Consider the following 134,764-nt stretch of genomic DNA (forward strand, 5'->3'; position numbering starts at 1 on the left):
CACCACAAAACAGAAAAATGGCCATCTGGGAGTTGAACCCACAACCTCCAAACCCAAAGCTATGTCTTTGACCACTGAGCTACCTGCACTCTCAGAGAAGACTGGAGTCTCACACATAGCAGAATTAAAACAGGTTTCAATGTGTCTGAAGACCAATTGAACCTCCACAGTGACCTTTACGACATCTCCAATGACCAAAGGACAGTGGATCAATGTAAGCTCCTCAGTGAGCACTGAAATACCTTCAAGGAACACAAGAACCACCAAAGAACCAGTACAACAATCTGGAAGAAGACCAGAACAGGCTTCAGTTTGTCAACTTTGCTTCAATTCTGGTGATAGACGGCGTCCTAGATGGCCCAATGGTGAAGGTCGTCGGCTGCCAACACAGAGATGCGGGATCAAAACCTGCCTGAGGTATGTCACACAGGAATGTAAGAGATGAATGAATGAATGTGTGGTTTCCACTGTCTGCTTCACGGGGGTCATGCGTTGCGATATCGTGTCGATTTCAACTTGCGCCTCGATTTCAACTTGCGCCTCAATTTCAACTTGCGAATTTCTGAATTTCCATCATCAACCAACAAGAACGGAACACAGAAAGGCTAAGTACATGAGAACCCAGAGGTTAAAGCTAGCTAGCATAGCAAGCTAGCTAGCTTGACTGGGGTATTTAGTTTGGTAAAATAAAACATAAATATACAAAATAATATTGCAGATAACTAAATATAACTATAATTGGCAATGACAGTCCAAATTGATTGACAACTACAACTTAATCATTGGTAGCAAAAGAACTTGGCAACATGGGGATTGAAACCCTATCATCATTATTACCCTATTATTATATTTACATTCCATAAAAGCTTAAATACTGTCTTAAGTGTGAACTGATTAAGGTAGACAGGTCTGAGTGACTTTATGAAACAACTCTGTAGGTCAACAAAACAGAAAGATTGCCATCAGGGAGTTGAACCGCGTCCTCCAAACTATAAAGCTATGTCTTTAACCACGGAGCTACCTGCACTCTCAGAGGAGACAGGAGTCTCACACATAGGAAAATTAAAACAGGTTTCAGCGTGTCTGAAGACCAATTGAACCTCCACAGTGACCTTTACGACATCTTCAATGACCAAAGGACAGTGGATCAATGTAAGCTCCTCAGTGAGCACTGAAATACCTTTTAAGGAACACAAGAACCAGTACAACAATCTGGAAGAAGACCGGAACAGGCTTCAGTTTGTCAACTTTGCTTCAATTCTGGTGATAGACGGTGTCCTAGATGGCCCAATGGTGAAGGTCGTCGGCTGCCAACACAGATGCGGGTTCAAATCCTGCCTGAGGTATGTCACTGGAATGTAAGAGGTAAATGAATGTGTGGTTTCAACTATCTGCTTCACGGGCGTCATGCTTTGCGATATCACGTTGATTTCAACTTGCGTCTCAATTTCAACTTGCACCTCGATTTCAACTTGCGAATTTCTGAATTTCCATCATCAACCAACAAGAACGGAACACAGAAAGGCTAAGTACATGAGAACCCAGAGGTTAAAGCTAACTAGCTAGCTTGACTGGGGTATTTATTTTGGTAAAATAAAACATAAATATACAAAATAATATTGCAGATAACTAAATATTACTGTAATTGGCAATGAGAATTCAAACCGATTGACAATTAGAACTTAATCATTGGTAGCAAAAGAACTTGGCAACATGGGGATTGAAACCCTATCATCATTATTACCCTATTATTATATTTACATTCCATAAAAGCTTAAATACTGTCTTAAATGTGAACTGATTAAGGTAGACAGGTCTGAGTGACTTCATGAAACAACTCTGTAGGTCAACAAAACAGAAAGATTGCCATCAGGGAGTTGAACCGACAACCTCCAAACTATAAAGCTATGTCTTTAACCACGGAGCTACCTGCACTCTCAGAGATGACAGGAGTCTCACACATAGGAAAATTAAAACAGGTTTCAGCGTGTCTGAAGACCAATTGAACCTCCACAGTGACCTTTACGACATCTTCAATGACCAAAGGACAGTGGATCAATGTAAGCTCATCAGTGAGCACTGAAATACCTTTAAGGAACACAAGAACCAGTACAACAATCTGGAAGAAGACCGGAACAGGCTTCAGTTTGTCAACTTTGCTTCAATTCTGGTGATAGACGGCGTCCTAGATGGCCCAATGGTGAAGGTCGTCGGCTGCCAACACAGATGCGGGTTCAAATCCTGCCTGAGGTATGTCACGGGAATGTAAGAGGTAAATGAATGTGTGGTTTCAACTATCTGCTTCACAGGCGTCATGCTTTGCGATATCACGTCGATTTTAACTTGCGTCTCAATTTCAACTTGCGCCTCAATTTCAACTTGCGAATTTCTGAATTTCCATCATCAACCAACAAGAACGAAACACAGAAAGGCTAAGTACATGAGAACCCAGAGGTTAAAGCTAACTAGCTAGCTTGACTGGGGTATTTATTTTGGTAAAATAAAACATAAATATACAAAATAATATTGCAGATAATTAAATATTACTGTAATTGGCAATGAGAATTCAAACCGATTGACAATTAGAACTTAATCATTGGTAGCAAAAGAACTTGGCAACATGGGGATTGAAACCCTATCATCATTATTACCCTATTATTATATTTACATTCCATAAAAGCTTAAATACTGTCTTAAGTGTGAACTGATTAAGGTAGACACGTCTGAGTGACTTTATGAAACAACTCTGCACACCACAAAACAGAAAAATGGCCATCTGGGAGTTGAACCCACAACCTCCAAACCCAAAGCTATGTCTTTGACCACTGAGCTACCTGCACTCTCAGAGAAGACTGGAGTCTCACACATAGCAGAATTAAAACAGGTTTCAATGTGTCTGAAGACCAATTGAACCTCCACAGTGACCTTTACGACATCTCCAATGACCAAAGGACAGTGGATCAATGTAAGCTCCTCAGTGAGCACTGAAATACCTTCAAGGAACACAAGAACCACCAAAGAACCAGTACAACAATCTGGAAGAAGACCAGAACAGGCTTCAGTTTGTCAACTTTGCTTCAATTCTGGTGATAGACGGCGTCCTAGATGGCCCAATGTTGAAGGTCGTCGGCTGCCAACACAGAGATGCCGGATCAAACCCTGCCTGAGGTATGTCACACAGGAATGTAAGAGATGAATGAATGAATGTGTGGTTTCAACTGTCTGCTTCACGGGGGTCATGCGTTGCGATATCGTGTCGATTTCAACTTGCGCCTCGATTTCAACTTGCGCCTCAATTTCAACTTGCGAATTTCTGAATTTCCATCATCAACCAACAAGAACGGAACACAGAAAGGCTAAGTACATGAGAACCCAGAGGTTAAAGCTAGCTAGCATAGCAAGCTAGCTAGCTTGACTGGGGTATTTAGTTTGGTAAAATAAAACATAAATATACAAAATAATATTGCAGATAACTAAATATAACTATAATTGGCAATGACAGTCCAAATTGATTGACAACTACAACTTAATCATTGGTAGCAAAAGAACTTGGCAACATGGGGATTGAAACCCTATCATCATTATTACCCTATTATTATATTTACATTCCATAAAAGCTTAAATACTGTCTTAAGTGTGAACTGATTAAGGTAGACACGTCTGAGTGACTTTATGAAACAACTCTGCACGCCACAAAACAGAAAAATGGCCATCTGGGAGTTGAACCCACAACCTACAAACCCAAAGCTATGTCTTTGACACTGAGCTACCTGCACTCTCAGAGAAGACTGGAGTCTCACACATAGCAGAATTAAAACAGGTTTCAATGTGTCTGAAGACCAATTGAACCTCCACAGTGACCTTTACGACATCTCCAATGACCAAAGGACAGTGGATCAATGTAAGCTCCTCAGTGAGCACTGAAATACCTTCAAGGAACACAAGAACCACCAAAGAACCAGTATAACAATCTGGAAGAAGACCAGAACAGGCTTCAGTTTGTCAACTTTGCTTCAATTCTGGTGATAGACGGCGTCCTAGATGGCCCAATGTTGAAGGTCGTCGGCTGCCAACACAGAGATGCGGGATCAAACCCTGCCTGAGGTATGTCACACAGGAATGTAAGAGATGAATGAATGAATGTGTGGTTTCCACTGTCTGCTTCACGGGGGTCATGCGTTACGATATCGCCTCGATTTCAACTTGCGCCCTAGATTTCAACTTGCGAATTTCTGAATTTCTATCATCAACCATCAAGAACGGAACATAGAATAGGTAAGTACATGAGAACCCAGAGGGTAAAGCTAGCTAGCTAGCTTAGCAAGCTAGCTTGAAGGGTAAAATTATTTTGGTAAAAAAACACACATATAAATATAGAAATAATATTACAGATAACTACCAATTAAGTTTGCTTTCAAACTGAAATGAACGCCGACGTGGGCCGATTCGAGCGACCACACCAAGTAGACTCATGTCATGGACGCCGACTCTCTCAAAGACGCCGATTTTCGGTCCGGTGTGGACTCACCTTTAAGGAACACAAGAACCACCTAAAGCACCGGTACAACAATCTGGTAGAAGACCGGAACAGGCTTCAGTTTGTCAACTTTGATTCAATTCTGGTGTGAGACGCATCCTAGATGGCCCAATGGTGATGTTCGCAGGCTGCCAACAGTTTTCGAACCCTGCCTGAGGTATGTCACACGGGAATGTAAGAGGTAAATGAATGTGTGGTTTCAACTGTCTGCTTCACGAGCGTCATGCGTTGTGATATTGCGTTGATTTCAACTTGCGCTTCGATTTCAACAATTTACCCGTCAAGCTATCTTAGCAAGCTAGCTAGCTTGACGGGTAAATTTCAAATGTGTAATGGGTAAATAAAAATGTCCTACATGGCCCAATGGTGAAGGTTGTCGGCTGCCAAAGCAGAGATGCGGGTCAGAACCCTGCCTGAGGTATGTCACGTGAGAATTTTAAGAGGTGAATGAATGTATGGTTTTAACTGTCTGCTTCATGAACGTCATGCATTGCGATTTTGCGTTGATTTCAACTTGCAAATTTATAAATTTCCATTATCAGCTCACAAATAGGGAACAGAGAATGGGTAAGTACATGAGAACCCAGAAGGTCAAGCTAGCTAGGAAATATTTTTAGTTTAAAAACAATATCTAAAAATGAACAGTGAGCAGGTAAAAAACATACCACGTGCATCGATCTTGACTTACTCCTGAATAAAGTTTTCTTCAAAAAGATTGAACAAAACTCAGTTAATTCTGATTCATTATAATTTTTTCCAATTGTTTTTAATTATAAATGAATCTTCAAAGTTAAAAAGCCCAAATATTTTATTATAATAACGTGCAATCACTTGCTGGTGTAGTAATATGTATAGGAAAACATTCAGTTTTCAGTTTCTGAGCAAATTAATGTATCTTGTCCCAGTTTTTATTATTGTAAAGAATTGTCTGTCGATATAGCCCCCTGCCATCAAAGGTGCTGTTTTTCTATTATGTTTAAATGCCTGAAGAGGGCAGTGTTGCTCCTCTGACCCAGGCAACTTGATGTCGTCACAAAACCCAGGAGGGAGAAACATGATTCACCTGACACTGACAAATGCATCACCACCACCACCATTAAAACGTATATTGAACAAAAGATAAGAAACCAATAAAATGCCATAAAATCTCACTACAAATGCCATTATTTCTTTTAACAATAAACATTTGGTCTCACTTTTCGGACTTTAATCATTTTGAAATACTGCTTCTGAGAATGAAGTTCCCCATCAAATGATTTGTTCTTTGACTCCACCCATTGATATCAGCTTAACCACTGAGGCTGTTTCTACCGCGACAGTTGCTGCGTCTCTGAGAAGTTTTTGGTCTAAACCACCAGCGTCTGATGCTGGGACGGCGACGGTGAGACATCATGGAGGTCACAGCTCTCTGCGCCAGACTGTGTGAGTAAGGTCTCTATCATTGTTTTTATTGATTGAAGATGCTCAGTTTTTACTTTTGACTACCAGATATGAGAGATCAGCTACTGTAGGCACATAGATGTTATACACTCTGTGACGTTGAGCTCTTTTTCCTTCACCCTCCAGTGATCAATGTGCTGTTCCTGCTGTGTGCACCTCATCAGAGAGTAGGTAAGTAGTGGTTTGTTGCAGTGAATAGAAGGAAGTAGGAGAATGTTGTGTTTTTTGGTGTACCAAGCATTTTTGAATAATAGAAACAAAAATGGAGCTCACGTCATTATTGTTTGTTAATAGATTAATTAGCATTCATTTGGTTCCATAACTTTAGAACTATATTCCACAGAACAAAGGGAACACATGTCTTTCTTTGTTTCAGATTCAATGTTTCTTCGTGTTGATGGGAACAGGCTGCAGTTCTTTGAATATGAGCCTCTGGCTTTGCACTGCGAGGGGCTCAAAGAGGAAGAACTCTTGTGTAGAGGCACCAAACGGCCGGTGCCAACAGGTTCTTCTTGCATCATTAACAATACTTTTCCAGAAGACAGTGGCGAGTACTGGTGTGAGACCAGAGGGGGGAAGCAAAGCAGCAGCATCAACATTACCATCACTGGTACGTTTGCATGAAGAAAGCAAGACTTTAACATAAACTCATCGTTGAAGGCCAAACATGTTTTTCAGCTGGCTCGGTGATCCTGGAGAGTCCCGTCCTCCCTGTGGTTGAGGGAGACCCCGTCACTCTGCATTGCAGAAACAAGTCCTCTTCCTCCTCCAGCCTCAGTGTTGATTTCTATAAAGATGGCCGCATCATCAGGACCATATCTCCAGGAGTGATGACCATCCACACTGTTTCTAAGTCTGATGAAGGACTGTACAGTTGTCGAGTCTCTGGTGGTGGAGAATCACCAGTCAGCCGGCTGGATGTCAGAGGTAAAACATAGCAATGTTTCAAAGTTATAGTTAGAATTGTGCCTGAATGTGATATAAATATCTACTGTTGGCTCCTTTTACACTAAAGAGACAAGTCCTGCCTGCTATACTTCCATCCTGTGGATCATTGTCACGGCTTTCTTGATGGTTCTGCTCTTTGCAGTCGGACTACTTCACTTTGGCAAAGGTTGTTGCCGCATAGGTACAGATTCATTTCACTCCTAACTTTGCTGCTAGAAGTGCTCGTATCGGAATCTCTGCATCTTGAGTGCTTTTACTCTGAAAACGTTATTTTGTCAAATATACAAATCTATATCAACTTGGTCGACAAACAGTGTTTGCAAAATATAAATAATATAAAAAAAAGAATGCTTCACTTATAAGAGTGTGGGGCAAAAACCAAGTGTAATCAATGCTTTCAAATCCTGATTGTGCATTGCATAGCAAAATGGTGTTTTATTGAAAAAAAGTGAGTTTTTTGCCGCAACTTTTGGTTACGGTTTTGGACAATAGGGGGAGAGGTGCAGGATGAGGATGTAGAAATAAAGATCTATTGTGCTACAAGTGGTCAAAAACAACAGCTGTCTAACTACTTTTACTCCTAAAGTGGTGTTATTATGATGCCACAATTTTGCTGAGTGAGAAGAGGAATTTTCGGTTTGCTGCAATCTGCAACCTCACTGCGTGATTCGAAAATATTTGCTTCTATAATGGCTATATTGGTGTGTCTGTAATATCTGCTACGTAAATGTATCATTCATCCAGCGTCTGCAGAGGCCGGTGCAGCTGAAGCGGACAATGTGATGCATGCTGTTGAGAGAAAAAAAAGGAAGAAGAAAGGTACATCACCTTACATTGTAATTTATGCAGTGCAGACCACAGCAAGTAATAGCTACGTGGTGTATGTATGTGTTTAAACACATAAGAACTTCAGAATTCATCATAGTTTAGAAATGCACTGCAATGCACATCAATGCTCATAATGGCATAAATATGACTATTTTACGGTGGTCTGGCGTAACCTGAGAATTCACCTGCATATTTAAGTTTATATAATGGGAGAGGATAGAGATTATTGCAAACCCATACAAGCATACAAGCAAGCAAACTTTGTGAGTTTATTGCATTTAGGATATAAACATTGTGGTTTCATCTGCATAATAAGCAATATAAGAAAATCCAACTACTGACAAACATCAAACACAACACACAACAACAAACAATCAAAGAACCACAAAAGCTAAATGAGAACCAGACTAGAGTCCTGGGGTACCTCACAAGACCAAGAAGCACTGGACAAGAGAGGTCCAAAATGTATAAGAATTCCAGAGACTTCAGGAAGTCCCAAATTTCTTTGCAATTTTATCATTTTAAGAATTTTGTTTATGGATGTGTGTAAGGAATGTTTTATTTCATGAGCTTTAGTGGTATTGGTTGGCATATTTACCATTGCTGATTGTTGATGTATTTATCTCTAAACTGACTAACACAGTCTCTTTCTTCCAGATGAGGATGAATCATTTAATTGTGTTTATTACACTTTGGGTCCGAGTGAAGCTCAACACTTGGGTGAGACTCATTTAGATTAAAAAGCCATTTGAATGTTAACTGATCTTTGACAAAAACAAGATCAGACACACCAACAATCTTGTAATAGTTATTCAAATGATTGTTCTCGTAATGTTTGCAACACAATGACATAATTCCATTTTATTTCAAAGCAGAGCCCTCAGCAGGTACCAACCAATGTTTAATGGAGAATGTGATCTATTCAACCGTGAAGGTAATTTTCATACTCTATTCATGTCACGTTGGATGGGTGGCATGGATTGGAAAGATTCCTTTCATTACAATTTGCTTTGATTTTCATTACAAATTTTTCATATCAAAAATGTTTCACATCTATTTGGGTATGAAGTCAATATTTCTAGATGTAACCTAAGTAAAGTCATAACTTTTTAGTTTAAATTGTTAAAATTTGTTTCATTACCTTGTTCAATGAAACCAGTTTTTCATGTAAAAGGACTACTTTATGTTCTAGCCTTATTCGTTTGATAAAAATGTTTTCCATTCCTTATCTTATTTTTGTATGTGTATCGTATGTGTCTCACAGGCTGCTGAGTGACAGCCGACTGCAGGAAGAGCTTTTAAAGGCATGCTGGCAGCTTCACAACGCGTTCCTAAAGTAACACCAGGATTTTGAGTGTGTGTTTACTATATTACCATATTTCTGTACAAAAAGTTATCTCAGTGAGCTGGGCTGAGTTGGCTGTATGTGAAGTGAAACTAATGTGGCAACATCCTGTTTCCATCATCTTGAGTTTTTTGTTGAACTAAAGCATCTGTGTCTATTTTTAAGAGGCGTCAGTTCATTATGGTCTTACGGTTCAACATGAACAAAGTTGCTGCAGCTTTGAAATACACTCTGTGGTCAACAGCTTACTTACTGGCACCAAGTTCATCTGCAGCAGACAGCTGAGTTGTCATTAATGCTGTGTTATGTTTGCAATATTGTGATGAATTGCATGAAAATAAAAAGGTTACTGGTGATAATAACTAACTACTATCAGTTTAAAAAAGGTCATGGTGTACACGTCACTTTGTATTTGTTCTGTGATAAGAAACATTAGTTCGTCAAACCACAGAAACATGTCATCAACCGACCAGCCCAATTTTAATCATTAAAAATATTCACTATTAGATAATTCACAGTGTTTTCCCACTTATGTTTAAAGCATGATTAAGAGGTGATTTATACAATTTCCAGCAAAAAATTACAAACTAATATGATAGAAATGCAAAGTGGGAAAAGATGCTGGTTCTGGATTATCACGAAACACTGCAGATTATGTATATTTGCTTATTGTTCTGTCAACACTGACTTTAGCTTCTGTTAGCAACAGAACAGGTTTTAAAGCTCTGTCCCTAAAGGATCAGTTTATCTAAACGACACATCTGAGATGAACTTATTGATTGATACCTTGCAGTCCGATTCAGCAACGTGGAAATAGTTGTGGTCTGTACTTTGAAGAGACGTTGTAAACCACATGAGCCAAGTTCCACACTGTTGCACCTCCACGTGTGTTGTGGTGTGATGATTTCGATCCAAAAAGTGATCCTTGATTCAAGAAAAAGCTATATTTTCTGATGTATTTTCAAGCATATTTATAATTTCGGAATCTCAGACAATTTTCTTGTAAATGTATGACTTTGTCAGTGATCCCTAATGTGCCATTGTAGAAAACAAAAAAACTCTTATTCTAAAGATTAACCATACATAAAAAAAAACATGGCAGTGAAAGTATGTCTGAAGTGTTGAAGTGAGACACCTTTAACAAATAAATCCAAGATTACACAATGATTGAAAAGTCATGCCATTTCCAGAAGCTGATGAATAAAAAAAAAATCCTTGCACATGTATGTATATAAGAGGCCAACAGCAGATTTTGACATTCAATCTCCTCAAAGGGTAAGAAGCTGTCATTTTATCAGATATTTTATTTCATACATACTCAGACATTGTGTATTTGATCCTCAAATTGCATTAAATATAAAATGTAAAAGTGAATGTCAATGATCAACTGAGATTCAGTGGTGTCACGCGGAAAAAAAGTCAGGACTTTCTCTTCCACTACATCCTGTCACCAAAAAGGAAAGAAACATAATGATTGAGATGCATCTGCGTGAGGCAAAATGGAACACGTGAGTATTTTCAGGAAACAGTATCAATCACAGAACTTCGGACATGAACTCTAATTATTAGAACACTTATTAACTGATTAAAATTGCCAATCTGATCTATTTTGTAGTAAATAGGCTTGAATTAAATATTTACTGAAAATGCGCATTAAGTGATTTATTCCCTGCGACTAAGATCCACTGAAGAAATTAATGTTGGAGTTTCTGTACCAAGGTTTACACTGCACACTTTGAATAATCCTGTTTGTTAAAGGTTGTTTCTTTACTGTTTGACTTGTTCTGAGTCTCTTTTCATGACAGCAACATGTATGTTAATGAAATGCAAACAAGTAGGTAAGTGTCTGACTCTAGAATGCTCTGTCACACTTGGCAACTGTGCTTCTGGGGAAGGAGGAAGTACACCGAACCAAATATCCCAGAAGCAATAAAAATGTTAAATATTTCGCTAAAAGTTCCCCATATGGTTGTGCTTCTCTTTAAAGTGGCCGCCAGTGTGCTGCTGCTGTTCACGCTGTGCCCTGGCCACGCCGCCGCCCTCAGCCTGAAGGAGAACTTGGCCGTTTGTCTGGAGGAGAAAGACTACGGCGAGCTGCTGAACACTGTGAAGACCGGACTTCCAGACCAGAATACGTCCCACCACGTGGTCATCGTGGGTGCCGGCATGGCGGGGCTGACTGCTGCCAAGCTGCTGCAGGATGCCGGACACCAGGTAGCTGCAACGAGCTTATCAGCAGCAAAATTTACAGAAGTATTGATATACAGAGTAGTGGTATCAGCAAAAGCTTTAGTACAAGTGTTAGTGGTAGTAGTAGGAGTAGTCATGAAACATTACATGACTTATGTGCATTTATTTGTTTGTATTTATCTGTAATCTGACAAGGTCACCATGTTAGAGTCCAGTGGCCGTGTTGGGGGACGGGTGGAGACCTACAGGAATGAAAAAGAGGGCTGGTATGCTGACCTGGGAGCCATGAGGATCCCGAGTTCTCACCAGTGAGTTTTTTATTCTTTTGAGTTGAGCGTGCATGAAACCCTTCCCTCTCATAGACTGACATAATTATGTTAAAGGGATTGCCTTGAAGCTAGCACCTTTAAATGGTGTTGATTCACTAGGATGCCCTCCAGACCTGAATACTACCGAAGTATTTAAAAATCCTTTAAGGGAAGATGTAAATGGTAAAACAATCCAAAGACCTTGAAATTAGTTAAGCTATTATAAAGGTCACATAATCAGCAATTTCCTCAAAGTTGTTGATTATCGATACAATAAAACATTCCTGTTTTGTGCCATGAATGATAATAGTCCAGCAGATTTGCTTTGATTAGATACATTTAATTCTTGAGTCCATTGGAGGCTGCACAGTTGCCGCTTGATGGTTGACAGTTGTCTTGATGTTCCCTAAAAGACGTGTCACCATTAAGTTGGTCGCCTTGGCTAACACATAGTAAAGAGACGTTGCAGTAACTGCCACCATCACCACCTCTGTTTACAGCATCGTCCACTGGTTTGCTCAAGAGCTGGGGGTCAAGCTGAATAAATTCATCATGGATGACCCCAACACCTTTTACTTGGTTAATGGGTTGCTGAAGAGGATGTACACGGTGCAAGAATACCCTAACATCCTAGATTACAATGTGCGGAAAAGTGAGAGAGGGAAGTCGGCCAACGAGCTGCTACAACAAGCTTTGCAGAAAGTACGTAAGACGGAGGAAAGGAACGAGGGCTGGAAAATGTGCACAAATTCACATCCTTGGAATGATGTCATGCAGGACAGTAAATATAATTATCCATCGTAGAAGTCCAAGTTTGGTTACACCAGTGAGGTTGAATAGATAAGTGGATGATTCAATTGCATTCAAGTTACATTTTTTTCTTTTTTGTAGGTAAAAGATGAAGTGCAGAAGCATGGCTGCAAGGCTGCGCTGAGAAAATATGACCAATATTCTGTGAAGGTAAAACACGATGTAATGTCAAGAAATATACAATTGAAAAACTGAATTATGTAAACTTACTACAGGCATTTTAATACATTACAAATATACATAGGGTGTGCCATTTCTAGGGATAACCACAATATTGCAGTATCATGCAATGAAGACTTCCAGAAAAAAAAATTGGAATAATAACGCACATTGCGCTTGAGCCCGTTAATATCACTGCGGGTGAAGCTCCTTAGTGACAGCCCTCACCATTTCCAATGTTTCATTCTTTGTGGATGCAGCAATTTGTTTATTTCACAGGAGTATCTGATTGAAGAAGGAGGTCTGAGTCAAGAAGCAGTGAGGATGATTGGAGTCCTGCTTAATGAGCAGAGTCTTATGTACACTGCGCTGACTGAGATGATCTATGACCAGAGTGACATCAATGACAACGTGAAGTAAGGCCCTACATCCCACACTGTCAAGTAGTCGAGATGGGAAACCGTTGTTTGCACAGTAGACTTAAAAAGCGATAAAACCTCTACCCAGGAAAATGTGGTTGGAAATCAAACCAAATGATAAATCTAAGAAACTTCTTTGCAGATGACTCAGTGTTATACATTTTGTATTCAAAATTTTGTTTTCCACTCAATCCATCAACTGTACAATGACTTATAGAAGACACTGGTCAATTTTAATCATTAGAACTAAAAGACTTAGTAATTGACTGGCTTTATATGTAGTGACAAGGTACATTTTGACTTCAACGAACAGCAAAACTCCTCCAGCATGCAATTGTAAATGAGTCTTCCTTAAACTTCATTAACCTTACATCCACTATTATCACCTTAGCTCTGCTTTGGTTTTCACCAAAGCTTCCAGATATGAATCCAGCCTTCATTCTGTTTATTAGCAGCCTCAGACCAAATCACAATAGACAAATGATTGCAGGTTGCTCCCCACATTGCATCATTATCTACTTATTTAAATATGCTAACATGTTGCTAAAGCGCAGGCTATGGACAAGAATGCATTCAATAAGAGTATTTTTATTTTTTGTTTTAAGGTACGTCGAAGTGACCGGTGGGTCAGACTTTCTCCCCAATGCTTTTCTTAGTGTCCTTGATGTCCCTATCCACCTCAACTCCAAGGTCAAACATATCAGTCAGTCAGATAAAGGTGTCATCATATCGTACCAGAAAGACCAACAGTCCTCTTTGACAGACCTTTCTGCTGACGTCGTTCTGGTAACAACCACAGCCAAAGCAGCTCTTTACATGGACTTTGATCCACCTCTCTCCACTGAAAAGATGGATGCACTGAGGTCAGTCCACTATGACAGTTCCACTAAAATCATCCTCACCTTCAGCGAGAAGTTCTGGGAGAAGGACGGCATCCGAGGAGGGAAGAGCATCACTGACGGGCCCTCCCGTTACATCTACTACCCCAGCCACAGCTTTCCAGACAATAAGACCATCGGCGTCCTCCTGGCTTCCTACACCTGGTCCGACGACTCCCTCCTCTTCTTAGGTGCGAGCGACGAAGACCTGAAAGAGATGGCCCTTAGAGATTTGGCAAAGATCCACGGAGATCAAGTGAGGTCTCTTTGCACAGGGGTGTTGGTGAAGAAGTGGAGCATGGATCCTCACAGCTTGGGTGCCTTCGCCCTCTTCACACCATACCAGCATTTAGAGTACGCTAAGGAGCTCTTCAGAAGTGAAGGCAGGGTGAACTTTGCTGGTGAACACACAGCCTTCCCTCACAGTTGGATAGAGACCGCCATGAAATCTGCAATCAGGGCTGCTACCAACATTAACAAAGTGATATTTTAATCTCAAGTATTAATACACACTAGGGTCTGGAGAGTTGAAAGCAACTGAGTATTATGACATTAATAAAATGAATATCAAATGGTGCAATATATCTAGCTAACACTACAGAGATTATTCATTTATATAAACCTGTATATTCATGTTGATTTTTATTCATTTTTACATATACATTTAGGTCATTTAGCTGACGCTTTTGTCCAAATTCATATAGGGGGCATTAGCTCAGGAGGTAGAGTGGGGTTGGCTGGCAACCGCAAGATTGCCGGTTCGATCCCCGGCTCCTCCTAGCTGAGTGCCTGGTGTCCCTGAGCAAGACACCTCACCCTAATTGCTCCTGACGAGCTGGCTGTCGCCCTGCGTGGTTGAATGTCAGTCATTCCTGTAAAGGATAAAAGCGCTATATAAATGAGGACCATTTACCATATATCCCAATAGTGTAGTGTTTGTTCCATTGTCCAAAAGATAAAAGTGCTTCACAACAATTCGTTAATCACAAATAGTCCAATCAATCTTGGCCTTTCAACATGAGGGCAGATTTTAAACAGTAGATGATATTTTGAGTCATTTTGAAATCATGAAATGATGATTTGTTTTCTCTCATAAATTTGTGAAGAAATGTCAATATTCACACCAGCAAAGTGCAAATATACATAAAAGTGCAAATATACATAGATCATTAAGGGAACACAGTTCTGTCTCTTGTTTTCTGTAGCTGCGACTAAAAAAAAAAATAATAATAAAACTACAATTACAACAAATGGCGTTTCACATAATTTCAAATTATGAATGTACCTCCCACATTATAAATGTTTAGCAACACTACAAAAAGTGTCTAAACCCTCAGCTGTAAACTCATCATTTGAACAATAAATCACTCAACTGTTTGCCTTGTTGTCTGCATTTGAGTTCCTCCAACACAACTCGGAAGTGAAGGGCCAGTCAACTTAACTTCGACACTACTTTTAGCTAACTGTTTCACCTGTTTTTCCGTTCCTTTTGGCTAATAATTTAAAATGCCTTTTCTTCTCTAAGTTACTATTAATTGCAAAAATATGTAAGAATTTTTGGACCAATGTCATGAAAGTCGCTTCAGTTGCTGCAATTTATATCCATAAACGGTTTCCTAGAAATGTGTTTCTTTCTTTACTTCGTTGAAGACTGACTTAGTTGAGAATATGACACCCCTGACACTGAAAACATGTGACTGTGGGGAAGACAAGTGGAATCCAAGCCAACCCATGATGTTCCGATTAAAAATAGTTCTTGACCTTTTTTTCATTTTAGTAGCATTTTTCTGAAGGTTCCCATTAGATAAGCAGACTGACCCTTGTTGATCATCTGATTGCACAGAGTTGGCTAAATATGAAACTGAATCCCCGATAAGAAAAAACCCCAGCATGCTTGGAGTCATCCCCTCTGTGGCAAGTCTGGTCAGATGAGGGAAAAATTCCCACTTTGAATATATATATATATATGAGGCTGCGAATTGGATGAGGATGTTGTTTAAGCTCTTCAAAAGGTAGGACTCATTTTATCTCATAGAGCTATTATTATGAATATATCAGTGTTACTAAAGGGTTTCTTAGTTATTGCTTCTTAAATTAGGAGAATTTTAACTTACAAGACATCACATAACAAGACTATAAGAGATACCAGAACCCGAATGGAATGTTGACAGCGACTTCTAATAGAATAGAAAGAAATAAAAGATTGCAGAAAAAATCTGAAGTTGAAATAGTGCAAATTAACAATATTATATATTGGCAAAATATATGAGAAAGATATAAGACAGTGCCAGCAGAGACAAAAGAATACTTAATACTTAATGTAAAATGGAAATATACTGATTATATCTTATAATATTTTAATTATATTTTCATACAAACCATTTGTAGATTAATGGAAAAACTAAAAAAAACATTCAGAAATTGAGGCGACCATACTCATAATACTTCGCCTTTTTGTTGCACTTTATTGTTTTCGCTCATTGAACCGTACCTCTTTGAATAGATGCGTGAGACAAATGCACACAAACTAAATGTAAAACTGTCTGAAAAGCATCTTTTTGTTAGTCAGGGTTGAAACATTTTGTCCCATAGTGTTTCTGTTCCTCGTCCTCATGTCCCCGAAGGCAGAAAGAAGTTTCCAGACTGAGATGGATCCACTTGTGGTGAAGTGGAAATTGTGTGAGTATGTTGCAGCAATTTTGCATTGTTTCTTTATTGAGAGGTTATAAATCTGAAATTCCTTCCTGTCATGTTGCTGTTAAATAGTTCAGGCTGGTATTTAGGTTTTGTTTTCTTTGTAAGTAGAGTAACTTTAAATTATGTCACATACATGTCAGTCGGTTCCTAAATCTGTGCGGTTTTGACTCACTGAGGAAATGAGCGCTGTGCAGCAGTTCTGCTTTCTAGCACAAGGTTTTACTTTCATTGCATGAGGAGACGAGGAGAGGGCAGAATTAACCTCCTAATACAGAGGTCGTCAGTGTTTTTCAGGACCAATTATCTTATAGTGACACAGTGGAGGGACCCCCTATTACACATCGTATAAAGTTGTGTTGCTTATTAAACCGGGCCTATAATCGTGTCGTGAAGCCTATCGTGCCATTTATAACAGTACTTTGTTATGATGTATGTAAACAATGCTAAGATATTAAAATAATAATTGTTTAAAGATTCATATATTTAAAGAACATATTTTAATTCTATATTGGCATTTCTACATCACTCATAACGTTTAACAAACAGGAAAATGTAGATTTTCTTCATTGTAGTTTGTATTCATATTAATGCATGTTTTTAGACATATTTTAATATTTGGAAGAAAAAAGTTTGTGATCAAAACATTTCGGGGACCCCTGCAGTAACTCTGCAGACCCAGGGGTCACAGACCCTTGCACAGAGTTGGCTAAATATGAAACTGAATCCCCGATAAGAAAAAAAACCAGCATGCTTGGAGTCATCCCCTCTGTGGCAAGTCTGGTCAGATGAGGGGAAAATTCCCTGATCTCTGTCCTAACACATCCTGAGCAGAACGTACTTTTGGTTTTAGTTTTGTACACTTGCTGAATTAAACACCCAGAGTTCAAAGAAGGTCCATCATCTTTGAATAAGAGATATGTGGTTTGTTTCCAGTTGCCGCCAGTGTGCTGCTGCTCACACTGTACCACAGCAACACTGCTGCCCTCAGCCTGAAGGAGCACCTGGCCGACTGCCTGAAGGACGATGACTATGCCGAGCTGCTGCACACCGCGAAGACCGGCCTCCCTCTCATGAATACGTCCCGCCACGTGGTCATCGTCGGAGCTGGCGTTGCTGGACTGACGGCCGCCAAGCTGCTGCAGGACGCCGAGCACCAGGTAGCTGCGACCGGACACTGCACTTTAAAGCCACTTCTGTTGTTTTGTTGGCCAGCAGGGGTCAGAAAAACATTGGAAGACGCTGACACCAGCTCATGGACAATGTTATGGCAATGTTACATGGGTCTGAATACACACCAAAATCCATTTTCAGCATTCTTGAGGTGCATGGCTACCATTTCTAAATTAAATCAAATATGCAGGTTTTTTTTTCCATCTTTTTCAGAGAAAACAAATACGCTTTAAATTAAGTGTAGTATATAATAATGTATAATAGTGTAAATGAGCCAATTGAAAAAAGATAGTTTTATTTTCTTAAATGTGGTTGTTTAAGATACGTCTCTACAGTCACTGTTTCACCTACAATAATTACTTTTTTACTTTATCTCAATTTATTTTACTTTATTTTATTTGTGACTCCTGTTTTTTTATTTCTGCTTTTCAAAAGTTGAGTTTGCACTGAGAAGTATTTCATGACTGGTAACGAATGCTTGCATCGCTACCAAGTACATGACAATGAAAATCTTGAATCTTGAATAGATGGAGCAAAGCAATGTATTCAGTTTAAATGTATATTTGGTACATTTGAACCACTTTACAATAACACTAACAAACCAACCAAAAGAGGATGTGGCAGGTTGTCAAATCAGGAATCACACACCCGTGTGGTTTATTTAATCACTTTGACAAGGTCACCATGTTGGAGTCCAGTGGCCGTGTTGGGGGACGGGTGGAGACCTACAGGAATGAAAAAGAGGGCTGGTATGCTGACCTGGGAGCCATGAGGATCCCGAGTTCTCACCGGTGAGTTTTTTATTCTGTTGAGTTGAGCGTGCATGAAACCCTTCCCCCTCACAGACTGACATGATTATGTAAAAGGAATTGCCTTCAAGCTAGCACCTTTAAATGGTGTTGATTCTCTGGGATGCCCTCCAGACCTGAATACTACTTAAGTATTTAAAAATCCTTTAACGGAAGATGTAAATGGAATTTAAAATTAAAACAATTCAAAGACCTGATGATAATAATCCAGCAGATTTGCTTTGATTAGATACATTTAATTCTTGAGTCCAGTGGAGGCTGCACAGTGGGTGCTTGATGGTTGACAGTTGTCTTGATGTTCCCTAAAAGACAATCTAAAAGACGACATAGGAATGTTAGACGTGTCACCATTAAGTTGGTCGCCTTGGCTAACACATAGTAAAGAGTCGTTGCAGTAACTGCCACTATCATCACCTCTGTTTACAGCATCGTCCACTGGTTTGCTCAAGAGCTGGGGGTCAAGCTGAATAAATTCATCATGGATGACCCCAACACCTTTTACTTGGTTAATGGGTTGCTGAAGAGGACGTACACGGTGCAAGAATACCCTAACATCCTAGATTACAACGTGCGGAAAAGTGAGAGAGGGAAGTCGGCCAACGAGCTGCTACAACAAGCTTTGCAGAAAGTACGTAAGACGGAGGAAAGGAACGAGGGCTGGAAAATGTGCACAAATTCACATCCTTGGAATGATGTCATGCAGGACAGTAAATATAATTATCCATCGTAGAAGTCCAAGTTTGGTTACACCAGTGAGGTTGAATAGATAAGTGGATGATTCAATTGCAAAGTTACATTTTTTTCTTTTTTCTTTTTTGTAGGTGAAAGATGAAGTGCAGAAGCATGGCTGCAAGGCTGCGCTGAGAAAATATGACCAATATTCTGTGAAGGTAAAACACGATGTAATGTCAAGAAATATACAATTAAAAAACTGAATTATGTAAACTTACTACAGGCATTTTAATACATTACAAATATACATAGGGTGTGCCATTTCTAGGGATAACCATGATATTGCAATATCATCATTTCCAGAAGAAAAATTGGAATAATAACGCACATTGCGCTTGAGCCCGTTAATATCACTGCGGGTGAAGCTCCTTAGTGACAGCCCTCACTATTTCCAATGTTTCATTCTTTGTGGATGCAGCAATTTGTTTATTTCACAGGAGTATCTGATTGAAGAAGGAGGTCTGAGTCAAGAAGCAGTGAGGATGATTGGAGACCTGCTTAATGAGCAGAGTCTTATGTACACTGCACTGACTGAGATGATCTATGACCAGAGTGACATCAATGACAACGTGAAGTAAGGCCCTACATCCCACACTGTCAAGTAGTCGAGATGGGAAACCGTTGTTTGCACAGTAGACTTAAAAAGCGATAAAACCTCTACCCAGGAAAATGTGGTTGGAAATCAAACCAAATGATAAATCTAAGATACTTCTTTGCAGATGACTCAGTGTTATACATTTTGTATTCAAAATTTTGTTTTCCACTCAATCCATCAACTGTACAATGACTTATAGAAGACACTGGTCAATTTTAATCATTAGAACTAAAAGACTTAGTAATTGACTGGCTTTATATGTAGTGACAAGGTACATTTTGACTTCAACGAACAGCAAAACTCCTCCAACATGCAATTGTAAATGAGTCTTCCTTAAACTTCATTAACCTTACATCCACTATTATCACCTTAGCTCTGCTTTGGTTTTCACCAAAGCTTCCAGATATGAATCCAGCCTTCATTCTGATATTAGCAGCCTCAGACGAAATCACAATAGACACAAATGATTGCAGGTTGCTCCCCACTTTGCATTATTATCTACTTATTTAAATATGCTAACATGTTGCTAAAGCGCAGGCTATGGACAAGAATGCATTCAATAAGAGTATTTTTATTTTTGTTTTAAGGTACGTCGAAGTGACTGGTGGGTCAGACTTTCTCCCCAATGCTTTTCTTAGTGTCCTTGATGTCCCTATCCACCTCAACTCCAAGGTCAAACATATCAGTCAGTCAGATAAAGGTGTCATCATATCGTACCAGAAAGACCAACAGTCCTCTTTGACAGACCTTTCTGCTGACGTCGTTCTGGTAACAACCACAGCCAAAGCAGCTCTTTACATGGACTTTGATCCACCTCTCTCCACTGAAAAGATGGATGCACTGAGGTCAGTCCACTATGACAGTTCCACTAAAATCATCCTCACCTTCAGCGAGAAGTTCTGGGAGAAGGACGGCATCAGAGGAGGGAAGAGCATCACTGACGGGCCCTCCCGTTACATCTACTACCCCAGCCACAGCTTTCCAGACAATAAGACCATCGGCGTCCTCCTGGCTTCCTACACCTGGTCCGACGACTCCCTCCTCTTCTTAGGTGCGAGCGACGAAGACCTGAAAGAGATGGCCCTTAGAGATTTGGCAAAGATCCACGGAGATCAAGTGAGGTCTCTTTGCACAGGGGTGTTGGTGAAGAAGTGGAGCATGGATCCTCACAGCTTGGGTGCCTTCGCCCTCTTCACACCATACCAGCATTTAGAGTACGCTAAGGAGCTCTTCAGAAGTGAAGGCCGGGTGCACTTTGCTGGGGAACACACAGCCTTCCCTCACAGTTGGATAGAGACCGCCATGAAATCTGCAATCAGGGCTGCTACCAACATTAACAAAGAATCAGTTAGAACTCAACATGATGAGCTCTAGTTTGTTACATCTCTGTAGGATGATCAGTGTAATGGCAGTAATGAAATGTTCAGGACTGCAGTTAATCATTTATAATCCTTGATTCCAGGTAAATCAATTATATTCTCATGTTCCAGGTAAATCAATTATATTCTTATATTCCAATAATGCATGCAATCATAGTAATCCTTGTTGTTTAATCAGCTCTCTTATGTACAAGGTGGATTCAAGGTTTTGAGCAGGTGTCCTTCTTTTTCAGATATTAATATACATGGCCTAGAGCGATGATGCAATGCAACTGATATTTCCCATCATTCATCTCATCTGCCCATCAGATGTGACATGATTCAAATGACCTGCAGCAAAGACTGGCTTCTATTCAAATGGCATGCTGTCATGCAAAGTGGAAGCCTCCGCGTGTACAGACAGTAGTTTGATGGAAAAGTTCTGTCAGGTGCTTCAGAATGACCATAAAAAAAATGTTCTCCAAGTGAAGCTATTATTATAATTTCAGTCAGAGTGACCACGGCCAGGTGCGACTTAACCGCGAAATAGACTGCAAGTAAAATATCCTTGTGTGTGCTAGTTAAAGGCTATTTGAAAGCTAATTGAACAACACATTTCGGTTTTCTTTGCATTTTGCAATGCATTTTATTGTGAAAGAACAGGTGAAAAGCCACAGCATTCATGTTACATGCAAGTCACATTAAATGTACATTGTGCAATTTTCTTGTAAACAAACGAAAGATATGTTTATATTCAGGGTGCCTGTCCAAAATTAATGGTGTGTTTAATATAGCCCTTATAAACGTATTAAACATTTCTAAGTGGGTAAAGGAATGAGTAAGGCATGGACACGCATCCTCAGAAAATAAAACCATTGCCGCATAGTGATACTAGCATGGATTTCTAAAGAGAACAGGGTACATTGTTGGAGGTGGGCTCCCGTTCATTCCCAAGGAATTTACTCTGTGGCACATGAAGCAAAAATCGGTCCAGCCCCGTTCTCAGGCTCAGTCACATGAGCCGAGGATGGAAAAATAACTGGAGTAGTGCTTTTTACAACTTCTTGGACAGAATGATTTAAATAAGGCTTATTCAAGAGTTTGTACCTCAAAAGCAAATTTCCGCAGAGTCCAAGATGAATCTTTCCCAATGTAAGTCCAAGTGTAAGTTTTTGGGGGCCGAAAGTTGTAATTCCACAGTTTGACCACAATGTAAAGTGTATATATATGGCAAACTTTATGTGCTTTAAGAAACAACATTTGATTAAGGAGAAAAACTTAGTAGGATGAAAACCCATTTTATTGAAAGACATTGAATCAAAATCAACACGCAACAAAATCAACATGCTTAAGTCAACCTACACACAACAAGATGGGACAAAGTGAGCATCAGTTGGAACCACAACCTGTATATGCAACCAATCTGGTTTTGTATTTGATTTGTAAAACCCCAGAATTATCATTTTAATGCCCTCAAGTGGCATTCATTGTGCGATGTCCATCTGACATTATCTCATAAAATAAAAAATAAAAAAAGCCGGGCCTTGAATTAGACCATGTGGCACACCAAACTTTACTAGAGAGGCCGGATGAATATTTGTTCACAGTTTAACAAAGTCTTTAGTCCATCATTCAGCAGCACCAATGACACCCACCAATTTTTCAAGCATGTTTAAATAATGTTAAAAATTGTTTATCCATGTTTCAATTCTGTTCATATATAAACTTGTGCCTACATTATATGGATTTTGTGCTATAATATATGACTTTTGTTTTATTGTTGTCTGCCTTTGTGATTTATTCACGTTGTCTGTTTCCTTCCTTGAGTCAGTATTTTAAGTTTACGGCATTGTAGTTTCCCTGCCTTGTGTAGAAACAGCAGAGGTAGCACCAGACTGCTGGGCAGATTGAGCATCACTTGAAATATGTTCATGAAACACTGAGCACTTACGTCCACTGCGGCACCCACCAGAATGCAAGCCAGATTCCCTCCAAACCTCAACAGCAGCACTCCCATTATGACTAGGATGACATGGAAAGCCCTCAGCTTTGATTGGTCGACCCGTGCCCCGTGCCCACTTGCCTCTCCTGGACGTGGGCGAATCAGAACACGGAGAACAGAAACGCTGCAGAAAGCCGTGGCAATCAAATAGAACATCATTTGGGAGACGGTCATAAAGAGGTTGAATGCAGTGTTGTATAGTATTATGTTCAGCGCCCCCACCCCGAAAAAGCATTGCAGCCAGACATATATGACGCTGATATTTCTGATGCGGATACCGTACGCCTGTTTCAGCCGTAAGTAGTTAATGGGGTGAACAACAGCCAGGTAGCGCTCCACACAGGTGAGGATGGGGAAGACCATCTGACCATACCAGGGGAAAACCCCAACATGAAACCCCACCCGCGCCATTACAGACAGCTCGGTGTAGGCACCACAAAGGGTGAGAGAAGTCCCCATTATTCCGATCAGCTCCATGAAGGCCATGTTGTATGTGACAAAGTCAGAGAAACTCACGACCGCCGGCGAGGAAACGGAGCCCAGACGTCTCCATTGTTTGAGTCCCAGACAGAGGACTGAGGTGGAGAGAGGGAGGACAAGAAAGATGCCGATGAGGTTGATGATGGTGTACATGAAGATATTCGTGATGGACTCAAGACATACTCCGGGGGTGGAGGAGGAATTGTTGCCTGACATTTCCAAACAGTAGAGGCCTGAAGAGGAGGAGGGAAACATAGATCGAGGGAAGATTAGATTTACAGATTTTAACCAAATGGCTTGAACTAGAAATTAGATTGATGGTTTTCAAAACAGTTAAGAACAGGTACAGATGTGTGCACAAGAAGTTCCTGGAGTCGAATCCAATAAATCTGGGGTCAAACAGATTTGAAGACACATCCCAAAAATGGGTACAAATGCTGCAAGCCATTAAAAGTACAATGTTGTCACACTGCGATCACTGGGCGTGGCCCATGGCGTTTCAATTTTTAACTCTCACTGTGAAACTTAACATCTGAATCCATCAATGTAAACCCAAATAGAATTGATATTTAATAATTCCAGTGGTCGTGACAAACAAGATTTTAGCTCATTACTTGGAATTGGACTATTAAGATATATAATGCCGTGTAAGGTCCTACTGTAATCAGTCGTTCCTTTTTTTTTATTTTTATTTTGTTTACTCATGTCACATAGTTTCAGCTACTGTCATCAGTTTTACAGAAAAAAAATCTCCATCTCACCCAAAGTGTTAGTTCCTGGTCTTCCTTCTCCTGTGACTTCAAAATCATCAACTACTGTGGAGGTTTCCACTCCATATATACATGAAGCATGTGCACGTGTGTGTGGGGGGCAGGACTGTGTGCAGAAAGATTATTCTCGTTTCATCAATACATGTAGTTTTCCATGATACAAACTATAAATTAATACAATAATAATAACTAAATGAATTCCAATTCTTTAAAATAATAATAATCATAGTAAAGTGAAATAAATGTAACAAATTAAAAACAAATCTAATAATTTTAAAATGCACTGGATTATTTTCTAATAAACTGATCAATACTGGTGGCATAATAGCTTTAGCCTTTGTGTCTGTATGATCATTTAAGTGATTAAACATGGCACCACTATTAAACTAAGTTCATCGTGAAGCTTCACCGTGTACACACCGTGTACAAACTGCACTATTTAATTTGAATAAACACCTGTCTTTGATCGCAGGTCATTTGAATCCTGTCAAAGTGATGGACTGAAGCAGCACAGCTACTGGTCAATCAATCTCCGTTCTCCATCTAACTAAAGTTAGATGGTTATCTTACTAAAACCTAAAATTCAATGACTCTCCAGGTGTGCAGAAGGTAGGCACAACCATTTGGGTGTTGAGTATTTGCCTTCTCGAAAAATGTCTATACCTTGTGATGTCCCTGAATTTGTTATGAGAAGTTGCCGTCGTCCTCTACCAGCCACCACACACCTCTGCTACATTTGTTGAGATGATGGCGTCAGGACGCAGTGCCACCTGTTTAATTTTCTATGGAAAATGTTCTTTCATGTCCTGACGTGTGGAAAGACACCTGGCTGCTTTTCAGGACCACAAACTTTAGTTTTGGGTGTGTTCGGCTGCTGATTGAAGGGTGTCCCAGCTCTGCGCATGGCTGATTTTCCCATCGTCCCATTTTGGTCTCCTACTTAAAGGTAATATTTGCGTTCTGTGTCAAAATACCGAATTTTTGCAAGCAGGGAAGGAAGTGACCATATTTGGACTGCGGAGGAGCAACGGGTGGCTCTGACCAACACAAGCGGTAGAGCTTGTGTTGAGCTGCTAACAAAAGTGAGCGACCTGTCAATCACAAGGCCTCAAAACCACTAACATGGCGTGGATACAAAATATCAACAATATTCACAAAACCAAACCACCATAAATGGCTGCCATTAAGGAATCAATGCTTTATTTTAGTGTTGAGTGTGTGTGATTATTAAAGAGAGCGTCCATAACAGTGAACAGACATGGCAGGTATTAAATACAGAGAGAGAGAGAGCAGGCAAGTGACACTGTAAGAAACCAGGACTTCCAAAACACTGCATATGCATTAGAGAAAAAAATTGATGCACAATGTTGTTGATCTCATGGAGCAATCTGTCAATGATACACACCCAAGTCACGTTTTTTTAAATATATTTGTAATAACAAAGCAGTTTTTTGTGATTGACCATCTTTTACTGATGTTTGCAGTACATTTTAAATCAAGATTACTGAGAAGGCAATTCCATTGTATCAACTTTGAAACAACATTCATATATTTATTTATATATTACTGACATTAAGGCTGAATGTCCATCAAACAAGGCCCAGATTACTTTAAGAACCGCACGCTGATTTTGTTTAAACAATCGATGGAGCCAACAAAGTCCATAAGTCTTCTCCCGACTCCCCGTCATGTTGGCAGCCATGAGCTCCTTTTTGGGACTTTGACGACTTTCATTTTAAACCTTCATTTTTTATTCAAACATGCACACTGTTTTTTGTTTTGGCTAGCTGTAAAAGAGGGCATTGTTAGCATTCAGCATTGAAACCAAAGGCTACAAACAGCCAAAACGTGTTGAGTTAACTTATAACTACGGTAGCTGCGAAAATTAAACTCATGGTTTATCAGCTCAGTCATTGTACTTGACTGTATTCTTAGCTAAAGCTAATGTATTAGCTTTGTGCTTAACTTAATTATCCCCCTCCCCCGACAGCATAATGACTTTCATATGACAAAATAAGAGAACAAAACTTGAAACGTAGATTTGTCCACTCAGAGCAGTCAGTATAAAATGTATGAAATACCAACAATCATATTTTGATTCAACATAAAAGACAAAACGTACAAAAATGAAGGAATATAATGGGCACTTAAGAGTTTCAATGCACATGGTGGAACACAATCAAATGGCAGGATATAAAGATTAAAATGATGAAATAGATAAATAAATAGATAAATAAATAAATAGAAGTAATAACTTACATTAAGTTTGCTATTTCATCGATCGGACGGCAATTCCTCTACCACAAGCATCCGTCAGCCAAAGATGTTTTCTAACAATGAAGGTTAAATCTGCGTTAGTGAGTGCTGATGTGAGTAACTTAAATGCTTCTCTTGCCTTTATTTAAATGCTTTGTATTCCTATTGTTACTTTTTTAACATTTCTGTAAATCTTCTTAAGTGTGTGTGTGTGTGTGTGACAACTGGCAGCTTACTGTTGAAATCCATAGTAGTAGGTTTGATGTCAGCAATCACGTAACACAGAGGCATGCTTCTAGAATACGGAGGCGTTTGTTTTATGGGCGATGGCGGAACACGTGGTATTGTACGAGGCCAGCGGCAGCATTTTTTGGAATCCTCGGAGCATTCTAGAATACTCTGCAACATTCTAGAATTCGGGGTCCCCCCGCAGAGACGGCGAGCAGAAACAGGCATTTGTAAAAAAAGAAGAAAAAAAATCCAAACGTGTTACTAATTTGCACATTTTAGATGACATTATTAAAGGTATTCTCACAAATATATAGGATAGATTTATAGACCTTTTTTATCTCCTTGCGACAATCTCTCAGGAAAAAATATATTTGAAACCAAGCATAGATAAGACGATGCTACTGTGTCAGTCAAACAATCGAATCAAAACCATCCGGACAATCAGAGTCAAGCAGACATTTCTCACGTTGGATCTATTGCCTAAGAGGTTTAAAAATACTAGCATATGGCAATAAATTAAATAAACATTCCTTATTCAGACAATGGACAAACAATTGACAACAGGTCTAAAAGTGGTCCATGGCTTGGTCTAATATTTCTTCATTCAACAATATAGTCAATGTTAATTTGGCTGGGTGTGGACGCCCTTTTTAAGTGATACCTTGGTTTTTAAAGCTTTACAGGAAATCTGCAGTAAGTAACAAATTATGTCAAACCAAGACATGGACCTCCTTGAGCCCACTGGCCATTATTTTCTCCTTCCACATATAACAAAAGAAGGCAGAAGATTGGAAAACGAATCCAATCCATTCTCTCCCAGACATCAGCCTTTATTTATACACTCACGCCTTTGATATGTCTCCGATCCCTTTAATCCATCACTCACTCCATCGTGGGTTTAGGATGTGGCGGTTTCCAAATACCTTTATTTGTTATTCCTTCATTTTTAAGGGTCTTTTTTTCCCTATTCATGCCTCCATTTTGCCGTCGATACCAAACTGGGAGAAAGGGGGGCCTCTGGAGTCTGACATCATTAATTAGTCGTTGGATAACTTGTTTTTACTCCAGCCCCTGTTCTGTGACATCTCTCAAATCCTATTAATCCACCGTGATTCCATCCCCCCTCATCTGCCACAATCCTCTTCCTTCTTTAGACTTTAAGGGGCCGTAGTTCGAAGGCCAATCTGTTATCCCACCATTCTCTGCCATCCACGGTTTCATTTTTTTGATGCTTTATCCAAATCATGTCAAGACTAAATCATAGTTTCATTGTGGTCTTATGATGTAATGATGGCTAATCCTTCTTTGCCCCCCCCCCCCCCCCCCCCCCCTCTTTTTTGTCCATCCTTCCTTGCATCATTGCAGGAGTCGAGGTTCATGCAATAATTCTCAGAATTTGTCCTAGAATGTTCTCCAACAACTGCTCCCTCCATCCTTCTTTCCTTCCTTCACTTTAGTGCTCCATCCAAGCCTCCATCATTGCAGGTAGCGGTAGACTTTGAAGCAGTGGTTTCCAGAGTCCGCTACGACCACGTGTCCATCGGAGGTCAGAGCTAGACCTTGGGGTCCGTACAAGGGGTCCGCCGATGTGTTGATGTAGGACAGGAAGGAGCCGCTGCCGTCAAACACCTGGAAGAGAGAACGTTTGATCTGATTGTCGCAAAACTCCCCAAGAAAAGGGTGCTTGTTGTCAACACAGGCAGACGAGTGCTGCACAGTCCCGTACCTGAATTCTGCTGTTGCCCCAGTCAGCTACGATGATGTTTCCGTTGACATCCACAGCTACACCAGTGGGAGCGTTGAACTGGCCGTTTCCCTCACCGTTAGAGCCAAATTTCAACACCAGCTCCCCCTCGGGGGTGAAAACCTGACCGGGACAAAAGAGAAGATTCCATGGTGACAAGTGTCTGCTTAATGCCCTAGATGAAGTGTACTTCAGCAGCCACAGCCAACAGGTAAATGGAACTATGTATTAATGTAATGTTCAGTCAGTTGTTACCTTGACAGAATGGTTATGGAAGTCGGTCACAATGATCTCATTGTTATTATTCACTGCTGCAAAGTGTGGACCTTCAAGACAAAGAAACAACAAAAGCACACTGCGATCAGTGCTTCTGCCGACACTTCAACTGACACTGTAATTTTATATAAGTAATTCGGCACCAACGCACACTTGACCTGCCAACCTGCCGTTTAAATGGCCTCATTTATATAAATGGCCTCAGTTTAAAGCCTTTGCACTTCAAAAAGGTATCTCGGCCACTTCAAGCCACTTGTGTGAGACCATTTCCTTAATTTCAAGACAGTTTGGAACAAAAAACTACCTGCAAATTGTTTGTCACCGTTGCCTCGACTACCGAACTTGGTGATGAGCTTGCCGGTCAGCTGGAAGATGAAGACAGTGCACGCCTTGTTGTCAACCACGATCACATGACCGTTCTGGTCCACGGTCACGCCCTTTGGCCCCATGAGTCTACCAGAGCCAAGCTTTGCCTAATGGAGGCCAAATATGATCGACAAGGAAGAACCATTCAACAAAAACACAAGACAGCAATTTGTTTTTATGCATCAGAAACTACAATGCTTCATCCCTTCACAGATCGAAGCAACAACGATGCACCTACCTTGTACTTGCCCTCGCTGGAGAAGATGCTGACCCACTTGTTGTCATAGTCGGCGATGATGATATCACCACTGGGGTGCACGGCCACGCCAGTGGGACGCTGCAGTTGCCCTGGTGACCGCCCCCGCATGCCAAAACGACTCTTGAATTCGCCCTCGTTGGAGAATATCTGAAGTGGGGGATACACTTGTGACCACCATCGTAGAAATAATGCTGATGTACCCCTTAACCTTAAAAACATGTGTAAACCATCAAACAGTCATTTAAAGCAATGAAGACCAGACAAAACATGCTTCACCTGGACACACTGATTGTTGCTGTCAGCAATCAGTATCCTGCCAGTGGTAGACGCAGCCACTCCTTGAAGGTTGGTGAACTCTCCTTTATTTCTCCCCTTTGTTCCTGTCAAAGAAAATTGATTATGCAGCAGCCAGCAGTGAACCCAAGATGAAAGTCCAAGATTAAAAATGTCCTTTCAGCCTCATGAAATGTTTGTTGTAGCTTTAATAATTGCTTTAGCATCAATGGCTGAAATGTTATGTCCCACCAATCCTGAAGATGAGGTCGTCCTCGATGGGGTTCTGAGTCTTGCGTCGCGGGGTGCCCAGGGCGCTGCTCGCCCTCTTGGAGCCCTTTTTCTTCTGGCCAGGGGACTTCCCTCGTCTCTTTGCCCCCTCAGATGAGCCCGTGGAAGGGGTGGCATAGGCTGCTGAGTTTGTGGCTGTGGTGGTTGAGGGGGACACCTGGAGATGGCAGTACATCTTAATGTGCATGTTAACTTGCAAAAATGTTTCCTAAGCTTGGCATTCCTATGATGCTAACAAGTTAGCAAAAAGTTTGATGATGTACCCAGAGGTGACCCTGCAGACATTTAAACTGAGCAACTCGGTTCATTCACCCTTGTTGTGAAAATGAAGACATAGCTATCACAGCAATGTTACTACTCAAACAAACCCTCCACCCACCTCTACTTCCGCCTCTAAGACCCTGCCGATAGTCAGTTTGAAGGGGCTTCCTTTGATGTGCTGGTCATACAGACGGAGAGCCAATGAAAAGTCGCCCTCCTTTGGCACCGTATACACAAACTCATACGTCCCATTCTTGTGGTCCACTATCTCACCGTCCACTATGCTGCCATCTGGGGTGAAAACCTGAATTGAAAAATGGGTAACAATTTGTTACTTGTGTCCAGATAGTCAACAGATTTACATTTTATTTTGAGTATGGGCGTAAAAAGATTTGCCTCAGCTGAAAGGATTGCGTTGCCGCTCTTGCAGGCTCCCCCTGACTTGTCTCTTGTCACTATAGTAACTGAAGCAGGATGTCCCACAATGCACTGCTCCAGGCCAGCGCCCATGGCTTCGCTCTGGCTTGCTACGGCGCTGCAGGAGAGGAAGACGAGGATGGTCAAGTAGTGTTAAATGCAACAACAAAAAATACTTTTACAGCACGGGTCCTGAATACTTGAATGTCTCACCTGGTCGTGACGATGGTCCCCAGGTTGTGTATGGACTTCCTCAGCCCTTCTGTCTCCATCAGCAGATCCAGCTGGTCGTTCTCCTCCGGCAGACATGGCAGACCAAGGTCGGCCAGCTTCCCCAGCCTCTCCTGCAGCTCCAGCTCCGCTGACAGGCTCGCCACGCACGCCTCCCCAGCCAGAGCCTCCTCCGTCTGGGTGCAGCTGGCCATGATGTCCCCCTCTCCCCGGACGAGGTTGTCCACCTGGGCCTGGAGGACCTGGAGACAGAAGACAGTAATTATGAAGTGAAATTATATGTGACTAAAATCTCTCAAAATGAACAATTACTTGATTAGTTCTCGACTCGGACAACCAACTCTCAAACATGAAAGCGGGTGTTCACCTTCTGTTTTAGTCCGTACGTGACCTCCAGCTCCATCAGCAGAACGCTCTTCCGGACATCCAGCTGCTTGTGCAGATCCTCGAAGCTCGACTGGATGTCCTCTTCGATGGAAGCTCTCTGATTGGTCAGCTGCTGGAGGATCTCCTTCACGAAGGACAGGGAGTCTGAAATCTGAGGGAGTCTGGAGAGACAAATGGGGATTTTCACCACTGTGTCCTTGATGCTCCATGCATCATTCTGCATTTCCCTGCCTGTTCACCAGATGTCAGATTCTCCAGACCATTTTTCTGCATTATGTCTGTTTCTACTTTTGATACTTAGTACTGAATAAGTGTCTTCCTCACAGGAGATATCTGAGTTTAAACAACTCGGGAATAATGGATTTAAATTGAAATGTGTGTATTAATGACACAATATTCAAATGTGTCCTGATTACAAGAACACAGTTGTGCATCAGTGTGTTAACCACATTCAGAGAGAGCTCTACCTGTTCTGGTTGACCCCCAGCTTCTCCTGCAGGCTGCTGCGGTGGTGCTCCAGGGCCTGGCTGAGGGGCACCTTAGGGTGCTCCTTGTGGTCCAGCACACAGTCCTCACACAGCGCACACTCGCAGGCCGAACAGTACAGCTCCGCCACCTGCATGTGACGAGACGAGGAGGATAAAAAGGAGATTTGGTAAAAACACGGTACATGTAGAGATAAATACATTCCTTATCTGTGTGTAGCTAGCTAATATAGTAATACAAGTAATGGATGAAGCAAAGCAAAAATACAGGTCTGGTTTTGTATCGAAGATTATTCTCTATTCTGATGTTGATGTGGAGTTTACGTGACGTCCAACCCAAACGCGACAGGTTCCAGGCAAAGCATCGAGTCTTGGGATGTTTGGTTTGCGTAAGTTTTGACCTTGAGCCAGGTTCAAATTTTGGTTAATTTCAAATGTCTCTGTCCAAAAGAATCTGAATCCTTGCATGTCATTATGTTACAAGAGGTGGGAAGAGTTAGTAAAGGATTAAATAAATCAAAAATATGGCCTAAAGAGGGGTACCAGTCTGGTTCAGTCAAGAGTTCCGGCCTTGGTTTTAGCCCTGTTAGAACCCAAAAGTTATTGACAAACTTCAGTTCATAAAACATAAAATTTTGTGCTTCAAGCAACAGAAGTTAGATTTTATGTGTGTGACAGATGAAACTTGGGGGGGGGGGGGGGGGGGGGTAAAACCAGCGTCCTTACCTTCCCTGCATGTTGCAGGCAGGCATTTTTGCCAGGCGGCGCCTCCAGGACGGTGCACTCCTCACTGCTGGTATCTGGGGAGTGTTGGTGGGCCTCCATCTGCGAGCGGCAGTTTGGTGGGGGTGAACCTCCGAACACACCCCTTGTTCCACGCTGCAGCCAGGGGAAGGCGGGATGTTCGGATACAAGGTTTTCCTCCCGTCTGTAAATTCCTCGTAGCTGCACTTTATTCCATTGTGCATGCGGGAGGACGATGCAATACACTCAGATGAATTGTCATGCCCATGTATCCGCCTTCCTGCGAGTTGTGGTTGAGATGTAGGTCTTGATATTTTCTTGGGGTAATTTTAGTGTACAATCATCTAGTTATGACTCTGCTGCAAAAAGGAATGGCCAAAACGTCGGACATCCTTTATTTGAGCCTAATTGAGTCAATGTTTATTCCATTACGTTCCGGTTGGGTAAGAAAAAATGGGTCCAGACATCCAAAAGTTTCTTGAATACCCAAAAAATAAAATGAGGAAGAATAATGGTGTGACAGCGCCGGTCCAATCCTCTTTAGGTCTCGTCCGGGGGGGGGGGGGGGACCTTGTTGGTTTAATTTACAGAGGGTTCAAAGGAAGGACAGCCTGGAGGGGAAATAGAAGCATGAGGATTAGGTTTAAAAGCAGATGAACATGGATGAACATGTCAGTTTATTAAGTGAGTATGTACGCGGTAGTCAAATCATTTTCAAATGTAGTTTCACGATGAAACAGTATCAGCTCTGACTGCATAGAGGTAGATGGAAAATCCCCTGAAGCTCATAAAACCTTCCCGGTCTGTCTTCACCACTACAGGAATGTAGGTGCCAGGTGGCACATTAGATCACCCCTCATCACCTCCCAGATGGTACGCTCCGTAGTCAGGAACAAGTGCAGCAGGTCCTGGAACAGATTGGTACGATCCAGAGACTGTGCGGCGTGTAAGAGGGAAGTGAATGAAGAAACTAATAAAGAGCTTGAAGGAGGAGCAGCAATGTAGGTCACCAAAATGTCTTCAAAGTGATGGTGAGGGAGACGGGAGTGAGGCTGGGGTTTCCATGGTGACAGACTGCATGGGGAGGGGCAAGGAAGGGATGCACAACGGGGTAAAAGTGCAGCAGTCATTGGCTCTTTTACCCTAAAATCCTAAATATAACAGTACGTATGCTCTGTTCCATTTCGTTGAGACGAAAACAGAAGCAGCCGACCCGATTAATCAAAACTCAGATGTATCACATATAATAATCCATTTATTTATTTTAATTAATACAAATAATTCACAATTAGTGAGGTGAGTGAAAGAAATTACAAAAACTAATTTCATCCTAATCAAAACATTTGAGATTTTTAAAAAAACATACTATAAAAAATATTGACAGGTATATTAAAACATACTTAACATTTTTTTTGGCCAAAATCAAATCTTACATTTGCAAAAAGATAATAATGTGCACTTTTGTAAATAATGTATTTTTTGTCTTAATTTTCTTTCTTTTGTTGGGATTCATACAGTTTACTTAAAGAACAGATTTAAACCAGACATTGTTTAAAAACAAAGAAAGAAAAAAACAAATTTCTGTTACAAACATTTATAGTCACGAACAAAATAATTGGGAAGGTTTTTTTTTTTTTTACTTTGCCAAGAATTATTTCCCATCAAAAGGTTAATAATTTCTCCTCATATTCTGTTATATTTAGGCTTTGATTTTAAAATTGAATTCACTGACGTCTCTGCTTTCCATCTTCTCCATCTCCTTTGTGTTGCTCTGGTTTACTGTTAACTGTCTCCCTGCATTTATTTTCTTTTTTTTACTGCATCCGTGTGTAAAATATGAGCTCAATATTCTCGAGAATAATTCATAAAGGGGAGGGATTATGGAAATGAGTTGCCTGTGATCATGTACATAATCCTGTTTTAACGCCTCCTCCCTGGAATATTCTGTTCAGAATAGTGCTGGGCGGTATGACCAAAAATGTATATCACGGTATTTTTCAAAATGATATCGGTTTCACGGTATTTGACGGTATTTTTTTTTTCAAGCACGACTGGGTGTTAACCTAATTTTCTAATAATTTAGAGAATAATTACTGCAGTAAATTGGCTTGGACTGACATATTTTAATGTCATAAGGAGTGAATATTGTAGAAAAACATTAATGTCCACACTAGCATTAATGATGTGAAGGAATCAGAATGCATGACTGTTGCAGTCAAAATACAGAACCCTTTATTGTTTTGCAACTTGAAAAAACATCTTTTGTAAACCAACTGGCTACACAATGTAAACAATACGTCTCCTGTAACTGCAATATGAAGACTTCTTTATCCACTGGACATCGATTAAGGCAACATCCATAAATAATATTGAAACAAATAAATAGTTCCACAGTTTGCTTTTCTTGTCGTAGGCAGTCCCCCTAGCAAACGCGTCTTTGAGTGACATTTGACTCGTCTCTTCTCCCGCAGTGCGAACAGCGGCTACAACTTTAGCCCGACGGCATTTGCAGAATATTGTTGTTTGTTCGACGTCGATTTTTTAAAGCCGAAGAATTTCCAAACAACAGACACGGCTCCTCTTTTCGGCACAAGTTCTTCTGTTTCATTGCTTGCTCGTTCGGAACTTTCGGCGAAAGTTTCGGCGAAAAAAAGAAATGGATAAACACGGCGAAAGTTTCGGCAAAAAGAAACTTTCGCCGTGTTTATCTATTTTTTCACCGCATCTTACGCTCAACACAGGCTGTGCTCTCGCATGCTGCTTGTTTGGTGCAGCTGCTAAACAGCCCCCTCTCAAACAATGTCCGGCGGCGCGACGTTCCGCCGCTCTGCGTTCCCGACGTTCATACGCTACACACTCACCGGTATTGGGGTATATGAAAAATGCATATCATAAACAAAAAAACCACCGGTATTCGGTATGAACCGGTATACCGCCCAGCACTAGTTCAGAACACAAAATCCTGACGTTAAAGTAGCCACACACACACACACACATCTGATATTTTCTGTTTTTATTCAACGCTTTAGTGCAAATACGTATGATCTGGTCCCCACACTTCCATTCAATGATTCTCTGCAGTGCAATGCTGCAAAGGATTATGGGACAGTGGTGCTGGTGCTGGTGTGTGTGTGTGTGTGTGTGTGTGTGTGTGTGTGTGTGTGTGTGTGTGTGTGTGTGGCAGCATTGTGACCCTGTGGTGGCTGTTTGTAACTGTCACTCACAGAAAGAGGGACAAGTGAGCTCTTTCTTTCTTTGTGTTATTTGGAGTCACTGATTTGTGTGTTCTTCTCCTTTTGAACCACAATTTAGTTTATCTATAAAGTTATTCATAACAAGCAAAACCCTTGGAATAGAAAAGGTTGTCTGGAAGAACCCCCTGCATGGGTCCTAGATGAAACCATTGGAATATAAAAAGGTTCTGGGTAGTTGAATTCAATGCAATACCAAATGGTTCCCAGTCGAACCCCCTTGGGTGGGTTTTTGATGGCACCATTAGAGGGTGTGAACATTCTGGACAGAACGCCCGGAGAGGTTTCATTACATCATAAGGTTCTCTGTAGAACTTATCATAGGGGGTTTTGACTGGAATTTTTCACAGATGGTTCTAGGCATACACCCCTTCATGTTGGGTTTTTAGGTAGACCCTCTGACCCCGGCGGAACCTTTATAAAAGGATGATCCTACGAGGAGAAGCCGAAGAACCCTATATGGTTCTAGTTAGCGCCTTTATTCTAAGAGCTTGGTCAAATATCAACAGTCGGATGCTACTCAATGTCTGCTCAGACATTCATGTTCCCCAGAGGATTCTCAAAGCGTCCCCCTCGTGGAGCCATTAACGGAGTCACACCCTCACATGCATCATATCTCGCCTCCGCTGCCAACACAAATGTGTTCAAAAACAAACGTTTAAAAATGCTTTTAACGTTGAATGTGGAGACAGACCGGTTTCTTGTGAGTCTGTCTAGTGTTTGACACACACGCACACACACACACACACACAAACACACACACACAAACACACACACAGGTAATCTGATCTCTTTCTCTTCATCTTCCCATGGGAAAGTTCATGGTCACACTCCTCTCTCTCCTCTGCTTGTTCAGGGCAAATGTGTTGCCGTCCTCGTCCAATTAAAAACAAGAGTTTACTGCACTCACACACACACACACTCTTTGCATTCTTTTTGTGTTAATTTCATGTGTCTCTCTGTGGTCATTTTGCATTGTTTTAGATCTCAGGTGGTTAGACTCTTCGTAGTCCTTTTGGGTCTCTTTGTAGTCCTTTTGCATCTCTACGTAGTCCTTTTGGGTCTCTTCGTAGTCCTTTAGCATCTCTTCGTAGTCCTTTTAGGTCTCTTCGTAGTCCTTTTGGGTCTCTTCGTAGTCCTTTAGCATCTCTTCGTAGTCCTTTTAGGTCTCTTCGTAGTCCTTTTGGGTCTCTTCGTAGTCCTTTAGCATCTCTTCGTAGTCCTTTTGGGTCTCTTTGTAGTCCTTTCGCATCTCTACGTAGTCCTTTTGGGTCTCTTTGTAGTCCTTTTGCATCTCTTCGTAGTCCTTTTGCGTCTCTTTGTAGTCCTTTTGCATCACTTCGTAGTCCTTTTGGGTCTCTTTGTAGTCCTTTCGCATCTCTACGTAGTCCTTTTGGGTCTCTTTGTAGTCCTTTCGCATCTCTACGTAGTCCTTTTGGGTCTCTTTGTAGTCCTTTTGCATCTCTTCGTAGTCCTTTTGGGTCTCTTTGTAGTCCTTTTGCATCACTTCGTAGTCCTTTTGGGTCTCTTTGTAGTCCTTTTGCATCTCTTCGTAGTCCTTTTGCATCTCTTCGTAGTCCTTTTGGGTCTCTTCGTAGTCCTTTTGGGTCTCTTCGTAGTCCTTTAGCATCTCTTCGTAGTCCTTTTGGGTCTCTTCTTAGTCCTTTAGCATCTCTTCGTAGTCCTTTTGGGTCTCTTCGTAGTCTTTTAGCATCTCTTCGTAGTCCTTTTAGGTCTCTTCGTAGTCCTTTTGGGTCTCTTCGTAGTCTGTTAGCATCTCTTCGTAGTCCTTTTAGGTCTCTTCGTAGTCCTTTTGGGTCTCTTCGTAGTCATTTAGCATCTCTTCGTAGTCCTTTTGGTCTCTTCGTAGTCCTTTAGCATCTCTTCGTATTCCTTTTGGGTCTCTTCGTAATCATTTAGCATCTCTTCGTAGTCCTTTTAGGTCTCTTCGTAGTCCTTTTGGGTCTCTTCGTAGTCATTTAGCATCTCTTCGTAGTCCTTTTGGGTCTCTTCGTAGTCCTTTTGGTCTCTTCGTAGTCCTTTAGCATCTCTTCGTAGTCCTTTTGGGTCTCTTCGTAGTCATTTAGCATCTCTTCGTAGTCTTTTAGCATCTCTTCGTAGTCCTTTTGGGTCTCTTCGTAGTCCTTTAGCATCTCTTCGTATTCCTTTTGGGTCTCTTCGTAATCATTTAACTGACTTTACAACCAGAGACTATCGACCCTCCACACAGAGGTTCTGGTCTCAGGGCCCTCCTCGAGCCTTGGGGCTCTTTGACAATATGCCGGCTCAGTAATCCATCCCACAGCTGTACAAATCAGAGTGGATCTGCCCAGTTTCTGTTCACTGACGTACCTCCTGTTACTGTTAGCATACAGGATGCTAACGTGGCGTACGTACAGGCCACACACACACACACACACAGTCTGTGCCCGTGTTCATTCATTCGTTCTCCATCCTCGTTCATTCTGCTGTCCAGCCTCATTTCCTCCCTCTCTCTCTCAGGGAAGCTCACCATGCTACAGATGCTGCTGTCATCCCCAAACATTCCTCCGTCCGTCCATCTGCCCATCTGCCCATCTGCCCCCCCACCCAAAACCCCCAGAAAAGAAAAGCAGCTCTCACCAGATTCAGACGATGAGTGTGTGTGTCTGTTTTCCAGCCTGAAGCCATCGCGTCATGATACCGTCTTGTTTGCTCCCTCTCCTGTGTGTGTGTGTGTGTGTGTGTGTGTGTGGGAGGGAGGGGGAGGATGTCATCGTCACGGCAACACCAGCAGCTTGCAGCAGCACCAGCACCAGGCTGAAGAGGGAGAGTGGCTGGGGAGGGAGGAGCATCTATCAGACCTCGCTGCAGCAACCGCCAATGAGGAGCAAGAGGGGGGAGAAAAGGAGGGAGGTGATTGGTTCAGCTGTCTGACAGTTATATTATAGTGTGGCTCTCTCTATCTCTCTCTCTCTGTTCATCACAATGTCTCGTCTTGTATCAAATCATATCAAATATCTAAATATTTATACTCTTTCAAACTGATTAAGTTAATTATATAACTATATATAACAATATATTTATATGTAATTAACTTAATCAGTAATAACTTGTAAATAAATTACTTGTAATATATTTTAAAATATCACTCAATTATTTTTTTTATTTAGGTCATAGATTTGAACTGTAATGTAAACATTAAATACAACTATTTTCAACTCCTCGTTTTTCAGATGTCATGTGACTATGCATGCTTTATTTGTCTATTTAATTTTTATTCATGTGTACACGCCACTTACTTATAAATGATGTATTACAAACATGATGATGCTAAACTGCTTAATAGTAAATAGAAAACTGTTGAATGGAAGATAGAAAAAAATATATATTTAGAATTTCTTATTAAAAGTATTAAAGTATAGTTACTTTCAGAATAATGCATGACTAAACATTTTTCGTAACATTCATATTATTTATATATATATATATATATATTACTTGAAAAATATGTATTTATTCTTACGCAAAACCCATTTGAGAGACTTTTCAACGGCCAGTTCGCCCTCCAGACCACTTGGGGCGCTGATGCGCTGTGACGCGCTCTACTGGCCGCCATCACGCTACAAAAAGAAGTGGAAGCTGCAGAAGAGCCGCTTTCCCCCCGAGGAGACCGAAGAATGCGCAGCGGCAGTCTTTTACGGTAAATACGCCTTTAAATTCAAACATCGCTCCTAAAATAGAATGTTTTACTTGTTGATCGCGACACGTAGAAGTATAGAAGAGTGTAATTATGTCGTGGATGGTGCGTTTAATGAACGGATGGTCGTAGATTCAGCATGAGGTTTGAAAAAGTTCGCTTTCGTGCGACTTCTATTTTTAGTTCGTTTCCGGCGTCAAATCTGCTAATAAACAACAAAACCCTCACGTTAGTAATACAACTAATCCAAATGTATTTATATTGGCTGTAAATAGAGATAAACATTTTTTTTATTAAAAAATCATGTCATGCGTGCAACAGGAACACGTGGTGATTACAAAAGTTTCAGAATAAAAGCACGAGTCAACATCTACTATTAGTAGAAAAGTACCGGTGATGGAATCAAATACAAATTCACGGTACTTTATTGTATTCTCGTTTGAGTACTTCACTTCATTTCTAGTTGTATTTTGACTAGCTCACACTAAACGTAGTATAAACCCTGCTTTACTTTATTGTATAAGTGATGATCTATTGTTTGTTATAACAGATGCAGATTAAATACATTTTGCTGATATTTTACTTGCAAACTTCTACTTAAAGAACTTTTTCAATGCAGTACTTTAACTACAGTAAATTATCTGAATACTTCCTCCACCGTCTAATATACCGGTACTCGGATATTTAAAACTAAGAATAAAGGTTCTCAATTAAAATGTTTTTCTTCAGGCGTTTTGGGTGTTTGACTTTTTTTCTCATTTCAGGTTTCACACGTTTAAGCTGAGTTGCCTCTGAACTGTTGGATGCTGTCAACACATGGTAAGAATATTTACATATCGTCTTTTAATTTAGTTTTTTTTTTTAACTTCCTGCGCTGTGATGATGCTTCTTCCTGCCATTCGTAGTTTCCACCAGAGGTCGAAAGACCAAAGATGGCCCAATCCTTCCTTGGATGTCTGAGCGTTTATTTCATGCAACAAAACAATGAATTCTTAATAATTAGTGTTATCAGTGAGCTTCTACTGAATTATTTAGCTAATTTCAAACAACACGACTGTCCCAACAGGGTCCGGGGATCAGCCAGCTGGGACAATGACCTTCAGGGCCACCGTACGGAGGCTGCTCGCCGGCGTCGCGATGGCCGACGCTCCCGAAGCATCGGCGCGGCTCTGCCTGGAGACTGGTTAGTCCGTCCGTTTTTTCTTTTGTGTAGCCGGTTCGCTGTGATGACTCTTATTCCTGCCATTCGTAGTTTCCACCGGAGGTCTAACGACCGAAGACGGCACAAACCTTCCTTGGATGTCTGAGCGAACCGTTAAAACGTCTTTTTAATGAGTTATTAACGTCTTTGCTGTCAGAACTGACTTTGTCTCTGCTCACTTTCAGGTTGAACGTCTCGGTCACGTCCGGAGTCAAATAAATAAACCGAAGATGATGATGATCGCCTCTGAGGAAGGTGTGTATGTTTTATCGTATTAAATAGTTATTTACGCCTTCGTCGCTGTGATGACTCTTATTCCTGCCATTCGTAGTTTCCACCGGAGGTCTAGCGACCGAAGACGGCACAAACCTTCCTTGGATGTCTGAGCGACTTGAAAGCAGCGAATGTGCCGACGTTTCTGTCTTTTAGCTTCACAGCTAACTTGTCTCTTCTTCCAGGTCGGACGTCTCTGCCGTGTTGTCGTCCTCTCTGCCGGTCGGTGGACTGCTTGTCGCCTGGTACGTAATCTCTTTAAAGAAAATGGAGAACCGAAGTCTTCCTGGTGTTCCCCATGATACACTATTTTGAAAAAAACATGAATATACACTTTAAGTTCCGTATAGTGGGCTAGAAGGGCGGGACTTAGCGTCCTTATCCTTGCCGGTTCGCTGTGATGACTCTTATTCCTGCCATTCGTAGTTTCCACCGGAGGTCTAACGACCGAAGACGGCACAAACCTTCCTTGGATGTCTGAGCGACCATTTAAAGTCTTAAACATGTTTTTATCGTCTTTGTTGTCAGAGCTGACTTTGTCTCTGCTCACTTTCAGGTTGAACGTCTCGGTCACGTCCGGAGTCGAATAACTGAACCGATGACGATGATGATCGCCTGTGAGGAAGGTGTGTATGTTTAAACGTATTTAGTTAAGTCATTTACTTCGCTGTGATGACTCTTATTCCTGCCATTCGTAGTTTCCACCGGAGGTCTAACGACCGAAGACGGCACAAACCTTCCTTGGATGTCTGAGCGAACATTTAAAGTCTTTAATGTGTTTTTAACGTCTTTGTTGTCAGAGCTGACTTTGTCTCTGCTCACTTCCAGGGTGAACGTCTCGGTCACGTCCAGAGTCGAATAACTGAACCGATGACGATGATGATCGCCTGTGAGGAAGGTGTGTATGTTTAAACGTATTTAGTTAAGTCATTTACTTCGCTGTGATGACTCTTATTCCTGCCATTCGTAGTTTCCACCGGAGGTCTAACGACCGAAGACGGCACAAACCTTCCTTGGATGTCTGAGCGAACATTTAAAGTCTTAAACATGTTTTTAACGTCTTTTTTGTCAGAGCTGACTTTTTTTCTCCGTCTCACTTTCAGGTTGAACGTCTCGGTCACGTCCGGAGTCGAATAACTGAACCGATGAAGATGATGATCGCCTGTGAGGAAGGTGTGTATGTTTAAACGTATTTAGTAAAGTCATTTACGCCTTCGTCGCTGTGATGACTCTTATTCCTGCCATTCGTAGTTTCCACCGGAGGTCTAGCGACCGAAGACGGCACAAACCTTCCTTGGATGTCTGAGCGAACTCGCGTTCTTGTTGTGATCGTGACCCGTTTCGTCTCGTTGACTCACTGGTTTTCCTTACGTCTCCGCAGGTCTACAGACGAGGAGCTGCGTCATCACTTCCTCTTCAGAGGACTCAACTTCCTGTTTACAAAGAAATAAAGATGCAACTGTTGACGGCTGAAGTTGAATAGTTCTTCTTGAGTACATGTCAAATGTGTTTCCATGGATACAAATATGATGAACTTGCATTAGTGTGACAGTTGACGTGTGCTAATTAGTTCCTGGGGAAAATCTTAGATGATTTATTTTTTGGAACAAAAGCATCCATTTGATTGACAGAGGGATGACCATAATTAAGTTACTCTACAGATTCAGATAAAAATAAATGGAGACATGCATAACCTGGTTCCTCCATTAGAAACTGCAGACGGACTATTGGCTTGCATCAGTGCTTGTAATATTTAACAGGAAGAAAAGATGATTAACTTGTTTAGCATAGTGGTTAAATGGGTGCATGATATAACTGGGGATGCCATCTAAGGGGGGTTAAAGGGCACTTTGCCATTTCCCCCCCTCTTACCTGTAGTGCTGTTTTTCATATATAGATGTGTATGTATGTATCTTTATTTATATATATATATATATATATATATATATATATATATATATATACACACTTTCACCTCACACCAAAACAATATAGATTAATGAATGGTGTTACAGATAAAGAGTAATGTCATTTTCAAATTTGGGGCTGAACGTAAAGTTTGAGGATGCTGCTGTACTTTTACTTAAGTAAAGGATGTATTTCATCCAACACTGCCTGCTTTTAAATCACAAGTGAAAACCCACCTATTCAACCAGCGTTTAACATTTTAACCTGTCTATTGGACGTGTTTGCTTTTCTTTAAAACATATTTTATATATGTATGTTTTTTTCTACACTTGTAAAGTGTCCGTGTCCTGAAAAGCGCTTTATAATTGAACTATTATCAAATCGCGTTTTCAGTATCTACTCGTAGAGTTTTGTCCCTCTTGGCCCTCCGTACATATGACGCCTCGGCTGTCATAGCGGTGCCGCTAGCTCTGCTAGCTGTTGTCTTCGCCGGCTAGCTCGCACCGGGACCGGACTAAAAACGGGAAACAATGGCGGGCGTGCACCACCAGGTGAGTGACCTGGGATCAAACACGCGGCTGTTCACAAACGCTCAGACCCCCCTGACAGGCGACACTTGTAACGTCCGAATAATAAGCCGACACGGTCGGTGTGTCCGGCTGGCCTAGCCTAGCTCGGCTGTCAACACTCCGTCGGGACGTGGCAACAGGAAACAAGGATTATATCCTCCCGTCAGGTTTATATTATTGTGTTAACCACGAGGACAAGTCAGGGGGACAAGCCAGGTGTACAGGGATACATACCAGGGGGACAGTAATACATACCAGGGGGACAAGCCAGGTGTACAGGGATACATACCAGGGGGACACTAATACATACCAGGGGGACAAGCCAGGTGTCCAGGGATACATACCAGGGGGACAGTAATACATACCAGGGGGACAAGCCAGGTGTCCAGGGATACATACCAGGGGGACAGTAATACATACCAGGGGGACAAGCCAGGTGTCCAGGGATACATACCAGGGGGACACTAATACATACCAGGGGGACAAGCCAGGTGTCCAGGGGGACACTAATACATACCAGGGGGACAGTAATACATACCAGGGGGACAAGCCAGGTGTCCAGGGATACATACCAGGGGGACAGTAATACATACCAGGGGGACAAGCCAGGTGTACAGGGATACATACCAGGGGGACAAGCCAGGTGTACAGGGATACATACCAGGGGGACAGTAATACATACCAGGGGGACAAGCCAGGTGTACAGGGATACATACCAGGGGGACAGTAATACATACCAGGGGGACAAGCCAGGTGTACAGGGATACATACCAGGGGGACAGTAATACATACCAGGGGGACAAGCCAGGTGTCCAGGGATACATACCAGGGGGACAGTAATACATACCAGGGGGACAAGCCAGGTGTCCAGGGATACATACCAGGGGGACACTAATACATACCAGGGGGACAAGCCAGGTGTCCAGGGATACATACCAGGGGGACACTAATACATACCAGGGGGACAAGCCAGGTGTCCAGGGGGACACTAATACATACCAGGGGGACATACCAGGTGTACAGTAATACATACCAGGGGGACATACTAGGTGTCCAGGGATACATGCCAGGGGGACATACTAGGTGTACAGTAATACATACCAGGTGTACAGTAATACATACCAGGGGGACAAGCCAGGTGTCCAGGGATACATACCAGGGGGACACTAATACATACTAGGGATACATACCAGGTGTCCAGTTATACATACTAGGGATACATACCAGGTGTCCAGTTATACATACTAGGGATACATTTCAGGTGTCCTGGGAGACAGCTGCTAGTTCTGTCCTCTTGTGTCTCTGATTACAGGACGACTTGCTGAAGATGACACACAGGGAGAACTGGAAGTGAGTAACATCAGCTTCCACCACAACAATGCACATTTCTCCATTTTCTCCAAGTACGTAACGACCCCCCCCCCCCCCCCCCCCCCCCACCTCAGGGTGCAGCATGAGCGGATGCACGTGAAGCACCGCGGTCACGAGGCCATGCATGCAGAGATGGTGCTGATCCTCATCGCCACGCTGGTGGTGGCTCAGATCGTCCTGGTGCAGTGGAAGCAGCGGCACCACCGCTCCTACAACGTGAGTGGAGGAGGCCATACTCGTGTACTAGTACACACACTCGTGTAGGAGGCCTTCCATACTCACGTACTAGTACAAACTATCCTGTAGGAGAAGTAGGAGGCCTTCCATACTCATGTACTAGTACACACACTCCTGTAGGAGGCCTTCCATACTCACGTACTAGTACACACGCTCATGTAGGAGAAGTAGGAGGCCTTCCATACTCATGTACTAGTACACACACTCCTGTAGGAGGCCTTCCATACTCACGTACTAGTACACACGCTCATGTAGGAGAAGTAGGAGGCCTTCCATACTCATGTACTAGTACACACACTCCTGTAGGAGGCCTTCCATACTCACGTACTAGTACACACGCTCATGTAGGAGAAGTAGGAGGCCTTCCATACTCATGTACTAGTACACACACTCCTGTAGGAGGCCTTCCATACTTACATACTAGTACACACACTCATGAAGGAGGCCTTCCATACTCATGTACTAGTACACACACTCGTGTAGGAGGTCTTCCATACTCATAATAAGTAAGTAGAAGTACAGTTTTAACTTCTTTACTGTACTCAAGTGAAGTACAGATACCTGTACATTTGATTTAATTGCAGTAATGAAGTATCTGGGCCAATATTGAGTGACTTTTGAAAGTATTCAGCGTCCGTCTCCTCCTCCAGCTGGTGACGCTCGTCCAGATGTGGGTGGTGCCCCTTTACTTCACCATCAAACTCTACTGGTGGAGGTTCCTGTCCATGTGGGGCATGTTCTCCGTCGTCACCAGCTACGTCATCTTCAGAGCCACTCGCAAGCCGCTGTCCTGCAGGACGCCGAGGTGGGGATGAAAAACCCACATGTTCATTACTGTCCTGACAGTACTATTTGAGTAAAAAACATGTTTGTGTTGCAGGATGGTGTACAAGTGGTTCCTGCTGATCTACAAGCTGAGCTACGCGGTCGGCGTCCTCGGCTACCTGGCCATCATGTTCACCATGTTCGGCTTCAACGTCTTCTTCAGGTGAGTCGCCGAGGAGATCGTGGCGTTTCGTCTGAAGGGTGATACAAATACCTTGTGCTGCTGGTGTTTCAGTTTAACCGGTGCCCGTGTTAACTGGTGACTTGGTTGCTCGTGGTGACGGCAGCTTGTTTGTTGAAAATGGAACAAAAGCCTTCGACCGATTATTTTTAATCATCCAAGACGAGACAAGAAACGATGGACGCATTCACCTGAAAGTCACCAGGTAACACGGTCGCTGGTTAAACTGTAACACCCGTCGCCGGGTCTGAACGTGTCACAAGCAGACATTTAGACGCTGCTAACGGGTTTCAATTCAACGTTTAAAAGCATTAACAAACGTTAACAAATGTGTACTTTGGTGTAGTGATAGAAGACAAAGAAGAAGCTAGAACTGCAGGATATTTGTCTTTTTTTTTTACTATTTGTGCTTGAAGAACAAGGCTTATTGTTGATCAGCCTCAGGAAAAGTACACTGTGAAGGTCTCGCACAGTGACCGCAGAAGGTGTTCCCACCTGCTGCGAGACGGCTGATGTTTGTTGGTCTCGTGCAGGATCAAGGCGGAGGACTCCATGGACGTGGGCGTCGTCATGCTGTTTTACGGTCTCTACTACGGCGTCATGGGCCGAGACTTCGCTGAAATCTGCTCCGACTACATGGCTTCTACCATCGGGGTGAAAACTCAAATCTGATATTTATGTGAACAAAGACGCTCCATGACGACAGTCTCTGGTTTAAGGAGGTTTGGGGTGTGTTGAAAACGTGTGTGTGTTTCCAGTACTACAACAAGGGCGGCATGCCCAGCCGGAATCTAACCGACGACATCTGTGCCGTGTGCGGTCAGAGGATCCTGGTGGACGTGGAGGAGGAGGGATTCATAGAGGACACCTACCAGCTCTCCTGTGGTCACATGTATCCTGAAAGCTCAGCTCCTCGCTGCACGGGGGGGAGCCGTCGGGGGGAGGTCAAAGGTCACGGCCAAGACAAAGAGAATCGCTGTGTTTCCACGGTTACCAAGAAGCCTGGAGTTTCACAGGATGAGTGACCGTGACTCACCGTTTCATCACCTTTTAAACGCCTTTAGTCTCAGCTGTTTTTGCTGTGAGCTCCACTTTACTGAATACATTTAGTTTGGGTGTATGTCTCCCTTAGATACGGTTGCTATGGGACATACGCTGTTTACAATGACGGCGGGGGGGTGTTTCTAGAATACGCACATCGGACATTTTTTTTTTTCTTCTTCTTCTAGTGTTTCTTCCTTAACCCGCCCCCTTCAGATTCCATGAGTTCTGCATCCGCGGCTGGTGCATTGTGGGTAAGAAGCAGACGTGTCCGTACTGCAACGAGAAGGTGGACTTGAAGAGGATGATGAACAACCCGTATCCTTTTACCGGGCTGAGTGATGTTTATATATATATATATAAAATAATAAAAATGAAAGTATTTTTAATATTTATTTCAATTCAATTTTTTTCCTTTTAACATTCAGAATGATTAAAAAATAAACAAGCAGCTGCTAAACAAATAAAAACGTGACTCACCGATGTCAAATCCGTAACTCGCTAAATCTCAAAATCTGTGATAAAATGTAATAAATCCCAATCATGTTATAATCTTCACCAATAATATGTGGCTAACAAATCCTGGCTGATAGTATGATAACACTTGAAATACCTTTCACATGAGTTTTTCCTTTCTCAAAACTAATGATGTAATCCTTTTTCGCGGATGATGTCATGTTTAAAAAGTATGTTTTTTTAATGTTTTTTTTAACGCTGAGCATCGTCTCTCCTTAACTCCTTCCTGTTGCCAGCTGGGAGAAGACGCATGTCCTTTACGGGCAGCTGCTCGATTGGCTCAGATACCTGGTTGCCTGGCAACCCATCATCATCGGCATCGTCCACGGGATCAACTTCTCACTGGGCCTAGAGTAGAGCCCTGAGGCACGCCTCTGTGAAAGTAGTTGAGGGGGGAAAAGTGCTAAAAATGATGACAAAGTCGGCGCTACAAGGACCTGATCCAGGCTGCTTCTTGTCTCCTCATACGCGCTGGTTGACTGAACGCTGGCCACGGTCTACGGCGGACCGGGTCCAGGTCTACGGCTCTCTGCGCAGAGGACACCTTGATGCCAAAAGTGCCGCCGACTTGAAAGAAAATATTTAAGCACAGTTCCAGTGTTTGATCGTAATCGGGATGTTTCGACACGAGACAGATTGCGATGAAAATGTTGCCGTTGTGCATGTTTTTATTGTGATTAATCATTGCTTTACTCGGTACTGTATCGTCAAACTGCCTTTTTTTTTAAAACGTTTCATTTTGTTGGTTCTGCTGACCGTTTACATTTAATGCAACTTTGTTTGTCACAGAAGTTTTAATTTGAACGTGTCTTTAATTTGTATGAAGCTGTATCTTCTCACCTCTGCTCTTCTTCCAACACGGCGGCACGTAACTACGGTTTCCACTCTCCAAACATCGACCAACGGGAGTTCTGTTCCCGTGCTGCGATGGAGACTAAGTTTTCTTTTGCCAAATCAAATTGCTTTCGTTATCAAGACTGCTGCTGGTATTAACTTTGTATTTATTAAATATTTATAAAACCTAATGAGTGTGTTTTAATATACAAACTCATTCTCAGGGTCACAATAGCTATGTGGTTTCCTTGGTCTTGAACAGCGGCACCCTTACTGGATCTGGATCCATCTGGATTCTGGTGTGGAGCTGCTAACCAAGTTACAGCTAAGTCTTAAAGTCATCTTAGTGTGGATTCTAGTTTGAGACACTTCCTAATAATAATAATGTGTTTTCAGAAGCCGCTCACGTCGTCAGACTCACAGACCAAGAGCTCCACCTAGTGGCCATTTGATCACATTACTAGCCAATGAAGCTGCAATATGTTTTCACCTATTATAACATTTCTTCCTATATCAGGACATGACTAAGATTATTACAATGGATGGTCTTGTTGCTTTGGGACGCTTTAAGGTAAGACATTAGATATGTAGAAATAGCTTTGATGAATTAAAGAGATAATGTAATGTACGTCCTGCAATCAATATTTTTGTGTCATTTATCAGCAGCTTTTTGCGTTGAGTTGATGAAACATCAGTTTTATCTTTGTCTCTCAGTCTTCCTCCTCTTCATCTCTTCTCAGAGCATTGCGTAGGCTCCTCCAGAACTCGCCGGCCCTCTCCTCCTCCTGAGGCCACTCCAGGTAGGTGGTGGAGCTCATGAGCTTGCGCAGTTTGCAGAAGCGCTTGGGAATGTCGTCCTTGGACAGCGGCTCCAGCAGGATCAAGATGGCCGTGTCCCTGCCGGCGTTCCTGTCCATGAGCTGGAAGTGGGAGAAGTCCAGCTCGTAGCGGCACCAGTCGGACTGGACAAAGTTCTCAGAGAGGATGAAGACGGTGTGGCGGCTGCGCTCCATGGCGCTGATGATGTTGTCCACGATCCACTGCCCGGGAAGGAAGTCCCGCTTGTGGAGGCACAGAGTCAGAGGCCGGTGAGTTCTGGGATCCGCGGGGTCGACCTCGCTTTCCCTGTAGGAGTACATACCAGGTTATTCTTCCTCACAATGTGTGAGCTGGATGAGTTTATTGGAAGAATGTCAAAAAAAGAAAAAAAATTTAGCAAATTTGAAATTTCCAAAGTTTGGATTTTTGGTACATGGGCTAAGATGTGAAAGCACCTTGGAAATGCCACATGGTGGCACAAATAACGTGCTCCTTGGCTCGTGGTCTATCTTTCTACCAAGGTTCACTAAAACCTGGTAAGAAGCTTTTAAGCAGATCCCCATGCTAACTTAACAGATGAACCGTAATAAAAATGAAGTTACCCGGGCTCCTCCAGCTCGGGGACCAGGAAGTTTTCCACCCAGGCAGCGTCTCTCTCACTGTAGGACACAAAGGCATCGTAGCAGAGCAACTCCCCATAGCCCTCTCTATCTCTGCGTCGCCGCCGTGAGCTTCGCTTGGCCCTCAGCCACGCCCACGTCATCTTCACGTACCAGAACACGTGGAGGCGCCACAGCAGGACACCCACCATAATCCCTGCAAACAGCGCCACCATGCAGTTCATGGACACAAACAGAACCTGCTGGCACACGGCGACGGAGAGGTGGACATGAACGACCGGTTCCCCCTGCAGGTAGAGAGGAGAGTCGCAGACATAGCTGTCCTCGCCGTCTGTCAGACGCACATCTTCATCTCCTTTAAGGGCCGACTGGAGGAAGTAGACAAAGTCACAGGAGCAGACGAACTTGTTCTGACCCGCCTGGAGGTCCTGGAGTCGCCTGTACGACTGAAGGTCTGAACGGGCAAACATGTTCAGGGTGTTGGACTGCAGGAGAACAAGGAGGGGGTCAACTGGGGAACTCCAAGAAGATTGGAAGATACAAAATCATGATGGGCCCTTACTTGTATCGTCAGTGTTTGCAGATTGGGGAGGAACGATCCAAGGGGCAGCCTCAGTATCTTGTTCCCAGAGAGGTGGAGCTCTCTCAGGGCAGGCAGGATCAGGATGAAGCCTCTGAGATCATTATTGGTCAGATCCAACACCTGTGCACAACAGAGCACAAGATCAAAGTGGTGCTCGTTGTGACGGCGTCAGGATGTCACGATCCACCCTCAGTACCTCCAGACTCCCGGGTAGACACGGGGTGACGGTCATAAGTTTGGCCCCGGAGATGTTGAGGTACCGCAGGGTGGAGGGCCAGGAGCAGCGCTGGGGCATGTAGCTGTACCCATTCCGGCTGATGTCCAGGTGGGTCAGTTTGGAGAGCTTTGTTACCTGCCGGCTCATCGTGGACAAAGACTGGGCAGCAGACGGATAGAGTCAAGTTTTCATGCAGCAAGCTTTCTCACAAAGTATTCTTGTAAATATATTTAAAGCAGATCTTGATGTATCAAGTATGCGGAAAAAATAGGACAGTTTTGACAAAGGCACCTTCAGAGCATTTCCGCTGACGTTTAAAACTCTGAGGTCCTTAAGCGTGCCGTTTCCGTAGCACAGCGTCTCCTGCAGAGTCAGGTCAGTCAGCAGGTTGTCGGACAGGTCCAGGTACTGCAGGTTCACCAGCAGGCCGGACGTGAGACAGGGCATCACAAACACCTGTGGGGGGGAAGAGTTTGACTTTAAGGTGACACTGTTGATTTCATTCCCATTTCTTTTTTTAAAGTTCGGGACACCTTCTTCCTTACCTGGCCGTTTATGACGGACACCTTCCTGGGGTAGTGCAGCAGAAAACGCAGCTCCAGTAGCGAGACAAACTTAAAGACGTCCAGCACCACAACGTTCCGTATGAAGAACTCGTCTATGCTTTTGAGATCGGACCGATGGGCTTTCTCCCACCTAACGCCAATCAAGAAACACAACAAACCATTACACCCTTCAGTGGGTCGTTCAGGTTTCTGCCTGGCTGCTGAGACGCTGGCGTCGTACCTGCCCTCGCCAGTCAGCGTGATGCTGTGCATGAACCAGGAGGTCATCGGGACTCCATCCATCACCACCAGGAAGTGGACGATGGCCTCGTCGGATACTGAAACATTCTGGAAGCTCAACGTCCTGAAGAGTGACATCATAGAGGAGCGGTTGTGGTAGTGGTTGGTTTGTCGACCAAACTGATTTTTTATTTTACATTTTTTACACTAAAAATATGCAATTGAATATGCAAATTACGCATTATATTATTAAATGTAAGGATATGTTAACATTGGCATTGCACCCTGTGTTGCTCCGTGCATCATAAGATTGTGGACGGACCTGACTCTCCTCGTTGCTGACTCTCTGAAGGGCTGAACAGACTGATTCCCAATCAGATGGAGGTCTTTTACAACCAATGGAGTCTCAGGGTATGACACGTCCCTGAGCACAGCGGAGGCTAAGGCTGTGTTTGTTAAAAATGGACCGTGGAGGCTCAAAGTGACGCGACCCAGCGGCCAAACGTCCGCTAGAGCACCGGACTCATACCTGCAGGAAGAGAAAGCAGTGGTAGAGGGAAACAAAAATTTCCCTCAAGGGTTCCCTTCACGTTTTCTTATTGAATGTTCTTATGTATTTTTCTCTCAATAACATTAAAATATAACATCTGCATGTGTCACATGAAAACGGTGTTCCCACCTCCTCAGGTTGTTGGCGTGCATTGTGAGATCCTCCAGCTGACTGACTCCACACAGATCTCCTCTCTTTAGCTCCTCCAGGGCTGGACCCCCGAACGCCAGCCTCCTCAGCCGGACCAGCCTCTGGAACGCCGGTAGAGGACCCAGGCAGCTGGAGGGGCACGTAGCACAGAAACATGAACATCATCATGGGACGCTTTCCGCCCGGTCTTCATGCCGTTACATGAACGTTTTACCTGTACGGGTTGCGGAGCAGGTTGAGCTCCTGCAGGGCTCCGAGCTTGCTAAACCATTTGTGGTTGAGAGCAGCCAGCTGGTTGTCGGACAGATCGAGAACCTCCAGATTCCACAGAGAGTCAAACGCTGACGGATGGATCACAGCTAGTCTGTTACCTGGACAACAGTAAGTACATACCAACAACCATTTAATCAGGGGTTCCACAGGGCTCACTCCGTGGACCACTGGTCTGGGAGTTGACCATGTCACAACTTTACAGTTTCCCAGAGTGTTTCAGTTTAAAAAAAACAAGCTAGCAACGGCCAAAATGCCAAACTCGAGGCTACCAAAATATAGTCCTCAAACCGACGGGTGACGTCATGGTTACGACGTCCACTTCTGATATTTATCGAATGATCAAAATGATCAAACACGCCAGAGCAGCTACTTAGTTCAGCTTAAATCAGTTTAACTTTTTTTTGTGTGTGAAATTGTGATAATTATCAACGTTACCGTGGAGACTCAGCACCCTGAGCCTCGCGTGTCCCGCCAGATCGTCGCTGGTCACCACGGTGATGTTGTTGAAGGACAGATCGAGAGTCAGGGCGCGGTCCGTCACCACGGGAACGCGGGTGAATCCGCTGCGGGAGCAGTTACAGGCGAGCCGCCGGTCGCAGCGATCGCAGGACGGCCTCCCGCTGTCTGGGTTTGACCCCTGACCCCGGCACAGGGACAGGAGGAGGAGGAGGAGGAGGGTGATGTAAAGGTGTCCCATACTGTAGGAAGGGAAGGAAGACGGTCGTCGAGTGGATCCGTCAGTAAAACCAGCGAGAAAGTAGACGAGCGTCAAGAGGACACGAGGGACGAGTGACAAAGGTGGAAGAAAGCCGAGTGAGTGAGGAACTCGGACGTGAGTGAAAGAGGAAGTCTCTGACTTTCAAACAGCTTTTATGTGGGGGAACCTGTTTGCAGAATCGATGACCTAAAAACACGAAGGATTCTCTCCCTTCATCGGCAAACCAGAGAAAACAGCGCAGACGAAGGAAAGAAGTACAGTTTATTATTATTATTATAACCTTTATTGAACCAGGTTTGTCCCATTGAGATCCAAGATCTCTTTTGCAAGAGAGACCTGGCCAAGAATGGCAGCACGTACAGTTTCTACGCCACGTTCACAAGGAAAGATGTGAAATGCTGCGAGAGAGTGAAGTTATCACCCTTAAATTAAAATGTTACTCCGGAATCTTCACCTGCAAAGCAAAATAATACATTTCTAAGCGTGTTTGTATGATTTTGGATCTTCTAAACATTTATGTTTGCTGGAAACTCCGCCTCTAATGGGACAATGGTTGAGATTGTAGGAACCCGAGCTGCATTTAATCTGTTTTATAGCCCTCGTTATCTCAAGTGCTTCCCTTATTATCATATAAAAAATCACGTGGTGTTCTACTATCTTACCTCGTTTTCTTCTTTTTTTTACGTAAGTCGAGTTGATTCCTGACGACGAGAGTGAACAACTCTTTAATGGTTAAACTCCAGAATAGACGAGAGAAGGAAGGAGTTGAAGAGTTAGAGAGGAAGTGAAAACTTGAGGGTGAAAGCTGGAAGTGAAAAGAGGAAGTCAGCAGGAAGACGTGTGTGTGTGTGTGTGTTTGACTGGAAATGCATCGGTGTGAGTCGACATGTAAAACAATCACAGAGGATTCATCTTTTTGCTCATACTCTTATATATATATTTTTTAAGAAAACTACATTAAAATAGTGTGAAGAAAGTGACTTTTGTGTATATAGATATTGTGTATATTTTAGCTGGTGGATCTTTGTCCCGTCTTTCTAAGGGCCACAATTCTCTCTAACATCTCTAATATTTAACAATATGAGAAAACGATCCTAGTTCCCAGTAAACGTTATAAACAGTTAAAAAACACTTCTTATATAGTGACTGTTTTTTAAAAGATGAATAAATGTGAATTATTGTTCACGTAAAAATAACTACATTTAGTGCAGAACTCGTTCAGACTAGTTCATCTGTGGTGGTGCAACAGATGATGGATCCTCATTTCTTTGGAATTCTACGACCTATTTCTGACTTTCTGTTATATTTTCTATTAAATTAAAGGAGTCATCACCAGGAAATCGCAATTTCTCTTGTTAAAACATGCATATCTGTGTTTGACCTCAGTTGAAACTTGCCTGAAAGGCTGGAGTTTGAAAGTGGCGCCGTTTTTTCGCTTCTGCTCTTTTTCCGAACAGGAATAGAGCATTCCTAAAGCACGAGATTTTGATTCTGCGCCTACGGTGACGTCACCGTGGAGGCTACTTGCATAAGCCCACCCCTCTTTCACCACCCAACCCCGCCGCCTCTTCACTCTCCGGTTCGGGTTCTGACTCTGGTTCGTACATAAATGCCTGAATTCCGTAAGGTTCGTCATTTAGTGTGTGCGCCATGACAGGGGGCTGTTTATGGAGTCTGCATGCAGGCAAGCCCCCCCGGCTCTGTCCTTCCTGCGGCGAATCAACGCGCGCCTCATTACATATTATACAATGCACATCCGGACCAGTCAAAACCTTGCGCGTAATCTCGCGTGATAAAATCGCGGTACGAAAAAGGGTCAGAACAAGCTCAATGTTTGATTAAAATTTTTTTTTTTTTTTCTAATAAGTTTTACGAATTGATCCAAAGCGATCCAAGGGGGGCTGGATACGTATAAAACCAGGTTATGACTCCTTTAAATGATCAGTACCAGGAGCTTCCTGACGGCTCTCATTTCTATCATCTCCGATAGATTTATTTACCTTCAGTTTTAGAAACATTCAAATTGGATTTTTATATATTTAAATAACTGAATCACATGCAAAATGCAAAACACATACGATATATATATATATATACAGTATATATATATATATATATATATATATATATATATATATATATATATATATATATACGACCTGAGCCTCTTTCAAGATATGTTAACTTTTGAGCAGATTAGCACCTTTAAAAGTGAGCCGTATTATCCATCAGCAGTTCCCGGCTACAACGTGACCATTATTGTACAGATATCTCTCCCCAGATTACTTTTAATCTGAAGAAAACGTAAAATCATGACGATTCTCAAGCAAGTTCCGAATGGACATCTTTACTTGTTTCGTGATTTCTAAATGGATGGACTTATGGACGTTTATTCGCCGATGACATCAGAGATAACACCACCTTCAGAAAGTGTAAGTCAAATGCAATCTGAAAATATTAATATAATATAATATAAAATAGATTATGATGTTTGTGTTTTCAGATTTGACCGAGTTATGACTAGAAAGTGGGATTTTTGACGCAAATTGCGACGGGCAGCAAAGATCTGTAGCCTCATTTTATGTGCTCTGTGCATCTTTAATATTCATATTATTATTATTAGATTAAATTCCAGTACCAAGTGAAATTGTCTACTACAGTGTCAATCCCGACCCGACCAGCTGGTGGCGCCAGACTCCATTCAAATCAAGTGATAATTGTGATGCTGAGAAACCTGCCTGCTCGTGCACAACCAAACACTTAAAACAACTATGTTTGAGACAATAGACCGCCGCCTATAGGAGGCGCCAAAATGAATGCAGGACAAAAACACTTTTTAAAATGTTTATATATGTAATATATAAACATTTTTGTTAAGTGTCACAGTGGAGTCTCGTTTCAGATTTGGGTCGAACTAGAAACACAATCAAAGACGGGAACACAAACCTACGGGTCAGAGGGCCGAAATCTTAACGTGTATTTGTGTTCGAGCCATAATTAATTCAGATTATCATCACTTCCTTGCTGGTGGTGACACTGATGTAATAAACAACCAGGGGGCATGATGGGAAACCTGCTATTTGGTCTTGGACACACACTCAGTGGAGTTTACAGTTTCTGCTCGAGGACATGATATGATCCCAACCAGTCCCAACTGGTGTCAGTGTGAACTTCCAAAAAACCCGTCCTGTAACCCAGATTTGAACAATGGCGGTCTGGAGAATAAAGCGATGAGAACCAGACGAGACGAGTCTAGGAAGGCGAGACAAAGCCGCGAAACCCGAAGCTCCCCACCAACACAATATCCTGAGAGGAACAACTGGTCACGAGGGACGATCCGCTCGTTCACAACGGAAAATCAAGACAAGAAGAAGATAAAACATACGGATTGCCATTGGAGGAACATTTGACCTCGAAGCTTAGGCGAAGGCGTGAGAAATTGAAATACTGACGTGGGAGACGCGTCGGCGGTCTGCAGGATAAAAGGCTGGACGCAGCAGAGACGACGCAACTCTGCAGCTTATCCCGAAACAGGTACTATAGATTTAATTATTTAATCATTAATAATAGGATGTATTTATTGTGATAAATATTTATAATATTTCAATAAGGTCACCTCCAGTCCACACTCCCCCCAACCGTCACCATGAAGGCACTCGGCGTGTCCCTGACGCTGCTCGCCTTCGCTCTGAGCCGAGCCGGCCCGCTCAACAACACCGGCGTCTCCAGCCGCTCGGGCCTCTGCGAGTACACCAGGCAGAGCACCCCCGGAGGCCTCGTCCCGCAGTGCGACGGCTTCGGCGACTTCCTCCCGCAGCAGTGCTCGCATCCACCGGCGTTCTGCTGGTGCGTCAACGTCGTCACCGGCGAGGAGGTACCGAACACCAGGACGCCGCTGGGGACCGTTCCCATTAACTGTGGTGAGTAACATAAGAAGTACAATTACTCAAGTACTGTGCTTCAGTACTGTCTTGAGGTATTACCTTCTTCGGCTGCTTTGTACTCAAATATTGGAGCCTACTGTTACTTCGTACGTCATGCATGGAGATGCACCGAAGCAGACACTGATATCTGATATCAGTCCGATAACAGCCGGATCGCCTGTCGGATGCCATTGTTTTTGAATCCGTGACATCATCTGTTCTGATTGAGCGACGTCATGATATCATGACGTCATGACGACGATCTCTTCGGAATCCCAATGTGTTCCCACGTTGTTGAATTGAAATACCGCTGAGAAAGTCTGTTTTCTTTGCAGACAGCGGGTTCTACTGCCCGTACGACTGGTCGCGCTTCGGAAAACAGTGTTTTGTCTTCATCGACAGCCCGAAGACTTGGGCTGAAGCTGAGGTGAGGACCGCCCACACCTCCGCTCACACCGCAATGAATCATGGGAAGACCCTTTGTCCTCTTGTCACCTCCAGGGTTACTGTCAGTTCGAATGGGCCAACCTGGCGTCGGTCCAGAGTCCCGAGGAGGATCACTTCATCCAGGGTCTGACCAGAGGGGCGACCCACGAGTTCCCCCAGACCTGGATCGGTGGCAACGATGGTGTCCATGTACGAAGGCTCCTCACTCACACTATGTCGTTTTTTAATACAATATATATGATAAACAGCACTTTTTATTGGCAAAGACGTGTACCAACACTATTTCCCGTCCGGCATGACAGTAATCGTTAATATAGCATCATAGAAAACAGTGAAATTAACTGTTATAAACCTCAAAACTACAAAATAAAAGCTTTAAAGTTTGGGTTCAGTTTGGTGTGATAACAAACGTGTGAATGTGATGAACTTTTGTATTTTGTTCATTTCAACAATGCATTTCCTGTTTATATCCATGGTGTCTTTCTGTCTGCAGTCAAATTTTTGGATGTGGAGCGACGGCTCCAAGTTTACCTACGAGAACTGGTACCGGGTCTACGTGGGGGAGAGGACGGACCACTGTCTGAAGATCAACTACGGATGTAAGAAACTGCTCTTGTTTAATAGTCAGTTTATGTATTTATGATGATACTGTTCTATAAGAGACAAAAAATCAAACACAAGCGATCTCTCCAAACTCTTTATTGCCTCTAATATTTGTCTTTGGGGATAAATTGAAGATTCACTACAACCGGGATGAAAATCCTGCTTGTGCTGCCACCCAGTGGTTGCCACATGTCAGTGTGTCAATTTCTATTTTGCTAATGTGTTAGTACACGTTTTAATGACTAACACAAAATCTCTAAATTGACGTTTAGGAATTCACTGTTATAACGACTTCTTTGGCCGACAGTCACTCTTTCTTTGCTTGAAACCACTGAAGCGTTCTGTGTTGCAGTCAACAGGAAGTGGAACTACGCCTCATGTGACGATACGCACCCTTTCGTTTGTGCCAAGAAGATCTGAACCGACCGGGTCCGACAGCTGGAGAACAGAAGGTTCAAGTCCGGGCAGTCCGCCACCGAAGACCTGGTTTCTGGTCCATGTGAACTCCATGTGGGCCTCTCTGGTCCTGGACCAACCAGTCCAACTCTCACCTTCATCGGCATATGGCCTCCTTCTTTGACATTTACTCGATACAATCCAGGAATTGTTTTTCTGATATCAATATAATTATTGATAAGCACATAAAATGTAAAAAGACTGTAATTGCAAAATATGTAAATAAAGTGATGACGAGGAAAAGTGTTCTTTATTGAAATGTGATTAAAAACAGTGTATTTCTTGCCTGAAGCCTTTTGATCCTGTTTAAAATTTGTAGTTGTTTTTTAAATCAGGATTCACCAACATTTGACATCCAGCTGAACATGGTGTTTGTGTTACGCAGCGCGGCCTTTTGGACTGACAAACAACGGTTGCTCAATTTGTCCTCATTTTCCCAAAAGTGATTCGCAAATACGCCTTCGGTGTGTCAGCTGACTTTTCATCTTCACAGAGCAAATATGAACTTTTCACTGTCAATTTTAAGCCAAATCAGGTTTTTACTAAAGCTGAGAGCAGGAGAATGTTGTTTCCCTGGAATCGTACATGAGGTTTGGTTGTGTGGAATGTAGTTTTATAAGAGACGGGATGGTTAATGATGATATTAAACTGAATGTAATCAATCTCCCATAGTGAATACTTTTACTACTTTGGGTACATTTAGCTCGTAATAGTAGTTTTACTTGAGTAGAATTTAAAATGCAGGACTTTTATTCTACCACTTCTACTCTTATTGAGCATATAATGAGAGGAAAAGTCTAAATGATGATTTTAAACAAATATTTCAAAAACATTTAACTGGATGTTTGTGGTGACACTCCAAGCGTCCTTCTGACCTTTGATCCCTCTCCGGTCGATCGGTTCAGTCAACCAAGGGACTCTGACTCATGTTGGGTAAACGGTGTTTTAAGGAGGATCAATGCCGGTTTGGGGGCGGAGTTCCCCGGATAAAAAGCTGGTCCGGGCGGGATCCGGGACAGAAGAGGAGCGAAGGAGCACTGCTGAGGACTTCTTCAGAAAGAGAAACCTGATTTTGAGCGATGAGGACGCTGCTGCTGCTGTGTGTGTGTGTGACGGCCGTCTTCACGCAGGGCGACCTGGATTATGACGACTACAGCACGGTGATGTCATCACTCCCGTTCAGTCAATTCAGATGAATGAGTGGAAAACAGGAAGAATCCCTGTTAAATGTTTGAACCCTTTTTAGCCGAATGTTCAGATTTCTGTTCTGGTGGAAAATTATACGAACAATTATCTTATTTACGTAATCATAGGGACATCTATTAGTTCAAATAAAAAATATATTTGTATCTATTTTTTTATCGTAACCATGTGACAACTCACGTCACAGCATGATGGAGTCTTTCTCATTAATAACAGATAATGTAGTTTTATTTTTAAAACAACCGTTTAAAATACAACTATGACAGGAAACATTTGCTTTTCATCTTCAATAAATTCTAAATATCATTTATCTCCCACAGGACGGCAACACCTCACCAGCAAAGAATGCCACAGTAAGTACTTTTACTGCTACAAGTACCATGTGTATCAGGAATAACATTTATTTTTATTCATTCATCATGTCTCATTAGATACTTTATAATTGTAAGTAAACAACTGTTCTTATCTGTAATATACATTTTTTTATGTTTGAAACAGTGGAAGTTCACAGCATTTATATTAATATTATTAATATAAATGTCTGGGAAAATATTGTGATTTAGATATTTGATAAAATAATATTTGATAAAATATTTATTTTGTAATTTAACTGCATTTGTAGTTTTTTTTTTATTTAATTCATGACAATCTGCAAGTTTTACCACTTTGTAATCATAACAGTGGAAGTTCACTGCATTAATCATCATTATTTGATTAACACGTCTTAACAAATGTGGTGATTTTTATTTATGACGATCAGCAGTGATAAACAGGTAAAAAAGGATTTTAATTATTAAAATATAATCACAGCTCATCTGCAAAGAACTTAATACAAAGAACTAATCTTCAACCCTGCAGAGAATTTGAAACACAGTTTGATCATGAATGAATTTAGTTATTCTGCTTCATTTTGTCTCGTTTGCTGTTGTTTCCCTGCAGACTGGAGATCTTGGGGCTCGAGGTCACCGTCCAGTAACGAGGGGCAGGGACAGCTACACCGCCAACCGCTATGCCCCCCCACCCATCAGCCAGGGAGCCCGGTACGCTCAAACACATCAAAACATGTTTGATATAGAAGTATGCATCTTTTACTGTCAGGGTATTAGTATCTTCTAACCGTGCATCTGAATTTCTGAGATGAGTTTATGATTTGATATAAGATAATGGGTTTATACGCGAACTACAGATAAACGCAGTAGAAAGCAACTAAGTGTAGTTACTCAATACTGTACTTGAGTATTTCCATTCTCTGCTAATTAAAACTTAATTTCAGAGAAAAAAAATATACTTTTCACTTTGCTATATTTGTTTAAGAGTTTAAATAAACCTCCAGTTTTTACTTATGATCCATTATAAGTATTAAAATAGTCCCCGTCTGGGTGCCGTGAGCGTCGTGTAGGAAGTTCTACTGTAATCTGACAACATGAGCGACATTTCCCATCCTTCGGTCAGGTATCGCGGCCGGCCGACTCCAGCGCCCGTTGCCGGACAGAAGCAGGAGAAGAAGCAGCAGCCTGATGAAGGAGGATGCACACATGCAGCGGAAGAGATGGTAGGTCGGATGTTTCTTTAGTATGTCTTACAAACGCTCAGAAATGTACTCAAAGTACAAAATTAAAGTATCCTATGAAGGACGTTTCTACTGGCTGGCTTTAAACAAGGTGAACTGAATCTGGTGTCTTATTAATAAGTAAACAGATCATCGAAAATTCTCCTCAAAGGCATTAAAACTAAACGTAGAAAGTACAGATATTTTTCTTTTAAATGTAGGGAGTCAAAGTGAAAAAGTTCTCAGGGACATAAATACTCAAGTAAACTACAAGATACCTTAAGATTCTACTTAAGTACAGTAACAAAGTTTTTGTACATGTGAACAAAGTACTTTTCTTTATTGTTTCAATTTCATAATCATTTCAAGCCATGATGGATATTTTGTTAACAAACTTGTTAACAAAGTTTGATTGGTTGGTCAATGAAATGTGGATGGCTGTCACTGATCACCTGACCAGAGATTGTCCCGCCCCCCAGGGTGTCTTGTGTCCCACCGGCTGCGAGCTGAAGACGACACTCGTGAAGCAAGAGAGAAACGTCAAGACGGTAACAAAAACAGGAATTATATTTTAATTCTTTTTGTTTCTTGAAATGTTGCGTTTAATAGCTTGAAATCTAAATGCAGGGAATCGTTGGGCTTGACTTTCTTTTGTGTGTACATTTCTCACAGAGCATTAACGAACTGAAGCCTCAGGTGGACGAACTCACGCAAAACTCCAACAACGTCTTCAACTACGTCAACAGCATGTCAGGTTCCCTGAGGGAGCGGCAGAGGATCTTCACCGGTGAGGAACAAATCCTGACTGTGGTTTGTGACGTGCACAATGTGTCCGAACAGTGAAATCAGGACCCTTTCTCTTCCACTAATATGTGAGCTTTCAGAAAAAAAGGACTTTTTAAAAGCTTGGCACGTTGACGTTTGCAGTTTTGCTATGGTGCGATACGGAAGACAATCAGGACCACATGCAAAAATGTTCTTGAATTCAGATTTCTTTTTTCTCAGAATTCTCAGAGGAATTCATTTACGCAACACAAGTCCACTTAATCACAAAGATGTAAACTTAAACAGACAAGTTTCAATGTAGTGATCATCTGTTTAAATGGGTTAATGCAATAATCAAAACAAATTAAAAAGTGATTTTTTCTGTCCCACAAATCCTTGTGAAACACAGCATGGAGTTATTATGAACTAAACATTTAAAGTTGTTCCTCTTGTCCATCCATCTCTCCGTCATCTCAGACAACAACAGGGTGGTCACTGAATACACAGATCGGGTGGAGGACCAACACGCCTACATCAAGGAGACGGTGGACACTGTCTTCCCCTCCAACATCAGAGTGCTGCAGGTAAATGAGTGCTGACACTTTTTTCCCTTTTTAGTTAAGTAAAGCTTCATCTTGGAAACACGTTGAGTCTATATCTAAGTCTGAGTGTCTTGCAGGGGGTCCTGGACAAGATCAGGCTGAAGATCCAGAAGCTGGAGAAGGCCGTCCAGGCCCAGAGGGAGGTGTGCCTGGAACCGTGCAAGACCAGTTGTCCCATACCGGTGGTGTCTGGTAAGTGTGGTGCCCCGTCTGGTTTTATAGAAGTCTATAAGAAAATGGTCCTACTTCTCTGCTGGCCACCAGGGGGCGACTCCTCTCTGGTTGTATAGAAGTCTATGAGAAAATGGTCCTACTTCTCTCTGCTGGCCACCAGGGGGCGACTCCTCTCTGGTTGTATAGAAGTCTATGAGAAAATGGTCCTACTTCTCTGCTGGCCACCAGGGGGCGACTCCTCTCTGGTTGTATAGAAGTCTAGAGAGCATGAGGGAAGAGCATGCAGAAAAAGTGTTAAATGTGTGTGATGGATTAGTTTGCCTTTGTTTAACCTCTGCTGTGTGGTTCAGGTAAGGAGTGTGAGGATATCTTCCGTCGCGGAGGAAAAGACTCCCAGATGTACCTGATCCAGCCCGACGCCTTATCCCCTTCATACAAGGTCTTCTGTGATCAGACCACCCAGAATGGAGGTGAGAGTGGAACTCACTTTGGCCGCCTAAACATTCAGTTTTGGATATTAAGGCCTTTGGTGGTCTCTCTGGGTTTTTAGCAGAACTTATTTTTTTTCTCCTTAGGATGGCTTCTCATCCAGAACAGGATGGACGGCAGTGTGGACTTCGGCCGACGTTGGGATGAATATCGACGCGGTTTCGGCAACATCGCCTTCGACGCTGGCAAGGGTCACTGTGAGACTCCAGGTAAGAAAGACTGTTGAAGGGGACCAGTAGGGGGGGAAGTGACTAAGTACATTTATTAAACTAGTGTACTACAATTTTGAGGTACTTGTACTCCACTTGAGTCTTTCAATTTTCTGCTAATTTTGTACTTGTACTCTAGATGTCAGAGGTGAATATTGAAAATCCATCCATTGTCTACCGCTTATCCTGTATTCAGGGTCGCGGTGGGGGGTGGGGGCTATCACAGGGCTAACACATAGAGACAGACAACCATTCACGCTCACATTAATATTGAAAATATTATCACCAAAAAGTTGGTGTTTCTACACTGTAATATTGCTACTATTACTTGAGTAAAAAAATCTCAATACTTTTTCCACCACTGGTGGAAACCATTTTGTTATCTAAGACATGTCACACCTATTCATATCCAGCATTATTACTTGAGTTTGTCTTTGGTCATGTGACAGGTGAATACTGGCTGGGGAATGACCGCATCAGTCAGTTGACCAAGATGGGCCCCACTGAGGTTCTCATTGAGATGGAGGACTGGACAGGAGCCAAGGTGAGTCCTCAACAGCTCATATCGCTTGTCATGTCAAGTCTGAAGTGAGGGTTAGTCTGGAGGTCCTATGCTGCATGTCACATCCCCCTCTCTCTCCCATGTTTCCTCTCTGTCCACTGAAAAAATAAAAAGGTGTCTATGCCAGGAGAAAACCTTAAAAAGAAGCCTTAGTGATTTTTTTCTAATAAAAAAGGTCATACTATAGCATGAAGAATATTCACGAAAAATAAATTCCTGAATTTTTTTTTTAAAATATTAAAAAGCCATAAAAATCGCTCGTATCGCTTGTCGCACTAAGTCTGAGTGTAGAGATTCCAAAACAGGCATAAAAAGCCATGGTCAAATTTTTCAGGGAAAAAAAAAGTCATACTATAGCATGTCGAAAAAAAAATGAAAAATCGACAAAATTCATAAAATGTTGTAAAAGTGATTTAAAAGTCATAACGTATGCTTATATATCGCGTGTCAATCAAAGTCTAAGTGTACCGAGTCCAAATAAGTCATATAAGGGGTTGTCATGGCTTGCAGGTGGTCTAGTGGTTAGAGTGCATGCCCTTTACCCATGTAAACATATATGGAGATCACACTGGTTCGAATCCCGGCTGGAGGTTCTATGCTGCATGTCACGTCCCCCTCTCTCCCCCATGTTTCCTCTCTGTCCACTGCTAAATAAAAAGGTGTCTATGCAAGAAAATCACCTTTAAAAAAAGAAGCCTAAGTCGTATTTTCCTAAAAGTAAAGTCATACTATAGCATGTCGTATTGACGAAAAAGTCGGTCAAAATAAATTAATAAAAAATATTAAAAAGTCATACAAATCGCTCGTATCGCTTGTCGCGCCAAGTCTGAGTGTAGAGATTCCAAAACAGGCATAAAAAGCCATGGTCACATATTTTGGGGGAAAAAAAAGTCATACTATAGCATGTCGAAAAAAAAGTGAAAAATCGACAAAATTCATTACATGTTGTAAAAGTGATTTAAAAGTCATAACATATGCTTGTATATTGCTTGTCAATCAAAGTCTCAGTGCAATGAGTCCAAATGAGTAAAAATTCATAAAATGTTCATTAAAAATCGCTCGTATCGCTTGTGAGTCAAAACAGGCATAAAAAGCCATGGTCAAATATTTCAAAAACAACAAGTCATACTACAGCATCTTGAAAAAAAGTCATCGTATATTCAGTCCTAAAAAATGTAAATGAGTATTGTATGCCATAATAAAAGTCTTGTTTCCGACGTTTCCCAGTGTTTCCTTGTTTGCAATGTACTGTTTCACAATGAACACATTAAGCTTCAGGAGCTGGAACTGAATTCTCCCCAAACCCTCCGTGTAGGTCTACGCCCAGTATCAGCAGTTCACCATCCAGTCAGAGGCGTCCAACTACGTGATGGCGGTTGACGGTTACTCGGGTAACGCTGGCAACTGTTTCCTGGAAGGATCCCTGCAACTCTTCGGTGAAAACCGCACGATGACCATTCACAACAGTATGATGTTCAGCACCTACGACCGAGACAACGACAACTGGTAAATGTCTTTATTTTCTACCATCGACTCCCGGATTCGAACAACCCTACATTAGCTAAAAGTAGCTGCTGTAGCTCAGCTAATAAGCTAAAATAGCTTCATTTCTCAGTTTGCCATTGGTCAACTAGCTGCACAAGTAAAGTTCACGTTAAATCAGCTTCATCGGTGTCGGGTTCTCGTATAACTAAGCCCCTTTTTCCTCCGAACCAGGACCCCAGGGGATCCCTCCAAACAGTGCGCCAGGGAGGACGGCGGCGGCTGGTGGTACAACCGCTGCCACTCGGCCAATCCCAACGGCCGATACTACATGGGCGGAGCCTACACGAGTCACATGGCCAAGCACGGCACGGACGACGGCGTGGTGTGGATGAACTGGAAGGGGAGCTGGTATTCACTGAAGGCCATCGGCATGAAGATCAGGCCGTACTTCGCCCCCAACAATTAATCACATCGGAAAAACGCCACACACACACGCACACAGGAAGGAAACCGCCAAAATAAAAGACACCAAAGTAAGTGCTTGGGGGGGCCAAAATGGAGCCACCTACTCAACTCATCACTAAATCAACGTTAAATGAATAAACAAGTGTGTCTTTTATTTTAGCGCTAACCTTTATGCTGATGACACCCACATTTACACACAACTAACAGCGAATCATGATGTGAAAAAGAGCTGAAGATGTAATCCGTTTATAAAATGAGCATGAACAAGTGGTGCTGTGATCTGTCTGGTGATGTGTGACGTCTTCAGAGTGAAACACTGGGACGAGTTGACGTCTCAACTGTCCTCCGCTACTCAATAAACACATTGAGGAACATACTTCCTGTCTGCTCTGGTCGTTTTTTTTACAGTTTTACTTCCCTTTAAAGTGGCTTTGGACAGGAAGCTGAATCCTTCCTTGTTGTAAGCCTGTCAAAATAAAACATAAATAACATAAGAGGAAACAAAAAAGTATGTTCTGACAATCAAGTTTATTTATTAAGTCAAAACAAAAATAAATAAATGAAGAGGTACATACAACTAGTATTTATGTGAACAGTGTACACTAAAGTAATATATACTGGGATTAAGAAAGTTGTCTGTATTAATTTAGCAAGATAGAATATAATATATGCTGTGTTACTTACATAGTATGAGATACAATAAGGGCTAATGCAATAATAATAATAATAAAATAATAATCCAGCAGAACATCAAATGTATGTGGATCAAATGTAATATATCATTAAAAAAACTACTATAGTACTATAATGTGTGAATTAAATGGTAAGTATTGTATAATATATAAAGATATATAATATATACAGCAACGTCCAAAAATGAATCAGTCCAACAGGAGAGATTCAAGATCATCTAAAAATGGGGGGAAATAACAGTTTTTTTTGGTCTGTAGTTGATGTTTGTTAGCTTTTAAATTTAAATGTTTTTACCAGTGAAGACAGACAATATTGAATGATAATACATTCAGTGACTTCCATAAAAAAAAGTTTTAATTTACGTGTTATTTATTGAGCGTTTCCCGTGAAAAGTGATTTTTTTTAGAAATGTCAGTTGTGAACAGAAAGCGTGGCGTCATCAGCAAACAGAGATAAAAGCAGCGGTGGTGTTGCAGAAACACCCATCGTCTCCTCCCACGGTGACCCGTCAAACTTCTGCCGGAACCAGATCCTCCAGGACCAGCTGGTTCTGTCTGATGTCCTCAAACTGGGTCAACAGTTCTCTCCGGACCGCCGGGATGCTCTTGTAGTCGCCAGGCGGCGGCCCGACGTCCGCCAGCTGCAGCCTCACACGTGGTATGTGTTCTGGAGGCGTGGCGGACTTCTTTCTCTGGTGGAGGGTCTGGTCCCTCTGGTCCCCCAGGTTCCCCTGGTCCACGTCGATCTGAAGGGTCCGATAGGCGAGATGGTCGATGCTTAATGTTAACGCTGACCGGCAGGATCCGGAGCACGCTCGCAGCTGCATGTCGATCTCCACCTGGTGGCGTAAAGCAACACTTAACGTGGTTCTCCTAAAAAGGTTGACAGGATATGACATCACACAGTTCTTCAGTAGTATTACTGTGTGGAGCTGAGGATAAGACAGCCTCTCCCCCGGGTCTCACCTCGGTTCGATACAAGTCCCGCACTTGTTTGCGGACGCCTCTCTTCAGCTCTGTCAGCTGCGTCGCAAGCCGTGACGACCGTTGCCGTAGCAACGAGAGGTTCCTGGCCAATCCGTCGGCGTCCTCCACGAACTTCAGCTCGGAGACTGCAGACGGACATGGAGTTAATCAGCCAGCAGCCCGTCTCACACCCCACCAGAGCCCGTCTCACACCCCACCAGAGCCCGTCTCACATCCCACCAGAGCCCGTCTCACACCCCACCAGAGCCCGTCTCACATCCCACCAGAGCCCATCTCACACCCCACCAGAGCCCGTCTCACACCCCACCAGAGCCCCTCTCACACCCCACCAGAGCCCGTCTCACATCCCACCAGAGCCCGTCTCACACCCCACCAGAGCCCGTCTCACATCCCACCAGAGCCCGTCTCACACCCCACCAGAGCCCGTCTCACATCCCACCAGAGCCCGTCTCACACCCCACCAGAGCCCGTCTCACATCCCACCAGAGCCCGTCTCACACCCCACCAGAGCCCGTCTCACATCCCACCAGAGCCCGTCTCACATCCCACCAGAGCCCGTCTCACACCCCACCAGAGCCCGTCTCACATCCCACCAGAGCCCGTCTCACATCCCACCAGAGCCCGTCTCACACCCCACCAGAGCCCGTCTCACATCCCACCAGAGCCCGTCTCACACCCCACCAGAGCCCGTCTCACATCCCACCAGAGCCCGTCTCACACCCCACCAGAGCCCGTCTCACACCCCACCAGAGCCCGTCTCACACCCCACCAGAGCCCGTCTCACATCCCACCGGAGCCCGTCTCACACCCCACCAGAGCCCGTCTCACATCCCACCAGAGCCCGTCTCACATCCCACCAGAGCCCGTCTCACACCCCACCAGAGCCCGTCTCACACCCCACCAGAGCCCGTCTCACACCCCACCAGAGCCCGTCTCACATCCCACCAGAGCCTGTCTCACAGTGTCTGTTGATGAAGACCCTCCGGTAGTAGCTGTAGATGCTGGTCATCGCCGCCATGGTGTCCTCCGCCGCGTCCTCGTACCTCCTCGCCGACTCACACACTGTCCTCAGCCTCCTCGCCACGCTGCAATCCGTCTGGGAGATCAGACCCTGGAGTCGGCAGCCAGACGGGCACTTGGACTCCTTCAGAGAGGAACACCGGGGTTTTGCCGGGTGAGGGGTAGCAACAGACCCGACTTCCTCCTCTGCTCCTGTCATAATAACAACGGCCACTAGGGGTCGTCGGTGCAGCAGGCTGCCTTTAACCCGTCTGATAACAGCTGATAGTGTTGGGCAAGTTACTTCAAAAGCGTAATGCATTATTTATTACTTGTTACTGTCATTTCAAAGTAATTAGTTACATTACAATATTACTGTCTTTGAATTGTAAGGCATTACACTACTTTTACATTACTTTTGCATTACTTTTGGCCAAAATAAAAGGAAATATGGATTTTTTGTTCTCAATAGATCTTCTTGTGTTCAATGCAGCTCATTACACAGCAGGATGTGATGTTTTTCGCTTCAAAATAAAAGAACGAAAAACGGAAAATGACTCGTATCGTGTTATTCGTTTAAAAAACGGAAAACGAGAAACCGAAAACGACCTGTTAACTGATATTAGATATTGTGTTCATGAATGGGATTCGGGGATGAAATAACAGGGCGAAATTACCTGAAAGCCTACCTGAGACATTTAGGGGAGCCGGGAGCCGCTCCGTGAGTCGGTGTCCAGCTCATGGAGCCTGCTAACAACAGCGCTTCATTAACATAGTGTAGAGTTACACGGACCGGCTTTCACACTTTTCCAAAAGTGGAGCGTATGCCCATCTCGCGATCGCGAATGTAGAGTCGATTGATTTCGGGTTTAAAATGCATTGTAACGCGCGTTACTGAGATTTGTACCGAGTAAAATATTACCAGTTTTTTTTTGTAATGCCTTACATTACCGCGTTACAGCAAAACGTAATGCATTACAGTAATGCATTACTTTTGTAACGCGTTACTCCCAACACTGACAGCTGATTACACATTTATCTTTTATCACTCAAATGTTCCAGAAGCAAAGTGACTTTTGTACTCAAAGATGATTGATTGATTTAAAAAAAACAACAACATATTTCAACACAGGAGAAGGAAGCTTGATTTGCAGCATTGGCAGAAAATACTGAATCGGCAGAAAATGTCACTGCAAATATCTGTCACTCCACTGGTTCGTGTCCTTCATTGATTGGCGGATCAACTTGGTTTTGCTCACCCAGTCATCATCGGAGCACAGAGCAACGTCCGATGTCACCGGACAACCCCCATCCATGTGACCGGATGGCTGTCGGCCATCTTTATCCTGCCGCCTCATCAGCCTCACACAAACTGCAAACAAACAAAGCAAACAGAAAAAAAACAGGTCAGTTCCCCTTCAACCGCAGTTTACATCAAACACAACGTCATGCTGTGAACGTCAATGTTTTAGTTATAAAAAGACGATCCAAAACTGCTTTTCATGACTTTTCTTTTACTTTTTGATTTGTATTTACAATCACTGAAATTAGTTGGTTTGATGAAATGTACATCTGTGTCATAATAAACATTTTAATTGCTGCTGTGTGTTATTATTTTTGGAAGGTATATGATGGCTACTTAAACAGGATACCTACACAGAGGGGCCCCTGTGTGGACCCTAACCCCTACGTGGACCCCTATGTGGGCTCCGATCTCTCTGGGACAAAATTAAAAACAAACAGGTTTCATTGTTGCCTCCAAATGTTCCTAAAACATAAAAAGAAAATAAAGTGACACTTTTGGTGAATTCTGACAATATAAATGTGTGTACATTTGTAAAAGATGTATTTGTATTACTTGAATAAGTTGCTGAATGAAACAGTTTTTACACAATATAATATTTTATGTCAAACACGATGAATGAAATAGTTGACTCTGCAAACATATTTATAGGCGAGTTAACTCACAACTTGTCTTTATTTCAGTGTGATGCTTTAGATTTCTTTTTTATTTGAATACATATATTTCCACTTACAGTTTAGTTGCAGTGAAACATTTTTAAATTGCCTACAACAAATAAGAAAAATCCTCGTTTTTGGCAGAAAATAACATTCGTGAAAATGATTATGGCGGACATTTATTTGGTAGTTGACAGAGTATGTGAGAGGTCAAGGGTCAAATATCTGCACATGTGTGATGTTTTTTTTTTAAATTGGGCAAATTTGGTGATTTTGACAAATTTTTTAATTGATTATGTCAAATTAAAAGCATATTTATGTGTCATAAAGTGTTTCAAAATAAAATAAAATATTCTACAATCAAGATATCTCATACATTAATAGTTAAAATTAATACATTAAAAAAAGTGTTTTTTCTGATTAAAAGATTTTTTACAATATATAAAAATTAATAATTTGAATACTTCTATAGGCATGTTTTGTAATATTTTGTGTATTTGTAACATTACTTTCACGGTGAGTGCAAAAGATTTCAACCAATAAATGTAAAAGAAAACACGACGAACCAGAGCAGCTGAAGTGAACAGTGAATCTTTATTGATTGAGCGGAGTTCGTACACTGGAAACATCGGGTCCCGAGAACACTGCTGAGATAAACAGGTCAGTGACATCACACACATCCATACAAGGAAACGCCCACGCTGCACTCTCTCAATGGTTAACGGACAAAATCAACAGACGCTGATCGTTGGGCTCGAACGTCTCTTTTGGCCTTGAATCCACAAAAGTCTATTTTTGTTAAGTTATCGGTTTAAAACGCGGTCGGTCGTATGAACATCCGGACCTTTTTCAGGCTGTAGTTGGTCGGTTTAAACGTGGACCACACAACGCCGTTCAGGATCTCGTACGCAGCGTTTTTCTCCGGCTCGTACACGCCTCTGTAATAAACGCCGTTCAGGTTCGCCGCCTGGCAGTTGTTGTACCACCAGCCGCCCCCGTAGACCTTGGCGCAACTCTCCTCCCACGCGTCGTTGTCTCGGTCGAAGGTGCTGAACTTCATCCCGGCGTGGGACCGCTTGGCCCCCGCGCCGCCGGCCCCCAGGGCGTCGCCAGCGTCCCCGGTGTACTGGGACACGTGCAGCGGGTACCCCTCCTCCTCCGAGCCGACCCTGACCGTGTACTCCGCATTGGCCACGCCCCCTTCCCAGTCCTCCAGCTCCACCCTCAGCATGGTCTCGCCACGGCTCGTCAGCAGGTGGAGGTTCTGGTTGCCGAGCCAGAATCCCCCCGCGCCCGCCGCGTCCACCGAGCCGAAGCCGCCGCGGTACTCGGCCCAGGTGCGGTTGAAGCTGAGCACGGCGCTCTCCCGCTGCTGGACTAACAACCACCCGCCCAGTAGCCCCTCCTGCTGGCAGTACACCACAACTACAGGGGCGGAGCCCGTGCCGCCGGGTCTGATCTTAAACAGGCCGCTCGTTTCCCCGTTCAGGTGGTTCTGGCGGACGTCCACGCAATCTGCGAAAAATAGAGGGGCGAGTTAGCGCCGGCTCGGCGAAACGTAACTTCCCCAAACCCCAGTGTTGCCAATTTGCGTTTGGTGACCCCTAGAAATGTGTTTAAGGCTAGTGGGGTTCTGTTGGAGACTAAATGTGCACTTTGATTAATTGTATCGATAAATAGACATTGATCTCAAACAGGAGAAAAGACTACTGGCTAGCCCCTAAATGCGACCCGCTACTTGGTCTCCGATGTATTCTGGCCATTAGCGTGCTAACAGCTACTTTCAATGCAAAATGGCTAATGTGTTATTTTTTTGTCGACCTCCAGATTTAGCTTTGTAAAAAGACAACATTTTTTTTTAAAAAGAGCCCAAAGATTTGCGTCCTTTCTCTCAGATGACACAAAGACCTGACTTTACAATTACAATTAAACGCATCGTGCTGAACGTGAAAATCTTTTACCCTCAAACAATAACGACGACTCTGTTCGCTTCATATTTTTTTGGTACATAAGGCTAGCTAGCGAAGCTAGCTGACGCTAAAGCACGCCGGCCCGTGTAGGTTTTGTTGTTTTACTCCACGTCGGATGTTTTGGTACCTTTTCCTACATAATCGGCCTGGCGCTCGGTACGTTTGGTCGCCAGGCTGCGGGCGTGGACGTCCGGGTGGTCATCCTCCACGTTGCCCGTTCCGAACATGCCGAGGTCGTCACCGAAGTCTGCGTCGAATGGGTTCCCGAAGTGGGTTTTGGTGTCTAAAAGGCTTCCCTTGGTGCCACTGCTGTGGACGGTCTTGGTTCCAACAGAAGAGGAGAAGGACGAGGAGGAAGAGGAGGAGGAGGAGGAGGAGGAGAAGCCGGGGAAGAGGGAGTCAAACGAATCCTGGGTGAGGTCCGGCAGGTTCTTGCACTCGGGGCCGCCCTCCATCACCTCGTGGCGCTCCTCCACCGGGCCGTCCTTCGTGTGGGTGACCACCGTCTTGATGGTCTTGGTGCAGGAGACGGAGGTGGAGGTGTGGTGGGTGGAGCCGGACTGAGGGGCGAGGCCCGTACCGAGGCCATCGCTGCCGTCGCCTCCCAGCTCGGTGATGGATTTAGACGACGTGACGGAGGACGACGAAGAGTAGGATGTACCTGAGTCCTTGGAGATGGTAGCCGGGGACGACGGGGAACCTTCCGACTCCAGGACCAACGCCACCGCCTTCACCTGCGGACGGAAACGCTCGTCACACTCGGCCCAGGCAGCCAATCAAATCGCTTTACTGCTTAAAACCAACTTCCTTCCTGTTTTGATGCCGGTACGTGTGAAGGGTTGATTTTTTTATTACAATAAACCCAAAAAACTCTTCTTAGTAATATTTTGCATATAAAAACTCAAAATTCTCATTGCCCAATGATTTTCTGGATTTCTCATGTCAATAAATCGGCAGAAAAGTAGATCAACAATGACGCTAAACTAGCTAAACCGCCACTGCACTTTATTTAATCTCAATCCCACCAAATGTGGATTCATCCGCCGCTGAAAATAGTCCCAGAATACCATCCATCCATTGTCTACCGCTTATCCTGTATTCAGGGTCGCGGGGGGGCTGGAGCCGATCCCCGCTGCCTATTGGGCGAAGGCAGGGTTCACCTGGACAGGTAACCAGTCTATCACAGGGCTAACATGTAGAGACAAACAACCATTCACACCTACGGGCAATTGAGAGTAATCAATGAACCTATCCCCATCCTGCATGTCTTTGGACTGTGGGAGGAAGCCGGAGAACCCAGAGAGAACCCACGCTTACACGGGGAGATCATGCAAACTCCACACAGAACGACCACGGGCCCGGGAATCGAACCCCGGATCCTCTCGCTGTGAGGCGACAGTGCTACCCACTACACCACCGTGCAGCCGTCCCAGAATACGCTACTTCCTATTAGTCTGATGAAAAAATAAAGAGCTTCATCTACTGGAAAATAAAACCCCTTTTTTTAAGATTTTCAGGTAAACTTTTTTTTCAAGAATTTGGATAAAGAGGTCTCGGCTGGAGAGTAAAGGCTTCCTCACGTCTTCGAACACGTCCGTCCTCTGCTGTCCCGCGTTGCCGCCCACGTCCAGAGACTTGTAGTTGCTGTCCACGTTGACGCCCTGCAGCGGCCGGCTCTTCATCACGTACAGCGTCCGCACGGCCGTCACGGTCTGGCCAGACTGGGAGTCCAACTGGTTGACCTGCGACAGAAAGAAAGGGGAGGCGGCTTCTCACCAGAATCCAGCAGAGCAGAAAAACGTGAATTTCCTGGGAAGAAATCCAGCTTCACAATAAGCTTTTATAGCTTTTATTAGCTTTGTCGTCCAAAGAAAAATGATGATTATTTCATTAATGTGGTGTTTTACTTTTCTTTTTTTCTTAAGATCTTAAGATTTTAGTCTTCCTTTAAATATATTATTAGCATTTTTTTTAAACCACATCAGTCCGTTTATACAGCTGAACTTAATGAAAATGAAGGCGTATGTTATTGTTTTAGGAGACAAACCTAAAAACCTATTTAATCTGCAGAACCTTTGAATCTATGAATTTATTGCCTTGAATTTAAGCTCATTAAATAAACTGAAATTGTCTCATACCTTTAATCTTTAATCAGTTTGATCTTTTAAGGATAAAATGTGTCTTTTTACAGTGATGAAGTCTTTTACCTTCGACCCAGTTAAACGTCCTCGGAGGGAAACTAGATCCGGTCCTGGTAGGACCACCAGAGTCTTACCTGTTTCTCCAGGGCCACATAGCTCTCCTGGTCCACATCGTACTCGGTGTAGCTTTTGCAGGATCCTTTGCAGGAACGGAGCTTGATGTCGATATCGACCTGCAAGGAGGAGAAAGGGTTAGAAACGCAGTAAACCAGGCCATTAAACACCGGAAACAACTCTTTTAATTAGGCATAAATATGATGTCATCATAACCAGAGAGCTGAAGCTAAAACCGCCTTACAAGAATGATGCAGAGAGAATTAATTATTCAATTAAATGTAAAAGTGTAAATATGGAACATGAGCACATTTAAATTCATGGCCTGAAGGGAATTAAATGGTCAAATATTTGGACAAAGATAATTTCAATGAAAAGAAGTCGACATCGAAAGTGTTTAAACAAGGATGTACAATATTAATATGCTCAAGACATATTTGAGGTAGTTGACTGTCAATTACCAAAATATTGTTAATTTTCCTTAAAAAACAAAAAAAGGAAAATGTTCTCCTTTTCTCTAACGACATTTTGTTTTTTTTTAATTTTATTTGGGTTCTATGGCAACGATGCCGTATATTTAAGGTCGTACAACATTTGCAGGCCGAGAGCGCATGTTGTTTTGCTGCTCCCGAGCCTCCGTACCTCCAGCCGCTGCATCTCGACCACCTGGTCCTTGACGCGGTCCCTTAGGGCGGCGAGGATCCTCAGCTGGCGGTCGATCTTGACCTTCATGTCGCTGATCCTCTGACGGAGGTTCTGGGCCAGGTTGTAGTAGCTGTTATCGCCATCTGGCGGAGGAAAAGGAGGCGGAGTTTAAAACACGATTATCCTGCTAAATAACTGCTTTACTTTTAATGATATTAAAGCTACACATTTTAACGTAACATGTACACGTTCTAAAATGCTTTAAACACACTGGAACCACTTTACGTATAATATTTGAGTGAAAGCGATGAAATAATGCGGATGATGATGAATCACGATAAAGAGTGAACCGACTCACTGGTCTCCAGCGTGAGCTTCTCCCTCAGGATGTCGTAGGTCGTCTTGGACAGCTGGTTGGCGGACCGGTGCTTGGCCTTGTTCTGGTCCAGGAGGCGGCGGATCTTCTCGACCCTGGTCTGAGTCTCGTGGTCGAAGGTGTCGATCAGACCCTGGATCCTGCAGCCCGACGGGCATTTGGAGCCCTGGAGGGGTAACAGACAAGTACACATTTGTTTAAATGGTATTATTTTTAAGTGTCGGTTGAGACATCATGGAGGGTGAGATAATAAAGGCGAGCTGTACCCATTGGTCGTCGGTGCAGAAAGGCCACTCCTTCTCATGGGCACATTTCTCCGATCTGGTGCCTTGCTCCATGGGTCGGGCTCCTCTGGGGTCCACCGGGCTGTGGCCCTGGGGGGCAGGAACAGCTCAATTTAATGTTTGGTGCACAATTATAGAAATCTAATAAATAACAGATGAGATTTAAATGAGGTTCAATAGTGAGAAAAGTGACCACAATGATATCATTTACATGACATACATGAAAACATGACATAAAATGTATTATCATATTATTAAATGATAAGTAAAGTAAAGCTACACTGTGAGAGTTTCAGAGTCCTGATAGTGTTTGAACTCACCAGCGTTGAAGCCACACAAATCAGAGCGAGGCCGACGATCACGTTGAGTCTCTGCATCTCTGCTGAATGACCCTCCGCCTCATCGCTGCCTCATTTCAAGAGCCGGACCACCCGTGACTCACCGGGTCAGAGGTCCGGGCCTCTGTTTGCTGTACACAGTGTGTGTGTGTTTGTGTGTGTTTGTGTGTGTGTGTGTGCGTGGGCTCACGTCCGAGAATCGCTGACTCAGCGTGTTGCCTCAAAGCAAACAGCAGCTGACGGCAACACGACACCCAATCAATGTGTTTTTCTCCATCTTCTGTGTCCATGAAATATCAATAATACTGCATGAAATACACATCTGAAATACAAATATACAGAAAGGGAACCATTATGATTATTACTAGAATATATTATGTTTCCAAAGTAAAACTAAAAAAAAGGAAACATTTTGGAATAAAACACCTGCTTTTCTACACGTTTTTCACCATTTCAGTTCCATTTGACAGTTTTTAACTTTTCGTTTTTACCACAATCATTAATTAAAAACACACTGAGCATGAAGTTTAGATAAGGGGAAGGAACAGTAGCAGCGCCATCTAGTGGTTTCACCATGGAGCTACACAGTGCCGAGACAGAGAGGTAAATCTACATAATAGATTAATATCGTAATATTCTCTCACACCAATGCTAGTGTATAAGTATAAAAAATGATAGACATATAAATAATTCATGTTAGTGTGACGTGTCAACCAATGGGGTTCGAGAACGTCAGGAGGAGGCGGGTTTATATATATATATATATATATATATATATATTTAATTTGATTATGTCATGCAAATAAGGATCTTGTCCAAAAAACAACACATTCAATTAAATTGAGTAAATGGGCAGAAGCTTGAGACATGAGTTGAACTTTGAAGAATCACCACTAGATGGAGCCATGTGATCAGTTTCTTTGTCTCTTTAACAGGGGATTTCAAATCAATGTGTGCTCATTGTAAAAACAAAAGTTCAGCTTTAAGAGACACAAGTTAAAAAAAGAAGTAAAGATGGAAGTGGAGGAGGATTCATCCGTTCACGTCTGAATGAAGCAACGAACGACTCAAATGTTTCTGGAGCTAAAATAAGATTCTGAGTCGGTCCTCGGGCTGATCGCAGATAAAGAGTTGAACAATCGATATGTAACAGTACACACACACACACACACACACGCACGCACGCACGCACGCACGCACACACGCACGCACGCACACACACACACACGCACGCACGCACGCACGCACGCACGCACACACACACACACACACACACACACACACACACACACACACACACACACACACACACACACACACACACACCCAGAGGCTGAACGCTTTGATAAAACACTTTGTTTGAAGACGGACATTTTTGAAGTCCCCTTTGAAGTAACTGTTACTGATCTTGTTGGTTGGCCTCAAATTAATAAAGTTGTAATTTCAAATTCAAAGCCTCTCTTCATTTATAATGAATCCTTGTGTGTGTGTGTGTGTGTGTGTGTGTGTGTGTGAGGCAGATATCATCTGGCATTAACAATACATACGTTTATCCTTTTAAACACTGAGAAAAGAAAACTGTGGTTTTTGCCCTTTCAGACCGGATCGGAAGGGAACGATGAAACGAGACGATGTGAGAAGAAAGAAAGCTGTCCAGCCGGCGACCTCTAGACGTGAAACCCATGGCAACAACGTTGACGTGATGTGTCATCACGTTAGGAGGTCGGGAACCTCAGGTGCATCCAGAGTGGGAGGCAGAAAAACATCCAGCAGTTCACACTTAGTGTATCAGTCAGAAAACTATTTTAATATCCGATTAAAACGTTTTAAACATTTGATTAATGAAGGAAAAGCATCACCGTTTAAAAGGCTAAAAATGACGACGAAATTGCAATAAAAAACAAACTGAAACCGTGACAAAAGCTTTTGGTTAAGTTTGGGCAAAACAATGACTGTTTTTGTTCAAAAATCATTCAAGTTGATGTTTATTTAACAGAAATACTGAAGTGTCATAAATATTTATTTGCCACGGTTATTATTTTTTGCATAATAATGCAAAAGTCTCAAGGGGGGAAAAAACGTTTTGTGGCAGGAACCAGAGCGATGCTAACTTCCTGTTAGCTGAGAAAAAATAGGTAATTTCTTCAGATTTCACACTAAAGCATAAATGTGATGTTTTTGGAAGAGAAACAATATCAGAAAAGAATGAAGAGAAGCTAAATAATCTGTTTGTTTGATCAAGAGTCCCAAAAAAGAACATTCACACACATGCACAAAATAATGACACACGTCTAACTCTTTGGGGTTCGTAAAGGAAAAAAAGCACCAAAAGTTCCCTTAGCAGACGTCGACTCTCTGCTGATGATGCTGGTTTATTTATATATATTAACCCCAGCCCACTCTCTGCGTGAACTGGTGTATTTGTAAGTCATGCAACCAATGCAGGGAGAATCAGACTCTTTCCAAAGCAAATCTGTGTGCACAGTAAACGTAGAAAATAACAAACATGAACACTTACAAGACCTCGACGACGACAAACGTTTGGAAACATCAAATTAGAAATAAAAATGAAAAAGCTTCCTGACGAGGAAGAAAACACTTTCTTTCATTGTGACAGTTGAAAAGTGCACATTCACTTTACACCAGATACCCAATACATTATTTATATATATATATATATATATATATATATATATATATAAACATTTGCTAAACATTTACACACACACACACACACACACACACACACACACACACACACACACACGCTTCCTCCACCCCCGGTGCTCTGCAAGATTAGAGAGTTTACATCCTCTCCTCCCCATCATGAAAACCGTTTTACAAGTTAATACCTGAGGTACACACACACACACACACACACACACACACACACACACACACACACACACACACACACACACACACACGCACACACTTCGTGTGAGAGAGCTGGTAGGTCAACATTAGCACACAAATTGCCAGGTGGTGGTTTGTGTGTGTGAAACCCTTGGGAGGATTCAAGTGAGTCTCTGAGGCTGCTGGGAAATAAAGTCCCATCAGGACCCCAAGTCTGGGGAACCTGGGGGTCCAGACCACCAAGTCTGGGGAACATGGGCGTGCAGGCCCCCAAGTCTGGGGAACCTGGGGGTCCATGACACGCCAACCACCGCCATGACACCGTTAGCGTTTCGAGCTGCTCGTCTTCTCTCACGCGACTCATCACTTCCTCCTTCGTGCCCGTCGTTCCTCCTCTCAACCCGTCTCCCCCCTTTTTCCCTCGCGGAGCCGCCAACGGATGCTAATTGGCTTCTGATGCATTTTTAATGTTCAGCCACCCAAACAGTGTGTGTGTGTGTGTGTGTGTGTGTGTGTGTGTGTGTGTGTGTGCGTGTGTGTGTGTGTGTAATCCTGTGACAGGAAGTCAATTTGAACTCATCTCTGCTCGTTCCAATCCACGCTCCCAGCGGGCGCCTTAATGGCATCGAGGAAAAGAGGGCGAGCTGAGGAACAGGAAGTTGATGAGAGAAGAAGCTTCTTGTTCGGCCGGCGGCGCCGCCGAGGAACTCCGTGGTTAAAAAGCCGTTCTGCAAAACTACGCCACGACGAACTGGGTGACTCCGAAACAATTATCAGTGTTTAGCCTCGAACACATCGGAGCCCAAATCTCTGTGAAGTATCTTCTAAGTTCTTTAAAGGAACAGTTCAACATCTTCTCTTTCTGAGATGTCGACTAACTTACTCTGATCTGAAACAGTTAACGGTTGAGAAGTGAATTTGGGTAAAAAAAACCCAGACTATGACGCTAGATCAAAAGTAAGAGGATCCCCAGTAACCTCTGGGGACCATGAATGTCCGTCCAGACATTTTCCCTCAAAACCATTAAAGTCAACCTTGTGGTGTTGCCAGATGTGAAGTCTGGGGATCGGCAAACTCCGTTAGACTTTCATCCTCTTAGTAATCTATAGAATAGGTGTTGAGATATTTTGGGCCAGGACCAAAATGGTGTAATAATCTGTGCAAGATAATAAAAACAAATATGGAGAGTGTAGTTTCCATGTTGTGTAATTTAATAAGAGGAACCGAGGTCCTGAGTTCTGCGGGGAACAACAAGCCTGTCACTTTGCGTTACCATGGCGCCAGGAGGTCGGACCAGGTCGCGGCCCCGGCCCTGGCCCCGGATCCCCTCTGGTTTTCCTTCGCTTGTTTTCTGCATGTTCTGAATGCAAACCGCCGTCTTATTAAAGCTGCATTGTTTGATTTTTTTGGCCACAGAGAAATCCCAAAACAAGCCGGCAGACACACATACTGTCTGTCTGGCTGCTGTAGACACACACACACACACACACACACACACACACACACACATATATATATATATATATATATATATATACCAAGAAAATCTGTCTCACCCACCTGAAGCAGCTCTAAGAAGTCGCTAATCTGAGATCAAAACAACCCAACACACACACACACACACACACGTCGAGTCGCCCCAACACCTCAAAGTGATTTACAGAAACAAACAGCAGTGGCTGCTGGGAAATAAAAGCGGGATGAAAGAGGAATGTTAATGACTTCGCTGTGGGACGTCTTCACACCGCCTGCACCTCCGAACCAACAACCTCAGAAGGATCAAAATAAAACGACACGACAGCAGGATGTAATGAGTTCCAGAGCTCTCGATTAGAACCTCGCAACCGGTTCTGAAAAAGTGAAGCCAATCCTGAAGTGCCTTCAACTTGCATTCTCTCTGCTAGCCATCAGGGGGCGACTACTACCGGTAAAAACAGGAAGTCTATGCGATGAGAAAATGATCCCACTTATCATTTCTGTTTTGTGTCAACCAATCAGAGCTTTGTAGGCAGTTAAGATGAGGATTCCGACATCGCTAGAGAGAAAAATAACTGCAAAACAAGACAAACGAAAAAGAAACAAACAAGCTAGAATGATTGAGTTCTGGAGAAAACATATGATTGGCTGCAGCTGCTGCCTTAAAGAAACAGTTACTAAAGTTAGTTGGTTTTAATAATAAGTAAATATATAATAATAATAATAATAATAATAATAATAATAAGTGCTTTCCACCAAAGTGCTGTACAACTAGAAGAATATAAAGTAAAAATGATTCATTAAAAAAAAAAAAACAGAAAATAAAAGTTGCTTAATCAGGTCAATCAACGTCGTGCTGAAAGCTGATTTTGTGCATGATGATGGAATTATCGGCATCTAAAGTTACTATACAAGACGTCCCAGAATCCTCTGCTGCACAAGTGGCCCCCAGTTCATTTCAAAGAAGAAGCACCAACTGGGATAATAATTGCTGTCGACGGAGGGGAAATAGGAAGGCGGCGTAACGGACCGTTTCTAAGGCGGCGGAGCGAATGGAGCCGGAGGAAGAAGAAAAAATAATTAATTAGATGTAGAGAACAAAGAGAGTTTGACCTGTCACACTCCCCGCCGTGAGCTCCCCGCCTCGCCGTTACAACTACGTTTGAATAGCTGATAACGGCGCACGTTTGAGCGCGTTGCAAACCGGCGGAACGAAACAGCGGGCGTCGCCGCAGTCCGTGCCTCCGTGGTTCATAGCGAGGCCCCCGAGGCTGCTGGGTAAGGCACGGGTTTGGTTGTTAACGCCATCAACGGGGATCCGTTCTGATGCCACGCTTTTAATATTGAATTGTTTATAGCCTCGATCAAGGACAGTTCACTCTGGCTGTTATTCCTACTGAATGTGTGAGATTCTGCCTCACACTGAAAATAGGAAAAATTAGTTTTAATAACTCAACAGGAGAGCCGGTGACCCCTTTTTGTACGGGCGAGTAGAGATGTTACATCAGTACAGACAAGGTGAACACGTTCAAATATTAACAGTAAAACACATGAAACAGGTGCAGATACATGCACAGCGTCCTTTCAAAATAAAACTCCAAAGGGGGCATTTGTTGGCTGCTAAATCCAAACGATTAGCTTAGCTTAGCATCAAGACTGTAAGTGGAATCTCAGAGCCAGGCTAGCTGTTTACCCCTGGCTTACAGTCTTTCTGCGAAGCTAAGCTAACCATCTCCGGGCTCTATAGCGTAATATTTCTTGAAGTTTCTGCCGATAGAGAAAAGTTTGTACAGACTCAACAAAAAAATAAAATGTTGTACCAGCCTGGATTCAGCCTCCCGAGCAGGACGGGGAGACGGGGATGATGTAACTGTACGAGCTGCAAGTCTGTTTATTCCAGCTGATAAGAATGCCTGGATTCTCTTATCTCCTTCTGCCCTCCAGAAAGTTGCCCCTGCCTTCATCTTATTTGATTTAGATTCCTGCAGGTCCCGGACCAGACCCCCCCTTGTCAGGTCTCAGAGTTTGGAAGAAAAACCAGAGCACACAACGCCAGCATTAGTTTTCTACATACAAATACCAACTAGAGCAGCAAATGTGGATTCATCCGCCGCTAAAAATAGTGCCCAACAAATGAACAATTTCCTCCTGTTTGTTTGACAGGAAAATTACAGATGAAACTACGTACTTGAGTCAGATGAGTACCAGAGACCACAAAGCAGGGGATGCTTTAGCTTACCTGCTGATTGACAGGTCGCTACAATTGCTAGTTAGCTACTAAGATGACTTTAACTCTTAGCTGAAAAGTTGACCTTGAATCATGACGCTAACTTTGTTTAGCAGCTTCACCAGAATCCAGATGGATCCAGATCCAGTAAGGTTGGTCGGATCCACCCGTCGCTCTTCCACAGTTCAAATATGGTCAGTTCCTTTCACTGGTTGCAAAGATTCCAAGATGCTGACGACCAAAATGCCAAAAGTGGAAAACCGGGTGACGTCACACTACCCACGTTCACTTCTTCCAGGCTTCCATTCAAAGATGTGACACACCTGTACAGGTGACCTGCAGCGTGAACACGCCCAGATCGATGAACCTCCCCGGTGCAGGACAGCGCCGTTGAATAACACTTTAAAACTGTGGGAGGGGGAACTACTGCAGCGCACAACCTGGTTTGAACTGTGTGTGTGTGTGTGTGTGTGTGTGTGTGTGTGTGTGCAGCTAATGTGCCAAATGAGACAGAAGGAGAGAAAATGTGACGTTAATTATTCATGCGCCGATGGGAGAAGAGGAGGGTGTGTGGTATCGGCTGACTGAGTGAGTTTGGCATCCGTTGAATTTTTGATCACATTTTGTAAATAATTGTGTAAAAAGTGTCATTTTTTTTCCTCTGGAAATAACGTGGGTTTGTAGAGTCCAGTGAACTCACCGCATTTCACGTGATCTGATGTTTTCGTGCTTCGGTGTGAAAAGCCACTTACGTGGCCTCGGATCTGGCACGCCACGAACACGGAGTCTGAATTTGTGAGTTAATCTCACCCCCGCTCGCTACTGGGAGGATTTGACATTCTTTTGGGGCGACTCTGGCAGCTTATATCTCTAAAAGCAACAAACAGGAACTGACATGTGTTTGAGGAAAAAGCATGCGAGCCGGTAAAACATTGTGACGTCTTTTGTTCTCCCGCCTGCGAACTCGTGCGTAACCTTCATGGCTGTCGGCTCGTATCGGCGTGGAGTAGCCGGCATTAGAGTAATCAGTATTGCAAATTTATTTCAACTTCCTCCCAAATATGAGGGTGTGTGTGGCAGCCCTTTCCAAGTTTCGGTTATGTGCCAACTCATTTCTTGGCTCTGAGCAGTTGCCAGGCAACCTGGCTCCAGGAAGTTGCTTCTATTTAAATGTAATCTGTTTTAAATAATGTGAATGAATTCCCTCGCTGGCAAAGTGGCCCATGTAGGTCACAACTTGGATGATGCATTTCATGTGGGCACTGGATCTGGATCTGGTCCTCCAACGGTCTTAATGCAACATAACAACACAGTTTGTCAAACAATCACGAAATTCTATCTGTCGGTTTCATTGTGAGACACAATGTCTTTTTTCCCCTTGTTGGGACAATTAAACGCTAAAAAAACCTTAGACTTCAGAAAAACTAAAATAGCCATGTACAGAACAACAAACAAACATTAAGTTGAGGCAACAAAACAAATAAATGTTAGGTTGAGGCAACAAAACTAATTTTAGGTTGAGGCAACAAAACCTAGATCGGTTTAGGAAAACTGTCACTGAGTCTGGGTTGTACGTGTTATTACTAAGAGGTTAAGGTCATTATCTCATTATCACACGCATTTTGGCGTATTCTTTACAGTGGATGAAACAGGTTGGAATAACATACTTTAATGATATAATTATATACTGAATAATTAGAATATAAGCTGGTATATGAATTGCTTTAGCAACATGAGAACCGGAAGATGTATTTAATGTTAGAAACAGCATAAAACTGAGTCTATGAAGCGTTCACGTAGTTCTCCATTTAGAGGTGAGCAAAAGGAACCATGAATATAATAATAATCAGGTGCAAGAGATGAATAAAGGAGGTGTGTGACTATGACTTGTAATCTTCAGGGTCTCAATTAGCAGGAAGACGGATGCTCCTGAGGTTTAGAGGGCGTAACCTCCTCTTTTTTTATCTCAACGTGTCGTTAAACATGTGTTTCCTGCTCGGGAAGAAGCCGGCGATCCGTGGAGGCCGACCCCTGGCCCGGCGAAGTCATACGTCGGGTCCGCCGGCGGATTGCTTCTGCCTCTGCCAGGTAATTAGTTCCACCACGAGACCCGGAGGTCGGCGTTTACATTATATGAGGAATTAACAGGTGTCACTGATAACGACGTGCATCCGTGGGATTAACCGCGGCGTTGAACCGAGGTCCACGCTGTGACGTTGGCTCACCTTATTAAAGATTAACAGCTGCTCCGTGGTGTTTTATACCTCACAACGAAAAGCAATTAGTGAGTTAATCCCTGAGTTTCAATGTATCCATTCAGATAGTTCAGTACATAGTACATAGTACACCGTAAATTGTACCAGTCTATCACAGGGAGACATGTAGAGACAGACAGGTGCATTATTATTATTATTATGATTATTATTAATATAAGACTGCTAAAGGGAACCAGCTGTTCCCTGGTTTTTCCTTTTAATAAACTTCCCTGGAGACGACAAGCAGTGCAAACACCGAGACACCCAAGGTCCCTATCTGGGGGTCTACAGTTCCTCCGCCCCTCTGCATGACACCGATTGGGGCACCACCCATGACAACCACACCCAGAGCCAACAACACCTCCAGCCTGCTCACCTCTCTGCCACAGAACAATGAAACGTTTCCTCCCAACGCTTCTTTAAGTTTGAACAGCGATTTCCTGGATGCCAGCCAGCCGTACGGCGATTTTTTAAATCGATGGTGTTGTTACTCGAGGGGGCAGGAAAGGTCAAAGAAGACGAGGAAAGTCTGAACTTATTAATTTCAGGGGTGGAAACATCGGCGTCGGAGCAGTGAGTCATAGACTGACATAGATAAATGTCAGACGGAGGGACGCAGACAGAAAGAGAGGAATCATGACAGGGATGTGGAGGGATGATTAGTGTTTACAGATGGTGATAGGAAGATGAAGATGTCAGATCGAAAAAAAAGTGAGAGGGAGGAGGAGGAGAACAAGAGCGAGAGACGAAGATGAATAGAATCCCGGCGCGACTCGAGTGAGTCTATTTTCAGCCGCCGCCTGATTCTTTCTCACATTTCACTTTTCTTTGATAGTTGGTGGAAAGATTTTCACGTGACAGTTAAAGTGTCGTCGTGCGTCTTTGTGAGGAAGAATAGTGAGACGTCCAACATCCAACTGATTCAAAGTCTGAACCCCCAAACGCATCACGGGTCCTCACTTTGTACAAAAACGTACAACTTTTACACACATTTCTTCACTTTCGCTCTTAACGAATGTCGACATTTTAACAATTTAGCAAAGAAGCCTATGCATTACATTACTCATTAATAACTGTACATATTATTATGTTTATGCTATATTCAAAAGATCTGCACACTTTCCACAATTAAAAGTCCACAATTTTAAAAAATGGTCAACGGTCCTTACTTTTTTACAAATATCATAATTTTACAAAAATGTCCTCACTTTTCGAAAAGTCCTTCAAATATCTTTACTTTCCAGAAATAATTTTTACTTTCCCTCAACCATTTAACAGTCAGTCCACCTTCCCTTTCATCGATCCACCTATCAGGTTGTCCATCAATCATCCATACATCCATCTTCCCAATCATCCGCCCATCTGTCTGAGAATGTTGGAAATGTAGCAAATTGGTCCCCATAAAGATAGAAACCCCATTTCTCTCAGATAAACACAGCATTTTATTTTATTATAACACTTCAGCGATAAAAGTTTGTTGAAGCATGCCTCAAGAAAAAATAAATCTCTTCCAATCTCGTGATGTGTTTATGTGCCGGCGAGAGGCTCTGAAATCTGAGAGTTCACACACACAGTAAGATAAGATAAGAAGGCCGCGGCGATGAAAAATGTATAGCGTTAACAGCATAAATAATGGTCGTGCCTTAACAATGGTGACATGTGTGAACAGCAGCACACAGATGATGAGCAACGTGTTGAATAAAGAGGGATTCATTTGTTTAACGCTGATTATCATAAAGCGCCGGCGGCTTTGTGTTAACTCCAGATCGGCTCGGCGGGAAAAGAAATACATCTGACTGTGTGTGTGTGTGTGTGTGTGTGTGTGGGGGGGGGGGGGGGGGGGGGGGGGGGGGAATTAATGGATGGAAGAGGAGCGATGGAACAGTTTGGGTGAAATGAAGGAAAAAAGAGATTGATGAAAGCCAGTCTCCTCCTTTTTGATGTCTTCATGGCATCCTCCATCATTTAATCCATCCATTAATACTTCCATCTACCCCCCCCCCCCCTCTGTTCATCCATTCATCTACCCACTCATCTCAACGGGGTCTCCATCTACGCTTTAACTCGTTCATTCACGCCTGATCCCTCTTTCATCTATTCTGTCTTTTATCTAATCTTTCCCTTTACTTCCCACTCATCCATTCAATTCATCTCCTTTCTCTTCTTTTAGGGTTTCCTTCAGTGAGCTGTATCGCTCCATCCATGGTCCATCCATCCATCCATCTATCATCCATCCTTCATCCATCTATCAATCCATCCATCTATCCATCCATCCATCTATCCATCCATCCATCTATCATCCATCCTTCATCCATCTATCAATCCATCCATCTATCCATCCATCCATCTATCATCCATCCATCCATCTATCAATCCATCCATCCATCTATCAATCCATCCATCTATCCATCCATCCATCCATCTATCCATCTATCCATCCATCCATCCATCTATCCATCCATCCATCCTTCATCCATCCATCCATCTATCATCCATCCTTCATCCATCTATCAATCCATCCATCTATCCATCCATCCATCCTTCATCCATCCATCCATCTATCAATCCATCCATCTATCCATCCATCCATCCTTCATCCATCCATCCATCTATCATCCATCCTTCATCCATCCATCTATCATCCATCCGTCATCCATCTTTGTGTGTTAGTTCTGCCGACACCAATAGTTTCCGTAGATGCCAGAAGTCAAACCTGGCAGGATGAAATCAGCAACGGCACTGATTGGTTTTAGAGACGTCTGTCAGCGTCGATGGTTCCTTGTAATTTGCTGCTTGAAGACGTGTTGAGGTATCGACAACTTCCACGTGTCAAACATGTGTTTCCATCGTTACGCATCATCGAAGATTTCATTCAGCATCAGCGACAAAGTTATTGAGCCCTAAAGTGGAAGCAGCGAACAGCACTTAAAAAGACACAACAAACGAGGTCGGAGTCATTGACCTCCTGTCAGACGGGGAGCGGCGTCCGTTGCCTTCAGGGGAGTTAACTGTTACAACCAGTTTACACCAAGATGTTTTGGCACTTCAGATGTTTTATTGGCCGTCGGATTAAATCCATCGATGCACAAACGAGTGTGTGGAAGGTGAGAAGTGGTCTCCGAGGTGTAATGTTGAGATTCATGGCGCGTTTTACGGAGGACTCAAACACAGCAGAGTGGAACATCTGTCCTTCGGGTCAGACTCCCGCCATTAGAACCTTCGGACAAGGATCTTAATGAAAATTGTATTTTGAAGGTTGACTTTTGACCTTGGAACCCACTGATGAACATTTGGACTCCTGAGTGAAAGCAGAGTTTTCTGTCCGTCTTCTCGCTGCAGTATTTCATATTCAATTTGCTGAAGTTGGTCTGTTTACCTTTTTGCAAAATAATATATGGATTTTCCCCCAAACTCTCCCCTGAGCCCTCGGCTCCTTCTGTGAAGCAACCGAATAGTTTTTTTTAAGCGAGAATGAAACATCAACCTTTCCCCCCCGTTGGCCGATAACATCTTCATACAGCCAAGTTGCTTCATTCCATCACATTCTCGTTCATCACAGTTAAAGAAAAGAGGGTTTTTTGGAAACAACATGAAGCATTTAAGCTCGGTGCGAGGCAAACCACGGGAAGGTTTGTTGTTGCATTGATCGACAAGAAAGTCATTGATTACATTTTCTTTATATACGTGTAGGAGTCTCGTTAAACACTAAAAAAGAACAAAAACTGTTGGACGGAGCAGAAGTAGAGACCCGCACCTCTGCAAATACCAACGGTTCAGGTTTGGTTCAAATATCGACTGTTGCTACATTAAATCACTGTGTTTTCTATGTAACTGCCGTAAATGGAGTAAAAAGTAATAAAACAACTCATTGACCTCATTTCATGCAAGTCCACCTCCTGTCGTCCCACCGGAGTCCTGGTCCTGGTCCTGGTCCTTGGGTCCACCTATCAAGGTCAGCTGATCCAGGAGCATGCTGGGTAGCGTAGCTTCCTCCTCCTCCCGGTCGACTTTGCTTGGCCTTTTGGTCCGGTTGGTCCGGCTTCAGGTCTTAAGATAACCCCGCAATCCTTCTCTGGTGTCCATTCTGTCCAGTAGAAAAACAAAAAAACTACAAATTAAGACAAACATATTGAAATCCACAGCAGCTAACGGCTGCACCACCGTTGCCCTAGCAACAACAAAAACAAAATGCTAGGATCAACCACTTTTCTAATGCGATACTTGTACTAACATAACAAAGCTAGCTGAATCTCTGTACGTTGACTGAAAGCTTGTTTTCTTGTCTTTAATAATTGAGACGGAACGAAGAGTCAGTTTAGTTGTAACATCACAAAGTTTGTCCTGTTTACGAACATTCAGCAGGAACTTTCTGAAAGGTCTTCTTGGCTTCCTGTTTGTGAGCGAGGGAGTCATTTTAAGAAGTACCTTCAGTGTGAAGAGTGATTCATCTTCTCCCTCTGAGCCGACAGGAGGCTCAAATAATCTGTCTTCTCTTGACACGCTAAACGCAGGAAATTGTGGTTTGCTTGAACAACTTTTGTGTTTGATGAGAACGTGAGAAACGAAGTAATGAGCAGATTAAAGCGGAGTAGTCGGGACGCGGCGGCTCCATCTGAAAGGGAGAAATGCATTGTGGGAGCCGTTCACGAGCCAAGAAAGAGTCACTGAAGGTAAAAACACACTTTGTTGGCTGTGAACAAGAAATGCACAACGAGGTGATGCCTCAGGTGACACCTGACAGCCAATCAGAGACAGCAATTCTCTCTATAAAGTCGACCAAAAGTGGTGGTTTGGACAAAGGTCAAAGGGCAGGGATTTGACCATATTTGGATTAAAAACTTGTCTTAATTGTGTTTTACATTTGACTGTTAAACTCGGTATATTGACCTATAAGATAATAATAATAATAATAATGACAATAATACACTTTATTTGGGGTGACAGAGTGCTTCACACTCGCATCAGTCGGTCAACCTTTATTTTACCTCGAAGGAGCAATCCTCAATTACAACAACGTCTAGTTGTAAAAGCTGGAGAGCAAAACGGCAAACAATAAAACCAACGGTGGTAATAAATAAAAGTCCATGTAGGAGACACGGCGCGGCGTCGGTCGGGCCGACGGACGATTACTCGTTGTGTAGATGAGTTTCAGAGTGAGAAGGGATGAGCTGGTTCTGTATGGATGGAACCAGACGCTGGTCGGTGATGGGTGCCGTGAGGATCACAGATATGAAGCACATGGCTGAGTGGTCGACAATATCCAGGGATTTCAGAGCGGCAGCTTTATATGACATCCACATAATCCAATACTGATTTGAACAAAAGAACAGATTCCATGATGGTTTTTCGGTGAACAGGGATGTGATTCCTTTTCCTCTGAAACAGTGGATCTGTCCCATTTTACTGTTAACAGCACAACGGACATCCATTTTGTAAGATTGAGATAAAACATGTAACATAATACATTTAAAAAAAAAAAGAAAAGCTCCTTACTGAAAAAAATATGTTGATATTTCATAGTAATTACTGTGAAAGAAAAAAAATCACAGTTAAATACTGGCTTCAGGTTATTTAATGCCATTGGTATAAAATAAAACCCAGTAATTACTATGTGCATTGTTGGTTACTGTGGTTTTCTACTATATATAATTGTTTACTGTGATTTGCACAGTAAGTCTCTGTTTCCAGTAACGTTTTGATTGAATTAAACTCATTATACTGTGAGATAGTACACCATACTTTATACTCTATAACACAGTATAATACTGTGGATTTCACACAGATGTTTCACAGTGTGGGAACTAGTTTCCTCAGAAATACTGAACTGTTTGGCAGGTTGTGATTATCATCGTTCAATGTGGCCTTAAGAGCCACACTGGCAACGTGGCTCTGGGGGCGGCAATTATTACAAGACGGAGCTGCTATTGAAAAGTTTGAAGGACTAACAATCTGTGCCATTTTTTCAATGAAACATGAATTCAACCCAGTAGGTGCTGCTCCACATGAGAGACAAGCAGGAAGTTACTGTCACACAGAACTTTATTCACAGTTTCCCATCAATCCAAAAGCTTATATTTTGATCAACTAATTTCAAGCATTTTGCGAAAACGGGTGCAAACGCTCAGATACCGAAACGAGCCTCTGACTTCCTGCATCAACACACTCAACATGAAACACATGTCCAAATGACATCAGTAAGTCTTCAGCTGTGTCTGCGGTTTCTTTCTAAACCCAGTTTCTGGCAGCTGCAGCCGATGAACAAAGCCTCGACAGTGGGAAGCTTCACAAAGAACACTGAGCCGTTTATTTCTGCCCCGTAATCCAAAACGCCCACTCCTGGACCGCCGCGCCCCACGCCAAGGTCCTGGAGCGCCGTCAGATCCGTCCCAACTCGTCATTTAATCCCGCCCCGTCTGAAGAACCACCCTTATTTAAAACATATATGTTGGCTAGTCAACAGAGACAAAAATAAAAGAAACTACACTCCATGAATGGAAAGTTAATTGGTTTTACTGTGAAACTGATGGGAATCTTCCAGAACAGGCACTGAATGGACCTCACGGAGGGTGAAGAAGCAAATCCCAACTCTCTCCGACATCGACAGGAAGTCCTTTAGGTGCTCGAGAAAGACGTAGGAGTGCCATGAGAACCAAGGCGACAAGTGAATATAATGTGGAAAACATTCACATGCTTTCCTCTGAGCCACCAGACTTCTTTTAAAAAGGCGGTGATTTTACTCAAACTCGACAGAAACAAAGTAAAACTGATCAAATGATCTGGGTTTTGTCGTTCCAGGGTTCCAACAATCACCAACTGTGCTTCGGCCGAAAAAACACTGGTTCACGATGACCATGTCCACGTGTTCAATGCAGTCTATGGGACACAATCCTTCAGACCCCCCCTGAATGAAGGATCCTCAAAAAAATCTGAAAATCAGCCATTGATCCCTCCTCAACACAAACAATAAGTTTCCCTTTGAGTTGCGTTTCCTGTCCACAGCAGGGCATTGCTCCATCTACTGAAGCTAAAACACGTCTACGGAGAAGCCACACTATAAACGTCACAAGTTAACCCTTTAATTATCCCCGAGCCCCGACCGAACACTCGGCAAAACCCTCCAACTACTTCATTCAGCCAGCAGCTCAAAGACTTTGATGTTAAGATCGTTTTATGATGCAAAAATAAAATACATTTGCATTTGATTGGTTTCCCTCTTAGGAAATGATTACGCATAATTACAGGCAGCACCGGGTCATTTTACCGATCAGTGTGATCACTGCTCGCATAATTTCTATCATTTTCTGCACTTTGCTAAATTGGTTTGAAATGTTGACGACTGCAATCAGTCATCTCCGCCTCCCACTGCCTCGCTGACGGATTCACACGCACACACACACACACACACACACAGATAAAGTCGGTAACCCGGTCCTTTCGATCATAAAGACATCATTGATGCTTCTGTCATTTAATGTCGCCGTGACGATAATAACGTCCACTTCGTAGATCGTTGTTGTGACAAAAGTGTTTATGATGAGTTGGGAATGTTTGTTTCCTTTGTTCCACATTTATTTTTGTCTATTTCCATTCTATTTATTTTGTTCAATTCGGCCAAGAAGTCCGATGCTATAGCAAATTTAAATTTCACTTCCAGGAGCAACTTCCTGTGTTCCCCGCGCTGCTGGCTGATGCCTCCATCGGACTCCAGCCATCTCATGTGGGTGACTTCCACCTTCAAACTTCGACTGTGAAAACGCCGACATACCCCGAGTGCTTGAGTCCGACCCGGGGGATCGGATATACCTAGCATGTCTGCAGGAACGTCGAAGTAACCTTGCGGCCGATCAGACGGGCGAGCGCGGCGCCGGCGTTGCCGAGGGGAATCCGCCGTGATGGAAAACAATCAGAGATCTGGTTTATTATTACTAATACAGCAGGGAGGTGCTGCCTTCAGAAGAGCTACTCATGAATAATAATCATCCATTATCTGTTAAACTTACAGGAATGTTAATGCAACGTAAACGTTGACTTGCCGCTGCTCTTTAATGTAAGGATTTAATGAACAGTAGGAATGAAAAGAGCAGGAAACAAGAAATGCGTCATAAGGACCCATAAAAAGCAATTATATTTGTAATAAAGTGCAGGTAGCGGAACGTTACGGATCGGAGAGAATGTCCTTGACCAGCTGGAAAAAAGCTGTTATCAATTAAAGATGGCGGAGACGAGATTGGAGGAATTAGGTAGCTACCATCCCCAAGGGAGGGGGGGGGGGGTATATTCAAGGCCCCTTACAGGGAAGCAATTTGCGAGCATTACATGCAGATATTATCACGTGATCACGTTTTTGATGGCATGTTTTCCCCGAGTCCCTCAACGTTACATTCTTCTGTGAAATGTAGATTATTTTGATTTCCCCTCAGTCTGTTTCCAATTTACAACACAGGTGTTTATTTACATAATTACCAGTTTGAAGAGTTGTTTTTTTTCATCCCTTTGTTGATTTCAGAACAAACATTTACTTTCACATTATTGTTGTGTTCTGTCGAGGACACATTTTCACTCGTGGATACTTGAATGTTTCCTAGAGCAACAATAATGCAAAAATAATATTGCTGCTCTACTCCGAGGTTCCTCTGCAGGTCTGAACTCCTCACACGGTCTCTTCAGAATCCACATGGATCCAGATCCAGTAGGGTTGCCACTTCGTTCATGTTTGTTCGTCAGATCCACCCGTCGCTCCTCCAACAGTCCAAATATGGTCGCTTCCTCGCTGGTCGCAAAAAATTCCAAGGCGGCGGCGAGCAAAATGCCGAACTCTTTTAAACTCTTTGAAATTGAGCATCAGTTCCAGCAAACGAGGGGGGAGATCAAGCGGCCCACCGGAAAGCGAGGACGGAGATCTGCATTGTAATATTGATCACGTTTCTACGACCTGAAAGTAATTTGAATATTGTTTCCACTCTTGACTCCACATATCCATAAAGGAAAACATCCTGAAGGCTATAATCTTACATCGCTTCTTCAGTGCAGGAAAAATAAAAGAATCCCTCAAGGTCGGTTCATCCCAGAGGTTCCTGCGTTTTAAATTAAAGACATAACTGCCAGTTTCTCAAGAATACATAGAAGAATACTTACTTTATAATAAACAGCATTTATTCATTAAATAATGATACACTGACAGTTAATTCAACTTTAGTTAATATTTATTTTACTGTTAAACAACAAAATGATTATCATGTTTACTCATCATTATATAATTTGTGTGATTTAATCCCTAGTGTGTCTTATGAAATAATGAGTTTAAACGCTATGTATCATATCACAGCTGACAATAAGATGATAACAATTACATTCTGATTAGTTAAATAACAATAAAACTGCTAAATGTTAAACTATTATAGTGTTACAAATATGTGCTCGATCTATCTAATGTTTGACAAATCATTTGGCATATTAACAAAAACTAATATAGCATATAAAATGTAATAACAAATCATCGCATTACTGATAATGAGTAAACATGAGTAATTATTATTTAATTGTTCGTCTGCAGTAAAATAACTGGTGTTTAAATTATCAAAAAACGTTCAACTTTCCAAAACGGTCATTAAGGATGCTGTGTTTTCTCCACAAACAGCCGAAGCTGAGAAGCTTTAACTGTCAGAGTTTTATCACCAAAGTGTTTTTTCGTCAAAGCGTTGCTCATCAGTCAGCGGGAAGAAGAGAGCTCAAAGATTCAGCCAACGATTCTCAACCCGAAAATCAATAGAGGCGGCATGACGCGGCGAGGAAAGATCGATAAACCACCGAGGAAGTCGGCGGAAAAAAGAACACACAGCCGCCAATTACGACGTCCGCTCTGGTGAGTCGAGTGCTAAGCTGATCAAGGTCACAGTTCAGCGTATTGATCGATGTTTGCAGAGAGCAGATGAAGTGAGTCGGATTTAGATTTAGAGTGCACGTTATAGAGTGCACGTTAGTGTGTGGTGACAAATGACTGATGTTTTTTTCAGCTCCTCCAGCGTGAAACCGACGTTCCACACTGATCTGACGGGACAGTTGTTTGGCCTCAAATCTGACAGACTCACAGCAGCAGAGAAAACCTGGCCTGAGGACACCGGCAGGACTCCGGTCTGGTACGTGGCGGGGGTGGAGTATTACTGCCGTACTACTAGTAGTGGCAGTCTTCGTGGTAGCATTAGTAGTGCAATTCCACGGTTGAATTCCCTTGTGTAGTTCTACATAATTAGGGCCCGAGCGCCGACAACGTCGGGCAGCGAAGCCCTATTGAAACTGTAATGTTTATTATTATTTTTTCACAACTTCCGTTGCCATTTTGGAGGCCTTATCATATTCAGAAGTTGAAAAAAATGTCTGAGCCTATGGGGACTGGCGAAAATTGCAACATTTTAGAGGTCTTGTCAAAATTGTTCTCTAGCGCCACCTAGCGACGTTTCGTCCACACAACGCACACTGTAACTCCAATTGACACAAAATTTGGTACACATGTGCAGACAAGTGTCCTATACAAAACTGCCATAGAGACTACTAAAGTCCGCCTACCGAAATTTTCCGCCATTTTGAATTTTGTGAAAAACACGTTTTTGCTCACTTCTCCTAAACCGTAGATCCGATTCTCACCAAATTTGCTGTGCGTCATCATTAGACCAAGGTGGGCAAGTGCCATCAGTGCCATCAGTGCCAAAGCTTTGTAAAATGTCGTTGCGTTCAGAAGTTATTAGCCAATGAACATCAGAACGCCACAAAAATGGATGAATTTCATGCTTCACAACACTCTAAACTGTTATAACTGAGACGCCAGTCCATTGAGACGCATGAACTATTATCAGTGACATGAAAACCACCTTCAAACAGCTGCCATCACATTGAATGCAGCGCTTTGGTAAATCCCAAGTCTTTTGGCAGCACACAGTTGGCTGAACTGAAAGTAGCCTGCAGAGACGTGGAGGTCACGGAGTCCGATCGTAACAGCATCAAACAGACGAGGCAGACAGGTGTTACAAGTTCCAGCGCACTGATGGATTACATGAAACCGACAGGCGAAGGCTAAACACGGAGAGCAGCCTGGATTCAGAACCACAGCAGCTGCAGGTGGTGGTGGGGGAGGGGGGTATTCATCACGGATTCCTACTGGGTCACCTGTCCTCCATCTATTCTACTCTCAACACTGACAACTCATTTATGTTTCAGCCATCCGTTCCTTTCATACGGTGACAGTCAGACGAGCGGCGATCGAATACGGAGACGAAGGAACGAGTGACCTAAATTTCAATGTGTCTCTGCAGCCGTTATGGATCAGTTTGGAATTCACACTCGATCCAGGCCCAGAAGCAGGAAGTCATTTTAGTCAATCTGCCTGCTGTTCAACACCAGCCCTGACTCAGTTTTCTCAACCGTTACTCATGAAATATTTTGGAAAAGGACGATTAGAAATTGAAGGATAGCAAACTATTTCTAGAAAGAAAAGCTTCTTTGGGTGATTTGCAGCAGGAGTGTTTGAAATGATGCTTTAGCCAATTAAAGAGACATTAATTGACATTATGGCCACTTGGGGGCAGCAAAACAAGCTCTGACACAACAACACAACAACTACATCGTATATAACTATATATGATGTGAGCACGGGAAGTCGTACTATAAATAATATGAGTCTATTTCTAGATTGAGGGGGAATAAGTCTGAGTAACCTTGGTTTGACTTTCCAGACACACATTTATCTGCAGTAGAAAATGACTGAAATGCAAATGTTGGATTTACTGAATCACTGTTAAATCATCTGTTGAATAACTCGGGTGTCACTGCAACCTTCATGCACTCAGAAGAGTTTCAGACTGTCTAGTTGCGCAGATTAGAGGTGTTTAAGTCCTCCAGTCATGATGGATTACCCTGAGTGTTGAATGTGTGCGGGGTGGATATGTCGCATTTATTCTGCTCGTCACAGAAGGTACCATTCTACATGCACCTGTGGGACCCAGCAGAGCCCACCGCTGGGTGCTGGCTGGATGACTATGTGTAGATGACCTTATTTGGAGTGTTGATGGAGCAGCTATGATGTTAGCATAGCCTAGCACCCATCAACCAGACTCCATTCAGAAAACAAGCGTTTTAAAAGTTGTTTGCTTGATTTCAGACTTATTGCTGATCACCATCATTCTGGACTTATTTCAGGATCATTTTCATCTGGGTATTGATATTAAAACAAACGTTTACTCTGTAGCACTTTTTGGGCTTTACAAATAAAATGTATTATTACTATTATTAAAAATGTCCTTCATTGGTTTACACCTAAAAGGCCTGAAATGCTCAGAAGTCAGATAGAACCAAGAGGACTACATGTGTGACGGTTCCTGGCTGATGAGTAAAGGAACATTTTGAGAATGTGAAGGCAACTTTTTGGAAAGCGAGAACAATTTTGAAAGGAAGTGCATCTTGGAAAAGGTTTTGAAATGTGTTAAATTTTATTGAGTGAGGACATTTGTGGATAGAAAAGAGAAGTCATTTTAGGTAGCTTTTAGAGTTTCTCAGAAAGAGAAAAGCTTCTTTGCAAGGTAAAGATCATTTGGAAAGACATGGGGTCGGAACACTTCCAGCTGCTTTGGAGAAAAACACAGCCGACAGCTTCAGCATCACAAGAGAATGATTACAGATGGACGCACATATTGTTACCTTGCCAGAGTTCAGAAGAGACTCGTGTTGCTGAGTGGCAGCTGCATACAAGGACCCAACCGTCGCTGTTTGACCCGTCGGGTTCTTGTCTAGGTGCCAAAGCTTCCTCGCATCACTGGAAATCTGAATGTCAGAAAAGAGAAAGCAGAAACCTTCAGCAGCAGGACGCCTGTAAACGGTTGTCAGTCAAGCAGCGATTTAGTTCCAGTCCATCAGATTTGTCTTTTTCAGAGGGAAACTAGGAGTGACGGACGCTCACAAGCCGCTCGACTCATTTCATCTTAAAGAGGGTTTCAGCTGCCTCCTGTTGTCTTGGCTGCAGTTTTTAAATCATCAATGACTGATGAATAGACCACGATTCCATTCTCAAACTTCTGATTGAACGAAAACAGGACATTTCTTAATTTTCGAGGGATTATACACTAAAGGAAACATACTTATTTACATAATATTCCATTTCTGCAAGTAGATCCTGCTAAACGCTGCACCCGGGTCCTCTCCAATGATTCTCAGGTTCTTTTTAATCAGATGTGACATGAACACAAATGCAGCACAAAGCTTTTAGAGAGGAGCTGACACTGAACCCGGGGAACAGTAATACCGCTTTGAGAGGCCCACAGTGTGTCCTGGAGGCTTTCTTATTACTAAATGTGTAAAATCTGGATTATATTTTATACATTTTCTTATTGGATTTCCTTTTCTGTTCACTTATACGGCACAATATCTCTGAGGCTTTGGTATTTTCTTAGTCTCTACTGACCCGAGCTTGGATACCGTGCCGATGTATGAAACGCAAGTTTTCAAAGACAAATAATACATGCTTTCAGCAAAAGCTCCATTTTTGTAAAATTGGCTGTTTTGTATTGAGTTGAGTTGTGACATAAAAAAGGAGGTGAAAAAGGTGAAAAAATTCATGAAAAGAAGTTGGAGGTGAAAGAAGAGGACTTAAATGGATCAGACGGACTTGTTGTCTTGTTGGGTGAGGGGTTAGGTTTTCTTACAGGACCGTGTACCCTGGAGGCACACTCTGGGTCAGAATAGTGAAGCCAAAGCTGTAGTGCCTTAAAGCTGCATTCTCTCTGCTGGCCACCAGGGGACGACTCCTCTCTGGTTGTATAGAAGTCTATGAGAAAATGGTCCTACTTCTCTCTGCTGGCCACCAGGGGGCGACTCCTCTCTGGTTGTATAGAAGTCTATGAGAAAATGGTCCTACTTCTCTCTGCTGGCCACCAGGGGGCGCCTCCTCTCTGGTTGTATAGAAGTCTATGAGAAAATGGTCCTACTTCCCTCTGCTGGCCACCAGGGGGCGACTCCTCTCTGGTTGTATAGAAGTCTATGAGAAAATGGTCCTACTTCTCTCTTGATGTATTATCTCAGTAAACATTGTAAACAAGAGTTTATGGTCTCAACCTCTTGTTTCAAGTCTTCTTCAATCCAGCATGATGTTCATTTAGTACATTATGGTCCATTTAGAGTCCACCAGACCAGAAAGCAGGGGATGCTTTAGGGGGCGGGGCTTACCTGCTGATTGACAGGTTAGTTATCACACTACAACTTTAACACTTAGCTTTCGTTTCCACGGTGTTGTCCATGTTTTCCTCTTACAAATGAAAACCAAGATTTGAGCCTCCGTGGAGAATGAAGTCAATAATAAACACACCTTTAAGGAGACGATCAGCAATTAAGTTCTCCAGAAGACAACAAACAAATTAATGTATGGACTAAGCATCCTGAGCCTTGATAATCACCTCTTGTCCGACAGCCCATCTGAACACAAGAAGCCGGGTCGAACCAAAAACGAGCTCATTATCGCTCAGAAAAAAAACAGATCTGATGAGATTTCTTTTCAAACGTATAATTTTATCTGCAGCGTAATGAGGACTTGTCTGCTCCCCTCCCTGCGCCGAGACGGTCATTATCGTAACACACATCTAGCTACGTCCAGGCCCCGACCTAACCGAGTCATTACGCTGCAGACTGAAATTGGAATCCAGTGTTTGGCTCTGAGGGTCAAAGCCATTGACTCGGTCCCTTAATACCAACCATTATCCAATCAGCTCAAAACAACTGGGGAATATATGGGCTGATATAAGCTATTACATTCCATCTACCCCCCCCTCCTGTCCTTCACTGTGGTAATCCCCCCCTCCGCTACTCCCCACCATTTTCAATCAATCACTCTCGTCATCATGTCTTTATTTTCCTCTCCGCCGCTTCAGCTCTCTTTGATTCTCTGTTCCATTATGTTGTTTCTTTTTCTCTTCTCTTTCTGTCGGATTGTCAAACAGCGACGCTTGGCAGCCATTCATTACATACAACCAAGGGCAGTTCTTCACGGGGGCCTACAGGGGCCAGTGCCCCTGTAAAAATGTCCCTGGCCCCCCCTGATATGACTGAATAAATTGATCAAGTTGACGATTTTATGCGCTGGCGCAAAAAGCGGAACTAATGCGACTCAACGTTTCTACACGGATCAATCTGTCACGCCGGTGAGGTAATGTCTCGTCTTGGGTTTTTGTCTTGTCATTTCCTTTTTTATTTTGAAAATAACTCCCCTCTCGTTTCAGGTCACTTGCCCTTCCTCCATGTGTTCCCTGGTCTGATGTCATCCCTGATCCCTGATTGTTGTCACCTGTTGCCCATTATCCCTCTGTGTATTTAAGTCTGCGTCTCCCCTTGTCTTGTGCCAGTTCGTCCTATGTCTCTCGTCACGTCATGTTCCACGTCACGTCATGTCATGTTCCCCGTCACCTCGGAATCTAAGTTAAGTTGTTTTTGTTGCAGTTTATGTTTGAAGTCTTGTTTTCCTCCCAGTGAGTGATTTTTTGTTTGTAGTGTTAGTTTATTTTTTAGAGTTAGTTTTTTCCACCTCGGTCTTTTGTTTTGTACTTTTGAATAAAGCCTTTTAAAACTGCTCGTCCTACGTCTGGGTCCTCCCTCCTCGTCCTGACAGAACGAACTGGCCAGTAAGGACCCAGCAGACGAGCAGCTAAAAACATGGACCCAGCCATCTTCCTGATGGAACTCAATGAGGTTGTGGACAGCCTCCAGTACCTCCAAGCCTGCTACGACTTTGCAGACACCAAGGAGGAGAGGAGGACTGTCCGGAAGGAGGCTGGGGAGCTGGTTTCCTCCAGGCGGTGGCTCAGGGGCTCTCTACCTGACTGGGTTACACACCTGGTTTCCGCCCCTGAACCCCGGCCATCCTCCACAGCCATGCCACCAGCCCAGGCCTCAGCTACAGCCAAGCTACCAGCCCAGGCCTTAGCCACAGCCAAGCTACCAGCCCAGGCCACAGTTCCAGCCAAGCTACCAGCCCAGGCCACAGTTCCAGCCAAGCTACCAGCCCATGCCACAGTTCCAGCCAAGCTACCAGCCCAGGCCTCAGCCACAGCCAAGCTACCAGCCCATGCCACAGTTCCAGCCAAGCTACCAGCCCATGCCACAGTTCCAGCCAAGCTACCAGCCCATGCCACAGTTCCAGCCACAGCCAAGCATCCAGCCCAGGCCTTAGCCACAGCCAAGCTACCAGCCCATGCCACAGTTCCAGCCAAGCTACCAGCCCATGCCACAGTTCCAGCCAAGCTACCAGCCCAGGCCTTAACCACAGCCAAGCTACCAGCCCAGGCCTTAGCCACAGCCAAGCAACCAGCCCACACCTCAGTCACAGCCAAGCAACCAGCCCACGCCTCGGTCACAGCCAAGCAACCAGCCCACGCCTCGGTCACAGCCAAGCAACCAGCCCACGCCTCGGTCACAGCCAAGCAACCAGCCCACGCCTCGGTCACAGCCAAGCAACCAGCTCACGCCTCAGTCATAGCTGCGCCAATAGCCCATGTCTCGGCCAGTGGCCTTCAGTCGGCGGCCCGGTCGATACCTGCCAGTGGTCTTCAGTCGGCGGCCCGGTCGACACCTGCCAGTGGTCTTCAGTCGGCGGCCCGGTCGACACCTGCCAGTGGTCTTCAGTCGGCGGCCCCGTCGACACCTGCCAGTGGTCTTCAGTCGGCGGCCCGGTCGACACCTGCCAGTGGTCTTCAGTCGGCGGCCCGGTCGACACCTGCCATTGGTCTTCAGTCGGCGGCCCGGTCGACACTCTCCAGTGGTCTTCAGTCGGCGGCCCGGTCGACACTCTCCAGTGGTCTTCAGTCAGCGGCCCGGTCGACACCAGCCGTTGGTCTTCAGTCGCCGGCCCAGTCAACACCTGCCATTGGTCTTCAGTCGGCGGCCCATCCGTCACCGGTCCCGGCGGAGGATCGTCCGGCACCAGCCCAGACAGGGGTCCGTCCGACGCCTGCTCCACGCAGCCGTCCGGGAGTCGGCTCGTCACCCGTTCCTGTTCCGACGGGGGGCCATCCTACGCCTGCTCCACGCAGCCTTCGGGAGGTCCGCTCGTCACCCGTTCCTGTTCCGACGGGAGGCCGTCCCACGCCTGCTCCGCGCAGCATTCGGGAGGTCCGCTCGTCACCTCTTCCTGTTCCGACGGGGGGCCGTCCTACTCCTGCTCCGCGCAGCTTTCGGGAGGTCCGCTCGTCACCCGTTCCTGTTCCGACGGGGGGCCGTCCTACGCCTGCTCCGCGCAGCTTTCGGGAGGTCCGCTCGTCACCCGTTCCTGTTCCGACGGGGGGCCGTCCTACGCCTGCTCCGCGCAGCATTCGGGAGGTCCGCTCGTCACCCGTTCCTGTTCCGACGGGGGGCCGTCCTACGCCTGCTCCGAGCAGCCTTCGGGAGGTCCGCTCGTCACCCGTTCCTGTTCCGACGGGGGGCCGTTCTACGCCTGCTCCGAGCAGCCTTCGGGAGGTCCGTTCGTCACCCGTTCCTGTTCCGACGGGGGGCCGTTCTACGCCTGCTCCGAGCAGCCTTCGGGAGGTCCGCTCGTCACCCGTTCCTGTTCTGACGGGGGGCCCTCCTCGTCCTCGTCCTGACACAATCAGAGCGACGCACGCATACAAACAGAGGCTCTACCAAGCCTCCCTGGCTTTACCGTCTTGTCGCAAGAGGGGAAGGTAAACAAAACGATTTCATCTTGTAAAGTGATTTGTTGCACGTAACCGTGTTACTGTTGTTCCTCACTCCGATGAGAAAATCAAGTTTGTAAATGTCTGGTCTCGTTATGTTTAAATATTTAAGCAAACTCATAAATGCAGAAGCAAATATCCAAATGTCAGTGTCCTAGCAAGTATCCACACAATGTTGTAACGTTAACCACGTAACTTAATTAGTCTTGGCTGTTGCATTTTGATAAATATTAGATTTATTGAGTGAAGTGATCCACAGTAAATATATCACTATGGCAATATTTGCCAAGAATGACAGCAGTTGAAAAACATTAAAAAACACATTGTTGTACCTTTTTATATCGTCAAAATACTGTTTTTGTTATATGTGATTGGTGTCTGCTTATGGTGTTACTTATGTTTCAGCATTGGCTCTGATAGTCCCAAATGCTGATGTGGAATTTTGTACGTTGAAATAAATCAATGTTATTTTTGGCTGGCACTTGTGTTAAATGCTCATTGTATCAATCGATGCACTCTTTGTAAAAAAATAAATAAGAATAGTAAGTAAGTATTTAATGTTTAAATATAATTTGTTTCCGTTACTTTATGTGCCCCTCTGATTAAAGCCTGGCCCCACCTTGGCCCCCCCAGTAAAATTTGTCTAGAACCACCACTGCATACAACCAGTGTCTTTTCAAAATAAACTTCCGTCATTTAGATCGAAGATGGCTGGTCAGGTTAAATATGTGGTTAAAGTATGTTTGTTACATAAAAGAAGATAATATGTTCCTTAAAATAAGCTAATTTGTTATGTAAAATAAATACGATTGTTACATAAAATAAGTATGATTGCTACATAAAATAAGATTTTGCTATGTGAAATAAGTGCATTTGTTAAGTAACAAAGTGAGTAAGTTTGTTAGATCGGTTAATTATGGAAAATAAGTTTGTTAGACAGGTTAGATATGTAAAATAGGGTTGTTAGACAGGTTAAATATGTAAAATAAGTTTGTTCAAGCGGTTAAATATGTAAAATAAGTTTGTTAGACCGGTTTAATATTTAAAATAAGTTTGTTAGACCAGTTAAATATGTAAAATAAGGTTGTTCAAGCCGTTAAATATGTAAAATAAGTTTGTTCAAGCGGTTAAATATGTAAAAGAAGTTTGTTCAAGCGGTTAAATATGTAAAATAAGTTTGTTAGACCGGTTAAATATGTAAAATAAGTTTGTTAGACAGGTTAAATATGTAAACTAAGTTTGTTAAATAGGTTAAATATGTAAAATAAGTTTGGTCAAGCGGTTAAATATGTAAAATAAGTTTGTTCAAGCGGTTAAATATGTAAAATAAGTTTGTTAGACAGGTTAAATATGTAAAATAAGTTTGTTAGACCGGTTAAATATTTAAAATAAGTTTGTTAGATAGGTTAAATATGTAAAATAAGTTTGTTAGATAGGTTAAATATGTAAAAGAAGTTTGTTCAAGTGGTTAAATATGTAAAATAAGTTTGTTAGACATGTTAAATATGTAATATAAGTTTGTTAGACCGGTTAAATATGTAAAATAAGTTTGTTCAAGCGGTTAAATATGTAAAATAAGTTTGTTAGATAGGTTAAATATGTAAAATAAGTTTGTGAGACCGGTTAAATATGTAAAATAAGTTTGTTTGACCGGTTAAATATGTAAAATAAGTTTGTTAGACAGGTTAAATATGTAAACTAAGTTTGTTAAATAGGTTAAATATTTAAAATAAGTTTGGTCAAGCGGTTAAATATGTAAAATAAGTTTGTTCAAGCGGTTAAATATGTAAAATAAGTTTGTTAGACAGGTTAAATATGTAAAATAAGTTTGTTAGACCGGTTAAATATTTAAAATAAGTTTGTTAGATAGGTTAAATATGTAAAATAAGTTTGTTAGATAGGTTAAATATGTAAAAGAAGTTTGTTCAAGCGGTTAAATATGTAAAATAAGTTTGTTAGACATGTTAAATATGTAATATAAGTTTGTTAGACCGGTTAAATATGTAAAATAAGTTTGTTAGATAGGTTAAATATGTAAAATAATGTTGTTAGACAGGTTAAATATGTAAAATAAGTTTGTTAGATAGGTTAAATATGTAAAATAAGTTTGTTAGACCGGTTAAATATGTAAAATAAGCTTGTTAGATAGGTTAAATATGTAAAATAAGTTTGTTAGATAGGTTAAATATGTAAAATAAGTTTGTTAGATAGGTTAAATATGTAAAATAAGATGGTTAGACCAGTTAAATATGTAAAATACGTTTGTTAGACAGGTTAAATATGTATAATAAGTTTGTTGGACGTACGGTCGAGCGGCGGTTTTGGAGTTGACATTGAGAACCGGTTGGACGTCATTTGGTTCCTGATCTGGAACATTTGGATGAAAAAACCTTTTCCATGAGCGACCCTGCAAAAAAAAAAAAAAAAAAAAACAAGATTCAAGATGCATCACATCTTATCTTCCATTACATTCAGTGTCTTCTTACCTTCCAACTCTCTGCTGTTCCAGGGCTGCATCTGCCGGAATTATCACAGAAGAAGAAGACATCTAAACTAAAACATGCTATATGCATAAAGATAGACGTGTCATCTTTGAAGCTGAAACAGCAGTGAATATGATGAACGTAAACGCATCACGAACTTCACCATACTTTCTGTCTGCACCGATATTGATATTTGCAAGTCAACCAGCGTTTTCAATTTTGCCACCAATATAAAATTTGGCGTTGAAAATGGAAACATTGGAACTCTTGAACTTGGAAAAAAAACTTGAAATTGAAACTGAATGAATATGAATATAATTAAATCATTTAAAGTTGTATTTTCAGTGCCAATATACCTTGTTTTGTGTTGCAATAGTTCCAATGGAAAGTTTATGAGGTTTCAAAGCCAGATTAGATTTCCGATGCCAAGAAAAGATTAAAAATATCCGGCGTATCTTTGCTACATTTAAACAATATGTATCTTTGTTGTCAGTTTAGTCTCATTTTAAAACTTGGAAGAATCCCACTTTGATGTACCGAATATTACTCTCTGCTGTTTGGCTCCAAACAAGTGTTGTTTCCGTGGCGACGCCAGGTTTCTGTCGTAACTGGATTCATTCTTCCTTTGACCTTGTTGGCGACTCGTCTCGTTGGATAAGAGCACACCGAGAACTCGCGTTCGGTCAATCTCATTTCCCGCCTTCGTGCCTGAACGGCCACTCCTTTAATCCACATTCCTCCGAGGAAACGCTCGGGTCGGGTGTTTGACTTCGTTCAGCTTTTTATTGAAGCGAAGGACGAGTCTGCACGCAGCGTTCTGCAGATGTTCAAGAAATCTGAGCAGCTGAACTGTTAAATTAGCTCGTTTAGCTTCGGAGAGTTTTTTACAACGACCTTTACGTTTCTCGACAGCGTCTTAGCGAACACAGCGTTTAAACTCGCCGGGAGACGTGTTGGTGCAGTAAAACACTGGAGGAGGGGGGGCAACATGCTGAAGGGCTAATTAGTTGCTGCTTAGTTCCTCAATCACTTTCCTTTGATACGTTTTCCCATGAATGCCAATTAAGAAGTCCAGAAGTGAGCATTTACACATCTTAAATTAAATTCAGCTCTCGGATTTAGTCCTGCAATGTTTCCTGTTTCACAATTTAAATGACCTCAGAGAGGCTAAGTTTTAAATTTCAGGGCAACTTTGTTGCACGTCACGCCTCATCTCATTTCCCCTCACTTCCTGTTAACTCTCATCCGTCCCCTATCAAAATAAAGATAGAAAATATTCTTTACAGTGACACTGTCACTTTTAAAAGAAGAAAAAAGGGGGATCTTCTTTCTTGAAAAGTTAAATTTGTGAAGAATACAAACTCTTTGTAGTTTGTATTAGACTAGTCTTTTAGTGGAGTTTCATTATCGTTTTATAATACTGTAAAAAAGATATTGAAAAGCAGATAATTTAATGCCTAATTTGTTGTGTATTACACTTCAGTGTTTTCAAACTGACGAAGGTCTTCCCTGAACTTCCATACTTTATTCCCCCGAACGGTCTTAATGGCTTAAAAATGATCCTCGGCTGTAATTAGAAGTTTTTTCACCGGTTTCCCACTTTTCTCTCTGGTTTCCTCGTGTTAATGATCGCTGTGAGAGCTGATACTAAAAACCTCCCCAAAGATCCCGTTCACAGCTCGTTCACTCAAATTAAAGGTCCTCCAGCGGAAACAATATGAGCGCTCCGCTCTGCATTTAGAAACAGTGGGATTCTTCACACTTTGAGATAATTACACAGCGAGGCACAATAATTGTGATTGAGCTTCAGTCGCCTCTAATGGGGAAAACTATATTTCTGCTGAACTGATCACACCTGGAGCTGCCAGATGGATCCCAACATTCGTGCTGAATATTTAACTAGACGTCGACTCGTTCTACACAAAGGCATCAGTTTAAAAGGGACAGTTTGACAAGAAACACCTGAAACTGGAGCTGCAGCTGTGAACCCTTCTGACAGCTGACATTGGAGATAAATGAGAGCTTTGATTTGACTGTTGGATACAACAATGTAATCCCTATTTGACCTCATATTGTTAGAATATCCCATGGGTTGATCTGAGTGGGAACTGAATGGCAGCAGATGACTGCGGCAAGTGGATGATTTGATGAAAGCAGCAGGTGATCTGTTACTTTTATTAACCTTGTTGTTGGACACCTTGATAACAACTTAATAACTATAAACGTTACTACAGACAGAAGTGCGTCTGTGATTCCTCTTGTGGAGACGGCGGAGGAAGAAGAGCTTCCTCAGTGAGTTAAAGGTTTATTTAAACCAAACCAGAGCTGGTGATTGAGGGAACAGTGCAACAACTAACCAGGACAATTTGGGTTTTATTTGATAACAGTCTGAATTAATTTGGCTTTAAAGATGCTTCACACCTACTGGCTGAAACTGCAGCTGGGAACTATTTTTGTGGCATAATGGCTGTCTGTGGATGACTAGAATTATCATTCTTTTTCACATTCAGACTGAGATCAAAACATTTTAAAATTCTATCTGATTCGTTCTGTTCACATTGTTATAATAAAACACTCATCTCCGTAAGATGTGTAAAAAAAAATCAATGGAGAACTTAGAGGAAAAATAGTGCATTTAGAAATCCATCTGCTACTTCAGCGCCATGGATTTGTCAATACGCAGTAATGCTGCTGAGTCATGGTCAGGCCATAGATTCTAATTTACTGATATTATAAGGGTCAAGGTCGGGGGCCATAGATCTGGATTCATAGCCAGTCAGGTTCAGGATTAATGAGCAGGATAGATTAAATCGACATATTCTGCCCCTGAACTCTGCTACCGGGGAGGGGGGGGGGGGGGGTTGGATCACAGGCTGGATAAAAGTGATGCAGTTTGAAGCCAAATTGCTAAATTATAGCAAGAATAAATCTTCCTAGATGGTCTTGAGTCAAATCAAGCTTCTCTACTATAAAACCATCACACATCCACCTGGTGATCCGATCCGGATCAGGACTCACGCTTCCGTCTCATTCATGCTGTTTGTCAAAACATTTCAAAACAACCAAACTCTCCCAGGATTGATATTTTGTACTTGAGATGATTAAAGTAATTACATTATAATGGAACAAAACAAGTTTGTTGTTTTTTTTTTATGTAAATCATAGCTGCTGAATCGTTAGCCCTCTTTCGGTCTGGTTGCCCATCAGAGTGGAAAGTTGTCTAAGCTCTGGTTGCCTTGGAGAGCAGGGTACATACACTCACAGCTAATTAGGACCTGCTGAGAATAAACTAATTAGATTTGAAATAGAACAGCCAGCAAATGAAGCCTGAAAACCCTCACGCATATAAATACTAGTAATATATTCCTGAGGATAAATATGCTGCAGTTTATGTTTGACTTGCTTTTCTGGTCACAAATATTAATGTAAAGAAACCTTTCTTCAAATCTTCAAACATTACATTTAATTTCCTGTCTGGTAAATATGTCCAGTGTGGAGGTGATCGTTTTAAAAGTTGCTATATTCATATTTTCTACATTCTATTTGGATTACAGATTAACCCTCAGATTAACCCTTCCTTCACTATTGTGAGGAATTTCAATTATATAGTAACCCACAGATATCCAAGGACACACACACACACACACGCACACACACACACACACACACACACACACACACCTGCCCTTTTAAGTCTGAGCCCTCAAACAAGTCTTTGAACTGTCCAAAGGTGAGGACCTGTGAAAATGCTCTGGTTTCTCAAAAAGGTCCTCACTTTGCAGGTCTACAATGTTGGTCCTCACAAAGAGAGATGGACAGGTATGCACACACACACACTCTGACACACACACACACATACACACACATTGGAAGAAGGAGCCAGAGGCGTGTTTGTGCTTGAGAACAGTGCTGTTGTTGGAGGTAAAGGCCAACACGTTGTGCTTGGTTACACTCGTTCACACGTCGATATTTACACACAACGATACAACAGACGACGTTACACTCAGTTACAGAGCAGTTTACATTCAGGTTTCATAAAGCTCCGGCAGCGTCTCCGCCACAACGTCAGCGCCGCGGAGCGAAATATCGGATTTAACAGAAAGCTGGAAAAAAACACGCGGGGAGCGTCGAAGCGTTGAAACGTTGAGGTTCACAGATGACGCCATGTGCTTGACCTTCTCGACCTCGTCCATTGGTTAGCGGTGTAGCTCACCAGCTTTCTTAATTGACAACTAATTTGGTTAGCGGTCGAGCTAACAAGTAAAGGTCTTTATTCTACAGCTGGAATGGCGGGAAACTCCCCAGTTGGATCATCAGTACAAAACTGAATAAAAACGTTTCTGCTTCTTTGATTTAAAACAAAAAGTCGAAGGTGCAAGGCTGTGACAAAAAAAACCCAATAAAAAAGTGCATTTTTTGACAAGAAACATCCAATCCCTCATGGTACGTACTTTCCACATTCATAGTCTATGTAAGCAGCTGTTTAAGCTAATTAATGCAAATATGGATCTTCTGGAATCTGTTAACGTTAAATGAAGACGGATCGAGCAACTCAATGTTTTTCAGAAACGTGTTTTTGGTGGAATATATATGGTGTTTTCTTAATATAATATTGGGAGCTCGAGAGTTCGTCCAATCAGGTGCCAGGTGGAACCCCTCCCGTCCAAAAAAACACATCATTGGCGTAAAATTCCTTGACGTGTCTCGCTAGATAGAAAAATGTACTTTATGGAAGTTGTAAACCGGTAATTACAATAAAATGTTGATATGAATTACCAGAGAAATGCACCTTGGGAGTTGTAGTTTGTTCCTTTCCTTCAGCTTTAAAGCTTCTACCTTTGACTTCTTGCCAAATATTCTCTACAACTTCTGTACTGACGATTCAACCAGGAGGCTTTAATGCCCAAAAATAATTCACGACGCACTGCATTGTGGGATTCCGATCAAAACACATGACGTCTGTCTTTGTGATCCTCCATTTGAACTTTGGACTCAAAGTATCACGCTGTTTTAAAAGCAACCAATTAAAGTCCTGGGATTATAATCCAGGTTATTAGACTAAAGCACATTGTGGTTTCTTATTTAATCCATGTTTGAGGTGAAACAGTAAAACATCGACATGTCGGCTGTTTGGAAATGAAATCCTTCACTGGAAGCTGGTGTTTGTTTTTTTGTCACAATATAATTGAGCAGCTGCAGTTTTCTTTATATATACCAAAATAAAATGCTGCTGTCTGGAGGAACCCTGCCATCGTTTTTTCTTTTCTTTTTTTTTTGAGCGTGGAGGAAGACGGACGAGGATCAGAAAGCAGGACGGAGATTAAACATCCGCCGAGGCTCAGTGGAGGAACGACGGGGATTTAAAGAGAGGACACGGAGGCTAAGTCCTAAAACAAAGCAGTGAAGGAATTATCTGTATGCTTCCCTTTTACAACGTGTGTGTGTGTGATGGTTATTTAACTGCCGCTGTGCAAAGTGTTTACGCCACATTAGCATGTTGACGTAGCTCCCGCTGCGGCGCCGCGGTCCTAACGAGGCAATTCAACCCCAACGTCATAATTTAACCATATTTGCTGAAAACATTTTCTTTGAACAATGAATTCAATTTCAGCAACGAGAGAGAGAGAGAGAGAGAGAGAGAGAGACCTTCTCACTTCCAGCTCTTACACATCAACGTCTTTTCAAAATAAACTTCAAGAAACCGCTCGGTTTAAAGTGTTTGTTGCGTAACTACGAAGCAAGAAATATGTGTCTTTTGGGGTTCTTTGCAAATCTTGAGAACCGAGAACAGAGAGGGGCGGAGCCTCAGGGCTCGGTTACTACGTAACGGTCGTAGAATGACGTTAGGATGCGGTTACGCCTGAGAGGCTCCGCTCAGGGCTAAAAGAACCCGAAACACATCTGTGATTTGAACAGGAATGATGCATCCCTGCAGCGAGCTGTAACCGGATTCTAATCATTATCATTATGTCGCACCGATGAACCTCTGTGACGGAGCTGAAAGTGAAGCCGAGACGTTCGGGCGCCCCCCAAGATTGAGCAAGATGGCCTCTCGACCAGAACAACAGATACTGGTTAACATGACGGCTGGAGGAAGAAGCCGTGGTCGGGATGTTGTCGTTGTTTGAAGCCTCCCCGGCGGCGTTGCTTCCTCATTATCCACATCTCTCTCTTGTCTCCCACTGATCCTCTCATCTTACTCTGTCCTTCATCCACTAAAAAACAACTGAAAAGTGCTTTAATCCGATGATTGGTCTGCTCTCCCCTCCCCCGCCTCGCCCTCACATGCAGCTCTTTTTGTTTCGGCGTGATCGTTAAACACATTGTCTTCTTTTTACACAACAGCGTCTGGACATTTCACAAAGCTTGCATCATGCACCCCCAAAATCTCTCATGTGTTTTTTGGACGGGGGAGGGGCTTTTCTCTTTCACTGGATGGATTCGTTTTTGACAGACAACCTCAGACACCCCCGCCCGTAAGCCACTCTGGGTTAAATATACAAGCTGAATGCTTCACATGTGGGATGGAAATGTGAGTAAAAGCCCTATTTTTTCTTTTAAAGATTTGCATTAAAGTCCAAGGTTATTGTTTTTCTAATCAGGCGGACACTTTTCAAACGTTTCCCTTCTTTGTCAAGTGTCACATGCAAAACCAAATTTCCAACAAACCCCCCCACAAATAAAAAGGTCCTCCGGCAGGATGAGGTCACGAGGCTCCGATTGGTCGAGTCACTCGTCTTCCCTCCTGTCATTCGTCTAATCAGCTGCTCGTTATTTCGGCCTTTCAGAATCGTGTTAATCCCCCGTCGCCCTCCGTTGTTTCTATTTCCTCTCACATCCTTCTGTCTCTGGAATCTTCTCATCATTATTGTCTTCAAGGGAACCAAACATTTCCTGACAATCATTTCTCCTCCTTCCCTGGTTTCCTGTCACCATCGTCCTCCCCGCGGCGCTCACACATCGGTGGCGTTCAGGTGGGTGGACACCACGTCCTGGGTTTCCAGCACAATCTTCTTCGCCCTCCCTCCGCCTCCTCCCCCTCCTCCTCCTCCGACGGGGTGAATGCTGTCCAGCCGGCCGCCCCTCCCCCGCTCCCCTCCCTTGCGACACTTGAAGACGGCGAGGAAGGCGGCGCGGTAGTTGCGGTTCATCCAGCCGTACAGCAGCGGGTTGGCGAAGGTGGAGCACATGGCGACCACGTGGAAGACGGTGTAGAGCAGGCGGAAGTCGCGCATGTCCAGCACTGTGCTGTCGATGTCCGTGGCCAGCTGGAAGGCGTGGAAGGGCAGCCAGCTGACGGCGAACACCACCACCATGGTCACCAGCATCTTGGTGGTCTTGCGGCGGCGGCGGTGGCGCTCGGACACGGCGCTGCTGCTGCCGGGGCCGCCGCTCTCCGCAGGGCTGACGTGGCCGCGCAGCTTGGACCAGATGCGGGCGTAGGCGAAGGAGATGATGGACAGCGGCAGGAAGTACTGCAGGATCAGCATGGAGATGCTGTAGACGGTGCCGTCCATGTTCTTACCGGGCCACTTCTCCGTGCAGGCCTGGACACAGAGGATAGGCTTATCACTACACACATTCAAGCACTTCAAGGTGCATTTCAATGCTTTTCCAGCACCTTCCAGCTGTGGTAAACTCCATATTTGTATCAATCTGGGTATATTTGTATCGAAACTGGGCCGATATATTATGAGATCTTCAACAGGGGGGTCTGCAGAGTTACAGCAGGGTTCCCCAAAATCAATATCAAATATGTCCAAAATACAACATCTAATAAGCAAATATACGTGTTAATGGAAAATGTTGAAGACTCTGGTTTATGGTTAATATGAATTAAATGTGTTTGCTGAAACATTCGGAGTCTCTTTGTCACGTTGCACATCATTCGGGACCGATGGTGATTTACACCCATACCCATGAGTCTAAGCTATCGGACAAAAGGTGCATGGACGTATAGAAAGCTGATCCACTGGGGATGACTTTATTCAGACCGGAATAATGGTGGGAAAGAAATGACAATGAGACCGTGGAGGAGACCAGAATGTGTTCAGCTCCCGGGACGGCGTTAACCATTACATCCTCTTTGTGTGTCCCATAATCCGTTTTTGCTGCTTGTAAATCAGATAATGGTGCATGTTAATGTAGGAATATAGATTTAATGTGTGTGGGGATATTTCGTATTTCTTTCTCATAGAATTTTTGACCAAAATGTGACATTTTGTGTTCCAAAAAATATGAATAGAATCCAGGTATTGGGGGTCGGAAGGTGTAGAGAAATAGTGAAATAAGATGGAAAAGGAGGATGATGAGGTCGCTGTTCCACTTGAAATGGAAAAAGGTGAAAACGTGAGGAGCAAAGAGTGATGAAAGGAGCGAGGGGGAGATGAAACGGGGCAGAGGGGAGATCAAAGCAGGCCTGATGGTGTGTTAACAGGTGTGTGTGTGTGTGTGTGTGTGAGTGTGTGTGTGCACCTGGATGGTGTGTCCCGGCTCCAGTGTGAACGAGCCGTACTCTCTGAAGATGGCCAGAGGGCTGGCGAGCACGGCGCTCAGCACCCAGGTCAGCGCGATCACCCCAAAGCACACGTCCTTACGCATCCGGGTCTCCAGGTGGTACACGATGCACCTGCAACACACAAGCAGCTGGGTCCGTCTACGTGGTCTGGGATGGGTCCTGAAGGCCGGGAACACATCTGGTCTACGTAGGCTTACATGAAGCGCTCCGGGGCGTCGCTCCAGAACCAGAAGGATTTTTAAACACCAAATACGTTTGGAAATAAAAGATAATAGAATATAAGAATCCATCAGGTCTTCTAGCTCAGTGAATGTAAAAGTGCTGGTTTAACTTTTTGACTACATGTTGTAAAAGGAGAGATTACCTGTTTGAATTGGAACAAAATAAATCTCCAAAATGAGAGTGAAAAGTCAATTTTGCTGCTTGAGTGATCATAAAGGTCGTAAGAGAGGCAAGAAATGGACAAGGAAATCCAGAGCGACTCCTTTGAACCGAGACTGATGGAACGTTTCCAAAGGTCTGTCGCCTTTCCTCAAGAACCACAACCTCCTGTCCTCACCCAGATCCAGCGCTGCATGTAGGGCTGATTACACCTTTGAGAGCAGCAACCGGACATCAGATTTAATTCAAACACTTCTTTTTCTAAAAGGGTCCTAGGAGTCCACTTATCTTCCCAATACAAACTTCACCTTTTCCTCTTCTTCCCAAAGTGAGACGCCTGCAGCTTTAAGCAGCACAACAACAAGCCGGTTGCCAAGACGGGAGATAAAGCCAACTCATCACACCGGCTCTCAGGTTTTCTCCGACGGTCCGCCGCAGAGCTGCATCAGCCCGCCAGCACAAAGTGCTTCGGGTTTGTTTGACTTCCCACAACTAGGGGGCCAAGCGGGTCTTCTATCCGTCTGCTTAGTGCAGATTGGCTCAAAAATAATGGAGCCTCTTTTTTTTTCAGGCTCCACTGGTGCAGAAAGCTCAGCTGTGGCACAAAATGCTGCAGCGTCATTTAAAAGGAAAACAGGGAGGACTTTCCCTCTCGAGTCGCAGGCGAAGGTTTTTATTTTCTGTTTGTGTGGTTATTTATATGCTGATGAATTCTGTTTGATCTAAACGAGGAAACTCGTTCACACTTTCACACAATTCACCCCGAGTTCCTCTCCGACCGACAAGAGACGTGGAATCAGAATCTGGAGGCAACGGAGCGAGATCGTCGGCGTACAGAGAGAGAGAGTCCGAGCGGTGACAGCCCATCACGTTTAAGTGGGCTTTGGCTCAACACCACAACGTGGTGGAACGGCAGGGATTTTCATCTTTAGCAGGAATATCAGGATTATCTGGCAAACATTGCATTTCCTGTCGTGATTGTGTTTCTCAGACTGAAATATAGACGCAAAGGTGGAGAACGGCTCTTCAGCGGCTTTAAATGTCAGCTGGAGAATTCATTGGGTTGGTTTGGCTCAGAGATCTTCAACAGGGGGGGCCAGGACCCCTAGGGGGTCTCTAGAGTTAGAGCAGGGGGTCCCCCAAAATTCACTTTTTTCTTCCAAAATCGAAATATGTCCAAAAATACACATTAACATCAATAGACATCTAATCTAATATGCTGATCTAACATCTAATACGCAAATATAAATGTTACTTTTTAGGGGGGTGCCTCCACCGGGTCTCTGTAGGCCTTGGGGGTCCCTCCACCGATTCTCTATAGGCCTTGGGGGTCCCTCCACCGATTCTCTATAGGCCTTGGGGGGACCTCTGACCTCTGATTTGGCTAAAGGACGCCCACATCCCACAATGCAACACAAAACAACAACGACTCGGACCAGAAGAACGTGTTCCTGGACAGGTGGTCACAAAAAACACAGTGTTGAAACTTCGCTGCTTCATTTAAATGAATTTCAGCAAAAATTTCATCTATTATGCAACTTTTTAGTGTTGCTCATTAAAGTTATCCAAATCCACAGAAGAAGAGTTGTTCAAGTCTGGCAGCTTTGAAATCCGGTATGCAAGGGGGGGGGGGGTCACCGGGGTCAGCTTTATGGAAATGAGCCCTTGCTGATGCATCCATCGCAGCACCGGTCGTTCTTTCACACCTACACGGGAACCGCCGAAAGTCGAGCGGCGTGCGACGGTGCAGCCGGGGCCAGCGGAGTGGGCGGGTCCTCATCGTGATCCTTTTACCCGAGAGCAGCGTTAACATGGAGGTGGGCGAGGGCGTCCGGAGTCCTGCTGCTGGGAACTGATCGGACTTTCTGACTCGAGTCGTGAAGCAGCAGATAAAACTTTATGTTCCCAAACAAATTCACTGCATCGTGAGTTACGTTTTAGGGGAAAGCGTATTTGTCGTGGATTATGTTTGTGCTCGACTTTTAGCTTGAAACGAGTCCGTGGAAAGTCCCACGTAGGAAGGAGGTGATAACAACGCACACAGAGGGACAGTGACTTCTGCTCAGATAGACTCTCCTCCACATATACAACAGTTACTCACGATATATTAACACTCTGAATGTCGAATATTGTACCTTCTAAAAGATTAAATATTCCTAATAATACGTCACATTTTAGCCGAGCTAGCTGACGCCGTCTCACAGAGCAACGACATTAGTGTTGTGGAAATAAAGGAAACAACCAGAAAAATAAAAAAGTTACTCACTCATGATTTACTTAAAGGAGAAATCCAGTCATTTTTGACCCCATTGTCGTTGTCCTCAGGGTCATCCCGACTTATTAGAAGCAAAAAAACAGACAAAAATTGAAGTTGCCTAGCCCGAGATCTGTACCTGCCTGGCAGCCTTCCAGACTCGCTCCAATGCTAACCCATTGGGGCAAGTTTTATCTGCTTTCCTGGGCCTCAGAAAACAATTCCAAGACCTATGCAACACAGGTTGGGTCCGTACGAGACACCACGGCGCTCGTTTAGCACAAATAGTGTGGCAAAACGACATAAATATGTGTGTTTTAGCATGGAGTTACTCACCAAAAATCACCCCGTAGACATTAGCAGTAGACAGCCGAGCGCCTGTCGTCCCTCCCAGTCACCGCAGAAACGAAAACGTTCCTCGTAGTTTTGATTTTGTATCCATAAAGAAACGACCAAGCTGTGCAGTCGTCCTGTCCGTAATAAATCCATGAAGCTGTCATGTCCATATGTATGACTGTTACAACATAGCAACGATAGCTTACAGCTAAACAGTAGCCGGGAGCCAAAACAATGCAAGTCTCGCGCAAGTTCCCGTCTGCCGTCCTCACTCTGGAGCTGTTTTCAAGCCAGTACAGTGAAACATCTTGGACAGTCGCGCGAGGGTCACTTTGTTCTCACTCTGTTGATGAGAGACTGCAGTCTGCACGCGCGACGCGCGACACGCGACACGCGACTCCCACTCATGCCGTCAACACAACTAGCCTACTGAGACTGCGCGAGATTTGTTGTCGCTGTAGCAGCTTCAACTGTCACAAAGGCTAAGCAATCTTACTATGTAGGCTAGCGCCAGTTACACTGTCATATGGACATGACGGCACTACTCGATGGAAAGAAGTTTTTCACTGTATTGGCTTGAAAACAGCTCCAGAGTGAGGACGTCGGGAGACCGGAACTTGCACGGGACTTTTGGCTCCCGGCTACTGTTTAGCTGTAAGCAGTCGTTGCTATGTTGTAACAGTCATACATATGGACATAACAGCTTCATGGATTTATTACGGACAGGACGACTGCACTGCTCGGTCGTTTCTTTATGGATACAAAATCTACGTGAAAAACGTTTTCGTTTCTGCGGTGACTGGGAGGGACGACAGGCGCTCGGCTATCTACTGCTAATGTCTACGGAGTGATTTGAGGTGAGTAACTTCATGCTAAAACACACATATTTATGTCGTTTTGCAACACTATTTGAGCTAAACGAGCGCCGTGGTGTCGTACGGACACAACCTGTGTTGCATAGGTCTTGGAATTGTTTTCTGTGGCCCAGGAAAGCAGATACAACGGTGCCCCAATGGGTTAGCATTGGAGCGAGTCTGGAAGGCTGCCAGGCAGGTACAGATCTCGGGCTAGGCAACGTCAATTTTTGTCGTTTTTTTTGCTTCTAATAAGTCGGGATGACCCTGGGGACAACGACAATGGGGTCAAAAATGACCGGATTTCTCCTTTAAACCTCAGAGAAAATACGTCTTTTGTCGTAAATGTTCTACTTTAATCTTAAGAGTTTATACATTTTTTTCTCTAATTTTACCACATTGATCTTGTAAATTCTCTCAGCTCTGGAACTGTTTTACTCCAAATACACAGTGGTATTAGTATAACTCCATAAGTATAACTCCCAGCCTCACCCACCTGTGGCGGTCCAGGGCGATGACGTTGAGCGTCACCGTGGAGACGTGCACGGCGAGCCCCTGGGCGTACGGCAGCAGGAAGCAGAGGGTGCTGCCGAACTTCCACTCGCTCTGCAGAGTGTAGACCAGCGTGAAGGGGAGGCACAGCGTGTTGACCAGCAGGTCGGCTGTCAGGGGACAGGAAGTTAGTCAGGACAGGAAGTCATCAGGACAGGAAGTTAGTCAGGACAGGAAGTTATCAGGACAGGAAGTTAGTCAGGACAGGAAGTCATTAGGACAGAAAGTCATCAGGACAGGAAGTAACTCAGGACAGGAAGTTAGTCAGGACAGGAAGTCATTAGGACAGGAAGTCATCAGGACAGGAAGTTACTCAGGACAGGAAGTTAGTCAGGACAGGAAGTCATTAGGACAGGAAGTCATCAGGACAGGAAGTTAGTCAGGACAGGAAGTCATTAGGACAGGAAGTTACTCAGGGCAGGAAGTTAGTCAGGACAGGAAGTCATCAGGACAGGAAGTTACTCAGGACAGGAAGTTAGTCAGGACAGGAAGTCATTAGGACAGGAAGTCATCAGGACAGGAAGTTAGTCAGGACAGGAAGTCATCAGGACAGGAAGTTACTCAGGACAGGAAGTTAGTCAGGACAGGAAGTCATTAGGACAGGAAGTCATCAGGACAGGAAGTTACTCAGGACAGGAAGTTACTCAGGACAGGAAGTTAGTCAGGACAGGAAGTCATCAGGACAGGAAGTTACTCAGGACAGGAAGTTAGTCAGGACAGGAAGTCATTAGGACAGGAAGTCATCAGGACAGGAAGTTACTCAGGACAGGAAGTTACTCAGGACAGGAAGTTAGTCAGGACAGGAAGTCATCAGGACAGGAAGTTACTCAGGACAGGAAGTTCATAAGACAGGAAGTTACTCAGGACAGGAAGTCATTAGGACAGGACGTTAGTCAGGACAGGACAGGAAGTTCACTCAGGACAGGAAGTCATCAGGACAGGAAGTTACTCAGGACAGGAAGTCATTAGGACAGGAAGTCATCAGGACAGGAAGTTCACCAGGACAGGACGTTAGTCAGGACAGGACAGGAAGTCATCAGGACAGGAAGTTACTCAGGACAGGAAGTTACTCAGGACAGGAAGTCATCAGGACAGGAAGTTACTTAGGACAGGAAGTTACAGGAAGAATCGGTGACACTTCCTGTTTCCCAACAAATCTTCTGTGACATTCATGAAACCGTCAATAAAGCAGCTCCTCTGAGAACAAACCTGCTGATGCAGCATCGAGGAGGAGGAGGAGGAGGAGGAGGAGGAGGCGTTTAATCAAATGTCAAATCGACTTTTACGTCTCGGCTGTAATGAAATAAAATATAAAAGACGTCTACGGCCGAACGACGTTCATCAATCACAGTTGTGGTGAAACGGGAAGCGTGGTTACGAGCAGATTTTTTATTTCTCCTCATTATTAATTCCAACATGTTTCTCTTCCTGAGAGTTCCTCCTCCATCCTGTTACTTTATCATAATGTAAAGGAAAGGTCTCTAGAATAGATATTAAATATGTGAATGCTGGTTTTTAAGGCTCCAATCATCTCCGACCTGCTGAGCTGCGAACCAGCCGGACCCCTCGGGGGATCTGGACCAGGTCTGGTGAGAACCCGGGTCTCCACAAACGCTGTGGATCTTTAAAATCAAACTGGAAATGTTCCTTTTTCAGAGCGTCTTTCATTCTTAATTCTGCCTTTTTGTTTCTGTCATCTTTTACTATTTTGATCTGTTTATTTGAATTCACTTTGATGTTTAAAAACTTGGTCGAATGCCGATCTTGATTATTATAATTGTTTTGTCATCAACCTTCAATTCATTTTAATGAACACGCGTCACCTTTGTGTCCCCTTTTTTAATTTGTAATTATTTATGTTTTATCTCAACAATGCAGCAGCTTCTCACCTGGAACGAAGGGGTTGTAGAAATAAAGCTGCCTTCATTCATTCTTCCCTAGAGAGGTTTGGAATCCTCATGAGGAATATGATTATCTGCTTTCAGAGACGCACATGAGATTTATCTTCACATCCAATCAAATAAGCCGATTTCTCAACATTTCCTTCAGATAACATTTCCTAATCGGCCTGGATCCGTCGTGTCGTAGTCTCGTTAATTAAGACGAACTCTCGTGTTCACAAACCCTGAAAATGAGAAATGTTTTCCACGTGATTACAGTCGGGATGTTTCTAATGAGGGAAACTCTTTGCAGTTTACTGTCAAACATCTGAACATGAGCAGTAAAGCCTTCGTTAGGCTGAAACGAGAGAGAGACAGACAGACCGAGAGACGCCATCTGCTCAGACAGACAGGTAGGTCACATCTGTAGCTGAACATCTGCCAAGCCAAACAGAGACCACGTTGAAAGATTTCTGTTAGCCGTTAGGGGACTCGACCCGGTCTTTCTACACAGCTTGGTTGAGCTTCAAAATAAAAGCTGAAGCAGCTCAGCTTATTTTGATGAAGTTACATCATTCTCGTTTTCGGGGTCTAAACGACGGCGTCAAATAGAGAAACTTAAACAACGATCAGAGACGATGGCGAAAAAATACTAGTTCGGGTTATTAATGTTCGCCGGACGGCCCGAACATTAATAACCCGACGCACGACGCAAAGTGTATTCATGTTTAATAATGAGTGCATTAATTCCATACGCGTAGCCAAACAACGGAGCGTCGGTAATGATGTCTTGGGGATGAAATGAATATGATATCCACAGAGCAGCAGCCACAACAAGGAATGTGATGCATTCAGATGTCGGTTAGGTGAGCAGGAATAACCGGCTTCACTTCTACAGACGCTTCATTTCCTTAAAATCCGGCCAAAAGAGAAATCTAGTCATTAAAAAATTGTTCATATCAAACAATAAAAAACACAAGACGATAGGCATCAGTTCAGACTTGATATTCTACCCGCTGGTATACGACCACATCACATATTCTCCTTCTGTCGCTTCCTCCGTCTCTTTAAAGTAGTATTTTTTCTCCTCGCTTCCTCTTCCTCCATCTGTTACGTTTTTTTCTCGACCGAACACATTAAAGCGAAGAGTTTGTCTCTAAAGAAGCAGGTTGTGATTTTTCCCAGCCCGCCTCTGTTCCACGAACACACCGCAGCAACTTTTCTCAGCGTTCAAACGGTGACTGTGAAGCTCTGATCCTTCCTGCGTTTCCTGCAGTCGCGTTCTCTTTCACACCGGTCTGACAAAGTCACCGGTTGTTCAAGGGATGTCTGAAAAGACGGATACGAATGCATCCAATCGCATCCAATTTCCTTTGCACCTTTTAGGACGAGCAACGCTCCGGGCTACAAACTGACGTTGGAGTTAAACTCACAGAGAAGGGACGCTTCACACCCTGAAAAGTAGAGCCACGACTTTCTGCCTCCGCGGCCTCGACAGGAAAATAAGTATCCTTAAGTATTAAACTGTGGGGGGTTAATATATACATATATATAATATTATATCTAATAAGAATTCTGTCATAGTAGTTCAGGTTCCCAATGGGGGTCCAGATCCACCAGAGGGTCCCGGCTTGGGAGGAGATTATTGCCTGCTGCAAAAATCGGATTCATATTTCCCAACTTTTCTCTCTAATGGAATCCCGGATGGGTTTATGTCTTCAGGCCTCGAACGATTATCCATAAAATTGACTAAAACTAAAGAGCCGCTCGTGATGATTTATGGACTTCTTGAATGTGGTCTCACAAACAGGATCCTGGAGTCCAGATCAGTGGTTCAGGATGTCTCCTAGGGGCCACAAGATGCATTAAAAGGTTGAAAATGTTATTTTTTAAAAAGAAACAAAAAAGATGTTCTGCTACACAATATAATTTATGATTCTTATTGATCTTTTATCACGTTTCCTTCAATATTATAAATAGCATCTGTGATGTGGTCCTGTTCTCCTCTGGAGCTCAAGGCGATACATGTTTACGCTGATTGCAGGGCCGATATTAAATTCAATATTATTCTCATTATCAACTTATACTACAAAAAGTCCATAATCAGCAGCATATCAGTACTCCCTCTTCCTTCTGGCTTCCTGTCTGTGACTCTTTAAAAAAAAAAACCCTAGAAACAGCTGATCAGCGTGGTTTGAATGAAGCAAACAGGAGGACCAGCCCCCTGGGTGTCACTGTCCGTGGTGCTGAAGTCTTCACTAGGAGCCCGGCTGCTGTCCGTGGTGCTGAAGTCTCCACTAGGAGCCCGGCTGCTGTCCGTGGTGCTGAAGTCTCCACTAGGAGCCCGGCTGCTGTCCGTGGTGCTGAAGTCTCCACTAGGAGCCCGGCTGCTGTCCGTGGTGCTGAAGTCTCCTTCTGAGCCCGGCTGCTGTCCGTGGTGCTGAAGTCTCCACTAGGAGCCCGGCTGCTGTCCGTGGTGCTGAAGTCTCCACTAGGAGCCCGGCTGCTGTCCGTGGTGCTGAAGTCTCCCTCTGAGCCCGGCTGCTGTCCGTGGTGCTGAAGTCTCCACTAGGAGCCCGGCTGCTGTCCGTGGTGCTGAAGTCTCCACTAGGAGCCCGGCTGCTGTAATCTCCCTGATTAATTCACCTATTAATTTGTTTTTCACAACGTGTTGATTTGTCACACAGAGTTTTAATTAAACAGTTAATGGTTTGGATTAGAAAGTACATTGATGACGTTTAATTATGTGTTATTATTTGTTTCTGATCTAACAAAGGTTGAAATAACCCAATTAAAAAGAGCTCCATTGACTTGATTTGCTGTTTTGAACGCCTCCGGTTCCTCAGAAGCCAAAAACGCCATCGTGGTTCTAAAAAGTGCAATTTAGGACTTGGCGCGGCTACTTGTGAATCTCGCCTCTTCAACGCTTCCCTCATTAGGAGTAAAAGGGGAGCGAGGTGACGTGGAGGAACGTTACTCATGTCGAGTGGTGAGCAGATGGTCAGTGTTTTTAAACACTCGTTAAAATGGCGAGCGGCTCGGCGTGACGCCACAAACACGCCGTTCAAACCATTAGATTTAATAAAAAAAAAAAAAACACAACGCCTTTTTTCAGCTCGGTCGTCTGTTTTGTAAAAAATGAATCAGGGGGCTGATTCAGACCAACTGATGATGGCTCATCACGATGCGTTCAGGAGCCAGCGGGAAGTCAGTAAAAAAACGCACTACGTGTAGCCAAACGATGCTGGAGCTCTGCGGTGCTCACTGAGAGATATTGGAGTTTTAAATAATAATTCATAACAACACATTTCGAAAGAGCAGACATATGAGATGTGGGCGTCGTCATGGTGATGTCACCCGTTGGTTCGTGGACAAAAGAGAGAGTAACCCAGGTCGAAATGTTTTAGCGTGAAAATCTTGAAAGTATGAACACTCACTTGTTGTTTTTTTTTCTCTCTGATTTGAACGTCTTCCATGTTTACGTGTTAAATAATCTTCATAATAATAATAAAGTTAATCTTGAAAAGCCACCGTGCATGTAACCAGCGTGTGTTGCCGTGACGCGGCTGCAGGCGAACGGCGTTTGAAGCTTCGCCGCTGTGATGAAGATCCATCCATCACGTATAAAACTCCTAAAAATAGTCCCGCAGCCTCGGGGAGAACCTCTGGAACTCGTTGTGTTCTGCGTATTTTTACTCTCGTCACATATTTCGTCTCTCAGCGGCGCTTCGTCCTCGCCGCCGCGTGAAAGTCAAACACAACAAAAACCCATCTCTCTCCCACGCAGAGCAGCAGACATCACGCAGGAGCAGCAAATAACAGCTGACAGATGTTTGAGTCATCACACACACACACACACACGCACACACACTCACACACACACACACACACACACACTCACACACACACACACACACACACGCACACACACACACACACACACACACACACACTCACACACACACACACACACACACACACACTCACACTCACACACACACACACACACACACACACACTCACACACACACACACACACACACACACACACACACACTCACACACACACACACACACACACACACACACACACACACACACACACACACACACACACACACACACACACACAGAGCAGCTCTGACTTGATTCTCTCAGACTCATCCGAGCTGGGAAATCCTGAAATCCAAAAACGATGGTGTGTGTGTGTGTGTGTGTGTGTGTGTGTGTGTGTGTGTCTACACACCGACTGCCAGGTTGGCGATGAAGAAGTTGGTGACGGTGCGCAGCGTCTTGAAGCGGTAGATGACGTAGATGACCAGAGAATTACCCAGAACCCCCAGCACAATGATGGTGCTGTAGGCCAGGATCAACACCACCTGTAAACAACAACAACAACAACAACATCAGCAGCCATCACAACGGGTTGGTTTTAATGCAGAGCAAATCTGAAAGACGAGAGCCGAGTACTTTTACTGAAGTACTGTAGTACTGTAGTACTGTAGTACTGTAGTATTGGTATAAAGCAGCAGAAACTAGTACCTGAACGCTGAGCAGCGTGATCGGGTCCTCCTGGAAGTTCACCCCCTCCAACACCAGCGTGGGCAACGCTGGTGGGTCGGCGCCGCCGCTCAGCCCGTAGTCCTGGTAACCCAGGTTGCCGGGGTCGTCATCGGGCGGGGCCAGGAGGCGGCGCTCGTCCTGCGTGGCGTTCGCTGTGCTGATGGCCTCCATGTCCAATCATACGCGTCCGGCCGGCGACGCCATTGTTGCGGCTGCAACACAGAGACGGATGAACGTAATGGTGCAGCTTTTGGCCACCAGGGGGCAGAAACAGCACCGACAGATTATACATGTATACATATAGTGTTTAAAGGGGCAGTCCACCCAAAACCAAGCAACCAGCTTTTTGTTTTACAAAGCTACCCGGCAACAAGTGAACCAGTTAAACCTGGAGTTTCCTGGCTAAACCCCAAATCCCGCTTCGTGGTCCAGATGTCTGCCTCCTCTCGATATAACGGGACGATACCACTCTCGACTCGCGGTTACCGACGATAATCGACGACCACGCAGAAGGAAGCATTAAGAAGCGTAAGCATCAAGTGGCGTCCTCGTCAAACAAACAGATTAACAAACGTAATCCGGCCAAAGCAGAACCGATGATTTCTGTAAAACCAGCTTCTACATGCCGTTTGGTCGGGAGCCAGTTTTCACCCTCAACCAGGACAGAAAACTAGTTTATCTTTCCAACATTTCAATGTTTTGTTTTTTGTGCTACCGTATAATCAGGTCACAATCAGAGACGTCAAACTGGTTTATTCCCTAATCCCCGAACCTGGAACAAACAATCTGGATTATGTGCATGAATGAGATCAGATTACTGAACATCACGTGTTTCTGTAGAAACTTTCTCCCTGCATGTAAAGTTCTAAACGCCGGCCTCTGAGCCTGCGGTGAGACCTTGGGACCGGGCGGAGCAGCAGATTCTGGTTCTCATGGTGCAGGTCCCGGTGGTCTCGCTCCCCCTCAGGCTCTAAATATTCATGCAGGAAACCTTCAGTGAGCTCCGATTCAGAGCTGAACGTGGGCGAAGCGGAAAAAGTGTGAGAGCTGCCAACGCTGCTGTACTTTCTGTATGTGTAACCATAAAAATATGAAATATTAAAAAACAACACGGATCCTGACAAAACGGCGACTCCTCTCTGGTTGTATAGAAGTCTATGAGAAAATGGTCCTACTTCTCTCTGCTGGCCACCAGGGGGCGACTCCTCTCTGGTTGTATAGAAGTCTATGAGAAAATGGTCCTACTTCTCTCTGCTGGCCACCAGGGGGCGACTCCTCTCTGGTTGTATAGAAGTCTATGAGAAAATGGTCCTACTTCTCTCTGCTGGCCACCAGGGGGCGACTCCTCTCTGGTTGTATAGAAGTCTATGAGAAAATGGTCCTACTTCTCTCTGCTGGCCACCAGGGGGCGACTCCTCTCTGGTTGTATAGAAGTCTATGAGAAAATGGTCCTACTTCTCTCTGCTGGCCACCAGGGGGCGACTCCTCTCTGGTTGTATAGAAGTCTATGAGAAAATGGTCTCTATCTCTAGTTTCAAGTCTTCTTCGATGTAAACCATCTTGGAAGAAGTTTCCTAGTTCTGTAAAACATCACAGTCTGGTTAACAGGTGGGAGAATGTCACACCAACTGTGTCATAGCATGTTCACACACCCCCAAACACACACACACACACACACAGATGTGACCTCTCCGCTTCGCAGCTCTGTGATGTGGGCCAGTCAACCGGCCTCGGGGGAACTTCAGTCCACACCGAGACATTAGCACAGGGATCCACACACACACACACACACACACACACACACACTCTCTCTCTCCACTGAGCGAGTCGCCCGGAGGCGCCCAGCTTCCTGCTGCTCTCGCTCGCCGCTGACAAGATCAGTGACGACGCCAGAAAAGAAAAAATCCCACAAAGCAGCGACGATGTTCGACAACCTCACCTCACAAACACTCTCCACCCATTCAACAGCGCTTCCAGATAACTTCTGGGACTCTGGGATCACCACGGTAACGGTTATTGTTGTAAAGTACACACTTCCCGTCTGAGGCCGAACCCTCCTCCAGTCACACTTGGTTTCATATGGAAGCTAAAGGACGCCTTATTATTCATATTGCGTTTTTTATACTAATTTGACCCACCCGACGTAAATGACCGGTGTCTTACCCGAAAGATCAAAGCTCCATTTGGACCATTAATGCTACAAATGTTGTCATTAATAACTTCTCTCTCTCAAGCACACACACGGCGAGCAGAGCTGCAGTATTACATTATCTCAGTCCAAAACGTCCACATGTAAGGGGAAAAAGACGCTATTTTAGTATATTTTCCGACAAAAAAACGAGAAAAATCAATCGAGTTGTTGTTTTTTCTGTGCAGCATTTTGATTGGCTGTTAAACACGACAGGAAACGGGAATGACCCCGCTAAAATAAAACGATATATACATATATGATTTGTATTTTTCTTTCCGGCGGCTGCTCTCGGTAGACGGCGTGATTTCAGGACGAGGCAGCAGATCGTAAGAAGCCGCTCCGCAAAACGACCGAAGACCGAAAAAATACATCCGAACAAACAAACGCCTCGTCAGCAAAACGAACACACGGACTTCTGTTGGAGTCCAACATGAATCTCCACCGGGGAACGGGTTCACCAAGAGCCATTTATGTCTCTCCTGATCGAGGACTCGTGGACTCGGAGAACCACACGGGTCCAGTTCCCTCAGACTCCACAGATTTGTGATTTTAATTAGCAGCTTTCAAAGAGCAGAGCTGCCGGAGGCCGAGAGAGAGAGAGAGAGAGAGAGAGAGAGAGAGAGAGAGAGAGAGAGAGAGAGAGAGAGAGAGAGAGGTTAACTCATGTGAGTCCCTTTTATTCTTTCTGGACTCAAAAGGCACAAATTTACAGAGAAGAATGGATTATTCTCTGACATAATAAAAAAACGTTCATATTTATATAGAGATTAAAATCATAAATGAATTAAATTGCCTCATAAATCAACAGGGAGAAAAACGTGGGTATTCTGTGACGTCGCCGTGTAGCGCCATCATCAGGTGAACTACTGAACGTGTCCGATGGATTATGAGGAGGTAACGGTTAGCATGCAGCGACTTGTTAAAACCCGACGAAGGCTGTAACTCGAGTCCAAGAGGACATCGAGGATCCGGTTCCAGACCTCTCGGCAGAAATCCTGCTTCCTGTCTGCGATCCAGGTGCAGGTTCTCGGTTTTAAAGAAGCGATAAGAGGAAACGCGAGCTTCAATCATTCATTCTCTAAAGCAGGAAGTGCTGTTTTTATCGTTTCTTTCTGTTCGGTGGAGTTTAGCCGACGTGAGGAGTTTTTTTGTTCGTAATCTGTCCTCGAGGAAGTGTGAGACACGGCAAATCTGAAAATGTGCGTGTCATGAAATCTGAGTTGAGATTTTTTTTCTTCTTGACAGAAATTGCAGCACAAACTGTTTTAAAGAGCCTTCAGGCGAAACCCCTCCGAACATCACAGCACGTTTCCTCCAGCCGCCTCTTATTCTGTCACACGACGGGAAAGAACACTTCCAACTACTTTATTTCCTCTTCAGTCCATTCATGCTTCATTTACATATTCAAACATAACAACATCTTCATTCCTGTGGCGTCGCCTCTTATTTTACTGGCGATAAACTACAATCAGCTTCCTGTAGTTTTTATTAGACCTCACAGTTAGAAAAATGATGTATTAACTGTGTCATTGAGTGTCCTCGTGGGTTTCATGGACTCACAAACACCATCGTCCAGTTTGTTAAAGAGCACAAATGACCCCCGACCCCCGACCGCTGTTCAGACTCTCGATGAGCTCTCAGCCGTGAACGCCGGCCTGCAGCGCTGCATCAAACTGGCTGATCCCAGTGCAGCCTGATGGAGCGGGAGCTGCATCAGGGAGGACAGAGTCCGACAGAGTCCAACAGAGTCCGACAGCGTCGGGGCCCGGCGGCCGCGTCGACACAGGAAGTCACACGGCGACGGCCATTTACTGTCAGCGCCGGTGGAATCAGGTCTCAGGTCAGGTTTTCTACACGTTATATAAGCAGGGGAGCATCAAAGCCTCTATTGTTTAAAACCCAGACGTCTCGCCGGACCAATCAGGCGCAGCCACTCTGAGGTCACATGGGTCGGAGCTCGTTTAACGAGAATCAATGCAGCGGTGGAGAAACACTCGACACTCCTGACACCTCCGAGAGTTCAACGAGAGAATCCACTTCAGCTAACGAGTCCGTCAGAGTGGACGAGAGAGAGGGGGGAGGGAGAGAGAGAGAGGGAGAGAGAGAGACAGAGAGGTTGAACAAGTCACCGTTTAATGTCCGACGCTCCAAGGATTCTGTTTCTCAGAAGGTAACAGATTCTGATGAATCAGATCACACGAAGAGAAAGAATGAACGGCGTTTCTGTTCACGTGTTTTTATGCTAGCTTTGAAAAGGTGTATGGAAATGGCAAATTTCAAGAAAATTGCAAAGAAAAAAGGTTTTTATGCTCGTTTGAAGTGTTGTCTTCACTTTGAAGTATCATTTGAGAAGAACTGAATGAAAAAGGCAAAATTCAATAAAACTGAACCTGAATTTCGTAAAAAAAGTTTTTTTTTCACTCACTTGAGGTGTTTTTTGGTGGAAAAAGAGTTGAGGCACTTAATGCAGGTTTTGCAAAAGAAAAGCTTTGAAGAAAACTCGTGTTTGCCTTCAGCGTTATTGTGACGGACACTTTGAGAGTTTTCATTGGTTTTCAAAGCTCCATCAGTGGAAAAATAAGAAGAAGAATCAGCCTTCAGGACTAAAAGAAGCGGGCGTCCATGTCTGGCTTTTTCAAAGACTCGGGACATCGTGAGCTCGTGTCTGACTCAGCGGTGAACTGACACAATAGTTTTAGTCACATCTCTCCGTCACCGTGACGACAGCGACCTCTGCCCTCTGAGCAAAGTAAAATCTCGTCTCGGGGCGACGTGACGACTTTGCGGCATCCAATCTGAATGAACCGCCGCATGTCTCAATCTCTGCTGGTGCTTTGTGACCTTCGTGAGGAGCAGGGTGCATGCTGGGAGACGGGCGAGGTGCTGTAAATTTAATCAGTGTGGAGAGCTGGGAGGCCCTGAAGGCAGCACGCCGAGCGTCTCTGAATTACACAGAAACCGGAACAACAAGCGGAGACCTCGGTGAGAAAACCGACCTAAAACCGTGAGATGACGAGTGAACGACAAAACGAACTTGACCCTAGAATGATGGACTCGGTTCTCCAGGAAAACAAAAACCAGTAGAAACCTTCACAGCTCAGTCACCTTCTGTTTTAATTATTCAGACAAATCACAGAGAGGTGAAATATTTATGACTGTGAGGAGATGAGCTGCAGTAAAGTTCACCTACAGAGTCCACGGACTGCAATAATCAAACCGGTGGAGCTCCATGTCATTCAGAACCAGGAACAGGGTCTATGGAAACCACTGGGAGGCCTCAACAGGTCCTCTCTCTGAAAACCTCCCGACACACCACCAGCAGCAGACACACAGCTGAAGACCAGCTGGTTAACATAGACGAGGCTTTAGCAGCTAAAAAGACGGGTATTTACCGGTTTTGGTGGTGGAGACCAAAAACAGAGCTAAAAGAGGGAGAATAGCCGAATACCTGATACAAACACTAATCAAATGGTTGACATGGTTGCTCGGTTTCTGCTGGACGTGTAAGCGGTTTCACTTCATACAACTTCATACGGTGTCTCCTAGAATTTGTATATCAATTACTCAGCCAGCGTTACCTCGAATTCTTGGACAAAAAATACATCAAAACATTTATTTAGGTTTAGTGTCACTTTTAAAACACACGTATCGTCACTAAAACCTGAATATTTAACTCATTTCGGACTTGACTGGAGGAGTAGCTAATCACACCAAGACGCCAAGGGTTTTTTTTCCATTTCTTGATGTTTGCCGACTAGAAAATACAAGAAAACAAAGCAACACAGGGTAAATGTAAGCAACGAAACGTGTACCAGGTGGAGATTTAAACCACAAGCAGCATTTGGGGCTTTGTGTTGACTGGAGAATGACAATTCTGGAGTCCTCAACCGATTTATACTCAGAAGATTCTTTACAACGGTTGAGCATTCAAGAAAAAAAGAATTGTGAAGGAGGGAGAAATTGCAAGAGGTGGTGAGCGGCAGTAGATTAAACCCAAAAAGAAAAAGAAATCACAAGTCCTCAACCAGCCACAATTTGATTTACACTGAGAGGTTTCTACTCCAGTTAAGCAGAAAATACAAGACAAGCAAGGCATTGGGAAGGAGGTAAAATTGTCAGAGACGGCGTTGGTTTTGGATTAAACCCAACAAGTCAATGAAACCACGACTTTCCAGATTGGTGAAAGTGGAGCAGCAGCCGTCAGCCTTCCAACAAACCTCAGCAGCCCATTAAACTTTGAGAAGTGACATTACTGCGCTGATTAAGTATTGATCATGGATGAGATTTCATGTTGTTTGTGACTTCGTCGGCACGCCAGAAAACCTTCTTACATAACCGAGAGGCAAAAACACGGTGCGGCTCAAAGACTAATTAATAAGGAAAAGGTTTTCCGGCGCGTCGCACCTGCAGCTATGACTCAGGATCGTTGACTATAATCTCCGTATCGGTGGCTTCAAATGTCAGCATTGTTTGAATGTCAGAATGCGGCCGCAGGTGGCTGAGAGGAAATCATAACAGCTACAGGTGAAATTTAAGTAATTATGTGTGACATTTTCATGTCATGCAGTTCTATTTTTATAATTGCCATTTGTAGCCCTCTGTCAGCTCGTCTTAAGTTGTTTTTTTAATGATTTGCAATTATTTACAACACAGCGTATTTTAGTGTCATGTCATAATAAAAGTTATCTCAGGACACAGAGCAGGACGAGAACATGCTCGTGGTTTTCAATGAAATCCCAACATCGGCCAGCAGCAACGCGTTGCAGTGCAACAGTGGGGAGAAAAAACTGCATGAACGGAAGCAGGAAACGCCATCTGACTTTGACGTCAGTAGTAATATTAGCAGCAGTAGCATTAAGGGATTGTTTAAATAAATGGTAAATGGCCTCATTTATATAGAGCTTTTCTCCAAAGCACTTTACAGGAATGACTAACATTCACCCATTCATTCACACATTCACACACCGACGGCGGAGTCAACCACGCAGGGCGACAGCCAGCTCTTCAGGAGCAATTAGGGTGAGGTGTCTTGCTCAGAGACACCAGGCACTCAGCTAGGAGGAGCCGGGGATCGAACCGGCAAACTTGCGGTCGCCAGCCAACCCGCTCTACCTCCTGAGCTAAACCCCCCGAATTATTATTATTTAGATTTAGATTTGTGGAGGCAGTAAATCAGAGGGGTTAAATGTGGAGTCCCACAGGGGTCGATTTTGGGCCCCTTAAGTTTCACTTCACATGTAGATATAGTTGTAGATATAGATATGAATGGTGATGAATGAACGACTCACAAACCGGACACAACGCTCAGTGTGAAACCTGATTCAGAAAGCTGACAGTAACTCTCAAGCTGCAGAGAGAGAAAACTAGAACAATCACACAAGCACTGATTGCCACTTACAAACACTATTTGGGAGAAGCAGCTCTTCAACAAGCTGATCGATATCTCCAGCCGACAGCGTTCACCTCTCTGCGTCCGAGTGTGAATCAGCCCGACCACAGCGAGGGGATGAAAGCCGGCGACTCCTCAGTTCTGGGACTGTGAATCTCTGCTCGACACTAAGCCACACAGTTTGGAGGATTACCATCGACTGATGATTGCAGATGGACAGACAAGCTGCTGTCTGGCGGACCGGAGCCGCTTTCATCTGTTCTGTCTCACAAGCTCGGGAAATCATTTCAATAGAAAAAAAATCACCTACGGGAAAACATGAGCCTGATGGTAGGAAATAAATAAATAAATAAAAACAACTGCATATGGTGATTCTTTCAAACAGCCGGTCATCATACGTCACTCGCCGACATTTCATTTGTGATGATTGACAGCCGGCACTGAAACCCTCGTACAGCTCGCTCTGAGAGATATTGGCCCTGAAGTGGAGCTGAAATGAAAAATGCCCTTTAACCCTTTAGGATGACAGGTCACACGATGCACCTATTTAACAATATATGCCAATAAATCCACAATTTCTTCATATTTTTATCTCCAAATCCATCAAACTTTGGCTAAGGGAAAAACTGGAACGATTGTATTCACAGGAGTCCTTTGAAATCACCATGTGAGACTGTAAAATGCTTTTATTGCTACCAACGAGGCTCCTCTTCAAGGAAATTACCCACTTTATGATAATCCCATGATGTTTTGGGCAAAAACCATGAAGCATGTGATACTTTCTGTTCCAAATATAGCATATTTGAATATTTCTGCATACTTGGCTCCCTAAACAGTTTTGGAACTGCCTAAATTGGGTTCGACTGTGAAAGCTGAGACTCTCGTGGATCGAATGAGCTCAACGGTGTTGATGATGTTCGTTTCTCTGAAACATCACGTCTCTGTATAAAACAGAGCTGTTGTGACCTCCGGGACAATCACTGACTTTACAACTTTACAACCACAAACTGGTTGTAAAGTTTACAACCTCTTTTCTAATATTCTTACATGGTTAGTTTAGTAAACGATCGTGGTTTGGGTCTGGGTCTTTGTCTCACACGAACAGATGTCTCCCGGGTGAAAGCCCTGTGTTTGTCTCACCCAGAATCTGGATTCCGGCAAACCTTTATAATACACCGCCTGACTTCCCAGTGACATGAAAGCCTGGTGGGAATCATACAGACCCTGAAGAGTGATTCGTGCGCCGGTTTCCGATACCGAAGGGCGCCAGAAAGCGTCGGAATTTAACGAGAACATGCCGGCGGACCTTATTGTACATTCTTCTTTTCTGTCGGATCCAGAATCAGGTGAGACCAGGTTGTGCACACGGAGAACAACACTTTACTTTCAGGTCCTCCGGAAGACCTCGGAGGTTTTTCCAGCGTGACGGTTTCGAGCGGCCGAAGTGTGACGGCGAGCGGCGAGCGCTCGGTGAAGCGTGTTGGGCTCCGCTGCTGCCGGGGAACGAGGACGGAAATAGAGGCACTGCGAGTGGCGGGGAAGTGATAAAATGGAGTGATGAATAAATCAGCGCAGGGTGATGTGTAGCTAAATGGAGAGAGAGAGAAGATGCCAGTAAACACAACAACAGACAGTTGAAGGATTTCTGAGCTCAACTCACCGAGTGTCTTTGGGCTTTTTCAGCAAAACGCATGAAAAGAGGGAAAAAAAACACAAAAATTCAACGATTCGTCCTCTTTTCAAAAATCTGTTTCTCCAAACAATGAAAGCTTCTTTCTTCACAGAATATCTGATCACGTTTAAAGGAACAGTTGGACATTTTAGGGCTCACCAGAAGATCAACAAACATAGAATCTAAACATGGAAATGAATTGGAAGCAGCATCCGGGGGGGGGGAGGCTTCGTCCTTGAGCAAGGCACTGATTGCTTCCGTCTTCTCTCAGTCCGGCTTTAGCTGCTTCCTGGAGGCCTCTGAGAGACGGACTCATTATCGAGCTTAAGGCCTGAAGCATGGGAAGTTCCAGAGAGGAAGCAAACTGTCAGAAAGTGAAGTCCTGCAGACCGTGTTCCTCACACTTCAACTCCCCAGATACATTTCAGCTCATTCCTTCAC

General features: G+C 43.5%; 10 protein-coding genes and 1 long non-coding RNA gene across 21 annotated transcripts in view; 6 read left to right on the plus strand and 5 right to left on the minus strand.

Annotated features, from left to right (window-relative positions):
• The first annotated feature begins 5,849 nt into the window (after positions 1 to 5,849).
• LOC311008963 (low affinity immunoglobulin gamma Fc region receptor III-like) lies at positions 5,850 to 9,642 on the plus strand. Of its 2 annotated transcripts, none has more exons than XM_084002923.1 (9): positions 5,850 to 5,959; positions 6,104 to 6,148; positions 6,354 to 6,587; positions 6,656 to 6,904; positions 6,993 to 7,106; positions 7,670 to 7,744; positions 8,411 to 8,473; positions 8,626 to 8,687; positions 9,018 to 9,642. In XM_084002923.1, the coding sequence occupies exons 1-9, from the start codon at positions 5,929 to 5,931 to the stop codon at positions 9,027 to 9,029; spliced, it is 885 nt and encodes a 294-aa protein (XP_083859049.1). In that variant the 5' UTR covers positions 5,850 to 5,928; the 3' UTR covers positions 9,030 to 9,642. The 2 variants fall into 2 exon arrangements, with proteins under 2 accessions (XP_083859049.1, XP_083859050.1); XM_084002924.1 differs by having other exon boundaries at positions 8,629 to 8,687.
• A 1,421-nt stretch (positions 9,643 to 11,063) lies between these two features.
• LOC311009059 (uncharacterized protein) lies at positions 11,064 to 23,000 on the plus strand (the record flags this gene model as incomplete). Its single annotated transcript, XM_084003033.1, has 13 exons — positions 11,064 to 11,312; positions 11,484 to 11,596; positions 12,097 to 12,298; positions 12,488 to 12,556; positions 12,845 to 12,981; positions 13,590 to 14,349; positions 16,403 to 16,541; positions 17,493 to 17,716; positions 18,408 to 18,520; positions 18,965 to 19,166; positions 19,360 to 19,428; positions 19,708 to 19,844; positions 20,453 to 23,000. 13 exons carry the CDS (start codon positions 11,064 to 11,066, stop codon positions 21,237 to 21,239), a joined length of 3,201 nt encoding a protein of 1,066 aa, XP_083859159.1. The 3' UTR covers positions 21,240 to 23,000.
• Positions 23,001 to 27,152: 4,152 nt separating this feature from the next.
• On the minus strand, positions 27,153 to 38,637 carry trim2b (tripartite motif containing 2b). Its single transcript, XM_084002698.1, has 14 exons — positions 38,570 to 38,637; positions 32,679 to 33,307; positions 31,935 to 32,083; positions 31,448 to 31,628; positions 31,063 to 31,322; positions 30,829 to 30,967; positions 30,551 to 30,736; positions 30,133 to 30,328; positions 29,884 to 29,987; positions 29,587 to 29,754; positions 29,287 to 29,455; positions 28,962 to 29,032; positions 28,689 to 28,829; positions 27,153 to 28,591 (listed from the first exon to the last, which is right to left on the minus strand). The coding sequence occupies exons 2-14, from the start codon at positions 32,775 to 32,777 to the stop codon at positions 28,439 to 28,441; spliced, it is 2,016 nt and encodes a 671-aa protein (XP_083858824.1). The 5' UTR covers positions 32,778 to 33,307; positions 38,570 to 38,637; the 3' UTR covers positions 27,153 to 28,438.
• An 889-nt stretch (positions 38,638 to 39,526) lies between these two features.
• LOC311008791 lies at positions 39,527 to 42,574 on the plus strand. 8 transcript variants are annotated; one of them, XR_014596561.1, is made up of 9 exons: positions 39,527 to 39,629; positions 40,391 to 40,445; positions 40,693 to 40,809; positions 41,013 to 41,082; positions 41,286 to 41,345; positions 41,657 to 41,726; positions 41,929 to 41,998; positions 42,204 to 42,273; positions 42,352 to 42,574. It is a non-coding gene; the product is annotated as an uncharacterized lncRNA (long non-coding RNA). The 8 variants fall into 8 exon arrangements; XR_014596562.1 differs by having other exon boundaries at positions 42,482 to 42,574; XR_014596563.1 differs by lacking the exon at positions 42,204 to 42,273 and having other exon boundaries at positions 42,482 to 42,574.
• An 868-nt stretch (positions 42,575 to 43,442) lies between these two features.
• rnf175 (ring finger protein 175) lies at positions 43,443 to 48,470 on the plus strand. Of its 2 annotated transcripts, XM_084003313.1 has the most exons (9): positions 43,443 to 43,559; positions 44,890 to 44,927; positions 45,023 to 45,164; positions 45,836 to 45,990; positions 46,066 to 46,173; positions 46,725 to 46,845; positions 46,950 to 47,083; positions 47,449 to 47,550; positions 47,985 to 48,470. In XM_084003313.1, exons 1-9 carry the CDS (start codon positions 43,539 to 43,541, stop codon positions 48,103 to 48,105), a joined length of 942 nt encoding a protein of 313 aa, XP_083859439.1. In that variant the 5' UTR covers positions 43,443 to 43,538; the 3' UTR covers positions 48,106 to 48,470. The 2 variants fall into 2 exon arrangements, with proteins under 2 accessions (XP_083859439.1, XP_083859440.1); XM_084003314.1 differs by lacking the exon at positions 47,985 to 48,470 and having other exon boundaries at positions 46,950 to 47,142; positions 47,421 to 47,449.
• A 148-nt stretch (positions 48,471 to 48,618) lies between these two features.
• On the minus strand, positions 48,619 to 53,587 carry LOC311009259 (toll-like receptor 2 type-2). Its single transcript, XM_084003312.1, has 11 exons — positions 53,015 to 53,587; positions 52,521 to 52,677; positions 52,286 to 52,435; positions 51,929 to 52,135; positions 51,608 to 51,730; positions 51,367 to 51,517; positions 51,113 to 51,277; positions 50,801 to 50,980; positions 50,584 to 50,724; positions 50,004 to 50,506; positions 48,619 to 49,707 (listed from the first exon to the last, which is right to left on the minus strand). Exons 1-11 carry the CDS (start codon positions 53,274 to 53,276, stop codon positions 49,293 to 49,295), a joined length of 2,454 nt encoding a protein of 817 aa, XP_083859438.1. The 5' UTR covers positions 53,277 to 53,587; the 3' UTR covers positions 48,619 to 49,292.
• Positions 53,588 to 53,653: 66 nt separating this feature from the next.
• On the plus strand, positions 53,654 to 58,964 carry eslec (eosinophil lineage-specific marker). 2 transcript variants are annotated; one of them, XM_084003316.1, is made up of 7 exons: positions 53,654 to 53,687; positions 56,496 to 56,831; positions 56,909 to 57,217; positions 57,556 to 57,647; positions 57,722 to 57,856; positions 58,161 to 58,266; positions 58,623 to 58,964. In XM_084003316.1, exons 3-7 carry the CDS (start codon positions 56,944 to 56,946, stop codon positions 58,688 to 58,690), a joined length of 675 nt encoding a protein of 224 aa, XP_083859442.1. In that variant the 5' UTR covers positions 53,654 to 53,687; positions 56,496 to 56,831; positions 56,909 to 56,943; the 3' UTR covers positions 58,691 to 58,964. The 2 variants fall into 2 exon arrangements, with proteins under 2 accessions (XP_083859442.1, XP_083859441.1); XM_084003315.1 differs by lacking the exon at positions 53,654 to 53,687 and adding an exon at positions 55,587 to 56,041 and having other exon boundaries at positions 56,078 to 56,831.
• A 1,231-nt stretch (positions 58,965 to 60,195) lies between these two features.
• fgb (fibrinogen beta chain) lies at positions 60,196 to 66,605 on the plus strand. The gene is made up of 12 exons (XM_084003460.1): positions 60,196 to 60,282; positions 60,869 to 60,969; positions 61,382 to 61,481; positions 61,958 to 62,026; positions 62,151 to 62,265; positions 62,721 to 62,827; positions 62,923 to 63,037; positions 63,370 to 63,489; positions 63,595 to 63,717; positions 64,167 to 64,261; positions 65,595 to 65,785; positions 65,996 to 66,605. The coding sequence occupies exons 3-12, from the start codon at positions 61,479 to 61,481 to the stop codon at positions 66,228 to 66,230; spliced, it is 1,173 nt and encodes a 390-aa protein (XP_083859586.1). The 5' UTR covers positions 60,196 to 60,282; positions 60,869 to 60,969; positions 61,382 to 61,478; the 3' UTR covers positions 66,231 to 66,605.
• Positions 66,606 to 67,285: 680 nt separating this feature from the next.
• On the minus strand, positions 67,286 to 70,319 carry LOC311009365 (fibrinogen alpha chain). The gene is made up of 4 exons (XM_084003488.1): positions 70,167 to 70,319; positions 68,869 to 69,052; positions 67,888 to 68,033; positions 67,286 to 67,760 (listed from the first exon to the last, which is right to left on the minus strand). Exons 1-4 carry the CDS (start codon positions 70,263 to 70,265, stop codon positions 67,431 to 67,433), a joined length of 759 nt encoding a protein of 252 aa, XP_083859614.1. The 5' UTR covers positions 70,266 to 70,319; the 3' UTR covers positions 67,286 to 67,430.
• Positions 70,320 to 71,441: 1,122 nt separating this feature from the next.
• fga (fibrinogen alpha chain) lies at positions 71,442 to 76,538 on the minus strand. Its single transcript, XM_084003487.1, has 7 exons — positions 76,379 to 76,538; positions 76,095 to 76,278; positions 75,734 to 75,879; positions 75,112 to 75,210; positions 74,417 to 74,578; positions 72,964 to 73,570; positions 71,442 to 72,381 (listed from the first exon to the last, which is right to left on the minus strand). Exons 1-7 carry the CDS (start codon positions 76,448 to 76,450, stop codon positions 71,678 to 71,680), a joined length of 1,974 nt encoding a protein of 657 aa, XP_083859613.1. The 5' UTR covers positions 76,451 to 76,538; the 3' UTR covers positions 71,442 to 71,677.
• Positions 76,539 to 110,506: 33,968 nt separating this feature from the next.
• Positions 110,507 to 134,764, minus strand: part of npy2rl (neuropeptide Y receptor Y2, like) — a 30,385-nt gene continuing 6,127 nt past the window's right edge. Inside the window, exons 2-6 of the mRNA XM_084002294.1 lie at positions 125,051 to 125,283; positions 124,755 to 124,887; positions 118,573 to 118,738; positions 114,209 to 114,362; positions 110,507 to 113,280 (exon numbers count right to left, since the gene is read on the minus strand). Coding sequence (XP_083858420.1) covers positions 112,687 to 113,280; positions 114,209 to 114,362; positions 118,573 to 118,738; positions 124,755 to 124,887; positions 125,051 to 125,242 — 1,239 coding nt within the window. The 5' untranslated portion in view covers positions 125,243 to 125,283 and the 3' untranslated portion in view covers positions 110,507 to 112,686. The remainder of the gene's footprint in view (positions 113,281 to 114,208; positions 114,363 to 118,572; positions 118,739 to 124,754; positions 124,888 to 125,050; positions 125,284 to 134,764) is intronic.

This window comes from Eutrigla gurnardus (assembly GCF_963514095.1).
Source record: "Eutrigla gurnardus genome assembly, chromosome: 23".
In the NCBI taxonomy this organism is placed as follows: Eukaryota; Metazoa; Chordata; class Actinopteri; order Perciformes; family Triglidae; genus Eutrigla; species Eutrigla gurnardus.

Coding starts and splice junctions, on each gene's coding strand:
- LOC311008963 (XM_084002923.1), top strand. CDS start 5,929: ATGGAGGTCACAGCTCTCTGCGCCAGACTGT. Junction 5,960..6,103: donor AGCTCTCTGCGCCAGACTGT/GTGAGTAAGGTC, acceptor TTCACCCTCCAG/TGATCAATGTGCTGTTCCTG. Junction 6,588..6,655: donor CATCAACATTACCATCACTG/GTACGTTTGCAT, acceptor CATGTTTTTCAG/CTGGCTCGGTGATCCTGGAG.
- trim2b (XM_084002698.1), bottom strand. CDS start 32,777: ATGGAGGCCCACCAACACTCCCCAGATACCAGCAGTGAGGAGTGCACC. Junction 31,629..31,934: donor CTGGGGGTCAACCAGAACAG/GTAGAGCTCTCT, acceptor TTGTCTCTCCAG/ACTCCCTCAGATTTCAGACT. Junction 29,988..30,132: donor CGACCTCATCTTCAGGATTG/GTGGGACATAAC, acceptor TTTCTTTGACAG/GAACAAAGGGGAGAAATAAA.
- rnf175 (XM_084003313.1), top strand. CDS start 43,539: ATGGCGGGCGTGCACCACCAG. Junction 47,084..47,448: donor CAGCTCTCCTGTGGTCACAT/GTATCCTGAAAG, acceptor CGCCCCCTTCAG/ATTCCATGAGTTCTGCATCC. Junction 47,551..47,984: donor AAGAGGATGATGAACAACCC/GTATCCTTTTAC, acceptor TCCTGTTGCCAG/CTGGGAGAAGACGCATGTCC.
- LOC311009259 (XM_084003312.1), bottom strand. CDS start 53,276: ATGGGACACCTTTACATCACCCTCCTCCTCCTCCTCCTCCTGTCCCTG. Junction 52,436..52,520: donor CTGCTCCGCAACCCGTACAG/GTAAAACGTTCA, acceptor GTGCCCCTCCAG/CTGCCTGGGTCCTCTACCGG. Junction 49,708..50,003: donor CCCGAGCTGGAGGAGCCCGG/GTAACTTCATTT, acceptor GTACTCCTACAG/GGAAAGCGAGGTCGACCCCG.
- eslec (XM_084003316.1), top strand. CDS start 56,944: ATGAAGGCACTCGGCGTGTCCCTGACGCTGCTCGCCTTCGCTCTGAGC. Junction 57,218..57,555: donor GACCGTTCCCATTAACTGTG/GTGAGTAACATA, acceptor TTTTCTTTGCAG/ACAGCGGGTTCTACTGCCCG. Junction 58,267..58,622: donor TCTGAAGATCAACTACGGAT/GTAAGAAACTGC, acceptor TCTGTGTTGCAG/TCAACAGGAAGTGGAACTAC.
- fgb (XM_084003460.1), top strand. Junction 62,027..62,150: donor AAGAGAGAAACGTCAAGACG/GTAACAAAAACA, acceptor CATTTCTCACAG/AGCATTAACGAACTGAAGCC. Junction 63,038..63,369: donor TCCCATACCGGTGGTGTCTG/GTAAGTGTGGTG, acceptor TGTGTGGTTCAG/GTAAGGAGTGTGAGGATATC.
- LOC311009365 (XM_084003488.1), bottom strand. CDS start 70,265: ATGAGGCGGCAGGATAAAGATGGCCGACAGCCATCCGGTCACATGGAT. Junction 69,053..70,166: donor TGTGCTCCGATGATGACTGG/GTGAGCAAAACC, acceptor TCCTCTCTGAAG/GAGTCCAAGTGCCCGTCTGG. Junction 67,761..67,887: donor GGGACTTGTATCGAACCGAG/GTGAGACCCGGG, acceptor TTACGCCACCAG/GTGGAGATCGACATGCAGCT.
- fga (XM_084003487.1), bottom strand. CDS start 76,450: ATGGAGCAAGGCACCAGATCGGAGAAATGTGCCCATGAGAAGGAGTGG. Junction 75,880..76,094: donor GAAGCTCACGCTGGAGACCA/GTGAGTCGGTTC, acceptor TTCCTCCGCCAG/ATGGCGATAACAGCTACTAC. Junction 75,211..75,733: donor TCGAGATGCAGCGGCTGGAG/GTACGGAGGCTC, acceptor TCCTCCTTGCAG/GTCGATATCGACATCAAGCT.